The 122074-nt window shown below is 48.9% G+C and overlaps 7 protein-coding genes across 13 annotated transcripts; 2 read left to right on the top strand and 5 right to left on the bottom strand.

The window, feature by feature from the left end:
- Positions 1-1269: 1269 nt before the first annotated feature.
- RNF31 (ring finger protein 31) lies at positions 1270-35999 on the bottom strand. Of its 3 annotated transcripts, none has more exons than XM_060281865.1 (22): positions 35908-35999; positions 32442-32633; positions 31564-31710; positions 31122-31277; positions 28723-28782; positions 28014-28089; positions 24317-24497; positions 21590-21968; positions 20440-20715; positions 18243-18506; positions 17421-17603; positions 16679-16891; positions 11527-11700; positions 10551-10649; positions 9798-9887; positions 7782-7896; positions 7278-7396; positions 6948-7064; positions 6754-6811; positions 5492-5588; positions 3719-3893; positions 1270-1719 (listed from the first exon to the last, which is right to left on the bottom strand). In XM_060281865.1, the coding sequence occupies exons 2-22, from the start codon at positions 32622-32624 to the stop codon at positions 1666-1668; spliced, it is 3216 nt and encodes a 1071-aa protein (XP_060137848.1). In that variant the 5' UTR covers positions 32625-32633; positions 35908-35999; the 3' UTR covers positions 1270-1665. The 3 variants fall into 3 exon arrangements, with proteins under 3 accessions (XP_060137848.1, XP_060137850.1, XP_060137849.1); XM_060281867.1 differs by having other exon boundaries at positions 6948-7061; XM_060281866.1 differs by lacking the exon at positions 35908-35999 and having other exon boundaries at positions 32442-33621.
- Positions 36000-36279: 280 nt separating this feature from the next.
- On the top strand, positions 36280-46616 carry PSME2 (proteasome activator subunit 2). The gene is made up of 11 exons (XM_035134501.2): positions 36280-36846; positions 38760-38792; positions 38899-38961; positions 39630-39716; positions 40378-40408; positions 40518-40615; positions 42173-42241; positions 42353-42420; positions 44283-44337; positions 46274-46360; positions 46478-46616. The coding sequence occupies exons 1-11, from the start codon at positions 36799-36801 to the stop codon at positions 46556-46558; spliced, it is 720 nt and encodes a 239-aa protein (XP_034990392.2). The 5' UTR covers positions 36280-36798; the 3' UTR covers positions 46559-46616.
- A 2999-nt stretch (positions 46617-49615) lies between these two features.
- On the top strand, positions 49616-54726 carry EMC9 (ER membrane protein complex subunit 9). Its single transcript, XM_035134500.2, has 6 exons — positions 49616-49770; positions 51134-51344; positions 52994-53070; positions 53638-53707; positions 53945-54039; positions 54336-54726. The coding sequence occupies exons 1-6, from the start codon at positions 49763-49765 to the stop codon at positions 54514-54516; spliced, it is 642 nt and encodes a 213-aa protein (XP_034990391.1). The 5' UTR covers positions 49616-49762; the 3' UTR covers positions 54517-54726.
- A 135-nt stretch (positions 54727-54861) lies between these two features.
- PSME1 (proteasome activator subunit 1) lies at positions 54862-71155 on the bottom strand. Its single transcript, XM_060281864.1, has 11 exons — positions 70937-71155; positions 70216-70248; positions 69399-69461; positions 67761-67862; positions 66143-66206; positions 65268-65365; positions 64987-65055; positions 62135-62202; positions 57106-57160; positions 55949-56035; positions 54862-55148 (listed from the first exon to the last, which is right to left on the bottom strand). Exons 1-11 carry the CDS (start codon positions 70973-70975, stop codon positions 55068-55070), a joined length of 759 nt encoding a protein of 252 aa, XP_060137847.1. The 5' UTR covers positions 70976-71155; the 3' UTR covers positions 54862-55067.
- A 2688-nt stretch (positions 71156-73843) lies between these two features.
- Positions 73844-77664, bottom strand: FITM1 (fat storage inducing transmembrane protein 1). Of its 2 annotated transcripts, none has more exons than XM_060281863.1 (2): positions 77549-77664; positions 73844-74554 (listed from the first exon to the last, which is right to left on the bottom strand). In XM_060281863.1, exons 1-2 carry the CDS (start codon positions 77620-77622, stop codon positions 73936-73938), a joined length of 693 nt encoding a protein of 230 aa, XP_060137846.1. In that variant the 5' UTR covers positions 77623-77664; the 3' UTR covers positions 73844-73935. The 2 variants fall into 2 exon arrangements, with proteins under 2 accessions (XP_060137846.1, XP_034990389.1); XM_035134498.2 differs by lacking the exon at positions 77549-77664 and adding an exon at positions 75698-76118.
- DCAF11 (DDB1 and CUL4 associated factor 11) lies at positions 76259-92415 on the bottom strand. Of its 4 annotated transcripts, none has more exons than XM_035134494.2 (15): positions 92311-92415; positions 91328-91561; positions 89041-89168; positions 88776-88897; positions 87592-87656; positions 87397-87497; positions 86031-86177; positions 85871-85925; positions 85721-85789; positions 84296-84353; positions 82552-82737; positions 81061-81214; positions 80804-80956; positions 79323-79429; positions 76259-77920 (listed from the first exon to the last, which is right to left on the bottom strand). In XM_035134494.2, the coding sequence occupies exons 2-15, from the start codon at positions 91474-91476 to the stop codon at positions 77804-77806; spliced, it is 1611 nt and encodes a 536-aa protein (XP_034990385.2). In that variant the 5' UTR covers positions 91477-91561; positions 92311-92415; the 3' UTR covers positions 76259-77803. The 4 variants fall into 4 exon arrangements, with proteins under 4 accessions (XP_034990385.2, XP_034990386.2, XP_034990387.2 ...); XM_035134495.2 differs by having other exon boundaries at positions 92282-92397; XM_035134496.2 differs by lacking the exon at positions 92311-92415 and adding an exon at positions 92024-92192.
- A 12174-nt stretch (positions 92416-104589) lies between these two features.
- On the bottom strand, positions 104590-121116 carry PCK2 (phosphoenolpyruvate carboxykinase 2, mitochondrial). Its single transcript, XM_035135720.2, has 10 exons — positions 121000-121116; positions 115440-115685; positions 115054-115238; positions 114269-114472; positions 112453-112640; positions 110657-110819; positions 108883-109101; positions 108606-108743; positions 108405-108500; positions 104590-106996 (listed from the first exon to the last, which is right to left on the bottom strand). Exons 1-10 carry the CDS (start codon positions 121026-121028, stop codon positions 106542-106544), a joined length of 1923 nt encoding a protein of 640 aa, XP_034991611.1. The 5' UTR covers positions 121029-121116; the 3' UTR covers positions 104590-106541.
- Positions 121117-122074: the final 958 nt, after the last annotated feature.

Raw genomic sequence — 122074 nt, 5'->3', positions numbered from 1 at the left:
GTCACAGACACAGTGCTTCTGAAAATCAGTTGCTGGGAAGCCATTCCATCAGGCACCTCCCGTCCCTGAACTGTGCCGGCTGCCCTTTACAAGAAGGGTTGTTTTAAGAATCATAGAATCGTAGAGTTGGAAGAGACCACAAGGGCCATCCAGTCCAACCCCCTGCCGAGCAGGAAACACCATCAAAGCATTCCTGACAGATGGCTGTCAAGCCTCTGCTTAAAAACCTCCAAAGAAGGAGACTCCACCACACTCCTTGGTAGCAAATTCCACTGCCGAACAGTTCTTACTGTCAGGAAGTTCTTCCTAACGTTTAGGTGGAATCTTCTTTCTTGTAGTTTGAATCCATTGCTCCGTGTCCACTTCTCTGGAGCAGCAGAAAACAACCTTTCTCCCTCCTCTATATGACATCCTTTTATATATTTGAACATGGCTATCATATCACCCCTTAACCTTCTCTTCTCCAGGCTAAACATACCCAGCTCCCTAAGCCGTTCCTCATAAGGCATCGTTTCCAGGCCTTTGACCATTTTGGTTGCCCTCTTCTGGACACGTTCCAGCTTGTCAGTATCCTTCTTGAACTGCGGTGCCCAGAACTGGACACAGTACTCCAGGTGAGGTCTGACCAGAGCAGAATACAGTGGTACTATTACTTCCCTTGATCTAGATGCTATACTCCTATTGATGCAGCCCAGAATTGCATTGGCTTTTTTAGCTGCTGCATCACACTGTTGACTCATGTCAAGTTTGTGGTCTACCAAGACTCCTAGATCCTTTTCACATGTACTGCTCTCAAGCCAGGTGTCTCCCATCCTGTATTTGTGCCTTTCATTTTTTTTTGCCCAAGTGTAGTACTTTACATTTCTCCTTGTTAAAATTCATCTTGTTTGCTTTGGCCCAGTTGTCTAATCTGTTAAGGTCATTTTGAATCGGAGCCCAAGTTTGATTTGTTTTCCTCTTCCTTCCCTGTCCGTTTTTCCTTGCATGTCGTGGTTTCTCAGATTTTCAGGGACCCTCTAGCCTCAACTGATTGTCCGTAAGCCACTCTGGGAGCCTTGTTTTGGCCGAAGAGCGAGGTACGAATGCTCTAAATCAGGCATAGGCAAACTCCGGCCCTCCAGATGTTTTGGGACTACAATTCCCATCATCCCTGACCACTGGTCCTGTTAGCCAGGGATGATGGGAATTGTAGTCCCAAACACCTGGAGGGCCGGAGTTTGCCTATGCCTGCTCTAAATACATAATCCACGACCTGGGGCTGAGGATGGGACTGAGGAGGGCAGTGCCTGGACTGGCAAAAAAGAAGAAGGAGCGTCACGATGCGTTTGTTCTTTTAAAACACAGAACTGTTTATTCGGAGTCACGATGGGGAGAGAAGGAAAGAAGGGGAAGCGGTCAGGTCTTGGACCGCAATGAGACGCGGCTGGTCCCATCCCTGAACAGTAGGAAGGCAGCATTGAGAAAGGCACCTCGGAAACTCAAAAAAAAAAAAAAAAGACTTTAAGAAATATTAACATTGCTCCTCCCGCCCTGCCCTGCGAGGAGGCTTTTCTTGAAGACGCAAGGCCTGCTTCCGGTCAGCTTTCCCCAGACAAACTCTCCCCAACAAGGAGCCAGACTGCAGCCGTGCACCTCCTGATTCCTCTCAGCACCGGCGAAGGCCGCCTACTTCCTTCGGCGTGGGATTTTGGGACCCAGAGGCTCCTGATCCATCAGAATCTGTGGCGGGTTGGAAACAAAAGGGAGGGATCGTTAGGTAAAGGAGCCCCTAAGTTGTGGGGCTCCCTCTCCACAGAAGTGGGTCTGGAAACCCTGGCGATGCAGGTCTCACCCTATGCTGACGCCCAAGCTCTTTGCCCTGGCCTTTGGCGCTTTAGATGTACCGGGTTCGAGTTCACGGTGTCGCTATTAGTATGTAAAGCCACTTTGGACCAGTTCCCCTCTGAGATTGCCGAACCCCAATATTGCCACTCGACCGCTTCTATCTGTAGAACCGGCAATACCTGCTCCTCATTTGTAAGAAATTGATTTCATGTGTATCAGCACCTGCATGCTGGAACTCCCTGCCTGTTGACATTTCTGCACTGCAGTGGGTTGGACTAGATGACCCCTAGGGCCCTTTCCAACTCTTAATTTTTTTGGGGGGGGGATTCTAATATATTTTTATTAAAGATTTCTTGGTTTATAAAAGTATGTGCAATGTCTCTTTTTTCAAGTTACATTTTCTACAGATCAGTTTCATTTGTTGAGACATTAGTGTTACAATAGTAAGAGAAGGGGGAACGAGGTGGAGGGGGGAATGGGGGGTGGGGTGGGGTGGGGTGGGAATGCTTCTATTCTGCTTAGTGTGGTTTTGTGTCAGCGTCACTCGTGTGGGTTCTCTTTACTATTTGCTCGTTTTGCTTTGGTGGTGAGAGAGGCTGGAGTTGGCCTAGGGCAGGCACCCCCAAACTTCGGCCCTCCAGATGTTTTGGACTACAATTCCCATCATCCCTGACCACTGATCCTGTTAGCTAGGGATCATGGGAGTTGTAGGCCAAAACATCTGGAGGGCCGCAGTTTGGGGATGCCTGGCCTAGGGTGTGGTTGGCTGTCTTTGTTTGGCCGTAGTGAAATTTGTTCTCATGTGCGAGTGCGATGTGTGTGTGTTCTTGGATCAGGTTAGCCAGATTGATTTGAATGCTGTTGGTGGGCTCTTGTTGTTGTCTTGTTGGCCAACTCTACATTTCTATGACATCACGAAGACGCCATCACCGCGTCACTTTCACAGCACCTTTTCGTCTAGACTAGCCTACCTGGACACGTAGAATGCTTAAGTGTGTTTTAACCTGCTTTGACTTTATTGTGGATCTTATTTATTTTATGGAATATCTTAAACAGTTGGCTCGTAATTATTTTTACTGAACATTTTATTCTTTTTCTAAATGGCACTGAGGTTTGTTTTCTTTTTATATCCCTGAGATTAAGAGTCCACCGACTGAGCTGGGACAGTCTCCCTCGGGATGTGTTGGACTCTCCTTCCTTGGAGATTCTAAATTAATAATAATAATAAATAAAATAATAACCATTATTATTTTTATTTATTATCTATACCCTGCCCATCTGGCTGGGTTTTCCCGGCCTCTCTGGGTGGCGGCTCCCAATAGAATACAGTGGTACCTCGACTTACGAATGACTCGACTTGCGAATGTTTCGAGTTACGAACAGAGTTCCGTCCGCCATTTTGGATGCGGTTTAGATAGGATTTTTTCTACTTACGAATTTTTAGATAGGGTTGCTTCGACTTACGAATTTTTTTATTTCCCCCCCCCCATTGGCTTCGACTTACGATTTTGTCGACTTACGAAGGTCCGTTCGGAGCGGATTAAATTCGTAAGTCGAGGTACCATTGTATCAAAAACACGATAAAACATTAAACGTTAAAAACTTCCCTAAACAGGGCTGCCTTCAGATGTTTTTAAGCAGAGGTCGGACGGCCAGCTGCCATGGACGATCTAGCTGAGATTCCTGCACTGCAAGGGGTTGGGCTAGATGACCTTGGGTGTCCCTTCCAACTCTACAATTCTATGGTAATCAAGTGGGATATAAATTTTACGAATAATAGTAATAATAAAAATGAGTTAGTTACAGGAAGAAAGGAACTCTCAAGCTTTCCCAGCCCAAACTCCAGGGATAAATCCCCGCCCCCCGCCCCCCATCTCAGATCATTTCCTTTCACCTTGACCAAACGCCCTCGATAAGCTTCGTCATCCTCGGCTGGCGCCCGAGGCGGCAGCATTGCAGCAGGGGAGTGTCGCCGGCAGACATTCTCTACTTCTTGCAAGGTGTAGAGGACGGCTGGGTCCAGGGAGTGGCTGTTTATGAGGCTGACCAGGTACTCCTTGTAGTGTGCCCTAGGAGCAGGGAGGAGGAAGAAGAAGAGTTTGGATTTGATATCCCGCTTTATCACTACCCGATCCTGGCAAATAGAAGGGGAAGAAATGGAGGCAGTGAGAGATTTTACTTTCTTGGGCTCCTTGATCACTGCAGATGGTGACAGCAGTCACGAAATTAAAAGACGCCTGCTTCTTGAGAGAAAAGCAATGACAAACCTAGACAGCATCTTAAAAAGCAGAGACATCACCTTGCCAACAAAGGTCCGTATAGTTAAAGCTATGGTTTTCCCAGTAGTGATGTATGGAAGTGAGAGCTGGACCATCAAGAAGGCTGATCGCAGAAGAATTGATGCTTTTGAATTATGGTGCTGGAGGAGACTCTTGAGAGTCCCATGGACTGCAAGAAGATCAAACCTATCCATTCTGAAGGAAATCAGCCCTGAGTGCTCACTGGAAGGAAAGATCGTGAAGCTGAGGCTCCAATACTTTGGCCACCTCATGAGGAGAGAAGAATCCTTGGAAAAGACCCTGATGTTGGGAAAGATGGAGGGCACAAGGAGAAGGGGACGACAGAGAACGAGATGGTTGGACAGTGTTCTCAAAGCTACGAACATGAGTTTGACCAAACTGCGGGAGGCAGTGCAAGACAGGAGTGCATGGCGTGCTATGGTCCATGGGGTCACGAAGAGTCGGACACGACTAAACGACTAAACAACAAAATCACTACCCGAAGGAGTCTCAAAGCAGCTAACATTCTCCTTTCCATCCCTCCTCCCCCACAACAAACCCCCTGAGACTTCAAAAAAGTGTGACTAGCCCAAGGTCACCCAGCAGCTGCATGTGGAGGAGCAGGGACTCGAACCGGTTCACCAGATTAGGAGTCTACTGCTCTTAACCACTACCCTACCTGCCCGCGGACTTTCTCGCCAGAGTGGCGCATGCTCTGGTTATCTCTCGCTTGGACTACTGCAATGCGCTCTATGTGGGGCTACCTTTGAAGGTGACCCGGAAACTACAACTAATCCAGAATGCGGCAGCTGGACTGGTGACTGGGAGCGGCTGCAGAGACCACATAACACCGGTCCTGAAAGACCTACATTGGACCATTAGACCCACTTTTGCTCTCGTCTGCGCAATCTCCCAGAGCCTGTCTTTGCGTGCAGGGGAAGCCCCTAACTCAGGCATCCCCAAACTCGGCCCGCCAGATTTTGGGGAACTACAACTCCCATCATCCCTAGCTAACAGGACGAGTGGTCATGGATGATGGGAATTGTAGTCCCAAAACAGCTGGAGGGCCGAGTCTGGGGGTGCCTACCCTAACTCACCAAGGGTTTGTGACCCACCGGCTCCCCACACCTGGTTTAGCCGGCCAATCGAAGCCGTTCCTGTGGTGTGGCCGCTGTCACATCCTGACAGCTTCTAGGAGCCACAGGTGAGAGCCGAGTGCAGGGTGGGGACCAAAGGTGGACAAAATATCCCAGTAGAATCACCATGTGTCCCTCCCACCACCAGAAGGACTGCCCCCCTAACACCCCCACACTCCCAGAGAGGGATGTGCAAGTACAGACACCGGCCTACAGTTTCCCACAGCGCTTCACAAAAATGGCGTCACTCACTGGCAAAGGCCAGCGTAACCATCTTGGGTTTCCTTCCCGCACGGCTCGTCCTTCAGTCCGTTTATGGTCTCCTTCTGCTCCATCACACGGCAGCCGCCTGAAAGAGGAGGGGGAAGAGGTTTAAGTTTTAAGTTTATCGTTTATTTGTCCACCCCTGCCATTTCGCAGAAACAATCAAGGGCGCTTACACCGACAACAATGTGTAAGCGATGCAGGAGAAAATGAGATTCAGGAGTTCCAAAAAACCCCAAAAAAACTCCAAACTAAGAAGCAAAATATAACAGGACTTAAAAACTCACAGCAAGAGAAGACAGATGAAAAACCCGGCTTAAATAAAACCGCCCTCGCCGCTCGTCTAAAATAGAGCTAACCCCTATTTAAGTTTTATTTATTTCTAAGTGTTATAAAGTGCTCAATATTTTTTAAATGTCTCCAATTTATGTGGTACGTACAACTTTTGAGGAGTTTGGGAGCCCCAATAATGAACCTTTAAAGACGGCCTCAGTCCTGTATACCTGAAGGAGCATTTCCACCCCCATTGTTCTGCCCCGGACACTGAGATCCAGCACAGAGGGCCTTCTGGCGGTTCCCTCATTGCGAGAAGTGAGGTTACAGGGAACCAGACAGAGGGCATTCTTAGTAGTGGCACCCGCCCTGTGGAACGCCCTCCCAGCAGATGTCAAGGAAACAAACAACTACTGTATCTGACTTTTAGAAGACAATTGAAGGTGGCCCTGTTTAGGGAAGTTTTTAATGTCTGATGCTGTTTTTAATATTCAATTGGAAGCCGCCTAGAGTGGCTGGGGAAACCCAGCCAGATTGGCGGGATACAAATAATAAATTTATTATTATTATTATTATTATTATTATTATTATTATTATTATTATTATCACCCTAAAGTCACCCTAAAATCACAAAATCCTACAAATCCCAGGATCCTTGGCATGGAAGCCATGACAATTAAGCTCATCTTTGTGACACAAAGAGAGACCGTTAAAAGAGGAAAGGCCTTGCGCCACACAGGAAACCACTTCCCTCCTTGACGTGCCACATTACCCACAAGCATTTGCAAAAAAAAACACCCTCAGCAAATTAGGTTATCAAAAAATCTATCGATCAGCAAGTAAGGACGGGGAACACAGACATGCTCTCGGCAAGCCAGGCTTCCCTACGAGTCAGAGAAACTATAGAGTTGGAAGGGACCCCTGGCGGTCATCTAGTCCAACCCCCCCCCGCAACGCAGGAGTCGTTTAGCACTCACCTCCAGGGGCGGCGCGGGTCCCAGCCGGAGGATCTGTGTTGAAGATGATGTTGTTGTCCTGGGATGGGGAGATGTCAAGCGTGAACTCCAAATGGACACCTCGCACGGCCTTCCCCACTCATGAAGATTCCCCCCTTCCCCCCCCTGCTTCTCCCTCCTGCGCCCTACCCATCATGCCTTGCTCTTACACTGACCTGTAAGAGGCGCTGCAGGCGAGGCACGTCCCAGTCGCGGAGGTAGAAGAGGCAGTCGCGGGGGTGGTGGCCGTGGAGGGACCGCCTTATAGGGCACTCGGGGATGGGGCATTTCTGCTGGAGACGGCAGGGCGAGAGAAAGCCAGTTGGTGAGACACCCCAAATAAATGTACCCGAGGTGTTTCCTTCGCCCTGGTCCTCTAACAAGCGTTTGGGTCCAGGGGATCGGCAACCAGAAGCCCGTGAGCCGAATCCGGCTTCCTGCCAAGCACCTCCTCCCTTTGCCCCAGTTGGCAACCCCTCGACAAGCGCCCTTTGGAGTCCCCTTACATTCATGGCGTAGAAGGCGCTGTAGCAGCCGCTGCAGAAATGATGTCTGCACTGGGAGCACTGGAAGTGCATGCAGCCTCCGCGGGCCAAAGCGTAGGAGAATTTGCATTTTGGACACGCTGGAAGGAGGGAGAAAGGGAAGAAAGAGGGTTAGGAGGCAGAGAGAAAGGGAGGGGATTTTATTCGCTCTGCTTCTGCCGTCTGGCGGGGGTTTTGGGCGATAACGAAAGGCTTTGCCCCTGCCGGGACACAGCAACCAAAACTCTGAACCTCAGGGTCGTGGGTTCGAGTCCCGCGCTGGGCAAAAGATTGCTGCATCGCTTCAAGGGGTTGGGCTAGATGACTCACATGGTCCCTTCAAATTCTAGGATTCTGATCTATTGATACATGCCACTCTGATCTCCAAGCGGTGGGAGATGCCAGGGCTTCCTAGTACGTTGGTTTGCCCAGAATGAAGGAATCCTGCCCACAGCCACCAACCTTCCGGTTAACAGGAACCCTTACCAATTCCGTTCTCCTGCAGGTAGACCGCCAAGCCCTGGGCCTGGTACTCGGGGTCGTTGGTCCGCTTCCACTCCAGGAACTCATCGCAAGTCAGGCCCTGGTGCTGAGGCTCCCACTGGCCCAGGAAAGGTGAGAAGAGGAGAAAGAATTGAGGAGGAATATTAACATTTGCCCTCTCTTCCTTCCATAGCGGAAGAAGCAAAGGAGGGGGCTGGGCAGGCACTGGGTTCATCTCCAGAAGCCTCTCCTCCTCCTCCTCCAGCTGCGATCTCCAAGGAAGGGCCTTCCCAGTGGTGGCACCCTTGCAAAGGGTATCCTCTCCAAGGGACCCTCACTCAGCGGCTATGTCAATACCCTTTCAGCACCAGTTTGCAATCTGTGTATCTATCGAGCAAGGTGTTTCCCCAAGGACAGAATCGCAGCACTGTCGCACCGGCACGTGACCAAGAGAAGGAGCCTAGCACAGGGCCGTGCAGAGACATTCAGTGGCCCTTTGGGGTTAACTCGAGGAAGGAATCAGAGGGAACCCCCATCCCTAAAGTACCCCCTATTTAACTTCCTGCCAGGAGCAAATGTGAAGGACAGATCGTGAAGCTGAGGCTCCAATACTTTGGCCACCTCATGAGAAGAGAAGAATCCTTGGAAAAGACCCTGATGTTGGGAAAGATTGAGGGCACTAGGAGAAGGGGACGTCAGAGGGCGAGATGGTTGGACAGTGTTCTCGAAGCTACGAACATGAGTTTGAACAAACTGCGGGAGGCAGTGCAAGACAGGAGTGCCTGGCGTGCTATGGTCCATGGGGTCACGAAGAGTCGGACACGACTAAACGACTAAACAACAACAACAAATGGGAGAACAATCAATAACACCGAATGGTGTTGCCCTCACTGATCCTTGTGTTTGTGTATTTATGTATTTATTTGTGTATTTGTGTGTGTGTGTGTGCGCGCGCGCTATGTATTTTGAAACACTGTTTGCTGTCCGGGCATTTGGACACTTCAGAAGATGTGTGGCCTGATGGGTTTGGGAGGTCAAAGAGGTGGTTTCCATCTATTCCCGGATGCAACGGGCCGCCATCTTGAATCAAGATGGCGGCTCGAACTTTTCAAAACGGCACCAACTTTATAATAATGATAATAATTTATTATTTCTATCCCGCCCATCTGGCTGTATAGCATCAAACATTAAAAACTTCCCTAAACAGGGCCGCCTTCAGTTGTCTTCTAAATGTAAAATAGTTGTTTATTGCCTTTACATCTGCTGGGAGGGCGTTCCACAGGGTGGGTGCCACTACCGAGAAGGCCCTCTGTCTGGTTCCCTGTAACCTCATTTCTCGCAATGAGGGAACCGCCAGAAGGCCCTCGGTGCTGGATCTCAGTGTCCGGGCTGAATGATGGGGGTGCAGACGCTCCTTCAGGTATACAGGACCGAGGCCATTTAGGGCTTTAAAGGTCAGTACCAACACTTTGAATTGTGCTCGGAAACGTACTGGGAGCCAGTGGAGATCTCTCAGGACCGGTGTTATGTGGTCCCGGTGGCCACTCCCAGTCACTAGTCTAGCTGCCGCATTCTGGATTAATCGCAGTTTCCGGGTCACCTTCAAAGGTAGCCCCATGTAGAGCGCATTGCAGTAGTCCAAGCGGGAGATAACCAGAGCATGCACCACTCTGGTGAGACAGTCTGCGGGCAGGTAGGGTCTCAGCCTGCGTACCAGATGGAGCTTATAGACAGCCGCCCTGGACACAGAATTAACCTGTGCCTCCATGGACAGCTGTGAGCCACTGATCTCAACAATGGACTGGCTTCTTGGGTTTCTGGGAAGAACAATGTCGAGGCTTCGAGAGAGAGAGAGAGAGAGAGAGAGAGAGAGAGAGAGAGAGAGAGCGTGTTTGTGTGAGAGAGATCTATGGACCCGAATGGCTACCCCAAGGCTCCTCGCAAGACACAGCCGCTCCCAGCACGATGGCAGCCCTTTCCCTGCGCCACAAGCACCCCCCTGGAAATGGCCTCACCCACCTGACGCTTGCACTGGACGCAGAAGCTCTTGCGGCACTGCGGGCATTTGGCCTCCAGCTGCTCAGACTCGTAGATGAAGCCGAAGGAGCACTAGAGAGAGGAGGAAAAGAAAGGGAGACGCGAAGGGGAGAAGCGATCGCAAGGCATCCTGGGAGCCCCTTCTCCCGACCCCAGGCTCTTATAAGAGCTGGACACTTGTCACAATTGAGGAGGAGGTGACAGATGGGGAAGAAACAAGCATATTACGTAGTGAGAAGGGCCGTAGTTCCGGGGTAGAACAATCTGCTCTGCGCGCAGAATGTCCCGGGTTCAAATCCTGGCTTCTCCAGGTAGGGCTGGGAGAGACTCCCTGACCCAAATCCTGGAGAGCTGCTGCCGGTCAGTGCAGGCAGTACTGAGCTAGATGGCCCAAGGGCCTCGCTCGGTGATAGGCAGCTTTTTTATAACTAAGAATAGCTGAGCACATCACTTTCAGCACCTCAGAGGTGGGCGAGACCTAAATGCAAAAAAACCACACCTGCAAGGTAGCGAGGGGGACAGGTTTCCAGGGACTTCACCTCTCCCTTAAGGCACCTCCAAAGCCCCGCCTCGTCTCTCCGTCATGCTAGAGTGTGACCAAGGCGGCAGACTTTTTAAATGTGAAACACGCTGACCCGTTTCGAAGTCCAGATGATTCATTGTTTGTCTTTCCTTTGCATCCAGCCTCTCCCTCCCCGAGAAACCCTTCCCCCCCAAAGACAGTCCTTTACTCACATGCGTGCACCACTGAAACTTTGAATCGCGCATGAGGACGCGCTCCATCAGCTTCTTGTTGAAGAGCTCGTAGGTCTCGGGGTCCAGGCAACCGCGCAGCTGTGGGGAGTTAAACTTAAAATTTAAAGGGGCACCAAGGACCTGGGAAGCCGCCGTTTGTTAAAACGCAGACTGCGTTTCTACGGAGAAGCAGATGTTAGCACGGAGTGGAAATTTGGCATTTGGGGCATGTATCTAGGACAGTGATGGCGAACCTATGACATGCGTGTCAGACGTGACACACAGAGCCCTCACTGCTGGCACGCGCCCCATCGGCCCATTCGTGCTGTTGTTGTTGTCCCCCCCCCCCATTTGTTCTCCTGCTCCTCCTACAACTTTTTGTTATTGTTGCTGGTAGCCAGAGATTGGTTTTTTAACCCTTTTTGTGCTGTTTTTTCTGGCGCTTTGGCAGACTACGATTGGGTGTCACTGTGTTTGTTTTTTAACCCGTTCTGTGCTGGGTTTTTTGGTGCTTTCTTCTGTGCTGGATTTTTTGGTGCTGCATGTTAGTTCCAGCAAAAGTATTATTCGTCATTTATTTCTGTTCTCTTCCACCCAAAAAAGCGCAGCAGCTTTGGGGCACCCCCCCCCCAAAAAAAGCAAAGCAACTTTTGCACACACACCCCAAAAAACCCTCCAAAACTTTGATTAGCAGCTCCCCCCAAAAAGCTCAACAACTCTGAGCATTTTGTGATAAATAAGGGTTTTTTGGTTTGGTTTGGTTAAATAATTAGTTTTTGGTTTGTTAAATACAGTTATATATTACAATTATACATTTTTGTTATTTAAACTATAAATATTACAAAATTATGGTATTTTTTCTCGAAGTGACACACCACCCGAGTTATGCTCGGTTTTTTGGCGAATTTTGACACACCAAGCTCAAAAGGTTGCCCATCACTGATCTAGGATGCAGGAGTGCGCAGAGAGGACGTGCCTGGATATCGAGGGTGGAGAAGTAGTTGATGAGTTCCCCTTCGTCGCTGATCTCGGGCTCTGAGCAGGCCGGACACACCAGGTCCGTGATGTGCTTCTCCTTCACGGCGATGGTGAAGTGCTGGGCAAAGCATTCCGGGCAAATCGTGCACTCGCACGACGTCAGCGACTGCATCTGAAAAAACACACACACACAAGAACAGCCCGGCTGAATGGGACTCTACCATGTGCAATGCATCCCACAAAGGTGAACGAAGGAAGACCCAGGGCAGATAAAAGAAATTACTTCTTGGCGCAAGTGTTTAGTTAAATTGCGGAACTCTCTGCCACAGGAGACAGGGGTGGCCACTGATTCGGATGGCTTTAAAAGAGGACTGGGCAAGAATCCTGGAGGGGAAGAGGGCAATCTATGGCTGCTAGCGACAATGGTTGTGCTCTGACTCCACAGGGCCAGATTTAGGTTTGATGAGGCCCTAAACTACTGAAGGTAATGGGCCAGATTTAGGGCCCTTTATATGTCCAGCTGTCCTTTTGTCAACAACAAATTGTTGCTGTTTTTTGGGTTGAATATATGCTACTATACGAACATGAGTTTGACCAAACTGCGGGAGGCAGTGCAAGACAGGAGTGCCTGGCGTGCTGTGGTCCATGGGGTCACGAAGAGTCAGACACGACTAAGCAACTAAACAACAAAATATGCTACTATAACTTATGGACCTCATAGGTATCTAAAGCCATTTGCCCATGTTGCCATGCAACCAGTCCATGCAGAAAGGAGCAAACCCATGATATTTTAGGGGGCAGGCTAGCAGGCGGGGCCCATGACTTACATCAGAGGAGCCTACACAACACAAAACACTGTTGCGGTATGTAGGTTTTGTTGTATTTGTTTTTTTATCTTATATTTTGGAAATGTACATACAGGTGTTTTTTCCTTTAATTTTTTTGGGGGACCCCCAAGAGAGTGGGGCCCTAAGCTATACATTGTTTAGCTTATAACTAAATCCGGCACTGGCTAGAAGCAGCAATGCTTTTGAATTCCTGTTGCTGAAGGCCAGAGGGTGGGCAGAGTACTGTTGCATTCAGGATCAATCCTTGCCATCGGGGCATCTGGTTGGCCACTGGGAGAACAGGATGCTGGCCCAGATGGGCCATTTGCCTGATCCTGCAGGCTCTTTTCATGTGCTTTTGAGACTAATGTTGTTGTTGTTTAGTCGTTTAGTCGTGTCCGACTCTTCGTGACCCCGTGGACCATAGCACGCCAGGCACTCCTGTCTTCCACTGCCTCCCGCAGTTTGGTCAAACTCATGTTCGTAGCTTCGAGAACACTGTCCAACCATCTCGTCCTCTGTCGTCCCCTTCTCCTTGTGCCCTCAATCTTTCCCAACATCAGGGTCTTTCCCAAGGATTATTCTCTTCTCATGAGGTGGCCAAAGTATTGGAGCCTCAGCTTCACGACCTGTCCTTCCAGTGAGCGCTCAGGGCTGATTTCCTTCAGAATATTTAGCATTTATAACGGGCAATTTATATACTGCTCATGTTTAAACAAACCGCTAGCGGTTTACAGCACAGGTTAAACAGGAAACAGTACCCAAAAAAAGCCAGGGAACTTCGGCATTCTACAAAACACAACAAACAACTAAGCAGAGCATCATCCTCTTTAGGATCAAAATAACCACTGCACGCAAAAGCCAGCTGCAAAAATACAAGGAAAATGAATAACAAACATGGTAAAGAAGTAAACGAAATATCCTCTGAGCCCCAGGAAGTAAAATACTGCAAATGAAAATTAACTTAAAAGGACAATTCAACTTCTTTACAGGGGCGTAGCCAGGATGAAAATTAGGGGCCAAGGGGTGGGGGGAGGGGCCACAGTGGGGCAAGGAACGCTCCCTTCTCCCTTGCCAGCTTTCCCTCCACCTGCCCCTGCGATCGTGGAGGGGGAGGAGGGGGTCGGAGCAGCCCGATTTCGGGCTGCTCCGACCTCCTCCTCCCCCTCCTCGAATGGCAGGGGCGAGGGAGCGCCAGGATCAGCCCGAAATCGGGCTGCTCCGACTCCCTCCTCCCCCTCCGCGATCGGCAGGGGCGAGGGGGCGCCAGGATCAGCCCGAAATTGGGCTGCTCCGATCCCCTCCTCCCCCTCCGCGATCGCCAGGGCGCCAGGATCAGCCCGAAATTGGGCTGCTCCGATCCCCTCCTCCCCCTCCGCGATCGCCAGGGCGGGTGGAGGGAAAGCCCCAGCCCCAGCCCCAGCCTGGCTTTCCCTTCGCCTGCCCCACAGCCAGCCGGCTAGAAGGGACGTCTCCCTTCTCCCTTGCTGGCTGTGGGGCGGGCGGAGGGAAAGCCAGCCAAACGCTTTGCGCGGCTCTGGGGCTTTCCCTCCACCCGTCCTACAGCCAGCCAGGGAGAAGGGAGACGGCACTGGGCAGGCAGCGGGGCAGGCCGGCCAGCGGCCCAGCTTCTGGGGGGGCAACTGCCCCCCTGCCTACGCCCATGCTTCTTTAAATAACAATTAGACCCCCAAGCCCCTCAAAAAGCATCAAAGAGTTTCCCAGTTGCCCTTCCCAAGTCAATTATACCAGACGTAAACAGACCAATCCAATTAAAATTAAATACTGCAGCTGCAACTGACTCCCCCGCTCACTTGGCACAAGCAATGGGAGATCATCTCAGAGCAGATAATCCACACAAAGGCGCAGCTTTTATTTATGCAGAAATGAGAACGTCTCAGGCTAGTTGACCTGACCTTGAGTAAAGAGAAACAGTTAACGCCAGGCAGAAAGTTAATAAGCAAGTTGGGAGGCAGATAAGCAAGTTGGGAGGATTTTTAAAACTCAAGGTCTCCTAAACCAGAATCAAATATAACATCCCATTACATTCCAAAGGCACATACCAGAAAGTACAAATTAATCAGCGACTGAGGTTTTGAGAATGACTGCTTAATTTCTATCCAAATAGGCTTTTTTAAAAAAGCAATTGTTTGCATTTGATCTCCTTTGATAGCCATTGCTAAACTGCGCTACTTTGATGACATAAAAATGCAAGTTTAACCAAAAATCTATTGCAGGCTGTTGCATTAAAAGAGAGAGAGAGAGACGATAAAGATGTAGCTTTACCTTACTGTTATAAAAGGATGTAAAGGTAAAGGGACCCCTGACCATTAGGTCCAGTCGTGACCGACTGGGGTTGCGGCGCTCATCTCGCGTTATTGGCCGAGGGAGCCGGCGTACAGCTTCCGGGTCATGTGGCCAGCATGACAAAGCCGCTTCTGGCGAACCAGAGCAGCACATGGAAACACCGTTTACCTTCCCGCCGGAGCACTACCTATTTATCTACTTGCACTTTGACACGCTTTCAAACTGCTAGGTTGGCAGGAGCTGGGACCGAGCAACGGGAGCTCACCCTGTCACAGGGATTCAAACCGCCGACCTTCTAATCAGCAAGACCTAGGCCAGGGGTAGGCAACCTAAGGCCCGTGGGCCGGATGCGGCCCAATCGCCTTCTCAATCCGGCCCGCGGACGGTCCGGGAATCAGCTTGTTTTTACATGAGCAGAATGTGTCCTTTTATTTAAAAAGCTTCTCTGGGTTATTTGTGGGGCATAGGAATTCGGTCATTTCCCCCCAAAAAATATAGTCCAGCCCCCCACAAGGTCTGAGGGACGGTGGGCCGGCCCACGGCTGAAAAAGATGGCTGACCCCTGCCCTAGGCTCTGTGGTTTAACCCACAGAGCCACCTGCGACCCCTCATAAAAGAATGTAGAGAGGACAAATTGCCAATATTAAGGGGAGGTTTTCTTTATGCTTGCATGACAGTAGATCTGGTAAGCCATTATAGTTTGAAGAGCAATTCTTATATTTTACTGTATTCTGGAAAGTCTGTCTCTCTCTGGATTTGAACACCTCTTAAGGTACCATAACCAAATTTTGCATGGCGGTTCCTGAGATCAAGGAAGTTTTAGTTTATGCTAGGACACCACCTCGAATCAAGATGCCGGACTGAGCCTTTGAAAACGCACCAATTTTTTTTTGGTCTCTTTGAGTTCCTGACCACAGCCACAATGTTGATCACAATGATGACAAGCTTTGCTTTTAAGATGTAATAAAGGTTCTGATCCTCTGTAATCGTATACCAACTCTATTTGGTGCTCTGTATTTCAGACTCTGGAATACAGTGGTACCTTCGTTCTCAAAGGCCAAAAACCTGGAAGTAAGTGTTCTGGTTTTCGAATGTTTTTTGGAAGCCGAATGTCTGATGCAGCTGTCAGCTATTGTTTCCAGGGTGCCTGCACCAATCAGAAGCTGCACCTTGGTTATCAAACATTTTGGAAGTCAAACGGACTTCCGGACTGGATTAAGTTTGGTGCTTTTGTTTTTGCTATTTTGTGCTTTTTGTTTTTGAGGCCTTTTTGGTTAATTTGTTTTTGTGGCTGTGTGGAACCCAGTTCAGCTACTGATTGATTGATTGATTGATTGATTGATTGTGTGACTACAGAAATGGATAAAAGCCCCCCATCCAAACAATGACTATCATCAGTGCAGGTAAGAAAATAATAATAATAATAATAATAATAATAATAATAATAATACCATAATCTTAATTTTTATCAACTACAATACCGTCTTATTTATTTTATAGTACAGCACATTGATTATTGCTTTCATTTTGTGGATCAATGGTCTTAGTAGATAGTAAAAAGAGAACAACAATTACCAGACCTTTAGAAGGCATCTCAAGGCAGCCCTGTTTAGGGAAGCTTTTAATGTTTGATTTCTGTATTTTAATGTTTTGTTGGAAGCCACCCAGAGTGTCTGGGGGAACCCGGCCAGATGGGTGGGGTATAAATAATATATTATTATTATTATTATTATTATTATTATTATTATTATTATTATTATTAAAACTCATGTTAAATTGCTGTTTTAGGGGTTGTTTCTTGAAGTCTGGAACGGATGAATCCGTTTTGTATTACTTTCGATGGGAAAGTGCGCCTTGGCTTTGGAACGCTTTGGTTTTGCAACGGACTTACGGAAAGGATTAAGTTTGAGAACCAAGGTACCACTGTAATTCCTAAAGAGCAACACCGACTGAGCTGGGGGGGGGGGAGTGAACCCTCTCCCAGTGTGGACGCAGCATAGTAGCCGTTTCTGGTACCTTATTGCGAGGCAGGGCCAGGCTGCAGACGGCACACTCCCAGCTCAAGAGACGCTTGATGAAGTCCCGACTGGGCGAGGCCTTGACGGCCTCCACGATGTCGGCCAGCTCCCATCCGCCTTCGCTCGGCTGCTCGAGCATCAAGGAGACCACCAGCTCCGCTCGGCCCCAGCTGGGCAGGGAAAGGGAGGCCAGCAGGCGGCGGAGGAGAGCCTGCAAGGAGGAGAAAGAGTTAGACAGCGCAACAGGAAGGATAATGGCGGCGCCCTCCCCCTCCAGCCACCTCCGAAAGCCCTTAATCCAGGCATGTCCAAAGTCCGTTTGGGGGGCCTAATCCGGCCCGTCGGTCGATTTAATCCGGCACCCATGGCAGTACAGTGGTACCTTGGGTTACAAACGCTTCAGGTTGCTAACTCCGCTAACCCAGAAATAGTACCTTGGGTTAAGAACTTTGCTTCAGGATGCGAACAGAAATCGCACAGTGGCGGCAGGAGGGCCCATTAGCTAAAGTGGTGCCTCAGGTTAAGAACAGTTTCAGGTTAAGAACGGACCTCCGGAACGAATTAAGTTCTAAACCAGAGGTACCACTGTCTATGTCCTGGGTAAAATCCTTAAAAAAGCAACTTCAATCCTAAAAAAAAAGAACTCAACAACTTTGGGGTTAAATCCGCCAAAAAGCTCAACAGCTGTGGTTGTCCCTCGCGCATGTTCACTTCATCAAATCTGGTCCTCTCTCTCTCACCTGTCGGTCGGGGCTGTGGAAGTCAAAGGGAGGGTCTTCATTCTCCCACAAGCGCTGAAGAAAGGGCTCCAACCGCTGGCACTGCAGTTGCGTCAATGCTTGCCACAAATCCCCGTTGTTTTGGTACAGGGCCTGCAGCACGGGGCCACGCTCCTCAAAGCCCAGCGCCTTCAGCTCCCGCAACTGCACGGAAAAGAGGGTGTATTCAGCCAGATCCCGCCCTTCCGGTGGCCCACAGCGCAGAGCTCGGCTTCCAAAAGCACTCTGCATGTGCTCGGAGGAGCTCTATTACAATTTTTTCCCCGGGAGGGGCACATCCAGGGACTGAGCGAATTAGCTCAAATAAAGCTTTGCCTCAAGCACATCCCTGCCCCTTCCGGCCCAGCAGCCCGCACGCTTTCAAAACGCAGCGCAGCGTCCCCGAACAAGGCCCTTTTCACCAGCAAATTGTTCCTATTCTTAATGAATCCCACTGAGTGGTCAGACTCCTACACTGGCCTCTCCTCACCCGGCTGCCCATTTCCCCGGGCCTCCCCAACTTCTTCCAGACATTGGGCTCAGGTGCGAATTCTGCCCCAAGGCTCCACCCACAAAATATAGCCCCCCCCCTCTTCACAAGCACCTCCCCTTTCTCCAGAACCTATCCTGAATGGCTGGCCTGGCCCCACCCACTTCCCAGATCACCCTTGAAGGCCGTCTCCATTTTCCAAGCTCCGCCCACTTCCTGGAAAGCCCCTCGACAGCTCATGCTGGGTTCTCCCAAAATATTTTCCCCCTACAACACAACCTCTTTGTCCAGTGGCCCGTCCCGTCCCGGCTTACCTTCCTGCGCCGCGCGCTGAGGCATCGGCTGACGGCCTCGTCCACGTCCCCCAGGCTCTCTGTCCAAGATGCTTGGACTTCCTGGCGGGTCAAGACCCCCAGCCCTCCGCCGGGCTCCTGCTCGCCTCGCTGTGTGGCCAGCTCAGCCACGCCTTCCAGCACCCCAGGGAGCTCCGAATTCAGCCACGCCAGGGGAAGCTCTGCCCCAGAGTAGCGCAAGGCGGCCGCCACCAATTCAGGGGCCAAGCCGACCTTTTCCGCTTCCTGCGGGGAAAAGAAGGGAAGGGTTCGAGGCCCAGGTCCGAAAGCGCAGGAGGTCTGAGCCTGCGTCAGATCCAGCAAGGGGCTTTTCAAGCTGGTCGGCAACTCTCTTGGCCGGGTCAGGAGGACTCAGACTCATAGCTGCCAAGTACCCCGTTTTCCCTGGGAAACCCCCGTTTTTACTTACCTTTTCCCGGTGGTCCCCCGCATCACTTTGTCTCCCGTTTTCCTCCGTTATTTTCTCCTGCTGGCGGCCATTATTTTTTCTTTCCGATTTGCCCTTCTATGGGCACCAAAAATGGCCGCCGCCGACACCGGAACTCGCGTCTATGTACTTCCTGACATGCGTACAAGCGACTTTTGAAGCCGGCGGTGGCCATTTTTGGTGCCCATAGAAGGGCAAAGCGACACCGTAAGTTATGTCGACGGAAGCTCCGGTGTCACACGGCTGCCGGTCCCGGATTCTGCAGTCCGGGACTTGGAAGGTAAGCTCAGACTCAGGAGGGAGAAGGAAGGCCTGATACTCGCGCCTGAAAAAGGGGTCTCCGCAGCCACACCCCAAAATCTTCTCTCTCCTCCTCCACCCCCCAATTCTGTCATGCCAACAGAAAATGCCGAAAAGAGGTCCCCAAACCATTTAGGCCTCAGGGGAAACCTAAGACATGCCCATTTTGCAGAAGAAAAACCGACAAAGCTCAGAAACACCTCCATCCCGCAGGTGAAACTGCAACACACAACTTCAAAATAAATAAATCAAGGCGGGGGGAAGCAGGCAACTGCCCCTCCTCAAATGAACAACTGCCCCCACAAAAAAGAGATCTGAATAAATAAAGGAAGGCTCTTGGACTTTGATGGGCACCCAGGCGGGAATGAGAGCACGGCGGTGCCCTCAATTGCCACCTGGGGGGTCTCAGCTGAAAGAGGGGGACGCAGAACCCCCCCTTTGTTGTACCCACTCCCAATTCCTCAGCTGAAAATCCACACACACAAAACTGCTTTGCCTTGTACCAAAACGTCCTTCAAAAAGCACTCTGAATTATTCTCTCTGTGTGTGAAATTAAACACGGCTTTTTAGAATACTCCCCACTCAAATGCATCACGGTGTAAAAATACCCTATTTTTTTCGGACCATAACACACGCTTAGTTTTTAGAGGAGGAAAACCAGGGGGGGAAATATTCTGAACGAAACAGTGGATGTATGATTTTTGTGGTTCATGCTGCGGCCACAGACATGATATGTGATTTGACGGTGAATTTGGGGTGACCCAATGCAAAATTCCCGAGGACCCATGTGCTTTTACCTCCCCCCTCCCAGGCAGCCTCCTTTATTGCAAGCGTCCCTTAACTGGCTTGCCGATCAACTGCTTCATTTTAACACCCTCTCTCCCTCTTGTTTGCCTTCCTTAGCTGGAGCAGTTTTTTCCCCTTTTCTTCTAATTGCTCTCCTCATACCTTGCTTTAGTACTCTCCTAGCAAGTTCGCTGTCTTAACCTCCCCGCTCCCAGGCAGCCTCCTTTATTGTTAGTGTTCCTTATCCCGCTGCATCCGCTCCATAACACACACAGAGGTTTCTCCTTACTCTTGAGGAGGAAAAAACTGCATGTTGTGGACCGGAAAATACGGTAATCTGCCGTTTTGAAGCTGAAAACGCAGAATACCATTTTAGAATTAGGGCAGAGAGGTAGAAGCATTTTGGTCTGAGATGCCGACATTTAGACCATCTAAACCAGGAGTGGGGAAGCCTCTTTTTTTCCAGCCTGGGGGGGAACGTTCCCTTTTTCCCGGGGGTCAGGGGCAAAAGTGGGCGGAGCATCACATGTAAATAAGGGCAGTGAGGGGTGTGGCCTGAGGAGAGGGCCAGGCAGGGACTCCTGCAGGGCCACTCATCCGCCCCTTGCAAGCCTGATTGCCTGTGGACAGTCAGATGATTCTCACCCGGATCATGGCCACCATCTTCTGCCCGTCCTCCCGCAGTTTCTCCTGCCTCCGACGCTCCTCCTCCTCCTGGGAGACGGGCAGAGCCTTCCGCAGACTCCTCAGATCGGCTTTGAGCTCCGCCGCCCCCTTCCTCGACCTTTCGTCCTCCTCCGGCTTGGCGTGGGGCCGCGAGGGCTCGGGGCCCCCTCGCTGGCTGGTGCAGTTGCACATCTCGCACACCCGCCCGGGGCACTTGTTCCAGAAGGTGCAGTGCTCGCACTGCCAGCCAGAGGCCTGGAGGAGAGGGAACCGCAGAGAATCATAGAGCTGGAAGGGACCCCCGAGGGTCATCTAGTCCCACCCCCAGCAATGCAGGATCCTTTTGCCCAACGTGGGGCTTGAACCCACCACCCTAAGGTTAAGGTGCAGATTGACGTGCGGCAGCACCCCGTCAGCGGATGGACGGAAGAGCGAAAGCTGTGTGGGATCGGTTGCAAGAGGAAATTCCCTGCACAGAGCAAAATTTACACCGGGGGCTTAGTTTGGTCAGAATCGAGTGTACGCTTCCAGAGGTAACACTAAATACATCGTTTCTGGTCAATGAGCCACCATAGCCGCTAGAGGACCACGGAAATCTGTGTCCTGGGCTTTGTAGATTAATCTACCCATGTACTACTGGTAGGTAGGTAAAAAGGTAAAGGACCCCGGGACAGTTATGTCCAACCTATGGGGTGCGGCGCTCATCTTGCTTCAGGCTGAGGGAGCTGGCGTTTGTCCACAGACAGCTTTCCGGGTCACGTGGCCAGCTTTTGGCACAACGGGACACCGTGACGGAAACCAGAGCGCACGGAAACGGCGTTTACCTTCCCGCTGCAGTGGTACCTATTTATCTACTTGCACTGGCGTGCTTTTGAACTGCTAGGTGGACAGGAGATGGGACGGAGCAACGGGAGCTCACCCCGTCGTGGGGATTCGAACCGCCGACCTTCCGATCGGCAAGCCCAAGACCACAGCGCCACCCGCGTCCCCTACCCTTGTACTATCTGAAACCCACGTTGGTTGCCGGATGTGAAATACATTGCTCTCCTACCCCACTAAATAAATGGATCCAAGGGAAAGCGCCACCAAAGGAATCCCAAATTGTCCTCTGGCCCAGAGGCACACTTACGTCTTCCTGTTGCGGCCCTGGCTCTTTGCCCCAGGCGATGAGGGGCTTTGCGTCCCCCGTCCCCGGCTTCCCCGCCAGGCGGGGTCTGTCGCACATGGCACACAGGACCGTGGCCGGCTCGTTCTCAAAGGTGCACGACTGGCAAGCCCAGCGCCCCCGGGCCAGCTGCCCCAAGCTGGCCAGCTCGTCCTCGGGCAACGGGTTCTTGCAGCCGCGGGGCCGGTCGCAGGACACGCAGAGGACGGAGCGGGCGTCGTTGTTCATGCGGCAGGCGGCGCAGGACCAAGGGAGCCGCTGGGTGGTCAGGCTGTGCCAGGGCGGCATTAGGGGTTCTGTCGGAGGCCTCAGGGACCCAGCGTCAGAGGTCATCAGGGTCACGCTGAAAAGAGAGCGGAAACCAAGGCAAAAGAGAAGCGCTGGTCAGCAGCAAGCGAAGCATATGCTGCAAACCGCCCAGATGGAAGCCAGCCTGCAAATTTAAAAAATGACCCAACGAGTCCCCTCAGGGGATGGCGCCCATAGCTGCCAAGTCTCCCGTATTCCCCGGGAAATCCCCGTTTTCCCAGCTGTTCCTAGATGAAAAAAACGGATTTTTTTTGTTTCCCCCCGGTTTATTCTGCCGCGGCGGCCATTTTTGAACTGGGCGGAGCATGCTCAGAAGCGACTTTTGATGCTGCTCTGCCCAGTTCCAAAATGGCGGCAGCGCTACTTCCGGTCTGCTACTTCTGCCCTGTCCCTTATTTCTCCGACAGCAACTTGGCAGGTATGATGGCGCCATTTTCTGTTTTGCTCGGGGGGGGGGGGCAAAATGCCTCAGGCCAGCCCTGTAAGCTATCAATGCAATTTGTTCCTTTTGAGTCAGCAGAGTTGAGCAGAAAGTCTTCCAGAATCTTCTTACACCTGAAGGAGCATCTCCCCCCCCCATTGTTCAGCCGGGACACTGAGGTCCAGTTCCGAGGGCCTTCTGGCGGTTCCCTCGCTGCGAGAAGTGAGATTGCAGGGAACCAGGCAGAGGGCCTTCTTGGTGGTGGCGCCCACCCTGTGGAACGCCCTCCCCTCAGATGTCAAGGAAATAAACAACTATCTGACTTTTAGAAGACATCTGAAGGCAGTTCTGTTCAGGGAAGTTTTAAATGTTTGACGTTTTATCGTGTTTTTAATACTCCATTGGGAGCTGCCAAGAGTGGCTGGGGAAACCCAGCCAGATGGGTGGGCTATGAATAAGAAAATTATTATTATTATTATTATTATTATTATTATTATTATTATTATTATTATTTCATAGTTCAGCTCATCTGTGGGCAAATTTCCACATGGGAATAAGGTAAAGGTAAAGGCAAATGACCCCTGGACATCCCGTTCGTGTTCTGCTTAAAGTATTTATTGAAGACTTAACGTGACAACTACTGTTGTGTAAGGGAAATAAGGTAAATCGTTCCTCCCCTCTGCTCTTTAGCCATGTGGCCAGAGTAACATCCTCACTTCTCCTTCAGAGCATGTCTAATAAAGAAGCCTGTTGCCAAGGGAACCCTGCATGATGTTGGGATAAATCTTGTTTTTTTCCGGGCAGAACTATGCAAGGATCATATCAAGGCTATTTTTAGACCACACACACACATTCTGCAGGAATGGGCGTTGACGGGACCCGGATGACCACATCTTCTAAGCCAAAGGGCACCTTTTGGGAGCGGACTATTTGCTTTAGTTTCAGAACCGTGAGGGAAACGGTCAAGGGTTGCCCTCCCTACGATGCTTCTGCCCGCCAGAAATAAAACGGCTGCTAAAAACTAAAAAGCACGAAGCGACTTTTAGGACACCCCTGACACGACGACGCTGAAATATCTGCTTTTTGTAGATTTCAGCTCGGCATTCAAGACCATTCTACCGCGACGTCTGATAACTAAATTGGGAAATCTGGGGCTCCCGCTATCACTCCGTGGGTGGATCCTGGACTTTCTTTCAAATCGCTCCCAGAGGGTCCAGTTGGGCCCTTATATGTCTAACATGCTTAGGTCTAACACAGGAACACCACAAGGATGTGTGCTTAGTCCGCTCCTTTATACTCTTTATACGTATGATTGTGTCGCTGCCCACCCTAGAAATAGGGTTGTCAAATTTGCAGATGACACAACCGTGACCGGGCTCATCTCTGATAAGGAGGGTGAAACGGAGTATAGAGATGAGGTGGAGTGGCTGACAGAGTGGTGCAGAGTTAACAACTTGCTCATAAATACAAAGAAAACAAAGGAGCTTGTGGTGGACTTTAGGAGACAGAAGAACGAGGTCCAGCCAGTTTTGATTGACGGAATTTGTGTGGAGAGGGTAACAACGTTTAGATTACTAGGCATTGAGTTACAGGAGGATCTGTCCTGGAGTGTTAATACAAGGGGGCTTGTGAAGAAGGCGCAGCAGAGACTGTATTTTTTGAGAATTTTAAGGAAAAACCACCTTCCACAAAAGCTGCTGCTTGCCTTCTATCACTGTGCCATACAGAGCGTGCTCACGTACGGTTTATGTGTGTGGTACGGAAGCTGCCATCTTTGGAGGGGTGGGGTGGGGAATCCCATTTCCTCCTCATGAAGTGAGCAGAACAGAGGCGGGGAATGTCCACCCCGAGTAAAACCGTCCCAGGAAAGGGGCCTAATTATTTGCCTTTGTGAATGCAGCTTGGGGGCAGAAAGATTGAAAGGCGGAAGCAGAGTCAAAGTGGGGGTCGGTTGTGCTAACCTGGGTGCAGGGGGGCTACGCCAAGCTTGCTCCTTCATGGGCACCCGGCAGTGATGGATCCGCGAGGGGTGCTTGTGGAAGAGGCGGTCACAGTCTGGGCACAGGGACTGGGCGCAAGCGGGGCAATGTAGCAATGGAGGCTCCAAACCACACAGCAAGCAGGATTCTGGGGGCAGGTAACCTGGGTGGGAGGGGGAGAGAGAATCAGGAACGCCCCCGCCCCTCTGTCTTTTGGGACAAGAAAACCTGAATGTTGCAGTCTAATTGCCCCCCCCCCCAAAAAAACCCAATCTGCTGTACCTCTACTACACCTGAGGAAGAGACAAAGACTGCTGAAGAACCATTTCACACAGCCGATGCTTCTTTCTACAGCCACGAGTTCTAGAAACATCCTTCCTACAGTGGAACCTCGGCTGTCGAACGTAATCCGTTCTGGAAGACCGTTCGACTTCCGAAACGTTCAACAACTGAGGCTCAATGGGCGGTGTAGTGAAATAGATAATTTTGTGTATGAAAAATTTTATACTCTTATTCATCCTGGTGCACTCCGGGAGCACCAGAAGGGATGCCGGGATCAGCTAAAGCCCAGCATTCATGGGAAGATGCCTCTTTGCCCTTTAAAAAGGAATGCTTTGTTAGCTGAATTGCCTCCTGAATCTGTTTACCCTCACCCGATTTATATGTTAATGTAGAATGTGCTTTAGCTGTGAAGAGGATGTTTATTTGGGAAGTGGTGAGATCAGGGACGCAGGTGGCATTGTGGGTTAAACCACAGAGCCTAGAGCTTGCCAATCATTCTGATCGGCGGTTCGAATCCCTGCAACGGGGTGAGCTCCCATTGCTTGGTCCCAGCTCCTGCCAACCTAGCAGTTTGAAAGCACGTCAAAGTGCAAGTAGATAAATAGGTACCGCTACAGCGGGAAGGCTGGGGACCCAGGTGGCGCTGTGGGTTAAACCACAGAGTGTAGGGCTTGCTGATCAGAAGGTCGGCGGTTTGAATCCCTGCAACGGGGTGAGCTCCCGTTCCTCGGTCCCAGCTCCTGCCCACCTAGCAGTTCAAAAGCACATCAAAGTACAAGTAGATAAATAGGGACTGCTCCAGCGGGAAGGTAAACGGTGTTTCCGTGTGCTGCTCTGGTTCGCCAGAAGCAGCTTTGTCATGCTGGCCACATGACCTGGAAGCTGTCTGTGGACAAACGCCGGCTCCCTCGGCCTATAGAGCGAGATGAGCGCCGCAACCCCAGAGTCGGACACGACTGGACCTGATGGTCAGGGGCCCCTTTACCTTTAAGATCACAGGTTATCTGCCTAATTGGCGTAGTGCAGGCACCCCCAAACTGCGGCCCTCCAGATGTTTTGGCCTACAACTCCCATGATCCCTAGCTAACAGGACCAGTGGTCAGGGATGATGGGAATTCTAGTCCAAAACATCTGGAGGGCCGAAGTTTGGGGATGCCTGGCGTAGTGTCTCCAGATGTGGCAAGAGGGGGAGCCTGAGAACTATTTGGGAGTTTCCCTAGTTTCCAACTTTGAAGTAGTAAATAAGGAGCAGCTGGTTTGGTACATGACAGCTGAAAGATCAATGTGTATTAACTGATGATTGGCCAGTTCATATCTACACCTTTGTTTTCACTGGTTATTTCTCGGGATCCCACCAGGTAGATTTTGCTTACAGTAAATATGGGAAGGCAGGGAATGTTTTTTGCTCGATGCCATTATCCTGGAGTGGATGTCATCATGCAGGATTTAGACTTTGTTATCTTCGCTACTTATGTGTAAGTTAGTGAGGCTTTATAATGTTTTAATTTTCCTATTTGTAACCTTTTGTTGAGAACTGTATCTTTGTGGCTTATCCCTTGTTCTTTAATAAATTCTAAAAAGGGACATTTTGTCTGAGTTTTGTCTCCTTTCGACTCCAAAGCTAACTCTGGTACCTGGCTGCTCGACCCTACCAATCATCTTTTGCCTGCGTTACTTGCGAGTAACTCAGTGGGGGCAGTGAACTACCCGGTTAAATTTTGTATAAAAACGTGATTGAGTGAGAGAGAGCACCTCGGCTTGCCCTTGTGGAATCCAGTCAGGCCCGTCCTAGCCATAGAGGCTAGTGGCGCGGAGAACCATGGCGCAGGGCGCTGGAAGGGCGCCAAGTGAGCGCAGGGTTCCGGCGATCTGGCCAGGACTGCGCTCCTTCTCTGAGGACTCCGCGCTGCGCCTCCTTCTCGTTTCCCCAGCTCTGGGTTCCGCTCAGTCGAGCTTCGCCACCAGCGCGCGCACAGCGCCCAAGCAGCTCTTGCTGGTCCCGCAGTGCGTGCGCTGGTGGCGAAGCTTGACTGAGCGGAACCCAGCGCTGGGGAAGCGAGAAGGAGGCGCAGCGCAGAGTCCTCGGAGGTGGCCTCCCGCTGCTGCCGCGGTCCGCTTGGCACTCCCGGGCCCTTGGAGAGGCGCTGGAGGGGGGCGCTGGAGGGACCTAGCGCCAGGGCGCTGGGTGAGCTTAAGACAGCCCTGAATCCAGTGACTCCTTGGATGAGGAGGCTGGAGTGGAGGGGGGCCAGGGGGGTGTCTCTTGCCCGTTCACTACAGGCGGCCAACAAATTCCATTGAGAGTCACTAAAATAATGTTTAACAAAGTAAGAGATTGAAAAATGAGATATTTTAATTGGTTGTTTGTTTTTTCTTTTTGTGTTGTATTTTTCTTCTTTTTTAGAATTTAATGGGATCAAATATAAATAGCTGGGGGGACACCAACCCGTATCTCTCCTTGTCATCCTAGGGTCTCTTGGTGGCAGGGGGAGGCTCTGGGGGAAAGGAGGGGGGTGAGGACAAACCCATCTATAAAATGGACTACCTTCGACTCTCATCGTCCACGGGAATCTCTTGTGGCAGAAGGGGACTTGTGGAGGGAGGGAGAGAAGGTGGATGGATATGTTTTTTATGTTTTTGTTTTTTGTGTTATTATATAAAACCAATAAAAATTATATATATATATATATATAAGCAAATTCCATTGAGAGAGAAACGCACCTCGGAAGCCGTTCAGAAATGGAAGCATTCACTTCCAGGTTTTTGGCATTCTGAATTTTTCGGGTTCCGAGACGCTCGAAAAAACCGAGGTTCCACTGCATTATTCTTTTGTTAACATCTCGAGTGCCAGGTTTTCAGGATGCTAAAGGACCTGCAACTACTTATTCCACCTGCCTATTTCATGCTTTTGCTTTTCATTTTAAAAATTGTTGTTGTAGGATCATAGAATTGGAAGTGACTGTAAGTGTCAGCCCCCTGCAATGCTCGAATCTCAACTAAAGCATCCATGATAAGGCAGCCATCCAACCTCTGCTTAAAAACCTTCAAGGGAGGAGAGTCCACCACCTCCCAACGGAGACCGTTCCACTGTCAGAACAGCTCTTAGTGCCAGAAAGTTCTTCCTGATGTTTCGCCGCAAACTCATTTCTTGTAACTTGAAGCCATTGGTTCGAGTCCTACCCTCCAGAGCAGGACGGGACTCGAACCAATGGCAGGGGCAAAACCATCTTCTCTGTTCCATGCACGTTATAAAACGAAAACTACTTTACAAAACAAATTAAGATTTGTGAACCAAATTCATGCACGGCGGAACAATCACGCCGACACCTGACAGGCAGATATTCAACTGGAAAAGCCCCACGCTATTTCCACCGCCAACCTCTTGGTATCCCTTTACCTGTGGGCGATAATGTCGAAACAGCGCGTGGCGGTATCACTTCTTGAACAGGGAAGGCGTCTGCGATTAGGCCGGCCTGGGAAATAGAAAAGGACATCACCTGTCTGGGCTGTTAGGGGACAGGTATTTTGTCCACCTTTGGTCCTTGCCCCCAATTGCACTCAGCTCTCACATGTGGGTCCTAGAAGCCGTCAGCATGCAACAGTGGCCAGCCAGACCCCGGGAACAGGATTAGGCCAGGGTAACATAGCTGCCAAGTCTCCCGTATTCCCCGGGCAACCCCAGTTTTTCCAGCTGTTCCCAGCCGGAAAAACGGAACACCCCCCCCCGGTTTATTCTGGCGCAACAGCCATTTTGGAACTGGGCAGAGCAGCATCAAAAGTCGCTTCTGAGCATGCTCCGCCCAGTCCCAAAATGGCGGCAGTGCTACTTCCGGTCTGCTACTTACGGCCCAGACCCTTATTTCTCAGGCCGGAACTTGGCAGCTATGCAGGGTATTCTGAGGATTGCTGTCAGAACCACAGCAGAGGCAATGACACACACACACACACGGTTCTGAGCCAGCCAGTAGGGCTGGGGTGGCCCCACAGCTTCATTAATGCCCATCTGAAACTCAAATGGACGAAAACACAAAGATCTTCTCAGCTCCCTCTCTGCTAGCTAAGCTCCTGGGGTTTTATGCCTGCCTCTGTCCCCTCACCTGACTCACCTGTAAGCTGTCCCCGCCCTGCATTAGTTCCTGCAACACCCGAGGATTGGGGTGGTTGTCCTAAAAAGGAAGAAAAAAAAGAACCATGAGGCTATGTGGCCTGCTGAATTTATAATAATAATTTATTACTTATACCCCGCCCATCTGGCTGGGTTTCCCCAGCCACTCTGGGTGGCTCCCAACGGAGTATTAAAAACATGATAAAACATCAAAAGCTCCCCTACACAGGACTGCCTTCAGATGTCTTCTAAAAGTCAGGTTTATTTCCTTGACATCTGGTGGGAGGGCGTTCCACAGGGCGGGAGCCACCACCAAGAAGGCCCTCTGCCTGGGTTCCCCCCCCCAACTTTCCAATTCCAACAAGGGTGCTAAAAAGTTCCAACGTGACTAAGGAATTCAAAAGGTTACATTAATATAATTTAGCTTTGCGTGATAGGATGTTATGCAAAATTGCAAGAAATTCATTAAAAATTATTGCCTATTGTACTTGCCGTTGTATTACATTGCTATTTTTTTGTTTATAATTAGCACTACCTGAACTTTCCAGAAGTTAAAATTCTTTGATTTTCCAAAAGTAGTTTATGAGCTTCTTCATTAAATGGAGATTTACCAGGCTAAATGTTGTCCAGACACAAAAATCATAGCACATTCGAATTCCACACATATTTTAAAGACTGCTCACTGAATAAATTTGCATAAATCAAGTGTCACTCTCTAAAATGACAGGCCCTATTATTTTGTGTCCTGGGGCGTTTTGTTGAAGTGAGAACTGATGTAAGAAAATTGCTGAGTGATGTTGGGGTTGTGTATTTAGATTTCCTTTGTGTAGTGTGAACATGGAAGTGAACGATGTTTTTCGGTGGTTGTATTATTGGGTGTGTTTGAAGATTTATGATTTTTCAAAATGACATTATAATTATGTTGCATTTTAATGTATCTCAATATATTTCAACGCAGTATTATTTGAGTGTTTTCCTCACGTCTAGAGGTAAAGGTAAAGGGACCCCTGAGCATCAGGTCCAGTCGTGACCGACTCTGAGGTTGCGGCACTCATCTCACATTATCGGCCGAGGGAGCCTGCGTACAGCTTCCAGGTCATGTGGCCAGCATGACAAAGCCGCTTCTGGCAAACCAGAGCAGTACACGGAAACGCCATTTACCTTCCCGCTGTAGCGGTTCCTATTTATCTACTTGCATTTTGACGTGCTTTCGAACTGCTAGGTTGGCAGGAGCTGGGACCAAGCAACAGGAGCTCACCCCGTTGCAGGGATTCGAACCGCCGACCTTCTGATCAGCAAGCCCTAGGGCTCTGTGGTTTAACCCATGAGCTTTATTTAATTCTGCTACTTAAAAAGTGGAATTAAGATTATCATTAGCAGCAGTAGTGATGTAAAGTTTCAAATGCGTAATTTGCACTTTTTGTTGCTTGTATGGATTCCTTTTCGCTGCCATGTGTAAGCCGCTTAGAGATTTCTGTTGACATAGGAACTGACCAAATTAAAGATATAGTACTGTAAATGAAAAAACTCATTCTCAGCTGGGAACCCAAAACCCGTCCATCGCTATCTTTCTGAATGAGGTAACTGTGCCCCTGAAGGACCAGGTGTGCAGCCTGGGAGTCATTTTGGACTCACCGCTGTCCATGGAGGCGCAGGTCAATTCTGTGTCCAGGGCAGCTGTCTACCAGCTCCATCTGGTACGCAGGCTGAGACCCTCCCTGCCCGCAGACTGTCTTGCCAGAGTGGCGCATGCTCTGGTTATCTCCCGCTTGGACTACTGCAATGTGCTCTACGTGGGGCTACCTTTGAAGGTGACTCAGAAACTACAACTATTCCAGAATGCGGCAGCCAGACTGGTGACTGGGATTGGCCGACGAGACCATATAACACCAGTCTTGAAAGACCTACATTGGCCCCCAGTATGTTTCCGAGCACAATTCAAAGTGTTGGTGCTGACCTTTAAAGCCCTAAACGGCCTCAGCCCAGTATACCTGAAGGAGCGTCTCCACCCCCATCGTTCTGCCCGGACACTGAGGTCCAGCTCCGAGGGCCCTCTGGCAGTTCCCTCCCTGTGAGAAGTGAGGTTACAGGGAACCAGGCAGAGGGCCTTCTCGGTGGTGGCGCCCGCCCTGTGGAACGCCCTCCCATCAGATGTCGAGGAAACAAACAACTACACAACTTTCCAAAGACATCTGAAGGCAACCCTGTATAGGGAAGCTATTAAGGCCTGATGTATCATGTGTTGTTTTATATTCTGTTGGAAGCCACCCAAAGTGGCTGGGGAAACAAAGTCAGATGGGTGGGGTACAAGTAATAAGTTGTTGTTGTTGTTGTTGTTGTTGTTGTTGTTTGTTTCTCCCCCACATCCAAGTGCTTCTGGGTCTCAGGGTTCCACCATACCGAAATGAGGAGATTCAGTTCAGCCCGTAGAATCATGACATCCACCGTGATCGAGGCCACGTGAGCGGTATCTGGCTCCAGCAGATGTTCTGGGAAGCAAAGTCCGTCCGTCTGTTCCTCCGAATATCCGTAGAGGCGAAGGACGTCCCGCCCTCCCTGCCAGGAACGTGGGACACACAATAAATGGGCTGGGGTGACAACTAGAGGAGGGGGTCAGTTGGGACACAGCTTAGCTCGGCCTCTGCTAGGAACAGGGCCTTATCTGTGTGGGCCCCCTTCTCAATGGAATATCTTTCAGCAGGCTCATGCTATTAGTTGTAAAATAAAATAAAATAGAAATTCAGAAGGATATAAGAGCAGGGAAGAGGCTAGTGATTGAGCCCGGTGCTGAAAAAATACCAAAGGAAGGGGTGGGCAGGCAGACAAGGAATGTTTATCTGACCTGGATGGTATCCACTGTGTCCCGGAAAACGGGGTTGTTGAACTTGACGGTCCTCCAGAAGCGGGGCTTGTGTGGGTTCAACAGGTTGCGCCCATATTTCTCCAAGATGTTCAGGGCAGTGGAGAGGGTGCGAAGGTCCTTTTGAGGCTGGGGAAGGGTTCGGAAAGTGTCGTTGTCTCTTTGCACGTGTGTACATAAACCCCAATCTCCAAATCGCACGAGGCTGTACTAAACTCTTCTAAGACTCCCCTTCCTTTGGGGTTTTCGTTTGCCAGGCTCGGACCCTTCCAGACGCCAGTTGGCAGTGCCACCTCTCAAGCATTCAGAGGAGTTCACGACGCATTCACACCGCCTTACACATCTCATGAACTTTACCTCTTATCTTAGGGACTAGAACCTTGCACCTGGGGCGTCTTTTTAAATAAACAGTGGAGGCCCTCAGGATTCTGAGGCAGGAGCTATTCCATTCTCCGCCTGTGCGAGGGAACCGCACTGCAAACGATAAATGCCACCGTGACCCAGCCCCGCTACCAGGCTAAATCCCAGCACCCCAAAACAAAACTTTGTTTACTAAGCTCAATCCTCACTTCTACATAACGACTAGTTTCGCCGACGCACCTAGAAAAGGGCTTGTTTCCTTTCCATCACCACCCCTTCCTTGTGTGGAAGCCGCATTGCAGGCAGACATTCCACAGGTTAAGCTCCCACCTGCCCATAGCATCAGAGCTCTTGCAGGGAGAGACACGCAGTAGTTTTGCCTGCCCGACTTCTGAATCTCCATCTTCCCCCCAAAAAATTTCAACCCCCCACCCCGGTTTTCCAGACCCCCACCCCCACCATTGTGCACGCGCACACACACAGAGACACTGTCCCCTTACCTGCCCCTGGGTATTTGCTCGTACAATACCCTTGGCATCTATTTCCAGGTATTTCTGGGCTGGGGGAAACGGCATCTGTAGCAGACGCTGTACAGTCTCTGGGTTCTGCTCTAAGGGATTCTCGATCAAAGCAGCTACCAGCTCGTCCCGGAGAGCCATGAATTTGCGCTCCACTTCCCCCATGGCTGCTACCTAAGGAAGAGGAGAAGAAAATATGCAAGAGAAAAGAAAGATGCTCTCCTACGATATCTGTTGGGTTTAACCAGGTATTCCCGTCACCCACCAAAGGGAAAAAAATAACCTCAGATCAGGGCTAAAATGTATTAATTTTTTTTTCCATGCATGCATTACCAGACTCATATGGCAACTTTCCTTCAAGGAACTCAAGGCAGAGTTCATGGCGGGGAGAGGGGGAAATCTGTTCTGTCTTCACAACAGCCCTGAGAGGTAGGATAAGGCAGAGGAGGTGCTCTACCAAAGGGAAACATCACTGCTGAGCAGGAATTTGATCTAAGTCAAACTCTCTATCCTACCACACCATCATGATGTTAATTCTTTTTTTTTAAGCGTTTTTTCCCTTTTACAATGTATATAAAACAGAGAGAACAATTTTTAGCAACGGGCAAAAAGCAAAAGGTGAAAAACTAAACGATAAAATAGGCATGTAGAATGAGCACTTGCACGCGAGTTAAAATATCAAAGTCCAAGTGAAGATTATCAACTTTATCGGATCGTCAAGTATAGTTCCGGGCTTGTGATGAAGGCTGTCTTGAAAATGATGGTTCTGCTGTATATGTCATAGAGGAATGTCAAATCATATACAAAGCGTCAGGATGTTTTAGTCCTTGTCGAAATCTCAAAATATCAGCAATTTTCTCCATCACAGCTATATTCCAGAGGGAGTGGTTACCAAGAGACATGTTAATTCTTGACCTGCCTCTCAAATAATCCTTTCCGTTGCTGCATGCAGCTCAGAAAGATATGCGGAAGTATTTCGCCACTCATGAAAAACCATATATACAAACTTAATCTTGTTTTGGGCAGGGCGGGAGGCAGACTATGCCTTTTGAGGGCAGAAAAAGAGATAATAGGAGATCAGGAGCTCCTTTTTCCATCCTGCCGTTTTAACATTTGCTTTTAGAATTCTTTTACAATACGGTTCACTTTCATGCACTTTTCAATTGCCATTAAAAAAAAAAATCTTGTGAGCCGGCCTGAGTATGTTTTAAGAAGAAGTTGTCACTGAATTAAGAGTGTTTTGGTTTTGGTTTCTGCTATCCATGAATAAAAACATTGCTTCCCTCTCCTAGAAGTGTTTAATTTAGTAAAACAATGTTAGGATTATTGTTAGGGCTGTTATGAAGGCTCCTGGTGTGCATTTTGAATACAATTAAACTTCAATGCTCTAGTTATCTCCCGCTTGGACTACTGCAATGCGCTCTACGTGGGGCTACCTTTGAAGGTGACTCGGAAACTACCGGTACAACTAATCCAGAATGCGGCAGCTAGACTGGCGACTGGGAGCGGCCGCCGAGAGCACATAACAGCGGTCTTGAAAGATCTACATTGGCTCCCAGTACGTTTCCGAGCACAATTCAAAGTGTTGGTGCTGACCTTTAAAGCCCTAAACGGCCTCGGTCCAGTATACCTGAAGGAGCGTCTCCACCTCCATCATTCTGCCCGGACACTGAGGTCCAGCACCGAGGGCCTTCTGCCAGTTCCCTCGTTGCGAGAAGCCAGGTTGCAGGGAACTAGGCAGAGGGCCTTCTCGGTGGTGGCGCCTGCCCTGTGGAACGCCCTCACAACAGATGTCAAAGAGGAAAACAACTACCAGACTTTTAGAAGACATCTGAAGGCAGCCCTGTTCAGGGAGGCTTTTAATGTTTAATAGATTATTGTGTTCTATTCTTTTGTTGGAAGCCGCCCAGAGTGGCTGGGGAGACCCGGCCAGATGGGTGGGGTATAAATAATAAATTATTATTATTATTATTATTATTATTATTATTATTATTATTATTAATACTGAACTGTCACAGGCTGTGTTTTGAAATTTCACCGACCTCCAACCGTGACACCTTCCAGATTTTTCTCTCCCCTTTACAATTTGCATTATATGGATATATAATTAGTTTGAGGATAATTCTTCACCCCTCCAAGGGGGCAAGACTCTAGTCACCAAGAAACCTTACCCCACCGTAGACTTGCTCATATTTTACAGTAAAATCCTACTCAGAAGCAGGCAAACCCCACTGAGCAAGTCGGTAGAAAACTGCAACCACATTCAGGCGCTGCATGAATATTTTTGTCGAATTAAATTATGAATTAAATGCCTACAAATGATCAGGGTGAGAAAGAGTGGGGGAGGGGAGCTGGAGTTCCTTAAAGATAAGAAATCCACAAAGAATGGATCCTAACCACCAGCCTGGCATCAAGGATAATCTTTTTCTAAAGTAATAGTAGTAATACTAATTTTAACATTTACCGACCATCAGATTGCACACACAAACCTTCACGGTTTTATGCATTGTGTATTTTTCTTTGCTGTAAGTCGCTTGGAGACATTCGGGTGACAAACAATTAATAAGTTTAACTAATTAATAATAATAATAATAGTAATGGCAGACACTCCTTCCTTGGAAGTTTTTTATTTGATCCCAGAATGTCCCGCTTTTCCTTAAAATTATGAATTTGTAAGTAATATTTGTGTTTGTTTTTATGTTTGTCTGTTTTTGCTTGTAAAATAAATAAATAGTTGTTGTTTAGTCGTTTAGTCGTGTCCGACTCTTCGTGACCCCATGGACCATAGCTCGCATAAATAAATATTATTATTAAAAAACCAAAAAAACCAGAATGTCCCACTTTTCCTTAGGACGTCCCTTTTTTCATCGGAGAAATGTTGAAGGGTATGGAATTACGCGAAGCCAAGGAGGTAGGTAATAATTAATACAACCTTTAGAAGGCAGCCCTGTATAGGGAAGTCTTTAAAAAATGTTTAATGTTTTGTTATGTTTTTATTATATGTGGGAAACCGCCCAGAGTACTAACCCATAGTCAGGTAGTGGGGTGAAAAACCAGGGGGCGGCTCCTTGCCCTTCTCAGAAGCTTGCAAATCGAAAGCAAAAAGAAAGAAAAGTGTGTGGGGGGGGCAGCCCTCCAACTCCCGTTTGCAAGCAGCGTTTCGCATGGTGCAAACTGACCCGGGAGAAAGTCCCTCCGATTTCAGTGGGGCTGGCTCAAGAGGGTCATGGCGGGTGCAGGATCTCAGATTTGGGGGGGGGGCTGGGAGCGGGCTTTGCAGCTTCCACTTTTGCACAAGGGGGAAGCCTGACTTCCTCCCCACCCCGGGTGTGTGTGTGTGAAATTAAAGTTGCAGGGGGGAGTTGCGGGTTGGTTTCAAGAGGATCCTCCTGCCCCCTTTGAAAGTGCTGGGGAGGAAAGTGTGTGTGTGTATGGGGGGGGATCTTACCTTGTTTGAGGGGCGGCGGGGGGGGAAGGGTGAGATCCAGGCGTGTCACTCACTTGTCATGCGAAACCCTAACAGCTGCTTGCAAGAGGAGGAAGGAGGAGGAGGAGAGCAGGAAACGAGGCAGGGCTTGAAGGCAAAGGGAAGCCGAAAAGAGCCGAGGGGGACCCCAGGAGACCGGGAGGAAGAACTACAAGCTGCCTTTTCCAGGAATTGCAAAAGCCAAAAAAAGGGGGGGGGAGAGAGAATAACCGGCGTGCCTCTGAGCATCTGCAGAGCGCCTTTGGCCAATCAACCATAGCTGTCAACTTTTTCCTTTTTTTTAAAGGGAAATTCCCTTATTCCGAATAGGATTCCTCGCGAGAAAAGGGAAAAGTTGGCAGCTGTACACTCAACAGCCTGCCCCGCTGTTCGCCTCTTAGCTGGGATTTGGAGAGGCCCTCCGCAAGGCTTGGAAAAAATTATGGAGTCCCCAAATGTATTTAATTAATTGCTTCATTAGGTCATGGGATTATTTTGCTTTGTTTTTGTTTTGTTTTGTTTCTTTAGTGGGGGTGTCGCGATGCTGGGCTACGTGGCTGCGAGGGCGTCGTCGATCCTGCCAAGTTCTTTTCTTCCTTTTTTCCCTTCCTTTCCACACCTTGCAAAACGTCCGCATTTCTTGGAAAGTTGGGGTTTGCCCCCCCCCGGGGGGCTATTTCTGTGCCACGCAAGGAAAGAAGACCCGTCGATGCGGGGGGGGGGAGGGGGCGGCCGCGTGGGCGGAACGTGTGAATGCGAAAGCGAAAGTGAAGGTGCGATCCGCGAGAAAGAGGCTGTTTTCTGCTGCTTGCTGCTGCTGCTGTTTGGATTCTTTCCCTCCCTGCCTGGACAAGACCCCCCAACAACGCCACGATGGCCAAATCCTGCACCATCCAAGTCAGCAAAGAGTCCCGTGAAAAGGTGCGGAGTTGGGGGGAAAAACCTGGGTGTAAAAGGGAGGGAGGGCTAGCAGGGGGTCAAATGGAAAAGGGTGCTCGATGGTTGATCTCTAAAAATAGGGCGCTGGGACTAAGGTTATTGCCCGGATCTGGTGGCTTCTGAGAAACGAGAGTGCCTCTGAGCACGTGCTGAGGGTTAGTTGTTATAACTAAGCAGCCCGTTCCTCCCACCACCGCCTCATTGCTCGTTTTCAGGCACGGACAAACCGGGGGACCGGCCTTCAATTCCTATAAATGCATTTACTTGCTTCATTTCTAAGCCACCCTTTTTGTCCCAAGGAGCTTAAGGTGGGCTATGTGGTTCTTCTCCCCCCCCCCGTTTAATCCCCACAAGAACCCTGCGAGGTAGGTTAGGCTGAGAGTGGCAGTGACTCGCCCAAGGCCACACCCAATGGGCTACATGGCTGAGTTGGGGATTCAAACCCAGCTCTGACGGGTTCTAGTTTGACACTCTTAACCACTAGGCCACACTGCCTCTCTCTTACCCCAGATTTGGGGCGCCCTCTGCTTACTGCTAGGCGGAAAGGCACTCTGCACATGCTTGTGGGCATATCCAATTATATTTCCCACCTGAACCCCAAAAGCAGGCTCTGAAAGGGGGGAGACTAGGTCAGGGAAGATGGTCTGTGGGGACTTTCTCCTCGGAAAGCAGGACATAGGACTGTTGACATTGGTGGGGTTAGATTTCAAATCCGCAAGCTGAGGACCGCAGCCTTATTTCCGTTATTTTCAGCTTATGAGCCAGTTATAATTTATAGCTATGATGTCAGAGATTGGATAGCTGAGTTGGTAGAGCATGAGATTTATAATCTCAGGGTTGTGGGTCCGAGCCCCACATTGGACAAAAGATTCACACATTGCAGGGGGTTGGACTAGATGACCCTTGGTGTACCTTCCAAATATACAATTCTATGTGCCTCCTGGGACCTACAGAAATCCAGTACAGTAATACCGGTAGCAGAGGAATCTTGTTTCTTGCAAGGGTGAGTGTAGCACTACTGGCAGCACCTGTCCTTCGTATTTTATTTCAGCCTACACCCCTGCCACGGAAACCCCCTGTTTATTCTTAGAGGGACATGTTGCACTTCTGCTAATTATTTACATCATGCATGGCTAAGGGTGGTTTTCCGCCTCGAGGGCCAGATTCCCAAATGTTCGGGGGCCGCATGCCGAAAATGGGTCTGCTGCCCCTCACATCATAATAGTAATCATGATTGTTTTTGTTTTATTTTATTTTATTTACACCCCGCCCATTTCGCTAGGTTTCCATGCACAAAGGCAAACAGCCCCTTTGATGATCTGTGCTGGGGGAATCTATTTTGGAAAACCTGTCGCGTCTACGTTTAATTCCGCTCCCCTTTTCGTTGATGCCCAAATCTGGGATCTTGGGGAATGGCAGAGAAGGGAACCCACTTGGTGGCGGATCAAACAGGGTTAGCCACACCTGATTTACATAGACTGCTATTTTATTTGGGCTACGTATACACCATACAATTAAATCACCCTGCTCCTCAAGAATCCTGGGAAATGAAGTTTGTTAAGGGTGCTGGGAATCATAGCTCTGTGCAGAGGTGAACTACAGTTCCCAGGTTTCTTGGGGGGATATGGTTTAAATGAGTTGTGTGTGTGTTTTAAGCCTGCACAAAACCTGTTTAAGTCAATATTATAGCATATTGGACATATCTGTATAGATGGGGTTCATACACCACTTTGTGGAATTTTTCTGGCAGAATTCCTAAAAACATGACGAACTTTTTTTATCCAGGGAAACATTGGTATTGCAGAGAACTTGTGTGTTATATGCTGCTGTTCCATAATGTTCTTGTTCAGCCCCAGAAGTGGGTGCATTTCACGATCGCTCTTTCTCTCCCTTAGATGGCTGTTTTCAGAGCATCCCTTTTGCAAGAGGTGAGCCTCTTTCACGTTAAAATCCTGCCCCCCAAATCTCTCCAAATACCCCTCTCCCTAAAGGTAATTTGTTTCTTTTTAATCCCCCTCCTTGCACACCCTGCAGGGCGAAGAATTTCTCTGCACGTTTTTGCCCAGGAAAATTCTGCAATTGGATCAGATCCTGAAGGTAAGAGAGAACACCAGCAGGACCCCTCAAGATGGCCAGATCCTTTTTCAGAGACGAATTTATAGAACTCTCCCTTCTCTCTCCCTTTATCTCCATCCCTGTCTCCTTATTTATTTTCTTGCTTACATTTGCATTTAAAAAGTTACATTTACACCCCAAGGAGCTCAAGGTTGACATCCATGTTTTTTCCTCCTTTCCTCAATATATCCTCACAACAACCCTGTGAGGTAGGCCACACTGAGAGTCTGTGTCTGGTCCGAGGTTTTGTCCAGTGAGTGAGGACTTGAACCCCGAACTCCCAGGTCCTGATGCGATACTTTTGCCACATGGACTTTTTCCTGTTTTCCTTTCTTTCTCTAAAACCAATTCCTTCCTTCCTTCCTATTCCCCTCGGAGAACTACAATTCCCAGAGTTCCTTGGGGAGAGGGATCGATTGGTAAACCCCTCTGCAAATTGCAGCTCCGGGTCTCCTATCAACTCTCAGCAGCGCCCTTAATAAACTACAGCTCCCGTAATTTCTCTGGGGTGAAACCAGACGCTGCTTCAGATCCATAGTGTAGGCCTCAGTGAGTAGTTCTGGGACCTTCCCAAGTGATAGTCCAGTGCTCCAACCACTATACCACACTGCCTTTACGTAGCTGCCCTGTAACAATAGTTCTCTTTTCAGGAAGGGGCGCTGAACGTTAAAGATTTGACCACCCTCCGTGCCCCACTGGACATCCCCATTCCAGACCCCCCTCCCAAAGACGATGAGGTGAGTTGTTTGAGGGGTCTTCTTCCCTACCACCCCCCCCCCAAAGAAAACCCAAGGCCAGATTTAGGTTTGATGAGGCCCTAAGCTACTGAAGGTAATGGGGCCCTTTATATATCCAACTGTCCTTTGTCAACAACAAATTGTTGCTGTTTTTTGTGTTGAATAATAATAATAATAATAATAATAATAATAATAATAATAATAATAATATTTATTATTTGTACCCCGCCCATCTGGCTGGGTTTCCCCAGCCACTCTGGGTGGCTTCCAAAAAGGATTTAAAATGCATTAAAATGTCACACATTAAAAACTTCCCTGAGCCTTCAGATGTCTTCTAAATATCAGGAAGTTATTTATCTCTTTGACACCTATATGGTATATGGTAATTTATGGACCTAATAGGTATCTAAAACCATTTCACATAACAAATAGGAGCCTACACAACACAAAACACAGTTGCTGTCTGTAGGTTTGATTTTGTTTGTTTTTTATCTTATGTTTTGGAAATGTACATGCAAGGGTTTTTTTCCTTTAAATTTTTTTGGGGCCCCCAAGAGAGTGGGGGGCCCTAAACTATAGCTTGTTTAGCTTATACTTAAATCCAGCACTAATAAGGATGTAATAGCATTTGCTGGTGTGTGTATGTTTTTTTCCCATACAGATGGAGACGGAGAAGGAGAAGGAGAAGGAAGGTGAGAGAGGGGTCCTCAGTTGGAAGGAAGGGAAATTAGATTTTCGGGCGATCACAAATAATATTCCATCGCATTTTTGGCGCTGACTTTCGCTTTCTCCCCCCGGCAGCTCCGAAATGCGGCTACCTGAAGTCCAACGAAGCAATCGTTTCGCTTTTGGATCGCGTCAAACCCGAAGTCCGGGAGTTCAAAGAGAAATGCATACTGGTAGATATTTTTTTCCCCTTTTCCTTTTTTACGAGGTGTATGACGCAGAAAGCGCGGTCCAAGCGACGGGCGGAGATTAAAATGTAAAAAGCAAAACTCTAAAATAACGGCGGTTCGGCAAAGCTTGTAAAAAGAACAATTTATTATTATTATTATTGGCCAAGTACATTTTCCAACATACTTGGAATTTGTTTCGGCTACATTGCAATGTAAACATACACACGTTGTTCCATTCACAATACAAATAAGCAAAGAAACCCACCCATAATTTGTTCGGGTTTTGCTAAATTAGTAGCATGAGAAACCATCAGATTGCTTCTTCACACATTCAACTCTAGGACAAGCAATTAACACTGGGCCGAAAGCCAAGGTCTACTTCTGCCATAGTAACTGCGCTCTCATTGGTTGAGATCAGCACTGAGACCTGTTATCAGAGAAAGCTAGCACAGTACGTAGTGTGGTCAGTGTAGGAGGAGAGGTGCTGTATCGGTTGTGTGAGAGAGACAGAGAGGAAAGGATTTATTTTACTTTGTTTTGAGTTCTAAAGTTGTACATAGAAACTCTGGATTTCTTTTATTTTAATAAATCCTGTATATAGTTTACTCTGCGTCAGACATCTAGTCATTTAAGTTACCGCCAGAAGCTTCCGGAAAAATCTGCACGAACTCTGCTGTGTTCAGGCTGAAGTTACACCTAACACTTAAAAACACTTAAGATAATTGACCTCCCTTTCAGCTAAAGGTAAAGGTAAAGGGACCCCTGACCATTAGGTCCAGTCGTGACCGACTCTGGGGTTGCGCGCTCATCTCGCATTATTGGCCGAGGGAGCCGGCGTATAGCTTCCAGGTCATGTGGCCAGCATGACAAAGCCGCTTCTGGCAAACCAGAGCAGCACATGGAAACGCCGTTTACCTTCCCGCTGTAGCGGTTCCTATTTATCTACTTGCATTTTGACGTGCTTTCGAACTGCTAGGTTGGCAGGAGATGGGACCAAGCAACGGGAGCTCACCCCGTCACAGGGATTCGAACCGCTGACCTTCTGATCAGCAAGCCCTAGGCTCAGTGGTTTAACCACAGCACCACCTGGGTCCCCCCTTTCAGCTACACATCTACAAATTTAACAATTTAATGGCACAAGGGGGGGGGAACTGTTCCTGTGCCTGGCCGATTTTGTATATGAAGACCTGTGGTGACGTCCAGATGGGAGTAAAAAGACGAAATTAAAAAAAACAACCTGTGGTTTTACCTGTGGCTTAAGCAACGGGAAGCCCAGATCGTGAAAGTAAGGGAAAAGGTGAGGATAAAAAACGTCTTCAGATAGAATATCAGCGTCATTTGGTTGCCATGGGTAGTTCCAGATTTGCAAGGCTTGTCTTGGGGAAAGTATGTGTAACGAAGGAAGGGCCAAATTGTATAAAAGGTGCCTGGAGGCTCTAGTCTATTAAAAATCTTAAATTAATGTGTGGATTTTTCTCGGACGTGCATCTGGGCTAGCTGGCAAAAACGAGCCCTTCGCTCAGGGCCCCCCTCAGCTTCCTTTCTCCTCGTTCCCCTCAGGTGACAACCTGGATTCAATACATGATTCCCAAAATCGAGGACGGCAACGATTTTGGCGTAGCGGTTCAGGTAAGAGGAAGCGAGGCGCTCGGAGAATCCGCCCCTCGCCTGGCGCCGATCCACAGCCCGCCCCTCGCCACCCCAAAAGCAAAACTCGTCATGTTTCTTTCCTCTTGACAGGAGAAGGTTCTCGAACGGATCACAGCCCTGAAGACCAAGGCGGAGGCTTTCCAGACCACTATTGCTAAGTAAGAGGAAAGGATGGGAGGGTAACCACAGGGTATTCTGGGTAATTTGCCCTGGGGACCGTTCTGCGTATTAGCACTACGTTCCAGAGCACGTTTTGTTTCATTTCACTTCTAGTTTCTATGCTGCTGGTCTGTATTACTAGGTGCAAGGCGGTTTGCAAGCTGAAGAAACGACAAATGTTGCAATTAAAATGTAAATAATCAACTTGCCTCAAATGAAGTAATATTCAATAATCCGTTAGAATATAACGGTGCACAATACAATTAAATATCGGCAAATGACAATTAAACAGACATCCACGCTTTAACAGTTACAATATATAATTTCTAAACTACGGTCAGTAAAAATAGCAGCAAGTTGCAGTGCGTAAAATAACACAGTGCAAATTGAGAAGCAAAGGCACAGAACTTGTAAAATTATTTTTTAAAATATCCCTGAAAAATTATCTCTTCCCACCTGCTTCTGCTGTTCCCTATGGTGGGGGGGGGGGGGAGGGGGCCAAGGCAGGTGGAAAAAGCCATTGCTTGATGGCCAGCAGAAAGTCTCTTTCCCCTCCCCTCGGCTGTGTTCTCCCTATTTTATTTTATTTTATTTTATTTCTTTTTAACCTTAGTCTTGGGAGTCTCATAGAGCACAATGCAATATTCCGGCCTCATGGTGTACCATTCTCAGGCTCTATGTTGCTTGGACTACAACTCCCATCATTCCTAGCCACTGTCTGTGCCAATGGTGATCCTTCATTTGGGGGGCCCCTGAAGCTTGAACTGTTACGGGGTCCCCTTCACAACCAGTAACAAGGTCCGGTTAACCCCTGCTCTCTTCTTCAATGGGGTTGCTCCATGGCAAATTACCACCAATCTTCTGTGAGTGTGGGGTTTCTTGGTATCTGCTTAAGTACTTTCGTGAACCCGTCGTTCCTCAAAGCGGTCTTGACCTCTGTTGAAAAGAGGAAAGAATTACATTAGGCAGAGCAAGTCAACTTAGAATCAACTTAGAGTTGGAAGAGACCACTAGGGCCATCCAGTCCAACCCCCTGCCAAGCAGGAAACACCATCAAAGCATTCTTGACATATGCCTGTCAAGCCTCTGCTTAAAGACCTCCAAAGGAGGAGAGGAGACTCCACCACACTCCTTGGCAGCAAATTCCACTGCCAAACAGCTCTTATTGTCAGGAAGTTCTTCCTAATGTTTAGGTGGAATCTTCTTTCTTGAAATTTGAATCCATTGCTCCGTGTCCGCTTCTCTGGAGCGGCAGAAAACAACCTTTCTCCCTCCTCTATATGACATCCTTTTATATATTTGAACATGGCTATCATATCACCCCTTAACCTTCTCTTCTCCAGGCTAAACATACCCAGCTCTCTAAGCCATTCCTCATAAGGCATCGTTTCCAGGCCTTTGACCATTTTGGTTGCCCTCTTCTGGACACGTTCCAGCTTGTCAGTATCCTTCTTGAACTGTGGTGCCCAGAACTGGACACAGTACTCCAGGTGAGGTCTGACCAGAGCAACACTTACTGCAACACTTACTGCAACACTCGGCCTTTGCAACATCTGTGCTGGTGACTCTCAAATTTTGGGTTTTTTGACATATATACAACAAAAAATCTGTTTGAGTTGTACTAAACCCCAAATTTTAAAGCGATGCATACCAAGTTTGCTTCAATGACCCCTCCAGGGTCAGGGGCCCTGAAGCTTAAAGCTTCATTTGTTTCATATCCTTCCCGGTCTGTGTTGGCTTTATCTGATGGGTGCTGGAGTCGCACAAAACCTGGAGCGGCCACCCAGTCTGTTCTGGGTGACAGCCTAGCAGTAGAGCAGGTAGCACGCATTCTGACCATTGGCAACATTCTTCATTCCAGGTATTTTTTAGAGCGTGGGGATGCCGTCGCCAAGGCCTCCAAGGATACCCATGTGGTGAGTAATAGAAAAACAGAAGTCCTTCCACTCTGACTTTGGGGGATCGGTTGAGGAGTGTCATCGAGTTAAAGAATTGTAGAGTTGGAAGGGATCCTGAGGATCATTTAGCTCAACCCTGCAATGCAGGAATATGCATCTGTCCCATATGGGTATTAAACCTGCAACCTTGGTGTGAGGGGGAGGGATTATAGAGGAACCCCCCCCCCATCAGAAGCAGCCCGTCTCCAAGCAGTCATGAGAGCGAGGGGTCTGAAGGGGTGAGTCAGGAAACAGAGAGGGAGTGCTCCATAGGCAGGAAGAGAGGGAGGCGGAAAGAGTGGACAGGAATAGGCCAGATAGAAGACCCGTCCCTCCGACGCCGGAATTGAGAAAGAGAAGGAAAGGGAGGCGCTTCTCAGTTCCGAGGCTTTTATGCTGGTCGCGAACGCGGAAGGAATTAGTGCAGGAAACTGACTCGAGCGGGTAGACATGAAGTGAGCAATCCGTTACACTGTAAATAATGTGCACCAATAAAAACGTCTGAAAGACAAGCATGTGGACGGCCGTTACTCAAGAGTAGTCACAATAAACCATGACACTTGGCATTATCAGCACCACGCTCTAACCTGTTGGGATTTTTTAGGCAACCAAAACTCCTTTCTTTGGGTCCAAGTATCAGGCCCCCCCCCTTTTTTTTAGCAGAGTAACACACAGCTTCCAAGCGTTTAGGAGTCCCAAGTCTTGCATGGAGTATAGAAATCAATCGCAGGAAACATTCTAGTACAACCTCCCTGATGGAGGTTCGGTTTAATCTTAACGCTCTGGGCCTGACCCTGAAAGCTGCCTAAACAATCTCTTTACATCTTCACACTGTGATAGCAGAGTTGAGACTAAACATCTCTCTCTGTCATGTGTAGAAAGCATTCTTCAGAGTGACCTTGTACCTGTTGTAAACAACTCAGCTTATCGCAGCTTCACACATTGTAGTTTCTGAGCATGAATGACTCTGTTGCAACAGGGTCCCCACTCACCACAAGCAGGAGGGAGGAGAACCTTGAACAATGGTGTGCAAGCCCTTATACAGTGATACATCGAAGAACTTAATTTGTTCTGGAGGTCCGTTCTTAACCTGAAACTGTTCTTAACCTGAGGTACCACTTTAGCTAATGGGGCCTCCCGCTGCTGCCGCCGCCGTGATTTCTGTTCTCATCCTGAATCAAAGTTCTAAACCCAAGGTACTATTTCTGGGTTAGCAGAGTCTGTAACCTGAAGCGTCTGTAACCTGAAGCGCCTGTAACCCGAGATACCACCGAGATACCCGAGATAAAGTTTTGAAATTGCCCACCCTGTAGCCCAAGACCACCCCCCTAAAACCTCATACATGCATCACAGAAGGAGGCAGTCTACAGCAGAAGTCCTGTCTGCCAGGATACCTGATAATGGTCACTGGTTGCATTACCTGGGCACTAGTCTGACCATTCTTTTGTGATAGTTAATACTTTAGTTCCTGAATCCAGGTCATGGGCTCACCCTATTCATACACAAATATGCCCTTAGGACAGGATTTGTGAGCAAAAGACAATGGGGAGGCTGTCCCATTTCCTTCCTCCATGCAGAAAAGTATTTGAGGTCAATTTGGGAGAGTCAAAATGGCTTCAGGATTGCTCTCCTGTACTATTTCAGACACGTGGTTTATATACTTATATATGTGTTTGCCTTGTACATTTATGAACATTTAATTTATATTTGAGACCTTAGAATTCTTATAACACAGCTGAGCTATGTTATAAGAGTGAGTGATGGGATTTGAGCCTTCCTTTAGACTTTCCCCGGCCTCGAAAGGGTTCAAGCTCAAGACGTCGACCTTGGCCAGGAGAAACTCGGGGGGCTTTTTAACATCCTTGAAATGGTGTCCCTGGTTGTGATCTGACTTGCGCACCTTATCCCCCTGCAGATGGATTACCGGTGTCTCGTTCATGAGCGGGATGAGGCCGTGTACAGGGAAATCCAGACAATGCTGCTCGATATCCGTGGGTTTTATGTGAGTATGCTAGAGGGAGGTGACGGGTTAGTACAGCAGTCGAAAGAGAGGGAAATAGTGGAGCGCAACTGAGAAAAATCTCTTAGCACTTAACAAGTGTTCTGCCATCCCCTGCAGGCTGAGCTCTACCACATCTTGAGCAAAAACCTGGAGAAATTGACCAACCCCAAAGGTGAAGAGAAGCCATCCATGTACTGATTCTGGAATCTCTGACAACCACTTCTGCCAGCTTCTATTTTCCTTTGGGGGTTTCACTGTCATGGGGAGAGCAGAGCAATATAGGGGTAAAAAGATTTTTTGTTTTTGGGAAGGGAGTTTAAAAGTGGATTCTCAAATGTCTGTGGCTGATTATGAATAATGCCTCAATGTGTGGCCTTTTCTTTCTTACAAAAGTTCTGTGAAATGGAACATAATAAGAGCTGGAGAAATCCAGGTCTTAAATTTTCACTAGCTATGTTGTTGTTTTTTTAATTGCTTGAATCTGGAACCACTGTGAACCCTCTCACTTTAGCACAACCACCCCCAACCTGGTTTCCCTCCAGATATCGTGGACTACAACTCCCATCAGCCACTGCCAACATGCTTGGCTGAGACTGATGGGAGTTGTAGTCCACAATGTCTGGAGAGCACTAAATTCTCGCTTTGTAATCAGATTAATTTAGCCTGCTCCAGCCTCTGTTAAGATCATCACACTCATCTAGGAAATCCATAACGGAGGCTTAAAACAAGATTTTTCATTTTTTGTTCTCCGAATTTCTGTGCCTGATGGCTGTTTTCTGCCGTTTGATAGCTTGTGGTACTTTGGAAAGGAGTACTTTGTCTAATAATAATAATAATAATAATAATAAAAACATGCCTTGTTTAATTTTCCGTCTGTGTCTTCTACTTTGGGACTTGGGCCGAATGGGCCTGGGGAATGAAAACCAGCTTCTTCGCAATTTGATCCTGGAACTGAGTCAAAGGCAAAACAGTAACTGAGTGACCAATCCTTGATCTTCTTGTACAAGCCCACTCAAGGATTTCCAGGGGTACACATTATCACGTTTATTGTGGCCCTTTGAGCCACCAGCACAATCTGAACTCCCAATTTAATTTTATTCACTTTAAAGCAGCTACTGGGTGTTCCTCTTTTGATGGGATGTCTAAACATTCCCTAAATGTTTCCTGCCCAAGATCACCTAGTAAGGTTCATGGCTACATGGGGATTTGAACCCAGGCGCTCCTTTTTTTTTATAAGCATTTTATTAAATTTTCCAATTAAAGCACATATAAAACAATAAACAAAACAAACAAACAAACAAACACTAAAAAACAAATACAACACATACAACAATCTTTTTAGCAATTCTTTCCAAATTTCTCATTCTCAATGCTCTGCCGAGCTCGACTTCCCTCCCTCCCCTCATTTGGTTTTCTATTCAGTTCTTATCTCGCAGTTCCTTTATTCCACCCATTTAAAATCAATTCGTAGGATTTATTTCAGTCCTGCAAGTGTCTTTAAACTTCTACAGTTCTTTTCCATGTAATCCACAAATTTACTCCAGTCTCTTTGGAACCTTGTTTCTCCCTGATTCCGGATCCTGCTAGTCAGTCTCGCTAATTCCGCATAGTCTATCATTTTTGTCTGCCACTCTTCAATTGTTGGTAAATCCTGAGTTTTCCATTTTTGGGCTAACAAAGTCCTTGAACCCAGGCGCCCCTGACACAATGCCACACTGGTTCCCTTTCTTGTTACACCTGAACATAATGGATCAGTATTTGGCTAGGAGCTGCTTGAAACTCAACAGGTGCAGCTTTTCCTAGGTGGTACTGATTGGAAAGCAGCATCCGTTGAATTTCTACCTGTGTACTATTAAAAACGAGGGACCCAGGTGGCGCTGTGGTTAAACCACTGAGCCTAGGGCTTGCTGATCAGAAGGTCAGCGGTTCGAATCCCTGTGACGGGGTGAGCTCCCGTTGCTTGGTCCCAGCTCCTGCCAACCTAGCAGTTCAAAAGCACGTCAAAATGCAAGTAGATAAATAGGAACCGCTACAGCGGGAAGGTAAAGCGACCCAGGTGGCGCTGTGGTTAAACCACTGAGCCTAGGGCTTACTGATCAGAAGGCCGGCGGTTCAAATCCCTGTGACGGGGTGAGCTCCCGTTGCTTGGTCCCAGCTCCTGCCAACCTAGCAGTTCGAAAGCACGTCAAAATGCAAGTAGATAAATAGGAACCGCTACAGCGGGAAGGTAAACGGCGTTTCCATGTGCTGCTCTGGTTTGCCAGAAGCGGGTTTGTCATGCTGGCCTCATGACCTGGAAGCTATACGCCGGCTCCCTCGGCCAATAATGCGAGATGAGCGCGCAACCCCAGAGTCGGTCACGACTGGACCTAATGGTCAGGGGTCCCTTTACCTTTACCTTTACTATTAAAAACATAGGCTCTCTATGGGGATGGGGGGCAGCTTTGTATGTGACCCCCTATAATATATTTCATGCTTATGAGAGAATACTAAGGTAAAGGTAAAGGGACCCCTGACCATTAGGTCCAGTCGTGACCGACTCTGGGGTTGCGCGCTCATCTCGCATTATTGGCCGAGGGAGCCGGCGTATAGCTTCCAGGTCATGTGGCCAGCATGACAAAGCCGCTTCTGGTAAACCAGAGCAGCACATGGAAACGCCGTTTACCTTCCCGCTGTAGCGGTTCCTATTTATCTACTTGCATTTTGACGTGCTTTCGAACTGCTAGGTTGGCAGGAGCTGGGACCAAGCAACGGGAGCTCACCCCGTCACAGGGATTCGAACCGCCGACCTTCTGATCAGCAAGCCCTAGGCTCAGTGATTTAACCACAGCGCCACCTGGGTCCCTGAGAGAATACTACTTTACGTCTAACTTCCGGGTTTGGGGAGTGCAGGAACCACTCTAGCATATTATTTTATGGTCCTGGGAAAGGGAGAAAAATGACGCCGGCAAAAGGCTAGAGAGGCACAAGCCGAGCTTCCGGTAAACGCTAAAAGCCGCCATTGGGCATGATTCTTTATTATGGGCAAGGAGTGGCGACGCTCTAGAAACCGTGACAACTCTGTGGTTGGCAGCCCCTCTGCATTGAGAGGCGGGAGTGGCCTAGTTCAACACGAGACCGGAAGCGGCTTATAAGGCTACTGTGGGGAAAGGAAGCCGGCTGATTTCACAAGGCGCTGAGTGGGAGGAGTTTAGTTGTGTGGCTTTCCCCCCTCCCTCAATTCAGGAAAAGGTCCGGCCAATGGGACCGCACTCACCGGAGGGCGGCGACCAATCGGAAGCGTAAAAGTGGACGTAGGCGAAGAGCGCGCCGTGATTGGCCGCGGGCGTTGCCAATGGGGGAGCTTGGAATGGACAGGGTGTTGTAGGAGGGGGTCTTTGAGCAGCAACCGCCTGGGCAGGCATGGAAAGGTGGGTGAAGAGGGGCTGGCGTGGCTGGTGGGGGGCGCAGGGGTTCCCCTCCCAGGGGTCGCCTTCCTCCCCACATTTCACTCCTCTAAGCCTCTTGGCAGCATGACGGACAGCCCTGGGGAAGGGGCGCTCAGGGGTCAGGACTGGAGGGAACCTGCGCGGGGGCTGAGGGCGCTCGTGGAAGTGGGCCTGGGGGTTATGGGGCTGCTGAGGGGAGCAGGGCAGGGTCAGGCCACGGGCCCCCGGAAACACAGCTTTGGAGGCTGGGGCAGAGAGAGCAGGCTCAGTTATCATCATTATTATTCCGATTTATACCCCACTTTTACTCCAAGGGGCTCAATGTGGCGTATATGATTCTCCCCCCCCCCCAATTTAATCTCCACAACAACCCTGCGTGGCAGGCTAGGCTGAGAGGCAAGGACTGGCCTCCAGCGAGTTCCATAGCTGAGTTTCTAGATCAGAGCTTTCCAAACTTTTCATGTTGGCGACACACTTTTTAGACGCACATCATTTCGCGAAACAGCGCTCCAGTTTTACCAGGTTCAACTAACCCCTTTCCAGCCCCGGGAGGAGCATGATGTGTAGGTGTGTTGCGTTTGCGCAACACACCTACACACTGCAGCTGATACGCTGACGTGTCGCGACACGCAGTTTGGAAAGCTATGCTCTAGGTCCCAGTCTGACACTCTCAAGCTTGGGTCCCCAGCTGTTGTTGGACTACATCATCCTTGGCTAGCAGGACCAGTGCTCGGGGACGATGAGAGTTGTAGTAGTACAACAGCAGCTGGGGACCCAAGTTTGAGAAACACTGCTGTAACCCTTACAAGACTCTGGTTCTCACTTGCATCAGGATGCCTTTTAAGTCAGAGATTGCAGGGGGGCCCAGGTGGAGAGACTTTGTGGCCCCCAGGTGTTGCTGTGGCTCCCCATCAACCCCAGCCAACATAGCCAATTATCAGGTCTCTCTGCACCAGGTTGACATCATTTTGTGGCAGAGGGAGCTTGCCCTCCCCAGCTTCCCACTTTCCTCTAGCACTTGTGTGTGACATGTTGCATTTGCCAGAACTTCCACTAGGCTTTTCTGAAAGGTCCAGTTCCCTGCCCTCTGCATGGAAGAAATATCAGGGTTTGGGAGGGCATCAGGATGTGTGGATGGGAGATGATTGGGGAGGGCAGGCTCTGGATGTTTCGGGTATCAGGGAGCTGTTGTGAAGCTGAGGAAAGGGCAGATGAGATCCTCGGATATTGTGGGAGAAGGCAATGAATGGAGAAAAAGATGGGGTTAACCAGTTTCTGGGATAGTGGTGTATTAGGGAGCACCTGTATTTCAGGATGCAGAACTGACTGCTCCTTTGCTCGGCAGGATGGGTGAAGTGGAGATCTCTGCCCGGGCGTATGCCAAGATGTGTCTCCATGCTGCCCGCTACCCCCACGCCGCTGTGAACGGGCTGCTTTTGGCTCAGAGGCGCCAGGCAACAGCCAGCCAGCCAGAATGCCTCTGCATTACAGACTGCATCCCCCTCTTCCACAGCCACCTGTCGCTCACAGTCATGCTGGAGGTGGCTTTGAACCAGGTATGCCCTTGGAGGGATGCAGATAGCAGAAGGGGGGACCAGAAGGCCACTTTAACCAAGGAATGAACCAGTTGGGCAACCCATGGGTCAGGAACTTCTGTTTGTCCAGATTTTCTGGGCTACAACTCCCCTCGTTCCTGATCAGAAGCCATGCTGGCTGGGACTGGCGGGTGTTGAGCCTAGCAACACTAGAAGGCCATGGGTCTCTCTCTCCCCCCCCCCCAGTGTAACCTCACACTAAATATCTTCCCCCCCAAAAAAAAATCATTAACTGATGGGGATTATGTAAGGTCACAGAACTGGCTTCTTTTTTTCCCTTTCCATCTTGCTTTTTAGTCTGAAATGCCCCATTGCAATAGAATGCAGATGACTAAAGCTATATTAAAGCAATATTAAAAGCTTCATTTAAATGGGGATTTTCTATGGCACAAGTGGGTCTTGAGCTGAATTTTTTTTAAGCGATTGCATCTCAGGTGTGCAATGAGGACTAGTCCTAGCTCAGATGGAAAAAAAGAGAATCAAAGTGGGTTGCAAGAGACAAAAGCAACTGTTTATTCTTAGAAGCAAAAGGTGCCTTGCACTTATAGGAGACATGACCCCCTTTTTCCCCAGGTTCCAATTTATACCTTTCTAGAATGGTGCAATATGCGATGTTAGCTAATTAAAAGCAAAGCACCAGAGTGCTACTCATTCTTGGAACAGATCCATTGAAACTAAAGGACACAATTACCTTAGGTCCATTAATTCCCATGGCTTTATGCTTGACTACAAGTGACTGGACACTGCCATAGCTCAGTGGTGGAGCCTCTGCTATGCATGCAAAAGGTTCCAGGTTCAGTCTCCAAAATATCCAGGAAGGGCTGAGAGCGCCCCCTGCCTGAAACTCTGGAGAGCTGCTGCCAGTCATTGTAGACCAGTGGTTCCCAACAGGTGGTCCGCGGACCCCCAGGGGTCCGCGAGCTATGCCAGAGGGGTCCACAAGATGCTATTAGAATAAAAAAAAATTAAATATATTTCATATGATAACAGATTTTTTTGTTTTGGCTGCTTCCTGCATGAGCAGAGTAGCGCAAAACTAGAATTAGATAGAGGCAGTAGTTCTGCTGTATGCTGTTAGGTGGCACTTTACAAACACTACTGTTTTGCAAAGAGGCAGCGCGCGCATTCTAAACGCTCACCTCCCCAAGATGCTTTGCGCGCGCCAGCTTCATTTGTGCGCTACTGCGCAGGTACCCTGTCTTCTCCATTCCCCTCCCTCCTCCCTGGCGCGCGCTGCCTCTTTGCAAAACAGTAGTGTTTGTAAACACAGCATTGTTTTTTGCGGAAGCTACAGTTCGCGTAGTTAAAAATGGACCGTTGGTTAAAAAGTGGTTCGTTAAAACGACAAAGGCCTACAGATGAAGTGGAAGAACTGTAAAAAATGTATAAATATAAAATATAAAAAGACTCTTAATTTGGCTCTCACTTTTTAATTTTAGGATTAGTAATTAATGGGGGTCCTTGTCACAATAGCGGCTCGATGAGGGGTCCTCGAGAAAATTTTGTTGGGAACCCCTGTTGTAGACAATATTGAGCTAGGTGGACCCCAATGGTTTGATTCCGTATAAGGCAGCTTCCCATGTTCCTATGAATTTATATGTCTTTTGCAGGTTGACATCTGGAGTTCGGAGCTGGATTTGCTCCTTGCTGGCTATTACCAAGCCAACTCTGGGATGGACGATAAGAGGTAAATCATAGAATCATAGAGTTGGAAGAGACCACAAGGGCCATCCAGTCCAACCCCCTGCCAAGCAGGAAACACTGGGGAGCAGAGTTTGGTTGGTTGGTTGGTTGGTTAGTTAGTTAGTTATACCCTGCCCATCTGGCCTGGCCTCCCCAACCACTCTGGGTGGCTTTCAGGATATTAAAAACACGATAAAACATCAAACATTAAAAGTTTCCCTAAACAGGGCTGCCTTCAGATGTCTTCTAAAAGTCAGGTAGTTTGTTTCCTTGACATCTGATGGGAGGGCGTTCCACAGGGCGGGCGCCCACTACCAAGAAGGCCCTTTGCCTGGTTCCCTGTAACCTCACTTCTCGCAGGGAGGGAACCGCCAGAAGGCCCTTGGCACTGGACCTCAGTGTCCGGGCAGAACGATGGGGGTAGAGACGCTCCTTCAGGTATACTGGGCCGAGGCCATTTAGGGCTTTAAAGGTCAGCGCCAACACTTTGAATTGTGCTCGGAAATGTACTGGTTAGGGCATCCCTCCCTCTTTAACCTGTTCTTTTCCTCCTTTCTCTGTTCCCCTGCAGCGCTTCTTTCCTTGCACAAAAGACTGCCGGACGCATTGCTGAACTATATGAGGGCGCCGTTCTTATCATGGTGAGAGCTGGGTTGGGGGACAACTGGGTCTGGACTATGTAGGGCAGAGGTGGGCAATCTGTGTGCCCCCCCCAACCAGATGCCATTGTGCAAAATTTCTACTTTCCCATCCGTATCCAGCACTCCTTTCACATCCTGCTTCTTACCACCTAGCTTTTACTTAAAGACAAGGCAGGGATGTCTCTCCCCAGAACTACAGAAACCTGATTGCATTCGGCATCTGCTTACTTCCCCCAGTTGGATAACCGCAAGTTCACGATAAACCCCCGGGTCCCTCCGGTGATCGTTCTGGAGCAGAAGGATCGGCAATGGATCCCCAAAGACAAGAACCTGTGAGTTCACCGCTGTCTGTAATTTCTCTTATCTGCAAAAACCTCGTCACCATTTCAGTTTCATTTGCCCTCCCAAAAATTATTTCCATCTTACGGTTTGGGAATGAGCTTGCAGGGACAGCGACATGCCCAAGTCCAGAGGAGGAATCGTTGGCAGAGGTGGGGCAGGATCTCCCCAACTCTCTCTGTGCAGAGACACTGGCTCTCCTCAGCTCTTTTCCCGAAGTGTCAGTGAGTGAGAATTGTCTCTATCGAGCCCTACAGGTTTTTAATGCCCTCCTTCTGCTGGTTTCTAGGGTCATGTGGAGCGACTGGGAATCCTCTCGTCACATCTGCAAGACCCTCCTAGAAGACAAAGCTTACTCCCAGCTGGTGGATTTTGATGCCCACCTGGATGACATCAGAGAGGACTGGACCAATCAGCAGCTGAACACAAAAATTGCCCAGTTGGTATCAGTGGCCAATGGCAGTGCGTGAAGGAATCATAGCTCATCCGCATTAGTTAAGAGAAGGGCCGTCGGAGGCTAATCTCAGACTGTTTCCGAGATGGCCGTAAAGAAACTGGATTTGCAGCTGGTGGGATTTTTGAAATTCCTGCAGAAAAGGACCTGGCCAAAACTATTTACGGTTGTGCAAAAAAAAAAAAGGGGGGGGGACTCAAACCTTCTTTTTTTGTCCAATTGATAATTTCGGAAACATGTTGCTTCTAGATACAGATCTGAATTTATCCCCCCCCCTTTGAGAGATCCTGCACTTGTAGGAGATCAAAAGTTGTTGCTGCATTTATTTAGTTTCATAACATAATAAATTAAAAAAAAACAATTGTCAAATTTAAAAACCTCTTTATTTCGAAAGTGAATGAAGCTGGTTGGCAGGAAGTTCCAGTTAACTGGATATCATTTGCAGCATTTTTTTTTAAAAAAACACACACACTCCAAACAAACCCAGAACAGGTTATGTGAAATCAAGGCTGTTCTAGGTGAAAGGAGTTTTTTCTTCTTCTTCCAGCCTGATCCTGTTGAGTTGGCTTAGTAGATCATTCCTTTGTTGTCATCGCGAGGCTTCTTAATCTTCTCAAAGTTCTTCAGGGTGATGTCGTAGACCACAGCCTAGGAAGGGCGAAGGAAGAGAGATATTTTGAAACGTAGTATTTGTGGGTGGGGGGCAAACAGCCTACCTCAGCCGCATGAGGTGCATAAAACTAAGGAGCAGGTACATGAAGCTGAGGAGAAGGTACATTTGAGCACACCCACCCAAAAACTCCCTCCCCACTAGCACATTCCCTGGATCCAGGAAAACAGGTGCAACAGGAATTTGCTATACAGTGGGCCCTCTGGATACGAATTAAATTCGTTCCGGGGGTCTGTCCGCAACCCGAAAAGTCCGTAGGCAGAGGCGCTAGGTATCCAGAGGGTCCACAGTATTGCAGACAGAGCTGAGAAATGCAATTCTGTGTTTGTAAATAAATGGCTAGACTCAAAATACCATAACTCAAAAGTCGGCCACTGCAAAACGTGGAGCAAACAGGAGCACTACTTCATCGGAGGTGTCGTTAACCTCTGGAACTCAGAGTCACAGGATGTGCCTGTCTTTTTAAAGAAACGTCATTTGTGGTAGGGTCCATGGAAGATGAGCACAAGAAGGGTGCTGGAACTATTTGTGCTGAAGCTAAACCACTGTGGCGGGCTTGCCCAGACTTTTCGAGATGGAGACAGGTTGCGTGGAGAGCAGGCTAGCTGGTGCCTACTCGCCTATCGTGAGTCAGCCTGTACAACGCAATAAATCGAGCGTTGCACATTCATGTTCCTTCCTGCGCATCAGTGCTCTGCTCATTCCTTGGATCCGAATGGCAAAAAGGCGAGCAGCAACGCAGATTTGCCCCCCTTAGCCCCGCAGCGCGATCACTCACGTAGATGTTCCTAAGCTCGTTGATCATGTATCGGATTTCGGCATACTCCGCCTCGTCGATTTCATGCACGAGTTGGCGGTAGTCGCCCTGCGAGCGACAGAGGAGGGAGGCGGGAAAGTCAACGTGAGAGATTCAAAGAACGCTCCCGAATACCAGTAGCAAGGGAGGGAGGGTGCTCTCGTGATCAGGTCCTGCCCTAGGGTCTCCCCACAGGCCACTGTGAGGACACGAGGCTGAACTAGATGGGGCACCGGCCAGATCCCAACGGCCTCCTCCTATGTTACAGACAGGTGAAACTCGGGAAAATTAGAATATCGTCGAAAACTGCATTTATTTCAGTAATGCAACTTATTGTTTGTTTATTTATTTGATTTTTTTACAAATGCTTTCTTTTGGAAATTCCACACTAATAAAGCAAACCGTTAAAATAGAATCATAGAATCATAGAGTTGGAAGAGACCACAAGGGCCATCCAGTCCAACCCCCTGCCAAGCAGGAAACGCCATCAAAGCATTCTTGACATATGCCTGTCAAGCCTCTGCTTAAAGACCTCCAAAGAAGGAGACTCCACCACACTCCTTGGCAGCAAATTCCACTGTTGAACAGCTCTTACTGTCAGGAAGTTCTTCCTAATGTTCAGGTGGAATCTTCTTTCTTGTAGTTTGAATCCATTGCTCCGTGTCCGCTTCTCTGGAGCAGCAGAAAACAACCTTTCACCCTCCTCTATATGACATCCTTTTATATATTTGAACATGGCTATCATATCACCCCTTAACCTTCTCTTCTCCAGGCTAAACATACCCAGCTCCCTAAGCCGTTCCTCATAAGGCATCGTTTCCAGGCCTTTGACCATTTTGGTTGCCCTCTTCTGGATACATTCCAGCTTGTCAGTATCCTTCTTAAACCTCGCTATTACATTTCATTAATTACATTCCATTTATGATTGACCCGCCTAACGACAAATAATTACAATCACAACAAATAAAGGCTTGACGTATCTTGCTTTCCATGTCACGCATCTATCTCATATATTGGTTTCACCTTTTAAGTTGCGTTACTGAAATAAATCCACTTTTCGACGATATTCTGATTTTCCGAGTTTCACCTGTAACCTTTGGGCTGTTCCTGCCACATGACTGAAGCAGGAAGGAACTTACCACGTGTGGACTTTTGGCTGCCTTTGACACTGCGTCGCCCCGTTCAGAGTAATACCTGGGGAACAGGAAGGAGACAGAGCAGAAGTGAGTCGATACAGAAGGTCTCCTCTTTTGAGGCTAGGCCCCCAAAGCAATGGCTTCAAGTTACAGTGGTACCTCGGGTTACAAACACTTCGGGTTACAGACTCCGCTAACCCAGAAGTAGTGCCTCGGGTTAAGAACTTTGCCCCAGGATGAGCACAGAAATCGGGGCGCGGCGGCAGCGGGAGGCCCCACTAGCTAAAGTGGTACCTCAGGTTAAGAACGGTTTCAGGTTAAGAACGGACCTCCAAAACAAATTAAGTTCGTAACCAGAGGTACCACTGTACAAGAAAGGAGACTCAGACTAAACATCTGTGTCCAGTTCTAAACATCTGTGTCCAGACTAAACACTGTGTCCAGTTCTGGGCACCACAGTTCAAGAAGGATACCGACAAGCTGGAACGTGTCCAGAAGAGGGTAACCAAAATGGTCAAAGGCCTGGAAACGATGCCTTATGAGGAACGGCTTAGGGAGCTGGGTATGTTTAGCCTGGAGAAGAGAATGTTAAGGGGTGATATGATAGCCATGTTAAAATATATGAAAGGATGTCATATAGAGGAGGGAGAAAGATTGTTTTCTGCTGCTCCAGAGAAGCGGACACGAAGCAATGGATTCAAACTTCAAGAAAGATAATTCCACCTAAACATTAGGAAGAACTTCCTGACAGTAAGAGCTGTTCGGCAGTGGAATTTGCCACCAAGGAGTGTGGTGGAGTCTCCTTCTTTGGAGGTCTTTAAGCAGAGGCTTGACAGGCATATGTCAAGAATGCTTTGATGGTGTTTCCTGCTTGGCAGGGGGTTGGACTGGATGGCCCTTGTGGTCTCTTCCAACTCTATGATTCTATGATCTGGAAGAACTTTCTGACAGTAAGAGCCGTTCCAAGAGTGGAATGGTCTCCTTTGGAAGGAGATGGATTCTCCTTCCTTGGAGGCTTTTAAGCAGAGTTTGGATGGTCACCTCTCCTGGATGCTTTAGTTGAGATCCCTGCATCACGGGGGGTTGGACTAGATGACCCCCGGGGGTCCCCCTTCCCTCTCTACCATTCTGTGATTCTATGACCTTTAGCTATTCAGCAGGCTGTTGCAAAGGCAGGAAGCAAACACTCTTATTCGGCCCTGGTTGAGACTGCGTTTGCGGCCCTGCACTCAGATCACCTCCTGAACACTCTGGGGAGTTTGGGGGTGGTGTCTGCAGCAGAGGAGAGACCCAAACACGCCCCCTTGACCCATGTCATCCTCCACACCTGTTGCTTGCAGTGGTGTCTCAGGAGAGAACTGGATCTGGCCAGCGGCCCAAAACCTTATCAGCCCCCCCCCCCTACTTGCTGTGGACTACGGTTGCTGCAGTTTCCAGCAATCCCACACAAGATGGGCTGGTTGGTTTGGTTATTTTTTTGCTCCAATGATGCTGAAGGAGTCATCCCCCTTTCGTTCGATCAGAGAGGCTGTTAACAGTGGCTTTCGATTCACCCCGCGGAAGTAATTTCAATTTACTGCCTTATGAGTGCAGTAGGAAAGCTGCACCCCCACCCCAGAACTGACCAACTGCAAGAGAGGTCAAATTTCGCAGGTCACCTTCCTTGCCCTGAAGCCCAGATCACTTTTCAGGTCTCCTTTAAGTCCTCCCCGTCCTGATCCCCGGGTCTTTCTAGGTCATATGCCATCAATCTCAGAAAATCACGGGGGGGGGGGGGACCTCGCACCCAGAAAGCAAAACCACTGCTTTTCAATTTGCTAAGATGAATCGGCGGATGGAACGAAGAGAATTTGCAAAGAAAAGGTACACAAGGGAAATTCATCATTTTCTTTTTAAAGGTAACAAGGAATGGCGGGGCGACAGGAATCAGAAGGACATTTTTGGGGTGTGAAAAAATTATATGCACTCAGAGTAACAGGTACATGCCCCCCAAAAACCCACCCCAAAACAACCCACCCCCCCGGACAAGAAACACAAATGGACTGACCGAAAAACCCCACCACCAACTTGGTGCAATTTTCTGTTGCAGCACCTTTTCCCAAAAAACGATGTATGAACACCTGTTTATACACCTGCGGTGTTGACAGCGCACAGCTCCAGGTGTGTGAGAGAGGGGGGTGGCACCCGTGAAAAGGCTTGGGGGAGGAGAGAAAGTAGGCGAGGGCGGCGGAAAAACCAATCCGGTGGAAACTTCCCATTAAACTTTTCAAATCGGCACACTAGGGATCACTAAAAGATTTCTGTTGCTTCCCGGGTCTCTTAAAAAACGAAAAACCTCAATTATGCATTGCATGGATTGTCCGCAGCCCTGTGACCTGGATTTTGAGTTAACAAGTTTCGGGCGTGTTTGCATCCACGCGCTCTCTCGCTTGCTCGTGCTCGCTCACACCCCTGCTTAACAACCAACCAATTTAGGGCATCCATGCAAAGTCCACGGTGCGAGCTCTCTGCCGCTCCCACATTTATAGCTCACCTTTGCTTTCTCTGCCCAGCTGCCAGGAAGCTGCTCAGCTCCACAGCAATTAGCTGCATCCAATACATTCTACATTTAAATCACAAACTCCACCCCCCCCCCAACTACCAGCACCAAGAATCCCCTGGGAACTATAGTGTACCTTTCAGAGTACTACAATTCCCAGCGGCCTTAACAAACCGCAAACTACGAACAGGGCAGATGGCCCCCAGTTCAGTCCTTGGCCTCTCCAGTTGAAAGGAACATCAGGTGATGGGAAAGGTCCGAGAGATCAGAGGAAGGCAACATTTTATATATTGCAAAACAAGGCCAGCGTTTTAGGCCCGGCAAGAGCAGCCAAGATGCCACCTTGTTTTCCAGCACGGCTTCCGCATCTTCCAGGGAGGCAGGCAGAAATCCACCAGGTGAAGCTTGCCCCATCGCAACACACACACACACAATGCCGTAAAATAACTAACAAAGGGATGAATTTCAGCCCTTTGTGAAGCCCTGTGTGTGAGATGGAAAGAGCTGGCTCCTCTCCTAAATTCCACCTAAACATTAGATTCCACCTAAACAGTAAGAGCTGTTCGGCAGTGGAATTTGCTACCAAGGAGTGTGGTGGAGTCTCCTCCTTTGGAGGTCTTTAAGCAGAGGCTTGACAGGCATATGTCAAGAATGCTTTGATGGTGTTTCCTGCTTGGCAGGGGGTTGGACTGGATGGCCCTTGTGGTCTCTTCCAACTCTATGATTCTATGATTCCTCCTCACAAGCATCTCCTTAAGGACTGGCGTTGCTCGGAGGACTTGATTCACCTGGGAGGGATCTGTGCAATCTTTGGATCTCAGGTCAGGGAGTTTAAGCCGCATGGAAGAGGAATTAGTTTCTTCTGGAGAGTCAGACAGAGGAGGGAAGGAGGGAACTGACTTGCCTCAACTCTACTTAGCAGTAAAATAAGCTCCCCCAGCGAGGCTCTTTAGCTGACCTGTGTGGCCGGTTTTAAATTGATAATCTTATGAATTCTTACAATCCGCTCAGAGGTTTTTACTACAATCAAGCAGTATCATAGCTGCCAAGTTATCCCTTTTTTAAAGGGATTTTCCCTTATGCTGAATAGGCTTCCTCGCGAGAAAAGGGAAAACTTGGCAGCTATGAGCAGTATATAAATGCTGTTCAATAAGAACCTAATGAGAACATGGTGGATCCATGAATTTGTCCAAACCCCTTTTAAAGCCATCCATTTTGGTGGCCATCATTGCCTCCTGTGGGAGGGAGTTCCGCAGTTTAACTACCAGTACATCCTGCATGAACAAGTCATTTCTTTAAAGGTAAAGGGAGAACTTGACAGCTATGCTCTGGGGTTGCGGAGCTCATCTTGCTTTACTGGCTGAGGGAGCTGGCGTACAGCTTCCAGGTCATGTGGCCAGCATGACAAAGCCGCTTCTGGCGAAGCACAGCAGCACACGGAAACGCCGTTTACCTTCCCGCCAGAGCGGTACCTATTTATCTACTTGCACTTCATGCTTTCGAACTGCTAGGTTGGCAGGAGCAGGGACCGAGCAACAGGAGCTCACCCCGTCACGGGGATTCGAACCGCCGACCTTCTGATCGGCAAGCCCTAGGCTCAGTGGTTTAATCCACAGCGCCACCTTTCTTTAATCTGCCCCAAAACTTCCAACATTCAGCTTGATTGGCTGTCCAAGAGTTCTAGCCATATTTGGGGGGGGGGTTACTTTCCCCCTATCTACTTTTTGTATCCCCTGCATAATTTTACAAGCCATCTCTCACTTGCATTTTCCTTAAACTTAAAAAGACCCCAAATGCCACAACCTTTCTTCCTAGGCTAGGGGAATCAATCTGATAATAAAGAAATAAATCAGTCCCTCTCAGGTCTAGGATGAGGGGAGTTTTAGCCCGAAACATAGAGGAAGTACATTGGCTACCCTTGTTTTAAAAGCATTTTAAAAAAGCGTTAAGAATGTTCCGCAGCTGTGAATTTTGCGACCGTGTGGATGACGGTACGTCGTATTCTTGCCTTCCTTGTCCTAGGCTACCGGCCGAGGCTGATGGAACTTGTAGTCTAAAACTTCAGACAAGCACCAGCAGCCCGTGTGGTCTAGTGGTTAGAGCAGGCTTCCTCAACCTCGGCCCTCCAGATGTTTTGAGACTACAATTCCCACCATCCCTGACCACTGGTCCTGCTATTTAGGGATCATGGGAGTTGTAGGCCAAAAACATCCGGAGGGCCAAGGTTGAGGAAGCCTGGGTTACAGTGTCTGACGTGGACCTGGGAGACCAGGGTTCGAATCCCCACTCAGCCATGAAGCTCACGGGGTGAACTTGGGCCAGTCACAGCCTCTCAGCCTAACCTACCTCGCAGGGTTGTTGTGGGGGATTAAGTGAGGAGCTCTTTGGAGAAAATTCGCCAAATTTCCCTCTTCCTCAGTATTTTTTTCCTTTTAAACCAAATATAGGGAAAAGGGAAAGTTGGAAGTGCTCTGCCTCCGAATTCAGACTCACTTGGCAATCTGAGTCTGGAAAGTTTCCAGCTTTGTCCGAGCCGAGGTCAGCAGTTCATACACTTTTTCCTGGAAGAGGAGAGAAAGATGAGGGTTATAACACAGGAAGTTTCCAATGCGATGACAGAGTCCAAGGAAAACGGACCAGGAAACGTGGCAAGGAAGTATTGGCTGAACAATAATAATTTCTGGGCCCAAAACAGACTGAATGTCTATGTGACATCTCTGCTAGCAAAGCGGCTCTTCTTAATCCCGGGTGTAGCTGCAGTTAACCGAGGAGGATGGCAATGCACTCTGCACATGCTCAATGGCACACACCACCGCTTTCAGATTCTCCCACTGATCTCTTGAGGTACGTGGTGCACCAAATGCCAGCTTTCTTGATAGTGCAGAAGATGGGAGCATTGCTTTCCTATGAAGGAAAATCATTTGGGGGCTGTACTCCCTAGCAGGTAGAGTCAGAGCCAGTGGTGGGTGGAAGCAGAGCCGAAAGACGGCAGGGTCTCTTTCGCTCGCTCTCTTTTTCTGGATGTAGGTAGGTAGCCGTGTTGGTCTGACGTAGTTGAAACAAAATAAAAAATTCCTTCCTGTAGCACCTTAAGAGACCAACTAAGTTTGTCACTGGTATGAGCTTTCGTGTGCAGGCACACTTCTTCAGATACACTGAAACAGAAGTCACCAGACCCTTATATATAGTGAGAGGGTGGGGAGGGGTATTACTCAGAAGGGGGTGGGAATGGGTGATTGGCTGATAGGAGTGGTAAACCTGTTGACAACTGTTAACGATTGCAATTGGTCTTACAGGAAAAAGCAAGGGGTGAGATGGCTAAAAATAGCTTTATCATGTATAATGAGATAAGAATCCAATGTCTCTATTCAGACCAGGTTTCACCATGGTTTTAAGTTTGGTAAAAGGTAAAGGTAAAGAGACCCCTGACCATTAGGTCCAATCGCGGACGACTCTGGGGTTGCGGTGCTCATCTCGCTTTACAGCTTCCGGGTCATGTGACCAGCATGACTAAGCTGCTTCTGGCGAACCAGAGCAATGCACAGAAACGCCGTTTACCTTTCAGCCGGAGCGGTACCTATTTATCTACTTACACTTTGACATGCTTTCGAACTGCTTGGTGGACAGGAGATGGGGCCGAGCAACGGGAGCTCACCCCATCGCGGGGATTCGAACCGCCGACCTTCCGATCGGCAAGCCCTACGCTCTGTGGTTTAGACCACAGCACCACCCGCATCCCTTTAAGTTTGGTAATGAGTTGCAATTCAGCAACTTCTCTTTCCAGTCTATTTCTGAAATTCTTTTGTAATAAGACAGCTACTTTGAGATTTGTATAGAATGTCCTGGGAGATTGAAATGTGCTCCTACTGGTTTCTCTGTCTTGTGATTCCTGATGTCAGATTTATGTCCATTTATCCCTTGGCGTAGGGTTTGGCCTGTTTGTCCAATATAGAGAGCTGAAGGGCACTGTTGGCATTTGATGGCATACATAATGTTAGAGGATGAGCAATAAAATAGTCCTGAGATTGTATGTTTGATGTTGTTGGGGCCAGTAATGGTGTTGTCCGGGTGTATGTGGCAGCAAAGTTGGCATCTGGGTTTATTGAGGCTCTGGTACCAGTGTCCATGTTAAGTCTGGTGGACTTTTTTTCCCTGGACTTACTCAAGCAACGAAGTAGGTGTGTCAAAAAGAGCCCCAGGGCCCCAAATCCCTCCACTCCTCTGGCTTAGAGGGAACTTAAATCATTTGGGGTGGCACTGCTGAGGTCTGTCACAAAAAAACCCATTCCATAACTATATACCTGTGTGCCTGTACTAAAATTGAGACCTGGTCGTATACTGTATTTTTCGCTCCATAGGACGCACCTAGTTTTTAGAGGAGGAAAACAAGAAAAAAAATATTTTGCTTTCTTAATTGTCCTAGGCATAGCAGCCAACTCCTAGAGGCCTAGGTGCCTTTGCCCCCCCCCCAATTAAATATTTGAGGAAGCTTATTTTGCAAAGGGGAAAATCTCCATTTTTTTTAGGATCAGCTCAAAGTTGTGCAGGTTTTTTTGCAAATGGTAAAAGCCCCATTTTGGGGGAAGTCAGCTCAGAGTTGTGCATCTTTTTTGCAAAGGGGGAAAGCTCCATTTTTTAGGATCAGCTCAAAGTTGCTGAGTTTCCTTGCAAAGGGAAAAAGTCCTGTTTTTATGGGGTTCAACTCAACAGTTCTGCAGCTTCTCTAGGAAAGGGACCCGACCCATTTCTGCAGTTTCCAGACAGATAATCTAATCAGCCAGTCACATGTCTCCCTCTGCAGACAACAATTGAGGCCTAGGCAAGGGGCCGGGAAGGGAGCTAGCTCTCTTATCTCCCTCCCCGATCTCTTGCAATCAGCTGCTGAGCGGGTTCCTCTTTCCCTCTTGTTAGCCTTTAGCTATTTCTTTCTTTCTTTCTTTTTAAAGAAAAAGCACAATCTGCCTTTAGCCCCTAGGCAATTCGGCTCCAGGGACCACGCACTCGCTCCATAAGACACAGAGACATTTCCTCTTACTTTTTAGGAGCGAAAAATACGGTAACATCCCATTTGGGCCCAGAAAAGTCACACAAACATGAGAACATCCTGTTCTCACAGTGGCCAAACAGATTCCCGATCTGTGAGACCCTTAAGTAGGACCCAAAAACAAGAACGCTCTCCTCTCCTGCAGTTTGCAGAAACTGGTCTTCAGAAGCATCATAATTGTATTATTGGTACCCTGGCCATCTTCTCCTCCAGGGATCTGTCTATTCTGGTTTCAACACTGTCAACAAACACACACACAGAGAGAAAAGGTGTTCAGGGAGACCTGTGGGCCCAAACTCACCTGGACCGCAACCCCAAAATTATTGCCGTCCTCAATGCGCGGCACCAGGAGTTGTAGCCACAGCGAGATCTGGGGGGAGAAGGAGGGAAGAGAGCACGAGACTTTGAATCTCAGGGTGGTGGGTTCGAGTTCCACGTTAGGCAAAAAGATTCCTGCGTTGCAGGGGGTTCGGCTGGATGACCCTTGGGGTCCCCTCCAACACTAAGCAGGGTGATAGGTCAGCATGTCTGGTTGTGCAAAGGGGCGAGCGGCATGTGACCCGTTTCCTCCAGACTCCTCACCACGTTCAGCTTCTCCTTCGTGCCCTGGATTTCGGGCTTCACGCGGTTCAGCAGGGCGGTGATCTTCTCGTTGTGGCAAACCGGACCGCAGGGGGGCGCTGGCGGAGAAGGAGGAAGAGGAGGAGAACCTCAGAGGCATCACGCAAAGGCCCACCCTCAAAGTGGCGCCAACAGACGCCATCTTGGAAGAGAGAGAAGCATGGAAATAAGGCCTCCTCTCTCAAGCAGTAGTAGAAGAGGCATTTTCCCTTTGTGTAAAAAAGAAAGGGGGGGGCGGAGCTCTTCCAAGATGGCTGGCTGCCAAGAGTAATTGCCTTTTATTTATTTTTTAATAACCTTCTCCGGATTAAACGGGACTGGGGGCAGGCCTACGCAGCTGGTAACTGTGGCTTGTGGCCAACCAAGTTCTCCACTGAAGTGAATGAACCTATGTCAGCCATGCCCATTCATTTCAACGGGTCTACTTGGATAAAATCCAGTTATCTTTCCTTAGCCTCATCTTTCAACGGAGGCCTATCGTCCAAGGCCACCGCCTCTACTTGATAAAATAACAAAATCAACGAATAAAACAAATTTTGAAACATTTCCCTCAGAGAGCTGCTATTTCCCAGAGTTCCCTGGGAAGGTGGGTTGACCGTTAAACCCCTCTGTGAAGGGGAACAGGGGCCTCCTAAGTACCCCGAACAAAGTACAGATCCCAGAATCCTTTGCAGCTGTTCAAAGTGGGGTGAGACTGCTTTAAATGCATAGTGCAGACGGGGCCTGGCTAGTAAAACATGGCAGAATGCGGCCCACTGGGACACCTCTCGCTATCCATTTCCACAGAAAGGCTTCAGAATGTCTCCCTGCCAGACATCGCAGGGAATCCTACGTACCTTTATCCTCATCCTCCGATTTTTTTGAGTCCTTCTCTTCCTTTTTGGAATCCTTTTCTTCTTTCTGCACCAGGAGAGAGTGGGAATAAAGGAACGCGATCACAAAATGCACAAGGGGAAGGCAAAAAGAGAATCACCCACCAGCACGCATAGTGTTGGAAGGGATCCCGAGGGTCATCTAGTCCAACCCCCTGCGGCGCAGGAATCATATGTCTGACATGGGATTCGAACCCATGACCCTGAAGTTAAGAGTCTCGCGCTGCACCGGCTGAGCTATCCCAGCATAGAGGGGTGACTTTTTACAGCCTGAAGGCCACATTCCCTTGTAGGAAATGCCAAAGGATGCGGGATGACACATTAAGAGCTGTACCAAACTGCCATGGCTTCCCCCAAAGAATTCTGGGAACTGTAGTTTGCTAAGGGCGCAGAGAGCTACAATTCCCAGAGTTCCCCTCACAGAGCTACAATTCCCAGAGTTCCTTGCGAAGTGTGGCTGACTGGGAATTGCAGCTGTGTGGGGGGAACAGGGGTCTCCTGACAACTCTCAGCACCCTTAACAAACTCGAAACAAACTACAGCTCCCAGAAGTCTTCGGGGGAAGCCATGACTGTGATACCCCAGTGCTTTAAAAGCATTGTGCAAATGTGGCCACAGAAACTGAGCTTTCTCCTTCTTTTTGGCAACAGATCGGAGAGAAAATGTCCTTTCTCCAGCCCATCACAGGTAGCGGAATCTGAACCCGCCACCCACCAGTCCGCAACTGTTTCCCTGTCGCCTGGGAGTTTACTGATTTCCTTGGGCAGAGGAAGGAAACGGGAAAAGTGGCCTGCAAAGGAAATATATCCCTTTCTCTCAAGAACACGTCCTAACTTCCCTTCGGATCGCCTGAACGGAGAACGACAGAGTTGGCAGAAGCAAAAATTATCAATTTAAGCCCTCCAACAAACCAACTAAGGGCATCATCGCTAACACATCCTAGAAGACACCCAGTGAAACATAATTATAGGGATGGGAGATCTACCTAGAGATTATGCTCTTCGTGACAAAAGGAACGGGGAAGGGAGAGATATAAATACCCCACAGCCCCTGGCATCTCCCCGTGGGGCAGGGAGGACTAAATTCAAAGCACTGCTTAGCAAGGAAGGAAGGACGTACAGCTGTTAAGATCGGCTCCTTCCAGCCCTCCGGGCAAGAGAGGAAGGTATTAATTAAAAGATAGGCGTAATATTAAGGTCAACCACCCACAAGCGTCCTCTCAACTGGGATAGTCCAGTTGCACACACACACACACACAAAGCTGGATGTGGAAAACTAGGGCACAAAGTGCCGCCCTCTCCGCTCGGGAGATGAAGGATCGAGGTTGATGATCCGCCTCGCAGGGTTGTTGTGAGAGCAGCCTCAACGGGAAGGTTTGGAGAAGCGAAGGCAGGGAGGCAAAAGTTTGAGGCACGTAGGTTTCGAACGCAGCAAAAATACTGCACACGGAAAGAGATTCCGTGTAGGACCAGAAATGGGGGGGACCGGGGACCTGTGATTTGCTGGGACTGGATCTGTCGCTGCCCCACAATCTCGAAGGTCCAGACCCCCAGCCCCAACCCAAACCCCCTGCCCCACTCGCCTCCCGCTGCTTGCGACGCTCCTCGTCCTTCTTGGGGTCAGGGATAGGGATGTCTAATTCGACGCGGAGCGAAAGCAGGTCTGAGACATTCAGCTCGGGGGACTAGGGGGGAAAGAGAGAGAGAGATATGAAGAAACAGGCTTTGCAATTCCCCATTTCTTGTTGCTGCCCCCAACATCTGAGTCTTGGAGCAGGGTCTTCCTTAGATATTATTATTATTATTATTGTTGTTGTTGTTGTTGTTGTTGTTGTTGTTGTTATTATTATTATTATTATTATTTCAGTTGATTGATTTAGAAGACCTTGCTTTTATGTTTTGCAATTTACCTCGCCTGGCCGGTTTGAGACTTTTTTCTTCTGTAAAATGTGACCGAAAAGTGCAAATAATAAATGACAAGAATAATTCAATTTATTAGTCCCTTGGCGTATGATCATTAGAAGAGCCTGCAGGATCAGGCCGGTGGCTCATCTAAGTCTAGCATCCTGTTCTCACAGTAGGCAACCAGAGGCCTGTGTTTGGGAAACCTGCAAGCAGGATTTGAACTCAAGAGCCCCCTCTGGCTTCCGGCAACTGGTATTTAGAAGGATTTCTGCCTCTGTCTGTGGAGGCAGAGAATAGCCATCATAGCTCGAAGCCGCTGACAGCCCTATCCTCCTCCATGAATTTCCCCAATCCTCTTTTAAAGCCATCCAAGTTGGTGGCCAACAAACTCTGCCTCCTGTGGCAGGGAGTTCCATAGATTATGACCTGCAACTTTTGAAGAAAACAAAGCCTAAAAAATAAAAGGAAGGGGGGGGAAAACATATTTAACAGAATTCAGACAGAACCCCAATGGAAAAACAGTGGTGACATCAACCAGCCGACAGCAAGCCATCATCACCAAATATCTGGAAAAGCAGGTCAGTTTTTAATCTGGTGTCGGAAACATGATAAGGAAAGAGCAAGGGAAACATTCTACCGGTACATATTATTATTTAATATTATTTATTTGATTTCCAAGCCACTTTCCCTCCCAGACAGAAGGCAACTGGGAAGCTCTGTTGTTTTGGAATTTGGTTTAACCTGCTACCATTTCTAACTGACCCCTACGAATTTCACCCAAAATCATCCGAGCTCCGCAGCTTGAACCTGCAGTTCACACAGGGAGGCCATTTTCCTGGTCTTCTCTCCCACGCATCTTCCTTCATGAGGACTAGTAGCTCAATCCTATGTGGGTCAGCCAAGAAGTCAAGTCCTAATGAGTTCCTCAGGACCTCCTCCCAGGAAAAGTATGTCTAGAATTGCAACCTGGAGTCAATTTAAGCCCAGTCTTTCAGTAGCAAGCAATCCTCTGTTCCTAATACTGTATTAGTTTTGATCCTTTCATAAAATTGTAGATCAACAGCCATTTCTGATTCTTTTCTTGTCCTCCCCCACATTGTTCCATTCCAAGCCCTTTAGATTTCAGAACTGTTAATTCTGAAGTGTCCAAAATCCCATTTGGTTCTCCCAAATCTTGGGGGAAATCTCAGCTGATCATTTGTGACAATCCCCTAGCCTCCAGTAATTTCCTATTTTTGTTTTAAAGGCTGGCTGCAGAAAACCATTTGCAACCCCCCACGCTGCTTGCATTCCAAAAACCCACAAGGAAGTTTTACCTTGAGAAAATTACTGAGCTCCACAATCTTTTCTGGGAAACGTCTGGCAACAAGTTCTTCAGCCTTGGGGTAGATAGAGGTTGCGGGGGAGAGAGAAAAGGGCCTTAGACAAGAGAAATATCGGAGGACAAGTGGAATGAAAACTCTGGCAGATTAAAAGAAAAGGGGGAAGGGAAACAGATGCACATTCGCATAACCGTCAAAAATAAATAAAAAATAAATGCAAAGTCACAGAAAGACGCTCCACTCTGTGGAGGCCTAAAATCTTAGCAACAAAGCTTATATTTGGTACTATGGTGGCTGGTCTCTGCTTACTTACTCGAAAGGAACTAGAATCTTGTGCAGTTTTGTGGTAAAATCCAAAGCAGGACTGTTCGGAAATTGAAACGTTCCAAAGATGGTTTTAGCTCCTTCTTATGCTTTAATTTTATGTTAAACCACTGAAGCTAAATTTAATTTTTTTTAAAAAAATAATTGAATATAAAATGAAAGCTATGACAGCGGGCTCAGAACTTGCCTAGAGGTTACACACATTGAGACGGGAATGTGGCCCCCAAAATCCCAAGCATGTGGGAATTGCACTCTGCACGTGCTCAGTGGCTAACTTTAGCTCCCTGTTGCTCTGGGGTTTCAACCATGTCAGCCGAGGTAGGCTCTGGGGCAGAGATCCAGTTTGGTTTAGCCTTGCCTATTCCCCTTCCTAAAAGAATAAGCTTTGGGGGTGACTGTAGTAAAACCCACAGAGTTTCTGGGGTGCTGGAGGGGGGAATAGTAAAGGAAAAAAGACCCTGTTGCAAGGTGGTTTTGAGCCTCTCACCTGGGCACACAGCTCCTTCTTGAAGGAGTTCACCTGCACAGCGGAAAGAGAGAGAGAAATGAAACGATGGATCGAAAAAATGTACAGAGTCAGGACAATAGCCGGATGCGTCTGGGCCCCACGCCAGACCCTCTGGGGCAGCGTCACCCGATCTCGCAGCGCACCTGTCGGCCTCACCGCTTGGTCTGCCGCCTGACGAGGCAGAAAACAGGGTTCCCACACAGGTGCCAAGCACCTCCATCCAGAGTAGACCAACCCACCTTTCCCCCTTCCTCCAAAGCTGCCGTCCTGCGAGTTTGGGGACAGGACTCAAAGCTCCTTTCCAATTTGGATTTGAAGTACCCCCCAAATCTCTCCCCCTGTGCTCCCCATTCCGGGCAACCCCCCTCGAGCCCCCCTCCCTTCTCCAAACCCTCCATTAGACAGGGCAAAGGTGCCTTTGCCTAGAAGGGCGGGTTAGAAACCCCCAACAGAGGGAGTCTTTCCTCCGTCCCAGGCTCCCCCCGCCCCCCGCAAAAAAGCGAAAGTGAAGGGGAAACCTGTTGGATTTCCGCCTGCCGCGTTTTGAAAAGTGGCAGGAGACTTCCTCCTGGCACATTCTGCCTCTGCTCTTGTAGTCTCCCCTTAAAAAAAAAACCTCCCTAAAATTGAGACCCCACAAACACACCAGCCTCTCCATGACCCCCCACCCTCTCGCCCCCCCCCAGTTATTCCACTTTACCTTTGCCTCGCACTCCGGGGGAACCTCCAAAGCAGCCATGGCGTCGGGCTCAGCCTGCGCAAAACTGGAGTGGCGGGTTTTGGGGTTGCAACAACAACAGCGCTCGGCCGAACCCCAAAAAACCCCGGGAGGCGAAGTTGCAAAGCGGCGACGCGGGTGGCTGGGAGGGAGCGGCTGTGGCAAGTCAGGGCATCAAAGCGAAAATGAAAGGGAAGGGGAGGAAAGGTGGGGACGGAACGCGCACGGGGGTGGCAGGGACTTCCCACGGCTGGAAGGGGAGGGGCCTGCCAGGCAGCCATTCAACAGGGGCAGCTTCTCCTTCTTCTCAAGCAGCGCTGCCTGTTGCATCTCCGGCCGGGGTTCAAAGAAACTCAGCTGGCAGCAGCAAGGCTCGTTTTTGGGGGAACCCACCCAGATGGGCGGGGTATAAGTAATAAAATTATTATAATACTGTTATTGGGGGGGGGGGTGAGCATCTGCTGGGCATGCAGAAGGACTCCTGAAGTTCTGTCGTCAACTGAAACCCTGAGATGCTACCATAGCTGCCAAGTTCTCCCTTTTTTTAAGGGAAATTCCATTATGCTGAATAGGCTTCCTCGCGAGAAAAGGGAAAACTTGGCAGCTATGGACGCTACCAGCCAGTGCAGGCAATGCTTGCTGAGCTAAAATAAATACCATGTGTCTCAGAAAATAAGACGTAGCCATAAAATAAGCCGTAGCAGGATTTTTTAAGCATTCAAGGAATATAAGCCATACCCCGAAAATAAGGGTATGTACTAAAAAGAAAGGGGTGAGGGTGGGGGCAGAACTTGCCTAGAAGTTGCACTGTGAAACGGGAAGGTGCCCCCCCCCAAAAAAATCCTGTGTAAGGCAGCTTTTTACACCCTCCCCATCTTTGAAGGAATGCCGGGGGGGGGGAAATAAATTTTACTCTTTTTAAAAATAACTTTTTAATATACTTACACACCCTATACACCTCCAAGGAGTTCATGGTGGCAAACCATGGTTCTTCTGTCTCCTGCTTCCATTTTATCCTCACTGCAGCCCTGTGAGGTAGGTTAGCCTGAGAGAGGAGGACTGGAAGGTGGGGGGTTTGAATCTCTGTTTCTCCGGCCCTTTGGCACAGCCCGATCCGACCACTAGCCCACACTGCCTCCCGAGGATAGGGCTCCCCCTGCTTCTATGCAGCATGCACCCATTTCTGCCGCTGTCTGATACAGTGCACCTCAAACTTTGTGGAGTTTTCCAGCTGATTTTGCTTTTCAAAATGAGAGAGTATGCTAGGCCTGGAGGAGGAGGAGAATGCCCTGCCCATCTGACAGGGAGTATAATTCCTGACTCGAGATAATCCAACCAGCCAAGGAAGAGAAAACAAACAGGCCATTTAAAAAAATAGAATTATTATTATTATTTTGGTGGTGGTATGGGACCTGCCTTTCTCCCCTCTGCTTATGAACAAACATCAGCTGCCTTAAAGTTGCCACACTGGGACCTTCTGCTTTCGGCCAGTCTTTTCCCCAGCAGGAGAGACAGAGGCGGCTTGATTTCTGATAAACACAGCAGTCTTGGACCAGCAGGGACTTTGCTTTGGGGGCTGTTGGGAAAGATTGAGGGCACTAGGAGAAGGGGACGACAGAGGACGAGATGGTTGGACAGTGTTCTCGAAGCTACCAACATGAGTCAGACCAAACTGCGGGAGGCAGTGGAAGGCAGGAGTGCCTGGCGTGCTATGGTCCATGGGGTCACGAAGAGTCCGACACGACTAAATAAAGGTAAAGGGACCCCTGACCGTTTGGTCCAGCCACAAACAACTCTGGGGTTGCGGCGCTCATCTTGCTTTACTGGCCAAGGGAGCCGGCGTTTGTCCGCAGACAGCTTCCGGGTCATGTGGCCAGCATGACTAAGCCACTTCTAGAGAACCAGAGCAGCACACGGAAACGCCGTTTACCTTCCCGCCAGAGCGGTACCTATTTATCTACTTGCACTTCATGCTTTTGAACTGCTAGGTTTGCAGGAGCAGGGACCGAGCAACGGGATCACTCCATCGTGGGGATTCGAAACACCCACTTTCCGACCAGCAACCCAAGGCTCAGTGGTTTAGATCACAGCGCCACCCGCGCCCCTTGTGGGACATTAGCCAATATTAAACCAATGTATATCATGGGCTGTTTTTTTAAAAAATTAAAGCCCAATTATGCCAACACAGAACAACATTCTGGTACACCGAGTTCTCCGGAGGCTGTGTGCGCATTATGTGAAATTTGCACAAATTAGCCAAGTCAGCATTTAAGACAAGTTTACATGCAGACTCTATAGCAAGTTGACGTGGTTTTCCGAGCGCATCGCTCAGGGCCTGGCATGTCCACCATTTATTAAAATGGTGAAAGTCTGGCTCATTGGGAAGCAAACGGGACTCTGTATGTGCTCAGAAACTACTCGATCATATAACCTGTGCAGCGGAAGCAGTGGAAATGGGGATGAGGAGAGCCTTACAGGGATCTAGTCCTCAGTGAGGTGGTAGAAGAGTATATGATTTAAGAACTCTACTATTAAAGACACATGCTCACACACACATCACTTATTCCTGAGCCTAGATTCCCCCACACACACCAACTTCCTTTCCTGCCCTGCCCTATATTTAAAACAAATCTAAACAAACATGTAGCATCCAAAAAAGGGGAAACTATTTTAGATGTAGGGGGGAAACGGATAGGTCAGCAGAGCAGGCTGTGGGTTCGAGCCCCACGTTGGGCCAAAAAAAATTCCTGCATTGGAGGGGGCTGGACTAGATGACCCTGGAGGTCCCATCCGATTCTACGACACTTTTAAACACACAAATCATGTGAAGTGGTACAATTTGGGTCTGCCACCTGCACACGGGAAAAACGACACACAGGACAACAAAGAGAGCATAGAGCAGGCCCCATCTTTATTTGTCTCTCAGGGGCAGAGGAAAGCCCTTCGTTGTTTGCCTTTGTGGGGAGGGGAGTGGGGAGCCCTCAGTTCCGTTTCTTTGCCTCCCCGGGGGTCCCTTTGACAAAGAGGCCCGTTCCCGGCCGGCCAGGAGACCACCGCCACCGGTACCAGACACGGTAGGTGAGGAACCAGCAGAGGGTGGCAATGGCGGCCCCCACGACCTTGTGGCTGTAGTCGTAGAGGTAGACCACGGTGCAGGCCAGGAGGAAGTTCCACAGGGCGAGGAGGAAGACATTGAGGAGGAAGATGAGGCGCAGGGGGACGCCGGCCGGGTGGCCCTGGGCCAGGTAGCGGCGGAAGACGGAGGTCTCCTCCACCATGAGGAGGCAGCAGAAGGTCAGCAGGAAAGTGTGGCCCGAGACGTCGTAGCCGTGCCACTTGTGGCCCTCGTGCAGGCAAGTCCACTTGTCCGGGAGGTTGTTCACCAGGATGCCCTCGGGCACGGGGTCAAAGCAGTAGCCGGTGAGGTTTTCGATGAGGAGGAAGGTCTCCGTGGCCCCCAGCCAGAGCCCGGCGCCCACGCCCAGGCGGCTGAGGTGCCTCAAGGTGAGGAGCACCCGGTGAGTCGCCAGGTAAACCACCGAGAGGATGAAGCCGCCCAGGAAAATGCAGGTCCAGCCCCAGGCCGACCGGACAAACTTTCTGCGAGGGAACAAGAAGGGAGGAAAGTTAGCAGGGTGGGGAACGAAGGAGGTTTGCTGCCCCAACGCTGGATTTGGCCCAAATTGGGGAGAGCAGAGGAGGAGGCGAAGCGCCTCAAAGAGGGGAACCCCAACCTGCGGGCCACAGAGCAAGGCAGGAGAATCCCCACAAAAAATGGGGCCGCCAAGCAAACGGATGGGCAAGACCCCAAATACATCACACATCCTGCATACGAAGCATAAGCCGCTTGAGGAAAGTGAACAGTGGGGGGTGGGGTGGGGTATACAGAATATTTTTCCAATACGTGACCACAGGGGAGAAAGGTTAACATGAACATGGATGGGAAAATGCTTTTTCCCAATACGGAGGAATGGCAATGGGAACGAACGGAGGTAAAGCTAATAATTGATAGTAACAATTTGGGATTCCCTCTTGGGCTTCTCGTCGGATGAAGGAATGGAGGGCGCTGTGACATTTTTGCTAAAAAGAAATTTGGCTTAGCAGAAAGCAGAGAAGAGGGATACTAATAAAGACTGACTGTCTCAAACAATCATTTTCTAATGACGGAAAATCATAAGATTTCCCCCTTTGTAATGTTTCTCTCTGTTCTTTTTCTGCCTCCTTTTCTTGCTCCCTTTCCCTCTAGCCTCTCTTTCTTGTCTTTTTTATTCTATCTGTTCTAGATATTTTATTGTATTGTGCAAACTAATAAAAATAATTAAAAATGAATAGTGGAGTATGAATCTTTCTAGAAATGTCTGGGACCTACCAGCCGTTCTGATATACTGTGACGCATTTGACACCCACACGGTCCCACTAACAGAGTTGCGGAAACTTGCTATGCCGAGCTCTGAACACACAACTGGTTTTTCAACTGGCGCTCAAAAGCACTGGGGAGAATAGCGCCCAGTGTGATAGCATTCTGCCCTTGGGAAGAGATTCCCTGCAACTCAAGTCAACGGCTACATTTGGCAGTCAGAGATCGAATGGCATCACTTGACCCCAGGATATTCGGTGCGGATGAACCAGGGATTTATCGCTGCTATACAAAGCCTTGTTTTCTGCCAAGCTGGTCTCCCGCTGCCCGCCTCCCTATGCCCACAACCGCCAACATATGTTTTAAGACACCCCGAGATCACTCACATGTTGAAGAAGTTATGGTGGTTGGCAAAGATGGCTCGGGGGTTCACGTAGAACTGCAGCAGCGGCCCGAAAATGACCACGGCTGCCAACCAGAGGTGGTAAGCTCGCCGGAGACAGGGCACCCCCAGCAGCCAGGCATACTGGTTGCTCCAGAAACACACCAGGCCGCGGCAAAGGGCTTGCGCCCAGCCGGCCGCCTTGGCCAGCAGGGAGGGCTTCTTGGCGCCTGATCCCTCTGCCATCCCCCCCACCTGCACAGCCAGAGATGCCAGAGGACCCGTCCCTCCTTGGCTTTGGGACGACCCAAGGTGGTGGGGTGGGGGAGGCAAAACTCAGTGGAGAGAAATGTCGTTCAGAGTTGATCCCCGACAACAGGTGTGGGGATCAAATCCAAGTTTGGCATGAGCAGCTGACCGGGAGTAGGAGGAGGGGAGAGCAAGCAGACTGGAAAAATTGGTGTGGGGAGGTGGGGGTGTGTGTCTCGCTGCGCCAATGCATGTTAAAGAAAAAACGAAGACCCGACCTCCCCCCCCCTTTTTAAAAACCGAAACGAAGAGAAAGAAAATTTCAACAGCTTTTATTGACGGCAATTGCAGTTTGCACCAACACCCTTGTTGGAAGTGTGTAGGCATCTCAGGAAAGAGATGCTCTCCACCCCCCCCGGTGACACTCCCCCTCTTCTATGCTGGGGGGAGTGTGTTTCCTGGGGAAAAAAAACAGCTTCTCTCTTTAACCAGAGATTAAATCAAGGTTAAATCTACTTAAAACAAAAAAACCTCCAGATATTTTACTGTTTCAAAACAAAAGAAAACAAACCTACCGCCACCAGCACTCTAGCATCAGAGGCGCAGCTGATGGGAGACCCCCACCTTCATGGCAAATGGGAGAAAAGCAGGAAGTATCCCAGAGGGGGGGGGCGCAACTGGCAGAAAGGGAGCCTCCTGGCGCACCCAGCTCCCAACACCAAACGGGGAAACGCAGTTTGGGGAAGGGGTGTAGAAGAGGATTTCCGCCCGGCTCCCTTTTCAAGCAACCTGCCGCTTGAGGAAACTAAAAGAAAGGGGGGGCTGTGGGGGTGAGTAGAGGCAACGGGGAAGGAAGGTCTGGGAGGCAGGGGCCAGGCTGACCACACAGCATCTTGCAGGGGAAAAGACCCCACCCTGCAAAATAATCAAGCCCTGCTATGACCCCTACACTGTCATTTCTCACTCAGACAAACGGTGAGGTTTCCCCAGAAGAAGCGTCCCAGGAAGGAATGTGCCCTGTGCGTTCTAGTCTCCAAAGAAAGGGAAGAGGGAGCCTTCATTATCTGCTGCTGGAGGAGAGACGTCCCCTCGCACTTTGCCAACAGCCGCCGTGGCAGAGGAAAGGGGAGAGGGGAGCTTGCTGTATCCCTCGCCCCTGGAAGGAGGGAGTAAGGGCCTCACACCCCATTCTCTGATACGTCTCAGCTCTCGTGGCACCCAGAAAGGAATTAAAGAACGCTAAGCCCTCTTTTCTAACCTCTGTGGAAGGCTGATCAGTCAAACACACAATCACACACACACTAGGGGGTGGGCATGGGGGGGAGGAAGGAAGGAAGGAAGGAAGGAAGGAAGGAAGGAAGGAAGGAAGGAAGGAAGGAAGGAAGGAAGGAAGGGGTGAAGGGAGGGAGGGGGTCTACAAGCTGTTGTTCCCCAGAGCCAACTAAATCCCAGAGTTGTTAGGATGATCCATGATTTTGCCTTCCAAAAATTAAAATTAAAAATAACAGACCAGGAAGAGGGTGGGACTGTAAATTTCAATCCCACGGAACCCTAAAGCGACGCTATAAACTAAACTAGCCTGTTGTTCAGATTAACAATTCCTTACCTAAATTTCCCCCCTTTGCAGCTGGTCATCCGATTCTGGCTCTTCCCAAGAGCCGTGTTCGAGACGCTGCCCATCTCCCCCAAGCCCTGTTTACATTTCACTTAGCAGACCACCCACAACAAAGTTTCCCCTCCCTCCCACCCAAATGTCCCAAGGCCATAGGCAGCGTGAGGTCTTCTTTGCTCCCCCCCCCACTCCCTCGACCATGTGGCGAGTCCAAAACTGGAGAATGGCGGCGAGCAGAGATAGAAATGTCTACTGATCAGAAGCTCCTGAGGGTCTGGGGCGCAGCTCTCGGGTGGTAGGGGGCCTCCGCGGATCTTCGTCGTATTCCGTCTGGTGGTATTCCCAAAGCCGGATGTTCCCGTCCCACTGCAGATCAAAGAGAAAGACAGTTATAGTCATCGCTTCTATAGCATCCTTGAGTGTACCAAATGCTTTGGAATTCATTAGGCATGCAAAAATACATAAATAAGGGAACTTGCTAAGCAAGTCCCACGTATCCTGATAGAAAGCTCAAAGCCAGTTGCAGGTGTACAACCAACCAGCTCCTCTATTGACCATCTTTCTCCCGGCCCAAACTGAGGGGCCGAATTTCATCTGCAAAACTCTCCGTCTTGCAGTCCAGATACCTCACAAGTGCTCTTGCCCCCAAACAGGAACCCACCTTGCAATCCAAGTTCAGCTGAACAGACCCTGCTTTAAGTGCTCTCTTATCCCGCTGTACTGTATTTGCACTAGACTGCTGTGCCAATGCGGGGCAGCTGCACTGCCAACATAAAAGACACCTGGGGAATCTCCGTAGAGGTTGGTGCTTATTGCCCAATTGAGATTACGGGCTGGCAGGTATGGAAATGGCATAAGAGAGGCTTTCCCCTTCTGGTACCTTCCAGATGTTTAGGATTACACCTCTCACCACCCCAAACGTCTTGCAGCCAGGCTGGCTGGCGCTGATAGGAGTTGCAGTCCAAAACATCTGGAAAGCACCAAGTTGGGGAAGGCTGGTTGACATTTTGCTCTGGCTATTATTGGCTTTTGTTTTGCTTCCTGGGTTTAGTTACTTATTTATTTTTCAAAGGGAATGCTGTTATCTTGGGTCCCAAACCAGTTCCAAGAACAATGGGCAGCAAACACATTTTGCACCATGTCATTAAATGCTTGGAGGGGGTGGGCAGGGAAGATGGCAGCTCCTCCCACATGTGAACGCCAACGGGTTTGCCTACGACCAGGCAGACTGTAAATGCTACACTTTGCCGCTACTTATTTCAACATCTCCCTTCTAAGGGTTCTCAAGGCGGCTCACAACTACAATTCATAAAATGCAAAAATTCATAAATATAACCCAATAGCAGGATGGCGAAAAGCCATGGTTAACACACCAGAGGCTGAGTAATGCTTGCTGGAATCAAGCAAGTCTTCGCCAGCCACTGAAATTGATCAAGTGCGCTTTCTGGGTGTGTCGTTCTTCAGTCTGGGCACCCCAGTCAGAAGACCCCCCCTTCTCCTTTGGGTTCACCCACCACGCCTCAAACTGCAAGGGAGGGGGCCCCTCTGTAGTCAAGTGGCGCTCCCAGATGGGTTTGATGTGAAGGAAAAGACTAGCAGCAACAACCACAGAAAAGGGCAGATAAGGAGAAGATTTGCATCCTTGCCATGACAACCTTATTGGTGCGGAAAACACACAAGTTCCTGGGTGAGAGGAAAGAGGGGCCAGCAATTCATCTTAACCGCACAAGCACCTCACCCCACCGCTCCCCTCGCTCCCAGTACTTGCCGAGCTGCTGACAATCTTCTCCTCGTAGGGGTGCCAGCAGACATCACGGACACAAGCCTTGTGATTGGTCAGTTTTGTCACAATCAGGCCGCTCAGGAGGTCGTATACTGGAGGAAGGGAAAGGAGCACTGGGTAGCACAGAGAAGCATTGGCAACACACCGGCCTCACGACACTCACTCCTCCCACAGCAGTGGGGAAGTCTCAGAAGGGCAATCTGTCCTCTCTTGCAGCCAGAATTGATGCTCCAAATGCCACCATTTATCCCTTAGAGGTCAGCATTGGACCTGCCCACACTTTGTATTATTATTATTTCTATAGTGCCATTTAGTTCCCTGCCCCAAGGAGCTTGCAAGTCTTCAAGTTCACACTTGAAAGAGGAAAAGGAGGCAGGAGTGACACAAGGAAGCCATATGGTTACACATCCTTAGACTTCATCACAGGCCAAGTTTCAGTTGGGAATAGGAGCTATGAGATGGTGGGTTTTATGCAAGTGAGAAGGGCAGGCGTCATAGCCTGGAATTCTGGGAGGCAGTTTCAGGCATAAGGAGCATCAAGGGAACAAGACGGGAGCCAGTTGAGAGACCCCTTTGGATGGCTGAAGGTGCTTATCCACAAAGCCATGGGGGGGGGGTTCAAGTAACAAGAAGCTTGGGGTGGATCCAGTTGCTGATGGAAGGACCGAGTAAGGGGCACAGCATATAGTCAGAGCAATGAGAGGCTCCCAAGATCCCTCTAGGAAACAGGTGGGGGAACTAGACATCTCCATGAGAACAAGTGAAGAGTTTCCCTTTGGAGACCAGACTGAAGATGGAATTTCTTTCCCCTCTGCACAGATCAGGTTGACTCCCCTGTCAAGTCTGCCAACTGTTCCATTGCACTTGCAGTTTTACCTGCCCCACGCCTAGCATTGTATGAAGCCACGTGTGGATTGGATGGTCGTGGCTGGGGGGGAAATGGTCTCACAGGTCAAACTAACAGCCCAGCCAGGGCAAATGTGGCTGATCGGCCAAAGCCTGCTGCTTCTGCAGCTTCTTAACATCAACAACAATTTGTTTATACCCCGCCCATCCGACTGGGTTGCCCCAGCCACTCTGGGCGGCTTCCCCATGTGCCAACCATTTAGTTCTGCCGTGCTTTCCTCCCTCTTCGGTTTATTATCCAACTCACCGCCCAAGCATATTGGCACAGCCTGACCTCTCTTTGCTTTTATCATCCCCCTTGAGCCCTCCATACCAAAAGGGAAGGGACTTTCAAACAACATTCACATGTGTGCAGATGTGCGTCTCAAGAGATTTCTCCCCCACCCACCAGCAAGAGATCGAATCCTGCACCCAAGCAAAACGCTGCACTCCTTCAAAGAGGCAAAGCTTAACAACCCCTCTGACTGCTGCCCAGCATGGCACTCCCCTTCCAGTTCCGGGCAGCGTGGCACTGGCCTGGCCTGGCCGATCCCTGCCACCCGCATCCCGAGTCCACTCACCCACCACCTTCCCCGTGGAGCAGCCACTGTAGATGTACTGCTGTCCGGTACTATGAAGCGGCGAGAAACGGCAGCGGATCAGCGTGTGGAGCACTCCGTGGCCGCGGTACGTCATGAGGGAGGTGTCACCCGGAAGCTTTGACTTCCGCCGTGCTGGCAGAGGAGGAAGGCGAGGAGAGAGTAAGGGTTAGAGGAGAGTGAGGCCTGTCTCCCCACTGCTTTAGGTCCCCGCTCCTTCCCCATCCTCTAAGACTCACCTTTTTTGGGCACCTGCTGCCAGCGATAATCCCAGTTCTGCTGAGTGACAGCTTGGCGGGAGGCTTCCAGGCCTTCGCGGCCCGAGAACTTCCGCATGTCCCAGAGCTTTATCGTCTGGTCCTTGGAGTTTGAGATGAGGTATCGGGCGTCCCCCTGGGAGGAGGGGTGGGGGACAATGGTTTAAAGGAATATTTCACACTCTGTAGTCCCCAAGGACATGTCCAATCCGTGGTACAGACATCCCACAGCAGAAGACTCACTTTCTAAAGGAAACTTAATTTAGCTCTTTCAGCCTCTCCCCAACATGAGAATCCTGTATAAATGACATTAAAGGAATGCATGGCCATTGGCCAAATATATAGGTGCTCATCAGCTTATGTGTTTTCACTTGGACTGCTGTGGGCTTAGATGAAGGTGAACCATGTAGATGGTTTCTTTCAGACAGTATCAATGCCAATTAGCTTCTGGACCCAATTCAAAGTGCTGGTTTTGACCTATAAAGCTTTAAACGGCTCAGGACTGCTGAGGACCTCAAGGACTGCTTTTTTCCATATGAACCTACCCAGACCCTGAGATCAACTTCTGAGGCCCTCCTTTGTGTGCCTCCACCTTGAGAGGTCCGGAGGGTGGCAACACGAGAACGGGGCCTTTTCTGCAGTGGCTCCCCATCTGTGGAATGCTCTCCCCAGGGAAGTTTGCCCGGCGCCTTCATTATACACCGTTAGGCGCCAGGCAAAAATGTTCCTCTTCCCCAGGGAGGTTCGCCTGGCACCTTCATTATACACCTTTAGGCACCAGGCAAAAATGTTCCTTTTTAACCAGGCCTTTGGTTGATCCGATTTACATCTTATGCCCTTTTAAAAAGTGGTTTTTTGGGGGGGAGGGCTATTGGGTTGTTGTTTTTATTTTTATTATGCATTTTGTGGTTTTATATCTTGAATTTATTCTGTGAACCACCCTGAGACCCCCAGGTATAGGGCGGTAAATAAATTCAAATAAGAATAAACAATAACCAGGCCTTTGGCTGATTAATATTCTACAGTCTTTTCAATGAGTTTGTGGGAGTAGGGGCTATTTTCTTGTTATTTTTGTTTTAACTATTTTTGTTTTTATCTTGTGAACTGCCTCGAGATCTTTTGATGAAGGGTAGTAAATAAATCTAATAAATAAAATTAATAAAAACAAGCAGATCGCGTTTGCAGAACATGTTGCGAATGAGATCCCGAAGAAGCTTTTTTTGAGGGGGGGGGCGGTGTTTCAAGGTTGTTTGCCTAAATAAGCTTTCCAATCCCATCAGACTCCACCTCCTGCCCTCTGTGATTATATACAGCAGGCACCCCCAAACTTCGGCCCTCCAGATGTTTTGGACTACAATTCCCATCTTCCACGACCACTGGTCCTGTTAGCCAGGGATCATGGGAGTTGTAGGCCAAAACATCCGGAGGGCCGCAGTTTGGGGGTGCCCGATATACAGAGAAAAGGATGCCTACTTTGCTGTCTATGAAGGTGATGCCATCTTGATGGCCAGCCAGGATGCCCACAGGCCGGGGGTCGTCCTCTCTCATGGTGCGCCGGTCCCACACTTTGCAGATGGCATCGTCCCCCCCGGAGAACAAGATGTGGGAACTGGTGTCAGCAAAGGCCACGGCATTCACGTCGTCTTCGTGGGACTCGATCTGGAGGAAGGCAGAGGACTTAGCGCAAGAGGGAGGAGCAGGATTTTCTATGGGAGAGCTAGGCTGGCTGTGGCATGCCAGGCCCCAGTGTGCACTGGGATGGAGTGGGGGCACCAAAATGGTATTTTAATGTACTGTGGGAGACAAGAGCTGGAGAGCCACGAGAGATTGAAAGCTCCTGGGCTCAAGGGGAGCTCAGGGTCTGGGCACCTGCTTCCCAAATTCAATCCCTGGCATCTCCGGTTTGAACAAGGAGCAGGTGACGGGGCGACAGGAAAGGCCCTCTTTCTGCCAGCCCAAGTGGGCAATGCTGACCTAGATGGACAACCAGTCTGGCCTGGTGAATGGCAACTTGCCCAGAGAACCAACCCCCTTTGTGAGGGGGCTGGCTGCTGCCAGGCTCAGCTGAAGCCAAGTCATTTAGTGCAGGCACGGCCAACAGGTAGAGATCGTGATCTACTGGTAGATCACAGGACGTCCACGGTAGATCACTGGCTCCCCCCAAAGAAGCTCAACAACTTCGAACCTCTAAAAAACGAGCCTTCCTCCTTCCTAAAATAAGCTCAACAACTTTGACCTGAACCCCACAAAAGGGGGTGGATCGCAGAGTTGGCCACCCCTGATTTAGGGCATTTCTGCATCCACGGAATGTGATTGACCAAGGCAACCATTCTCAATGGAAATGCAGCAGAATTACATGCTGACACACACATGCACAGCCCACCTTGGAGAAGCACAGCACGCTACAGAGAAATGGGAAGGGGATGAGGCAGAATGGGCTGTGGGACGCTCAAGGAAAGACATCTAGAACAGTCTTCCCCAAGCTAGGGTCCGCCAGATATTTCGAACTACAACACCGCTGCTGGGGGAGGGGACTGATGGGAGTTGGAGTCCGAAACATCTGGAGAGTCCCAGCTTGGAAGGGCTGATCTACAACATCCCAGGGATCCCCCGCCCTATGGCTTTGGGGCGGAAAAATTCCAGACAGCCGGACTGATGCTTTGCTTTACTGCTCCTCAATCTTTTATCTGCATCGGGATGCTGTGGAAGTATCTGTCCCGTGTGCTACAAAACGGCCCGGAACCTTCCAACAGTAGCTAAACGACTACTGCTAGCAACGCAAGGAGCTGCAATGAATCACTGGCTGAAACGTTAGGCTAAGGACTCTAGTGGAAATGCAAAGGGACAAGACATATTCACAGAGAGGAGATATTGTTAGGTTTGTTCAAGGATAAATATAGACTTGATAGTCATCTTTATCATTTCAGTTCATTCAAATCATTTGTCAATTATTGCTAGGATTAGGACTATGAAATTGCTTCTAATTTCACCGTCTTTGGCTTTTATTCCATTTGCAGAGAGAAATCTTGAAAGGGCCGGAAAGGAAACAAGGCTCTGTGTGTGTGTGTGTGTGTGTGTGTGTACACAGACACACACACATACATATAACAGCCACACTTTCTAAGACCCAGGGAGAGAGGAACAGCAAGTGGTTGAGGCCAGAGGCATGGAACAGAGAGGCCCAGCAGAGGAGTGGCAGGGTCCAAAACATAAGTACCTTGAGCGTCCGCTTATTCTGCTCCATGTCGTACACGTAGACACAGCCATAGTTGGCCCTAGGTTTAAAACCAAAACTGAGTGGGTGGAAGAACAGACATAAACGCAAGGGAGGAGGGGTGGGGGTGGGAAGAGACACTGAAGCCACGCTGGTCAATGGACTCAATGGCAGCACCTTAACAGGAGAGAGGCATGCCTCCGAAGCATTTCCAACACTTCACCCTTTAATTGGAGTATTTCCACCCTGACTTTCAGCTTTTAAAAAAACCCCAAGGCAGCTTACAAAATGAAACATTGCAAAACTTGGGTCCGTGTTGCTTCCTTTGGGTTCCAACAGGGAATTGGGGGGGGGGGGCAGCTGGCTCCAGCCAGGCTGATGGGAGGGGCTTTACCGCCTTGCCTTTCCCTCCACAGGGGCCACGTGGAATGAGAGCCACATGGCACAGCATGCCCAGAATCCTCTTGGCCAAAAAAACCAGTACAGTGGTGCCTCGCTAGACGAATTTAATTCGCTCCACGGGTCTTTTCTTATAACGAAAAATTCGTCTAGCGAATCCCATAGGAATGCATTGAAATTTTTTTGGAATTTTTTTTGCCCATAGGAACACATTAATTGAATTTCAATGCATTCCTATGGGAAACTGCGATTCGCTAGACGAATTTTTCATAAAACGAATTTGTCTAGCGAGACAACCTCCGCTCGAAAAATCCTTTCGTTAAGCGGAAATTTCGTTAAGTGAGGCACCACTGTATCAGACAGCCCTCCCCTCCCTGCTAAGCTTCAGGCATATGACAGAGACGTTTCTATTCCAGCAGGGATTTTCAAGAAGTTTCCTTGGTGTTTTTTTTACAATTACTTTTAATTGATTTTACCCACTATACGCTTTTAAATATTTTTTTTTCTGTACACAGCTTAGAAACTTTGCCAATTAAATGGTATGTAATTAGCAGAAATAAATAAATAAGGGATGGGAGAGAGAGGACAGAAGATCTGTATTTTAGAAGAACCCAAATCTTGTCTGCCTAGGCCAAGTCCAGACAAAGTCACGGGTAAGGAACTTCAGGCACAACGGCCAAATGTGGCCCCCGGACTCTCTATCTGGCCCTCAGACAGCCACCCCTCGTGGCCCTGATACCCCACCACCACCAAAGTGCTTTGCTCCTGACTGGAATCTCTTCTTGAATGTGGGATGTTGGAGTTTAAGCAGAAAATAGCCTGCTGTAAAAAGGTAACAGTTGCTGCTTTCCTTGCTGTTTGCCTCTAGCCCCATCTGCAGATGGCACGTGGCCCTTGGAAGGTTGTCAAAAAAGGAATGCGGCCCCCTGCAGGTTTTTTTTTAAAAAAGAAAGGTTCCGCACCCCTGGATAAAATGTTAACCATTGCTATGCATTGTGGTTAAAGGGACTGGGCCAAAGGCTGACGTACCCGCCAAGCACTTCCCTTCCATCGGAGGAGACTGCGAGGGAAAAGACGGCAAAACGACGCTCGTCAGGCCTGTGGAGAGGAGGAGAGAGTTAGAAACTGCTCCAGGAGTCTGTTTAGTCAAACGGGGTGGCTGCTGGGTGCCCTCCTTACCTCAGATCCAGCGCTGTGTGGGTATCACACTCGCCATAGATGTTGCAGATGTGAACTGTAAGGAGAGGGGCAGGGAAGGTAAAGGGCACCAGAGTTAACACTTCCTGTGGGGTCATGTGACACCCCACCCCCACCCTTCCCAGGAGCCAACCCCACTTACTGTAATCTGACCAGCTGGAGTAGAGGAAATGGGCCCCGTCGGGAGTGAAGGCAACATCCAGGACACTCCAGCCGACGTCCCGGGCTTTGATGCTCCGGAACTTCCGGAAGCCTCCGTAAGTGCAGTCATATAAGCGGATTGTCTGATCTGAAGTGGGGGGTGGTGGTGGTTTGGAAGCGTGGGGAAAGGAAACAGAGAAAGAGGCAAGCATGCTAATTGTACCATGTGTCAATGTGCCCTCATCTACTAGGACCTTTAACACAGAAGCAAAATCACTACGGTGTTAAGCAGGGGTAGGCAACCTAAGGCCCGTGGGCCGGATGCGGCCCGATCGCTTTCTCTATCCAGCCCGGGAATCAGCATGTTTTTACATGAGTAGAATGTGTCCTTTTATTTAAAATGCATCTCTGGGTTATTTGTGGGGCATAGGAATTGGTTCATTCCCCCCCCCCCAAAAAAATAGTCTGGCCCACCACAGCTGAAAAAGGTTGCTGACCCCTGGTGTTAAGCTTGCATCAGGTATGGGAAACCTGTGGAACCCCCCCCCCCAGAACTTCAACTCCCAGCAGCAGCAGCAGCCAACATGGTGTCTGGTCAGGGATGATGGGAGTTGTAGTCCAACCCAAAGTGGTGGAAGGGACACACTTTCCCCATTTGTGCCTTGCAAGACTTTCTTTGTTGAGCTACAGCTGCTGTGGAAAACAGAACAGCCTTTCGAGCCTTTGATCTTGGCAATGGGAATCAGGGATTAGTAAGAGATGGGAGGGCACCCCTGTAAAAATGCAAATCATCCAGATCAACCCATCTGAAGGACCCAACTTTGAGGACATTCTACACTGTTCTTTCCAATGGGATAAGAGGATTTCCCCCCCTTCTTCCTTGGAACAGCAATACCAACTAAGCTGCAATGGTGTTTTTGCATGAAAAAAATAAATCATGCTACGCTTGGGTATCTGGGGATTAGAAGCTCCACAGGATCTTACGGAGGACTAAGAGGTTTTGCAGCAGGGCCCACTCACAATGTCACTTGTCTGTTTCCCAAAATGCAAAGAGAGCATTCCTGGTCAGAAGGACAGCATTCTTGGACACTTGGTACCCAAAACGCCACAAACACTTGCGCTACAGGAAATTTCAAGACAAGATAATTCCAGGATGCCCTCGGTGCCAAGGATGGAAGCTGATCTGATGCAGGGATTGTTTAAAAACCAACTGCTACACTAATATTAATTTACACGTGTCTTAGATTTATGTTATTTTTCCTTCTTCTTATCCTGTATATGACTATAATACAGTATGCGTTGATATGATAAAACAGAAAAGCAAAACAAAAACAAAAAACCAACTACCATGTTGTGTTACAAAGTACCTTGACAAGCAGACATAAAAAGCTTTCCATCACGGGAATAGATCCCACAAAACGCCTTCTGGGAGTAGGAATCGGTGAAGGACAAGTGGTTGGGGAGAAAGCTGGAAGAGGAGCAAAGTCTGAGTTATTAAAGGATTCTTCCCCTAAAATCATTATCTCACCCACCGCACCAGGCCTTCTCTTCCAGATACTCACTGTGACGCCACTCGTGAGCACTCCCCACGAGAGAAGCTGCTGTTGTGGCAGAGGCCGCGCTCCCTCTGTGGTTGGCAGGGAGAGAAAGAAAAGAAAGGAAATTCAACAAGGGTCTGCCTGCAGTTTTCATACACTGAAAGACCTGCTCTCCAGACAGCCCCATCCTCACGTGGATCTCTGCGTCTTTCATAGAATCATATAGTTGGAAGAGGCCACAAGGGCCATCCAGTCCAACCCCCTGCCAAGCAGGAAACACCATCAAAGCATTATTGACATATGCCTGTCAAACCTCCGCTTAAAGACCTCCAAAGAAGGAGACTCCACCACCCTCCTTGGTAGCAAATTCCACTGCCGAACAGCTCTTACTGTCAGGAAGTTCTTCCTAATGTTTAGGTGGAATCTTCTTTCTTGAAATTTGAATCCATTGCTCCGTGTCCGCTTCTCTGGAGCAGCAGAAAACAATCTTTCTCCCTCCTCCATATGACATCCTTTCATATATTTGAACATGGCTATCATATCACCCCTTAACCTTCTCTTCTCCAGGCTAAACATACCCAGCTCCCTAAGCCGTTCCTCATAAGGCATCATTTCCAGGCCTTTGACCATTTTGGTTGCCCTCTTCTGGACACGTTCCAGCTTGTCAGTATCCTTCTTGAACTGTGGTGCCCAGAACTGGACACAGTACTCCAGGTGAGGTCTGACCAGAGCAGAATACATTGGTACTATTACTTCCCTAGATCTAGATGCTATACTCCTATTGATGCAGCCCAGAATTGCATTGGCTTTTTTAGCTGCTGCATCACACTGCTGACTCATGTCAAGTCTGTGGTCTACCAAGACTCCTAGATCCTTTTCACATGTACTGCTCTCAAGCCAGGTGTCACCCATCCTGTATTTGTGCCTTTCATTTTTTTTGCCCATTTTTTTTTACCTTACATTTCTCCTTGTTAAAATTCATCTTGTTTGCTTTGGCCCAGTTGTCTAATCTGTTAAGGTCATTTTGAAGTCTGATCCTGTCTTCTGGGGTATTAGCCACCGCTCCCAATTTGGTGTCGTCTGCAAACTTGCTCAGGATGCCCTCAAGCCCAAACTTGCTCAGGATGCCCTTAAAGCCCGTCTTGAAGCTATGAGAACCTCTTGTTTTCCTAGCCTAATATTTGCATCCCCAAGAAGCGAACAGGCACCTTGCAAAGCAGTCGAGGGATACTACGCTCAGTCTGTCCCGAGCCCAGCCTGCCTGTTGCCAGCTGGATGTGTGTTTTGATCTCGTTGCACTCCAGGTCGTGAGTGTCTGGCGTCAAATCCACTGCAAGTAAAAGAAAGAGAGGAAGATTGGACAGGTTGAGAGAACAAGACCCCCAATTGCCCTGTTGTCCCCTGATCTACTCAGATGGCATCCTCACATTTTCCTCAGACTCTCTTACATTACAAGAAGTTACCGGCCAGTACCTGGAGGTTTGTAGTGATTTCCAAGTCGCCCTTCCCAGGCACTGTCATTGTCGTCGTCCGAGTCCGAGAGCGTCTGGACCAGACGGACGCTGGCTGCTCCCCCACCCTGCATCAAGTGAAATTGTCCTCTGGAGAGAAAAATTGAAAGTATTAGGAATTACGGATCCATTTCGCCCCTCCCCACATCACAACTCACGGAGATGGATTGGAGAGAGGCAGCCCCCTAAATTATTTGTTTCCTGTTCTCTGAAGGTGCCCACTAAGCAGCTTTTGAAGTTTTAATACAACAGCCAAGGAATGATTTCAACTGATGCCTACCCAGCTCAGGATCAGCTTAGGGGTGCATCAACTAAGAGAGATGGGAACAGATATGCAAATTTTAAAGATAAACTATGGAGAGTATATCCTGCTATCTAAGGCTCCTACATCACTGCCCAATGATAGGGTCAATCTTGAGTAGAGTGACAGGATCCAAAAACCATCCAAAGGCTGAAAAGTTCAGTAAACAAGGCTGGCATGAGAACATAAGAATTGCCCTGTTGGATCACACCAAAGGCCCACCTAGTCCAGCATCCTGTTCTTACAATGGCCAACCAGACGCCCCAATGGGAGACCCACAAGCAGAACTTGAGCCCAACAGCATCCTCACCTCCTGCGGTTTCCAGCAACTGGCATTCAGAGGCACAAGGCCTCCCTTAAGTAGTAATACAACACAGGCTTCAGGCTAGTGGCCATTAACAGCCTTGAATTCATCTAAAGCCACGCAAGTTGGTGACCAGCACTGCCTCTCGTGGGACAGAATTACATAATCGTGAAGAAGTTGTCTGCCCTGAATCTTCAGACATTCAGTTCATTGGATGCCTCTGGACTGTAGTATTATTCATCACACCATACCTAATTGTATACGCATCTATCATGTCCCCAGCTTGCTTACTTGCTTTTTCCTTCCTTCTAAGCTAAAAAAACCCAAGTGTTGCAACTTTTCCTCATAGGGGAATTGCTCCAACTCCAGAATCATTTTACTTGCCCCCTTCTGAATCTTTCCCAGCTCTACAGTATCCTCTTTGAGGTGAGGGAACTCTACATAGAATTCTAAGAGTGGTCATTACAGATACTGGCAGCCTTATTTTCAATTCCGTTCCAAACAATCCCTGACATGCAATCGCCTTTTTCACAACAGTCATACTCCGGGCGAACGTTTTCACCAAACTATCCACTACGACCCACTATCTCCTGGACAGTCACCAGAAGCTCAAACCCCCTAACTAGATATGTGAAGATATGATTTTTTTTTGCCTTATACTTGTTTGCATTGAATTGCACTTGCCATTTTACTGCCCATTCATTCACCTATTTTAGAGGGGTACTTTTGGAGCACTTCACAATCTCTTTTTCTCTAAACCACCCAAACAACTTGCTATGAAAACGGTATCAAGAATCTCTTTTGGTGTATGCATAGCTGGCCAAAGCCAACCAGAATATTAAGTGTAGAGTTGGCTATAAATATAAGTATTCCAAAGTGTTTTGTGGCCTACCTAAGGTGACATCAGAAACAGGGATAAAGAAGCCACAGATGAGGAAATCTTCACTTTTCTTGAATAAATTTCTAAAACTATGATGCTATGCGTCAAAACTTTGGATCATCTCATCCAGCGCAATAGGTGGACAACTGAGAATTTTAACGTCATGAGCATATGAGGAAGTATGGCCCTGAACAACTTCTGCACAAGAAAACACAAAAACCCCTCTACTCTTAGAAAAGCAGACATGGCACATGATGAGATCCAGCAACACACAGTTAAATTCAGGTATGACCTCCTTACAACTGAGACTGCATCCCGGCTGATTTGTAAAACATAAACCTGGACTGTGACCCTTATTTCCACACTTCCAATCTATTTCGCTTCTGTGTTTTTTAACAAGGCGTCAAGGAAGTCTGTACACTCAGTTATGCTCCCTACATCCTTAATCATCATCCCATCTCCTTGAATCCATGCATGAATTCATTCCCAGACACACGTATCTTCAAAATCCTAGCTCCATGAGAAATCAGCTGAGACTGGATTTTCCAGTAGGGTCTCATGAGTCTCCACGCCAGCAGATTCCACTTACTGAGAGGACTGAGTACTCTTTGTCAGGATTAATGGACCAGACAGAAAAGGCATAACAAATTCCCTTCCTCTTCCTGCCTTGAGATTCTGCACAAGTCTGGAACACCATCCGCTGCCAGAGAGGCATCCCTCATATCCCTAATTTGACTAAAAAGTGGGGCGGGGGTGTGAGTTACCTGCGCAGTAGATATGCCAATACCTGGGCCAGATCCACATCCTCGTCGTCCTCTTCCTCGCTGCGCAGTATCCCCGAGTCCCTCCGAGACCAGCTCCCCTGGTTATCCCGGCCCCCCGAGCCAGCGTTACTACTACTGCGGGAGCCCATGCCTTAAGTCATTCTTCACGGTTTGTGTCAGGTGTGTTCTTCGCTTCCTGGAGCCCAGGAACCAAATGGAGGGAGCAAGTCCTACCTGAAAAGGAAAATCCTGAGCCACTAATTGCAGAACTTTGTACACAGTACGGGGGGGGGGGCGAGGAGGGAGAGATAACAGCATTCTTTCTTCTTCTCATGAAGGATTTCCTGCCTCTTACCAATCAAATCTATCCTCACTCAGAAGTATTGCTCTTTAAAAATTTAAAATTGTACCACAGCTTCTCACTATAGCAGCCCTTAACCCCACATCCAGAAACCAAACATTCCCCTCATTTGTTTCCATAGCCACTGCTTCCCATAGCCATTAACACCTCCCCCCCCATTCAGCCCCTGGTCATCTTCACCAATCACAATCTCCAATACTGAAAGAGCTCCTCGGCTCCCATATCTAGGAGCCCTATCTAGACGTCAGCCAACTACCCACCCCATCTACATGACTATACCACAGCCCCAGGCAACCAATCAAGGGCTCATAGACCTGCCGAACCCATTAAAGTACTTTTTCAGACATCTGAGTCCTCTCCACCAATGGGCATGGCCGGTGCTCACGGCTCCTCCAATCAACAGACGCCATAGAGCAGGGACACTCTTGCTCAGTTTCCGCCGCCACCACCGCAACGTTCTGTCCCAACTGCCCGCTCGTCCCACCAATGAGGACGCCTTTCGCATTTAACCTTGGCTCTTACCGAACTGCTCCCCTCTGCTCTTCCCCCTTCCCACGCGCCCACCTTTGTCCAATCAAAAGCCTGCCCCCCACCTTTTCCGGGAGCGCGAGACCCTCCTCACCCTCTGACGGCCGCTGCGCGAGGCCTTGTTTACATCGTAAGGAGACAGCCGCCTCTAACCGGAGTGGAGACGTGAAATGGGGCGGGCCGCGCCGGCTGATAATTGATTGGCCACCGTTCACAACCCCACGTGGGTTAGAGTGTGGGGCTTTAAAAAGATTTGCTCTTCCTTGATTGGCTGCTGAGGCTCCTGTCTCGCTTAAGACGAGGGGCAGGGAAAACCGTTAAGCGATAAACTAGGCGATAAGGTGATTGGACAGAGCAAGCGGATGACTCTTAAGAAAGGCGGGCAGCTGGCTGAAGAGGCGCTCTCGGATTGGTTCCCAGTAGTTTGATCGATTGCTCGGGCTAGTTGCGTAACCTCCGCTATTATTGTCAGAGCAGGATGATTGACGTCTCGGGTTAGAGGCTGGCTCCTGGGGGGGCGGGGCAGTGGCTTACTCTCTGATTGGACAGTGGTGAAATGATTGACGTTGCACACGAACAAACAAGAAAGCGCATACCAATGACAAAGTTAGTTGGTATCTAAGGTGCTACTGGAAGGAATCTTTTTGTTGTTGTTGCTAAAGTAGGTTACGAGTTCTATAGTGTAAACACAGGCGTTTCAAAACCAAATATCTTCGGTTTGTAGACCGGCTACCGCCGTCTTTAATCAGAGCCTTTTTTGCCCTTCATACGCAGCCCTGCACCCGGCAAAATGTGCTGCTCTTCTTGTGCCCCTAAAGTCTCTCTTGACCCACAAAACGTATTCACACGTTACCTGCACGTGTGAATGCTCTAACCCCTTTGGAATCCTGCCAAACTCCCTGTGCACAAGCCTAGTGACGCTTTCAGCTTGTTATGAAAAATGTACCCCAAAATGCGTTGCCTTTTAAGAAGGACAGACGCGGGTCGGAAGCTCCAAAATTTGCACTAAGTTCAGCTCCGCCGGGAAAATGACAGAGACCACACAATGCTGTCAGGAAAAACAAACTGATCCCTTTATTGCAGAATGCAAAGCTACAGCTGTAGGGTCCCTGCCTCTGGAAAGAAGGAAGGAACCCCGGGAAATGGTAAAGTCCCCTTATATAACCTCTTGTTCCTGTATGAAAATCTCTGGACTGGGAGGGAGGGGGAGACAAGGGCGACGGGAGGGGGATCGGATTAGCTGGGTGCGGAGATGACTTTTCCTTTCAGATGGGGAGATGTCAATCGCTCTTCTCCTGTCGTTGATGGCACTTCCCTTTGTTTGGCAGGAGGGGCAATCAGTCGAGATGGGTGCAGAGGTGGGGCAGTTCCTGGCAATTTCCGTGGGGTGGAAGTCCACCCGGCAGGTGTTTTCCTCCAGGCCATGGAAGGGTGGGCTACATTGAGGATGGCAATTTATTTGAATAAAGTTGTTCCAGCTAATCCCTCTATTGTCCATGTGTCCTTGAATGGGTATAGGGTGGTAGTAGGGCAAGGTTCAGGTGGGTTGGGATCATACAGGGTTCATACAGAAAATATACCTGGAAAACATACCTAATACAGGGATTTCTAATTAAAAGGTAGCAGTCCTGACATATACAGTTCTAAGATATAAAACAGCAATTCTAATACAGAGGCAGCGGATAGAGATTTCATGGTAAGAGAACATATAATAGGCTGTATTATTAACTTGAGTAGAAAAGTGTCACTTTGGATTTGGGCGGTTTCCCCCCCCCCCTTCTGGAAACATTGTTTTGTTCTGGGCGGAGGGGAGGTGGAGAGGGGAAATGTGTGAGTTTATGCTAACTGTTGTGCATATGCAGATCCTTAAGCCTTCCTTCAGGCAGGGTCGCGTCCTAGCGGGAGGGGTGGGGAGACAGGGAAGATGGCATTGAACAGGATTCTGGGTATTGCAGCTGTCAATTTCTGTCACCCCTCTCTGTTCATTAATAATGGTGTCCTGCAACCCCCCCAATATGATTTTATAACAGTGTCCCCTCTCTGAGGCAATATTGTTGTGTAACAACCAATCATTGCCTCATATAATCGACAGTGACGTATTCTCCATTTCACTGTATGCAGCAGTATTCTAGCACTTATGGGAAAAACAAGTGGTCTATGCTTTACATTTACCAGAAGATCCACCAATATTGACTGGAAAGTGCAGTTTGTTTGTTTGTTTTTTTACCCTTTTGTGTGTTGTCAGGTGTCAAAGCTAGCTCTCCTCTGGTCTCACACCTCCATCATGGCACAGCAGCAACAATCCCTGGTGAATCCCCTTAGGGCTTTCATATCGACCATGTCACCTGGCACTCACCATAGCTGCCACAGGTTTGGGCATGTCATGAGAGAGATGCCTTTGCCTTGGGCTTTCTATGGGATTTTTTTTTTTTATTATAGGCTTTGGTCTTGCACTGTAGTAGGGAGTTGCTCAGTTACTCTTAAAGGGAGAAAGCTACTTGCACCTTGGATACACTTGCCCAATTAGAACTGACCCAATTATAATTTATACAGCCCCATAAAAACCATTCTGAAAAGGGCACATGTCCAAATTGGTCAATTTAATTCTATAAGGAATCATTGCAGGTAAATCAAGGCATATACACCTTCTTGTATCTGCTGGTTTCATGAATCCTGAAACTGCTTCTTGGTAAAAAGAAGGCTGGCACACTCCAAAGTGCCAGGTGAGATAAGGAAATGTGGTCATAAATTGATCTAAATCTCAACAATGGACTATGCAATAGCCTGATCTTTTAGAAAACATGAGTCCTCCATTGGGCGAGTCCTCCATTGGGCGTATAAGGAATAATACCACCATTGGGTGCATAAGGAATGTTACACTATACAATAACTTACTATACATAAAACATGAAAACAATTACACACAAAAATGCCCCCCCCCTTTGTGGAAATAACATATACTTGTCAGACATAGGTCAAGGTTTCTGCAGAATATCACGTAACATAAAACATAATTATATATCAGTTGCACAGTCTTGAGGGCACAGTCTAAAATAAAAAAGAAATATCCTTGTAACTCATTCCCCCCCTTGTCAGTCCCATTTGACACATTTCAGCATTCCTACATAATAACACATAATGCATAAAACCTTCACATTGTTAAGTCTACACCATTTGTATATCTTGAGGCAATTGGGTGAACTTGAGATAATTCTTGCTGCTTTTGCATGTATTTCAAACCTTGGGCACAAGGGCTTTTCTTGTCTGCCTTTGAGTCACTGGGAGGAAGTTAACAGCACTTCTAAACCTTGCTGAAACATTATAGCTTTCTATATTCTTCCTTCTTAGGTTGTGATCAAAGAGATAAAATGTCCTTCATAATTCAATTACTTAGTTTCTCAAGTCTTTTATGGGAATAAATTGTTGTGGCCACTGTGATGCATTGGCAGGTTGGTAAGGTGGTGAGGGGATGGTATTAGCATTTGATTTCCTGTAAAACATCCTTTTGAAAATAGGCCTGTAGGGGGTTGGGGCATGAAGATATAATTAGTTAAATAATAATAATAATAAAGGGGAAAATATTCTATAAAGTTCTTCTTGGGAAGCTGCAAATAATATATGATCATAGTTAAGCATTTTATTCATTTAAATATTATTATTATCATTCATATTTAATTACTGCTGTTATTGTCTACTCAGTCTGTTTAATTTACTTCACCTAGTTTGGCTGTGGAGGACAACAATTTTGTTAATTAGGACACAATTGATAAGTTATTAACATTTTCCATGTGTGGTTCTGAATTCTCTTTGAGGTTCGCGTATCCTGTTTGAAAGGGATTATTATTACTATTATTATTTACAGGAAAGAATGACTTAGATGCTACATTCGTATGTACAGGAAGAAAAAGTAGAAATAGAAAAAAATGCATAAATAAAAACAAAATGATATTTAGATTACCACTCAAACAACAAATTTTTTTTTTTTTTTTTTTGCTGTGGGAGAAAGGAAAAAATAAACACTTGTTACTGGGGTTTAGTCTTCTTAAAGGTTCACATATCCTTTAGAAATGTTCTTCCTGGGAAAGCTGTGAGAATAATTTTTGCATGTTAGGTTGGAACTTTGCAAGGGGGGAGGTTATGCAGGAGTTAATGCTTGGGGTGAAATGCAAATGCGAGATAAGTATCTGAAGGTGCTTCCTGAATACCCATTGGAAAGGGGGAGCAGACCCTTGGTTTGCATAGTCTGGAGTTTTTTCTAAGCCCTTGACTAAAATCACAATCAGTATCCTGTTGAAAGGGGAAACAAACAACAACAAAAAGTACTCAAGCGATGAAAGTACTCAAGCGATGAACTCAAAGTGGGAGTGCTGAGATATTTACCTCTGGAAAGAATTTTGCATATTAGATTTGGAATGATGGTCCAACACTTGACCCTTTTGTTTTCTCAAGTGACCCCCTGGAGTCAAAGACACATAAGGAAATTTAAACAAATTTTCCCCTGCATGGCACAGGCCCTTCAGCATTTGGTTGCTGTTTTTGTTTTGTTTTGTTTTCAACCTCCTTTTTCTCTCTATTTTTCTCTTCAAGCTGGCATAGCCTCTGTGCATGTACAAAGTTCATGATTCAGAAATCCATTGTACCATTTGAAAGTGTTGCTGGTGTTGGCTAAATTACCATTTGAATAGAGGAAGGGAAGGGTGAATAGGTTAGATTTTACACAGAAACCCAACAATTTACACTTCCACCAAACCAGCAACAAAAAGTGGTCAAATTAAATTATTTTTGATCAGTTTAAATCCATTTCTATAGCTTTTGTGTCCTGAGATATTTCTGACACCTCTTACTTCCTGTTCCTTGCTGCTTAGGAAGCAGGCTTATAAATCTTAAACTTTAAATATATAAAACTTCAACATCCAGACAACCCAATATTTTCACAGACAACCCAACCCAATATTTTCACAAGAAAGCTGCAATAAAAGTTTGGTCAAATTAAACTCCTTAATGAAGTCATGGCACTAATTAGCCATGTTTACTGTACTATATAAACATCTCATACCCCAGGCAAAATAAATCTTGAATTGCCCCCTTTATCTACAGGGTTCGGGGTGAATTCGTAATTGCAAATGTTTTCGTTTGTTTTTAATTAATTTATTACAGCCATGGCAGACTAAATTCTCTGCCCCCTTAATATGGCCAGAGCAGACTTAATGATATTCAACATTCTCACTCATCTCGGCCTCACCATCTTCCAGACTAATTCTTCTGGCCTTTATGTACAGGGATGGTCAAGGCTCATTCTGCTTGATTATGAATTTGTATGTGCTTGAACTGTTGGCTGGAGTTTTGCAGTTAAAAAATAGCCGACAATATGGTGGGGGGGGGGGGAAACACCAGACATTCATTTCCAATGTATGATATACCATCTCCACCTCTTTCTAAGTGGCACCTCAAACTCTTCATGCCAAACTTTAAAAATCTATCTTTCCATCCTTCTCCACCAAAGAGTAAAGCTTGACTGAATTCAGGCCATTTCACTAAGCCACCAGAGTTTTAAGTCACTTTTCAGTGCTTGAGTAATCTAGTCCACCCCTTCTGAAATATGGGGATCTCAACACTATCACCGCCCTTAGGATACACATACATTTGAGTACAGATGCCTGACTGGGAAGGAAACACGGGCTATGCCCTATCACGGAAGCACACGTGTGTACTAAGGGAAAAATAAGGAAGGGGAAGATTAAAAGTACCAACGTTATATAGAAGCCTTTAGCAAATCTTAAGATTGGATAAAGATTGGGAAATGTTCAAGACTTTCATATGTGCTTAAACTTTAAACCTTAATAGAGAAAGTGATAAAAACGTATATAATCACTCCATAAAAACAACAATGACACTCTTGTTCCAACTCTGAAAACCAATAATCTTTCCTTGCCAGAAAGCAGAGCTGGGCTGAATTTCAACCCATCACCACATCAGACACATTGCCTTTCACATAGCTCTAAAATGGGGGTTAGAAGGGACCCTGAGGTCATTTAGTCTAACCCTCTAAGATACAGGATTCACAAGATTTGAATGAAAATATCAACTTTATACAGAACCCTTTAGCAGATGAGTTTTTTCCTTAAGAGACTGATATGGGGAGCCCAACAATAACCCTTCTGTCCAACACAATTGAAGTTAAAACTAGACTCAGATAGACATTTCCTGGCTATGGAAGCTCTACTTTTGACAAACAAATCACCTTTATTGGAATAGCTGTTCAATTTTCCTTTAGTCAATATTCATCTAGTCACTTGGAGAAAGACTCCTCTTTGTAGCCTCTCTCAATAACAACATTTGCACACCTCATTCTCATATTTATCATGTTTAAGATTGATCGGTTCAACATTGTTTCTTTATACTAGAAATTTAAAACAAGTTGGCAGTTTTAACTATGCACACTTAAGAAGGCAGTCTATGGATGTTGTGGCCAATCTAAACACAACCCCATAACATTTCTAAACATTGAGTACATCTCTTATCCACTTATAGCTGGAGTTTATGAAGTGAATATTTTCAAGTTTCGAAATTTTTTCAAAGCATTGAGCAAGCATTTTCAAAGTTACAACTCTTTATTTTCCTTCATCCTGCCCCTCTTTTCTGTTGAAAAATGGGTAGGTACACACACACACACACCTCTTTATACTTTTGGAGAGAGAAAAAAAGCCTTCTACAGCCTCTTTAAAACAAACCTTTACACACTACTTCCACTCTGTTTAATATTTGCCATGTTTTTGGGTTGATCAAGCCCTTACATAAAAATTATTTAAGCAAGCTTGCATTTTGTTTTGGTTTTTTTCTTTTGTTTTAGACCCTGAAACATTTCTTAAATACAATTGGAGGCGTTTATCAGAGTTCAGACGGGAAGTAAGCTCTCATTGGGCTTATTTCTCCCCTGAAGCCTGCAGAGTTGTCTCTTTGGACAGGGGTGCACCCATTTTTGCCCTGGTCAGTCTCCGAAGGGGCACTTGCGCAAGTTCTAGCCCTGGGCAGTCTCCGACGGGGCTGGGGGGGGTCTCTCGGGGTTCTGGGGATTCCTGGGGAACCTGGGGCACGTCTAAGGAAAGTGGACTGACTCCGATAGGAAAGTGGACCGACTCCGATAGGAAAGTGGGCTTGGGAAGGTTGCTAAAAGGGGCTCTCTAAGGGAAAATGGGGTTTGGAAAGTCTCCTTAGGAAAACGTTCTAGGAAAGTGGACACACTCCGAGGAGGACTCCTATTCCCACCCACAATTTAATAGTGCCACAGCAATCTCCCTGCCTTTTACACTCTAGACTCAGGTCCTACTGAACGCTTGCCTACGCAATGCCAGATCGGACCTGAGGAATGCACAGTAGGAAAAGGAAACGGGCGCACTTGCAATCTCTGGTCATGGGTCATTCCTAAGAAAGGTCGCCATGGCAGAGGGGCGTCTTCACCCGGGATAGCTAAGCGAGAGAAGGGAGAGTTGCCAAGGCTTGCTATCTGGGCAAAACTCCGACGGACAACAAGCCTTGGGGAGGAAAAGGGCAGCCGCAAAACCTTCCAGCCTGGGCAGACTCCGACGGGCTTTGGGTTTTTTGGCTATGAAAATAGGAAAGAGTTTGATTGCTGTGACAATTCCCACCCCGAAAAGCCAATTTCCCTATTGATACTCACGTCGCAGCGCGCTGCCTTCTTTTCCTGAAGCTTGGTCACCTCGCAACAATCAGGAGAAGAAAATCTTGCAAAATCAACCCCCACGGCCGTCTGGATCCTGTTTGTTTTGCCTGTGTGGTCCCGCTAAGGATCCCAGTTAGGCCAGAACTCCAGGGACAGTCGGGGAAGGGGATCCCCCCTGCAAATGGCTGGGTGCGCTTGGGCTCCCCAACCACGGCGCCCCAAGAGTACGGCTAAACGGAGTCTCCTGGCTGGCTCGCCATATTGTTATGAAAAATGTACCCCAAAATGCGTTGCCTTTTAAGAAGGACAGACGCGGGTCGGAAGCTCCAAAATTTGCACTAAGTTCAGCTCCGCCGGGAAAATGACAGAGACCACACAATGCTGTCAGGAAAAACAAACTGATCCCTTTATTGCAGAATGCAAAGCTACAGCTGTAGGGTCCCTGCCTCTGGAAAGAAGGAAGGAACCCCGGGAAATGGTAAAGTCCCCTTATATAACCTCTTGTTCCTGTATGAAAATCTCTGGACTGGGAGGGAGGGGGAGACAAGGGCGACGGGAGGGGGATCGGATTAGCTGGGTGCGGAGATGACTTTTCCTTTCAGATGGGGAGATGTCAATCGCTCTTCTCCTGTCGTTGATGGCACTTCCCTTTGTTTGGCAGGAGGGGCAATCAGTCGAGATGGGTGCAGAGGTGGGGCAGTTCCTGGCAATTTCCGTGGGGTGGAAGTCCACCCGGCAGGTGTTTTCCTCCAGGCCATGGAAGGGTGGGCTACATTGAGGATGGCAATTTATTTGAATAAAGTTGTTCCAGCTAATCCCTCTATTGTCCATGTGTCCTTGAATGGGTATAGGGTGGTAGTAGGGCAAGGTTCAGGTGGGTTGGGATCATACAGGGTTCATACAGAAAATATACCTGGAAAACATACCTAATACAGGGATTTCTAATTAAAAGGTAGCAGTCCTGACATATACAGTTCTAAGATATAAAACAGCAATTCTAATACAGAGGCAGCGGATAGAGATTTCATGGTAAGAGAACATATAATAGGCTGTATTATTAACTTGAGTAGAAAAGTGTCACTTTGGATTTGGGCGGTTTCCCCCCCCCCTTCTGGAAACATTGTTTTGTTCTGGGCGGAGGGGAGGTGGAGAGGGGAAATGTGTGAGTTTATGCTAACTGTTGTGCATATGCAGATCCTTAAGCCTTCCTTCAGGCAGGGTCGCGTCCTAGCGGGAGGGGTGGGGAGACAGGGAAGATGGCATTGAACAGGATTCTGGGTATTGCAGCTGTCAATTTCTGTCACCCCTCTCTGTTCATTAATAATGGTGTCCTGCAACCCCCCCAATATGATTTTATAACAAGCTAAAAACCCTACCCTACCTAAAAACCCTGTGCCCTAGCCATTGGCTACTTCCTTCCCTGTTCTCTTCATATGTTGGCCCCCTATCTCAAATTTTAAATTGTAAGCTCCTCGGGGCAGGGACCTGCCCTCTTGTGCTCCTTAAAGCACCACACATACTGATGGTGCTGTATACAAAGGGGTCCTTCCAGACTATGGCTGTGTACATGGCAGCTTAAAACTCAGCAAGGTTGAATCTCATTTGTACACTGGATAAGAAATAAATTCTGGGCATGCTCAGCAGCTGCCCCCGATGTACTGTTATGAGAATTTAAGGTCTCAAATATATAAGTTAAATGTACAAGGCAACTACAGGTACGTACATAAATATATACACCACGTCTGAAACAGTATAGGAAGAGAGTCCTGAAACCATTTTGACTCTTCCAAACTGACCAAATGATTCTCTGCAAGGAGGGAGGAAATGAAAAAACTTCCCCATTGTCTCTGTGCTCACAAATCCTGCCTTAAGGGCACATTTAAGGTGTGAATAGGGTGAGCCTGGGACCTGGGTTCAGGAATTAAGTAGTTATAATGACAAAAGAGGGACCCAGGTGGCGCTGTGGGTTAAACCACAGAGCCTAGGGCTTGCTGATCAGAAGGTCGGCGGTTCGAATCCCTGCAATGGGGTGAGCTCCCGTTGCTCGGTCTCAGCTCCTGCCCACCTAGGAGTTTGAAAGCACATCAAAGTGCAAGTAGATAAATAGGGACCGCTCCAGCGGGAAGGTAAACGGCGTTTCTGTGTGCTGCTCTGGTTCGCCAGAAGCGGCTTTGTCATGCTGGCCACATGACCCGGAAGCTGTCTGCGGACAAACGCCGGCTCCCTTGGCCTATAGAGTAGGATGAGCGCCGCAACCCCAGTCGGACACGACTGGACCTGATGGTCAGGGGCCCCTTTACCTTTACCTTTAATAACAAAAGAGTGGCCAAAACCCAGATAATGCAATCAGGTAATCTGCCGGACAGGAGATAAACAACACACTCAGGATTCTGTTTTAGACCACCCCCTGAGATGTATGTATGATGTATTGGGGGGCGGGGGGCGGTCTTGGGCTACACCTGTGATGTATGTATGTTTCTGGGGGTGGTCTGGAGTTTGAGGGTGGGCAATTTGAAAAGTCTGCATAAGGGCTGGCACACCTTTGTTCTGGGTTTTCCTCCTCTCTCCTGCATGTGGGGGGAGCACCCTGTTGCAACAGTGTAATAAAGATCAGGCTTAATACGGTAGCTGCTTTGCTTCTCAATATTCTCTGGTTGGCCTGTTTTTCTCTCCTACCGATAGGGAATCCACTTAAGGACTCTATACGGTCTCTTGGATACCCCATAAGGGGAAAAGGGCAGATTTTGTTTATAACACTACACACATCACCCTACCTGCAAAGTGAACTCAGCATTCGTTCTCAATTGGATGTGATCTGGTTTGAGGGGCAGTGCGTCAAACAAGCAAGTATTTCTCAAGATACTGCAGGATTGATATGGATTGAGGCTAACGTCACTTGGCACACGGCCCCAGGGAAATTGGATTGCAATTTAAACAGGGTTAGGAACCAAGTTTTATCAGCCGGCCTTATGTAAACTTCTGCAATTGTCATTTAAAGATACAGTAACCTTATTGGAGAAAATGTAAGTCTTTTAAGAAGCCAAAGTATAGTGTTCACCCTGCCATGCTTTTATATTTCAGAATAAATAATGTGTTGTTAATTTTGTTTAATTATAAAAGTGTGCCTGACCGGTTCTGCGCTACGTCAAGAATACCGCAGCTAGGTACTAACTCAGCATTTCATACTGGTTTGACGCTGGTGTTGTGGACATGTCTGCAACACACTTTCAAAATTCAGTGTACATCGATACACACCAACCTACTGGATATTTTCCATTAACATGGGACCTTGCACAAGCCATCAATTTAAAACGCCCACTTCCATTTATTTGTTGATTTTTTTATTCTCATTCATGTTTGTTATTAACAGAAGAATGTGCATTTGATTTGATTGGGTGTGTGTTAAAAAATAAGATTAAAAAATTAAGCTGCAGTCAAATATCGAGCTCACACTCCAGGTTTCTTTCCAGTTGCTGCCTCACTTCTGGTTGAAATTCCACCAGTAAAAGTGTAGCCATACCTAATTTCCTTCTATTCTGCCCTTCTTGCTCACCTTCCCCCAACACCCCCCTGAAAGGCTGTCACTTCGACCAGGGATGGAGGGGAAGAAATATAAAATCCCATGAATCATTTGCATGTTAATTCCCTGAAATGTAGGCAAACTGTATTCAGAACAACAGAGGGGGTGATTCTACCAACTGTAACCCACACAGAGGAATGTAAAGAAGAGGGGGGAAATTAAGATTATAACATTGAGCACTAGTTAAAACAACAACAACGACAACCCACCACATCTGATAACCATTAGGCGGAATTATTTGCTGGCAAGCTGTAACAGACTCACATGGCTGTTGGGTGAGAGAGGACTCACGTCATGTAACTCACTTCTCTCATCAGACATCCCAATATGTGTAATAGGCAAAAAGCTGCCTTGTGTGCAAAACCTCCTCTAGCTATTGGCTGCACTGCTGTGATGTCATTCAATGTTCACGGAAATTCTAAATGCTCTGGTGGGGAATGCTAGCAATCGAATGTTGAGACAGACAGAGCAGGTTAGGTAAACAGCGTCCTAGCTGAATTCTGAAGGAGGTCAATGGTGGAATTATGGCCACAGGGAACCGAAACCTTGACCAAATATAAAACCAAAGGCGGGCAACAAGTTTTAATTTGAGTAGCATATTTTAGCCCGCAAAGGATGCTGTTCTTATGTGTCCCAAGAACAACCCTGCGGGGTAGGTGAGGCTGAGAGTAGTTTTATCCAAGGCTCTGCCATGAGCAACGTGACTGAGGAAAGATTCAATTCAGCTTCTCCCTAATCCAGGACCAGAACTCTCTCTGGGTGGGTTATCTATAAAGTTTGACTCCGAGTTGTTAATTTACCCCAAAGCTAACATGGGTGTATAAGTCTTCTGGAGAAGGCTGACTTGTTTGCTAGGGAATTTAATTGCCCCACACCTACTTGGCAGCAGAGTTGACAACTACCTTCTTGGGAACGAGCAAATCTGAAGTTGGGGAGAACCATTTTGTGTACGGAACGGTTGCTGCGCTGGAGATGACGGTGGAGACTGAGTAACAACGCTTGTCGGGCTTTAATAAAATGGACTGGGCTGAGTTGCCATCACGCCACGAAGCCCCAGAACACACACACAGAGAGAATTCAAGCTCCAAATGGGTGTTGCCCGCTTCAGTTACGAGATTTCAAAGGCAGGCAACAAAATTATGGTTTTGGCAATGAGCTTGATGGTTTAGTTGCATTCCGCCCCACACACCCCATTCACAGGTTTGAAGCTAGATAAGTGGGGGGGATCAGAGGCTGATTGTACAAAGTACAACTCTGGTAAACTTGGAACCAAAACAGCAATTGGCGTCTTGGGCTCAAAAAAACCCACAAAAAAACGGAGGAGGGGAGGGTGCTCGTGCTAAAATCCTGCTTGTGGATCCACCCCGCTCCCCGGAGCATCTGGTTAGCTGCTGTGAGAACAGGATGCTGGATGAGATGACCCACTGACCTGATCCAGCAGGCTCTCCTTACATTCTTGTGGACATTTGAAGTGCAAAAATGTGCTCTCTAGCGCGGAAGAACCGTCGAAGCCTTCTCCCCCGTTCCCTGATTTACAAACCATAAATCCTGCGGGCCGCGCCACATATTGGGTGGGCACGAAGGAGAGAAAGTACTGTATGACTTTGTCAAATGCCTTACAATCTCTTACGGGCCTCGTGGGATTGGTCCCTTATGTGTGATGTTCAAGTATGCCCAATGTAAAGGAGGTCCGGAAGAGGGGGGAATGTGGGTTTAAACAACCAAGGGGTTTATGGAACCAAGGAAGGGCGTCGGCATGAAACCTCATGCCAACTAAAAAGATCGCTGAACGGATTCCCGAGGGAGCATAGTACATTCATAGGAGCCACATAAGCTCAGTGGCATGTGTGCTAAGAAGTCCCAGGATGAGTCCTGGCATCCCTCGCTGATCAGCAAAGGCTTCTCTCCAAGGGCTCTTGAGAGCAACCAGCTGTCGGTGGATAAAATAAGGCTAATGGGTCAGACTCGGTCTAAGGCAGTGTCGTAAGTTCGTTTAGCAACCAAAAGAAATAGCGGGAGAGGCTAGGCAAATGCATGGATGTGGCCGCCGCGTTCCAGTTGATGTCAAGTGTTAGCAATTGGCCTAGAAGCGAAGGATTAGCACTTACTTGTTCCAGTCCCTCACTGGAGGTTTCTAAGTAGTTTGGACGGCTATCTGTCAGGGATTTTGTGCTGTGACTCCTGCATTGCAGGGGGGTTGGACTAGATGGCCCTTGGGGTCCCTTCCAACTCTACAGTTCTATGATTCAGTTGGAGCTAACAAATAGGAAGGCTGGTCCTGAGGTTCTACTAAGGCAGGGGTGGCGAAAGGGGGGCACTTCAGACATTGCAGGACTCCAACCCCCATAAGCCGCAGCCGGCGTGGCCAATGGCCAGGGATGATGGGAGTTGTAGTCCAGCAAAATTTGAAGGGGCAAAAACTTCTCGGCGCTAAAGAAATGACTTCTGCTTTGATGCAGTACAGCTTCCACTGCATCATGGCTGGTGAACAACTGGTTCCACATCCATAACCCAAAGCTGCGTTAGAGGCAGCAACTTAAGATCTGAGGACATGCCGCAAGCTAGCCTGGGGTGTCCCTTTCCCCAAAAGGCTTTCCATCATCCCCCCCCCAATGTAAAAGTCTTTCTCTAGAAGGAGGGAAAGGCATTCTACGAAAGGTCAAAAGCCACTCGAGAACAAAGATGGCACACAGACAGGGAACGTAGACCCAAACGGGAACCAACGGGCAGCTGGTGGAACAAGACGGCGGGTCACTTTCACCCTACAACCAGAGGAGGATTAGTGGCACAGGAAAGGGGAAGCAAAGCAGATCTATCAAGAAAATAAAGAAAGCAGTATGCGCGGCTCATATTGCCTAGGAGGCAAGATGGCTGCCTCATGACCAAGGAAACAAGATGGCCGACTCCTGAAGGGCCAGAGAGGCGTAGCTGGAAAGAAGTGGGGAAGGGACATTTTGTAAACAAGCTCCCTGTCATCTCCTCCATCTCCCACAGGAGGTGCAGGGTGTGTGTCTTTGGCCTCTCTCTTTTTTCGGAGAGCAGGTGTGTTCCCTTTTCAGGTGCCTCACATCTTCTTTACCCGGGCTTCCAAGGCTTCCAGTTCCTTCATCACTTCCTTGGGCAGGTCCTCGTTCACTTGTTCCGTCAGGTACTGCCTCACTTCCCTCACTTCTTGTTCCCAGAATTCCTTGGGCAGTGAGAAAAGCTCCTGGTAGTTCACCTTGTTGAGGCCTGTCAGGTCTAAGGCGCCATCTTTGGGGATGTAGCCGATGGGCGTCTCCTTGGCGCTCTCCTCTCCGTCGACGCGGCGGAAGATCCAGTCGAGGACCCGGGAGTTCTCCCCGAAGCCCGGCCACAAGAAGTTCCCAGCGGCATCCTTCCGGAACCAGTTGACATGGAAGATCTTGGGAAGGCGGGCTCCCTTGTGGCCCTCCATGCTCAGCCAGTGCTCCAGATAGCGGCCAAAGTTGTAGCCGAAGAACGGGCGCATGGCGAAGGGGTCGTGCATGATGACCTTGCCTGGAACGATTTGGGGAGGGAGGGGAGCAGGGATAGGATACCTTAAACAAGTATGCGTAAGCCTAAACAAAGCTTTGTAAAGCTGTCTCTGAAGTAAAACTTCCGTTTCCATATATTTTACTCCTCAGGGTATATACATCGCTGCTCCTTCATAATATAAACTCTGCTGGTTTTATTATTGTTAATAATACAGTGGTACCTCAGTTTTCAAATGTCTCCATTGAGGAATGATTCGGAACCCGAATGCCGAAAACCCAGAAGGAAATGCTTCTGTTTTCAAACGCGCCTCGGAAGTCGAACGGCTTCCGCTGAGCTTTTTTTTTTTCTACTGAATTTGCAGACCGCCCTTTGGGCCTTGGTTTTCGAATGTTTCGTAAGTCAAACGGTCTTCCAGAATGGATTACGTTCGAAAACCGAGATACTGTACCACTGTAATTGATGGCACTGAAAATGCTTGTTAGTAGATTTGATATTAATTGAACTCTGTGAATTATTTGGATTGTCATACTGGAACCATCTGGTGCTCAAATATTGCTGCTTTTTTGTTGGGTTGTGAACCGCCCCAGGGTATATTTCTACGGAAAAGCGGTATACAAGTTGAATATATGAATAAAAAAAGAATAAGTATCTCTCAGCTCCGGAGCAATGCTCAAGAATAGGGGTCATCCATGTGCCCTGCTGATGTTGTGGACTACATCTCCCATCTGCACGGCCAATGGCCAGGGGTGATGGGAGTTGTGATGCAGGAACATCTGGCAGATTGGCTACACCTGGGCTACCTGCCTGCTGTGTTTGCCTTGTACCTGGAGCTCTGCCTTTGCTCCGACACCTCGCCTTTCGGTTTAGACTTGGACCATGCGCTTATCATTGCTCCACTGCTGTCAGTCTGCCTGTCTCTGACTCCACCATTTACAAAAGTTTAAAGGAGGAGTTGGGAATATTCAGGCCTGACAGCTTCTCTATCAGGCCCTCAGACTCTCCTCATAATAACCCTAATAATTTGTTTCTTATACCCTTCCCGTCTGGACTGGGTTGCCCCAGCCACTCTGAGCAGCTTCCAACCAAAAAGCAGAAAAAAGGCACACATTAAAATCTTCCTGAAACAGGGCTGCCTTCAGATGTCTACGGAAAATTACATGGACATCTGACGGGAGGGCAATTCCACAGGGTGGGCGCCACTACAAAGGTACATTTCTCAGTTGTTGCTCCTCTGGCCCTGCCAACTACTGGTGCAATCCTGCCAGGAATGTCGTCCTTTTGCAGAAAAATTCTCCCCACCCTTCATTTAAACGTGCTCTCCATGGCCTCGGTTCCATTACCGAAGGTGGGTGGGCAGGACTTTAGCCCTTGAGATGCAACCAGATCTAAATAGAGGACACATCCACCTAGCCTCCCAGAGAGTCCTCACCTTTGTGTTCAGCGGCTGCGGTGGATTCCGATCTCATTGCGCTGCCCACGAAGACGCCGTGGCGCCAATTGAAGGCTTCGTACACCAGGGGCACGCCTGTGGGGGGAAATCAGTTTAGCGGGTAGGGTCCCTCAGAGCGGAGGGTCGCTCAGTGGGTGCCCACAGAGTCTGGGAGGAGGAGCGGGAGGCCAGGGAGCTTACCTGCAGGTCTCCTGCCCCCAAAGATGATGGCATCAATAGGGACCCCCTTGGGGGACTCCCAGTCCGGGTCCATGATTGGGCACTGGCGGGCTGGTGCGCAGAAGCGCGAGTTGGGGTGGGCGGCCGGCGCCGCGTCACCTTGGCAGGGAAGAAAGAGAAGGGGAAGTTCAGGTTACCGGGCCCCGTGCACTCCCCACTCTCCGCTTTGTTCTGCGCAACTACCCAGAATCCTTTGCAACTACCCAGAATCCTTTGCAAACAAGTCACCCATCCTTGCCTGGTTTCCAAGGTTTGCCCTGCCAGGTGCTGATGGTCACCCCCGCAGGGATCATCTGGTCGATGCCCTCCCAGTAGACGCCACCTTCGCTGGTCTCTGCCACGTTGGTGAAAATGGTGTTCCGCTGGATGGTGTGCATGGCGTTGGGGTTGGTTCTGGTGGACGTACCGGGCGCCACCCCGAAGAAGCCATTCTCAGGGTTGATGGCCCGCAAGCAGCCTACGCGTGAGAGGGGAGAAGAGAATGAGCTGCATCGGATTATGTTCTGGATCCCAGGGCCTCTTCACGCCAGTGCGAGCCTCTATTTCCCCAGGCTTCCTTCTCTTCTTCACACGAGGAGCCGCTGTCTCTGCGCAAACTTCTGCCTTTCCATCCACCAAATCCGCCATTCCCCTTTGAGCAACCGGAGGAGCCATCTTAAGGCTGGGGAGGTCAGCCGATCTGACCTCCCCAGAAACTCTGCAGACAGGATGAACGACAGACTACCTGGGAAATTAGGGGTGGCAGTACCTCAGGCCCGGGGGCCAAATGCAGACCCACCAGGCTTTCTGTCTGGCTCTCAAGATTTCTCCTCAGGCCACACCCTCTCTCAGGAGGCCACACCTCTTACCAGCTTGCTCTGCCCTCCGAGTGGTTTAACCGTCCTGACAGGGAACTCTAGGCATTGTAGCTTTCTGATATTGGCCTCCTAATACCTCTCAGCATCCTCAGCAAAACAACAGTTCCCATAATCCTTTGGGGAGAAGCCATGATGGTTTGAACTACTTTAAAAGTAGGGTGTGAAGGTGGCCAAGGCCCACAAGGCAACTGAGTGGGTAGCCATGACAGCGGTGGGGAATGGTGCACTGAGGGTACCTTGCCCATTTGAAACCCCCAAAACTTGGGAGTTAGCACCTTTTCTGTGTACTTTTCCAACCTGAGGGCCACATTCTCTTCTGAGCAATTGCACAAGGGCCACCTGCCCATGGTGGGCGGGGCCAGGGGCAAAAGTAGGCGGAGCACCAGATGTAAATATCATCTTGGAAGCCAGAGGTGTTGTCAGTCGGCCTGAGGAGATGTGTGCATGCCCTGGGGATAGCTCCAAGGGCCATACAGTGATGTCTAGAGGGCCACATTCTCGCCCTTACAAAGCGTGTTTATTCCCCCCCCCCATTTTTATCCTGCCCTTCCTCCAAGGAGCTCAGGGCAGAGTATATCAGCTCCCAGTCCCCTGTCTTTTTGCCGTACAACAACCCTGTGTGGTAGGTTGGTCACAGAGAGAGGGCGAAACCGGACGAAGGTCATTCAGTGATCTTCGCGGCCGAGCACAGATTTGACCGCAAGTCCCCTAATTCCGGCATGCTCTCCACCTCTCGCGACAGAGGAAGCATGCTGCGCCCTGCTCCTCTCATTCCCTTGGTGCATACCTGCCAAGTTGCTGTCAGAGGAATAAGGGACCGGGCCGGAAATAGCAGACCGGAAGTAACGCTGCCGCCATTTTGGAACTGGGCGGAGCGTGCTCAGAAGTGACTTTTGATGCTGCTTTGCCCAGTTCTAAAATGGCCACCGTGCCAGAAGTCGCACTGCAGCCATTTTGGAACTGGGCAGAGCAGCATCAATAGTCGCTTCTGAGCATGCTCCACCCAGTTCCAAAATGGCCGCCGCGCCAGAATAAACCGGGAGAAAACAAAAAAAAATCCGTTTTTTCAGCTAGGAACAGCTGGAAAAACGGGGATTTCCGAGGGAAAACGGGAGAGTTGGCAGCTATGCCTTGGTGCCCCAGATCTAAACTCACCGTCGCTGTCGAACTTCATCCACGCAATGTCGTCCCCCACGCACTCCACCCTCCAGCCGGGAAGCGTGGGGTTCATCATGGCCAGGTTGGTCTTTCCGCAGGCGCTGGGGAAGGCTGCGGCCACATACTTCTTCTTGCCCTCTGGGTTTGTGAGTCCCAGGATCTGGAAAGGGGGAAATCAGCAGCGTGTAAACGTCTCAGGAGATGAGCAGGCAGAGAAAGGTGATGCACAGTCCCCAAAGACCAGAGACACACGCAGGACCCAAATTTTAGATGAGTTTCTTGTTTTAAGAAATCTAAGCTAACTTTAGGATACATGTAATCAGATATTTGCAACGAAGACTGTTTGCGTCTTAAAGCCTAGTGTGGTTTAAACTTTAATGAGACATTTCCATGTGCTCTTTCCTATTTTTCTGGTGCAGCAGGTCAGGAAATTCAACAGGTGATGCTTTTATAGCACAGAGATGCAGCAGAGGGTAGATCGTCATCTGTTGAATTTCTGCCTGTCTGGCTAAACACAGAGGAGCCTTCCTTTTTTCCCCCCCCCATCTCAGGAACAGTTTCTTCTCTAGAGCGATTTTGGCCTTAAATGGAAAGCCTGGACTTTGAAGTCATCTTATTTTACTTGTTATTTGTATTAGATTTACTGTTTTTAATTAGGTTTTGTAATTTTGGATTATGCGGAATGCTTTATCTGAGTGGATGTAGCAACCGAGTAATTTCGTTGTTCCCGCAAGGGGACAATGACAATAAAGATACTGTATCTTATCTTTATTTTTTTAAGGAAGCAACTTTGGTTTCGCAATGAAATATAAAAGTACCAGAATACATTGCAATAAATGCCATTCCCACAACCATTATTTAAGACTAGCCTTCCCCCATCCTGGTTGGGGCTTTTGGGAACTTTAGTCCAAAGGATCTGGAGAGCGCCAGGTCTGCTGCCGAGTCTTGGATCAGGGGGTTACCCGAAGCAACTCTTTAAAATGTCTCAACCAGAAGCAATGGATTGTAGGGCCATTTTAAAAATAATGAAACCTTCACTCAACGCACAAAGATCAACTCCTGTTCTGGAGAGTTAATGACATCCCCCAAATTACCCACAATGCTTTGGAGGCTGTTGAACACTTATTTTGCAATGAAAATCCCCCCACAGCTTCACGCAAGTCTTCCCACAAGGCTTTGCACTTACACACCTGCCGCCGTGGGTCCCCTCGACTGCCCTTCCACCTGGGCCAATGCCCTCTGGGTCCTGACGAAAGACCTCACAAATTCACCTCCCCCCGGTCCTTCCCTTCCATGCGTCACGACTCATCCTCGCACATTTGGGATTTCAGCAGTCCTCTGCCACTCATTAACCAATTAATGTTTGCTTGTTAAATATCCCTCTGAGGCAATGTAAACACCCCGCCGTCCTTTGGCCTTGCTCCTAAGCCCCACATCCCTTTCCCCAGTCCTGGCTATCAAGCCCCGGCCGAACCCAGACTGAATAATATTTCCAGGCTCCCAGAAGCCTTTGCAGGAGACCCACTGCACACCATCGCTGCCTGGCATGCAAGACTGAACCCACAAAGCCTGGATTGGACCTGGGGCTCCGTAAAGAGGAGCCAAGAGCGCCTCTGAGCATGTGCGGACAATGACAACTGCAGCCATGCGCAAGAGAGAAGACCTCTTCCTCTGAAACTGTGGAGGAAATTTAGCCGTTGACTCCCGGTTTCCCTCGTCCTACCCCGCCAGGCCTGCCTCTTCTCCAACGTGGGGACGGGGGATGAGCTACCTTCACAAACTATCCCTCTCACCAGCATATGCTCTGCCAGCCAACCCTCGTCTTTGGCAATGCAAGAGGCAATGCGCAAGGCAAAACATTTCTTGCCCAGGAGGGAGTTGCCTCCGTAGCCGCTGCCAAAGGAGACGATTTCTCGGCGTTCCGGGACATGGGCTATGAGGGTCTTCTCGGGGTTGCACGGCCAGTTGTTCACCAACTCATCTGCATTGGGAGGAGAAAAACAGAGGTCGGCAATCTTCTGGAGGAATTCCGCACATGCCTCTGAGGCTGAGCAACGGGACTTGAAGGGTGTTCCAGCAGCTGTACTGAGGAGGGGAGTTACTGGTTTAGAATCAGAGTTGGAAGAGACCACAAGGGCCATCCAGTCCAACCCCCTGCCAAGCAGGAAACACCATCAAAGCATTCTTGACATATGCCTGTCAAGCCTCTGCTTAAAGACCTCCAAAGAAGGAGACTCCACCACACTCCTTGACAGCAAATTCCACTGCCGAACAGCTCTTACTGTCAGGAAGTTCTTCCTAATGTTTAGGTGGAATCTTCTTTCTTGTAGTTTGAATCCATTGCTCCGTGCCCGCTTCTCTGGAGCAGCAGAAAACAACCTTTCTCCCTCCTCTATATGACATCCTTTTATATATTTGAACATGGCTATCATATCACCCCTTAACCTTCTCTTCTCCAGGCTAAACATACCCAGCTCTCTAAGCCATTCCTCATAAGGCATCGTTTCCAGGCCTTTGGCCATTTTGGTTGCCCTCCTCTGGACACGTTCCAGCTTGTCAGTATCCTTCTTGAACTGTGGTGCCCAGAACTGGACACAGTACTCCAGGTGAGGCCTGACCACCTGGAGTTTTGTTCCTGTTTTTATTTTGTTTTGTTCCTGTTTGTATTCTGCATTTTGTGTTTTTATCTTGCAGTTTAATGCTGTGAACTGGCCTGAAATCTATGGATAAATGATGCTATACAAATTTAATAATAATAATAATACTGTAGGAAACAAAGTCCGCATTCACACCCTACATTTAAAGCAGGCATAGGCAACCTTTGGCCCTCCAGAAGTTTTGGCCTACAACTCCCATGATCCCTAGCTAGCAGGACCAGTGGTTAGGGATGATGGGAATTGTAGTCCAAAACATCTGGAGGGCCGAAGGTTGTCTATGCCTGATTTAAAGCATTACCATATCCCTCTAAACAGCCATGGCTTTGCCCAGAGAATCCTGGGAGCTGTAGTTTGTTATGGGTGCTCTCAGGACAGCCTGCTTCTGATAGTGCTGGATCACAACTCCCATTATCCCCGGCCATTGACTGAGGGTGCTGGGAGTTGTAGTCTGACAACGCCTGGGGACACAAGGTTTGAAGAACCCCCTCACAGTGCTACAATTCCCAGAGCTCCCTGTCAAGAGGGATTGATTGTTAAACCACTCTGGGAACTGTAGCCGTGAGAGGGGAATGTGTGTGTGTGTGTCTGTGTCTCCGAAAGACTCTTAACAAACTACATCTCCCAGAATTCCTTGGGGGGAGCCATGACAGTTCAAAGTGGTATCACAGAGCTTTAAAATGTCTGGTGCGAATGCGGCCTGACGAGAGCTCTGACTCTTTAAGGATCTTTGCCAGAGCTAAACCTGTACCCAAACCGGCGTTTCGTTTCCCCATACAATCTCTCTCTTCAATCCCATGATTTTAATTCCGCTAGCAGTCATTGCAAAACTGACCAAGGCTCGGTGGGGGAAAAGCAAGTGGCTGCTTCGAAACCCGAGCCTCGTCCCTAACCACCGGGGAGCCCCGAGAGGGGTTCCCCCCCGCTTCCGAAACCCCAAAGAGGACCCTCTCACCTTCCAGGGGCAAAGGCCGCCCCACCGAATGCAAGCACTTGACAAACTCCCCGTCGCCGAGCGTGCGGAGGGCGGCTGTGCCCATCCGGGTCATGATGCGCATGCTGGCGACCACGTAGGCCGAGTCCGTGAGCTGGATGCCGATCTTGGAGAGGGGCGAGCCGATGGGCCCCATGCTGTAGGGGATGACGTACATGGTGCGGCCTGCGGGAGAGGAGTCACAGGAGGGGAAGGCGAAGGCAGGGGGGCAAACAGAGGCCGGGGGGGCGCGACTGAAGGAAGGGGCATTGGATTGCGGAAGGACGGTTTCGTGGGTGGAGACACATCCCTTGAGGTGGGGCGGTTGGTGGATACATATTTGAAGCAATGAGCTAACAGGGTGCAAATGAGCAGAAGGACGGGTAGAGAAAAAAAATAAACTAGGTCCAGGAGGAAGTTAGCCCCATTGCTCAGCCCAGACACTGAGGTCCAGCTCCAAGGGCCTTCTGGCAGTTCCCTCATTGGGAGAAGCGAGGTTGCAGGGAACCAGGCAGAGGGGCCTTCTCGGTGGTGGCACCCACCCTCCCAGCAGATGTCAAGGAGACAAAGAACGACACAACTTTTAGAAGACACCTGAAGGCAGTTTTTAATGGTTGATGTTTTATTGTGTTTTTATATCTGTTTGGAGCTGGGGCAACCCTGTCAGATGGGAATTATTATTATTATTATCATCATTATTCTGCTAATTTTGCCCGACCCTCCTCAGAAAGCCTCCCTGTCCTATCCACTGCCTATTCTCTCTTTACCTTTCATGCAGCCAGGAAAACGCTCGTCCACTGCTCCCTTGAATGTTTGGGGGTTCATCCAGTTGCCAAGCTGCCCTTTGATCCCCGGCGCAGGGATGGGCACCGTGTCCCTCTGGTTTTCTGTCACAATGACCGTACGGCTCTCCACTCGTGCGACATCCTTGGGGTCGGTCTTAGCTAGCCAGCTACATAGGAAGAGAGAGGGGGAAAGCGAGGTTCGTTCTGTCGCCCCCAAAACCTGTATGGCGTAGCTGCCCAGTGACAGGATTGTGGCTGCAGTGCCCACATCCCCCGGCGAGTGGAGCCACCTCCCAGGATGCTCTGCAGGACATGCGCTAGCCATGTGCTTCCGGGGGCGTCCGCCTCCCGCCCTCCAATGCGCTCACCAGTTCTCATATTTCCCCAGTGGCTTGATGACGCCTTCAGACTCCAGGTAGTTCAGGATTCTGACGTTCTCCTTCTCGGTGCCGTCACAAACGTGGATGCTCTCCGGCTGACAGAGTCGCACCCCGTGATCCACAAACTCCTTCACCCGGCCCGGAAGTTTGCCCAGGTCCCCGTGGAGCACCCGCGGGGCATGCGCCCAGCGCACTGGGGCAACGGACCAACATCTGATAGAGGAGGCTCCTAGGCTGCAAGAGAGAGAGAGAGACAGAGAGTGTGAGACCAGGCATGGAGAAGAAGAAGAAAAGAAGAAGAGTTTGGATTTGATATCCCGCTTTATCACTACCCGAAGGAGTCTCAAAGCGGCTAACATTCTCCTTTCCCTTCCTCCCCCACAACAAACACTCTGTGAGGTGAGCGGGGCTGAGAGACTTCAAAGAAGTGTGACTAGCCCAAGGTCACCCAGCAGCTGCATGCGCAGGAGCGGAGACACGAACCCAGTTCCCCAGATTACGAGTCCACCTCTCTTAATCACTACACCACACTGGCTCATGGAGCCACATGAGCAGAAGAAAATTAAAACCTAGCTGGGCATCTCAGTTTTCCCAGGACTGCTGTTTGCCCAGGCCTCTCCCAAGTCCTTATCAGAGCATTTAAATCGTGCAGAAATAGGCAGAGAGATTCCCCCGGGGCAAACCCACAGCCTTCCAAAGTGTGCAAATTTTACGCAAGCTTGGGCAGGCAAAAACCGGTGCGTGCGCGGCGACCCATGAGCATGTGCACTGGAGTGTATGCGCAAAGCCAGGCGCCGGCGTTCCCCAGCAACTTTAGATGCCGCTGCACAACAGCGCGGGTGCATCTCCGCGCAAGGGGTCCATGCGCCTTCCTCTTCGTTTTCAAATATACGCCACAAACAACACAACACCCGTGTGGGAATGCAAGGGTGGGGTGCGCTTATCTCTACGCGGCCCACACTTATTTGCAACCTCCCCCCAAAATTCAGTGTCCCCCCCCCCAAAAAAAGCTACCTCCGCCTCAAGGTTGAAACCAAGCGTGTGTAGACAGGCTGGAACCGTACGGGGAAAATGAGGACGTGGAACGAAACAGCTCCTTTGCCACAATGAGTGATAATGGGAGTTTAACTTAAATGGGAATGGAGAGAAGGTATCCCATAAACCCTGGCAGATTTTCCCACAATGCACAGCAGCACCTGGGGGCAGGTGAGAAGCACTGAGATGAATACTTGTGATGGGTGAACATCAGAAAGTACTTCCCCCTGAGTCAGACCATTGATCTACCTTGCTCCTTATCGTTTACACTGGACAAAAGTGGCTTCCCAGAATTTCAGGCAGGGCTAGAAACTCAAGATACATAAGCTGGGCACCGAATGGATCCTTAAACCAGGGTTCCAGTCGCCAAAACCGAAGGTCTATTTGCCATTTTGGGGCTGGACAGCCCTAAAGTCGTATTTCCCAGCCTGACTTTTTGGTTCCCGAAATTCATTCTGACTGTGCAGATAAAACATCACGGATATAATTCGACAGGATGTGTTGCTGGTGTGAGAAAAGAAGCCATATCCACGGACCCCCAGGTGGGGAGACGTCGGGCAGCAACCTGGTGCCCGGGCATCTTCACTTGGACACAAGTGGCCAATAAAAAGGTAAAGGGGCCCCTGACCATCAAGTCCAGTCGTGTCCGACTCTGGGGTTGTGGCGCTCATCTCGCTCTATAAGCCGAGGGAGCCGGCGTTTGTCCGCAGACAGCTTCCGGGTCATGTGGCCAGCATGACAAAGCTGCTTCTGGCAAACCAGAGCAGCGCACGGAAACGCCGTTTACCTTCCCGCCGGAGCGGTCCCTATTTATCTACTTGCACTTTGATGTGCTTTCGAACTGCTAGGTGGGCAGGAGCTGGGACCGAGCAACGGGAGCTCACCCCGTTGCAGGGATTCGAACCGCCGACCTTCTGATCAGCAAGCCCTAGTCTCTGTGGATTAACCCACAGCGCCACCTGGGTCCCAAGTGGCCAATAGCCGGGTGCAAAATGCGCCTGGCGCCTGACGGATTTTGAACGCTGGGCAGGGAGTCTTACCTGGAAGGCTAGAACCTGGGGCTTTCTGCACGCTCTACCCATGAGCTATGGCCTGTCCCCTATGCGCAAAGCAACAGGTTGTGGACGGGAGAGGGTGGCACGCATGCCACCTTGCTAGCAAGCTCCCCCTCAACACATATTTCTTTTTAAAAATAAAAGATGGCATTCGCAAGTTATCGGGAGGTTTGCTTAAGGGTGAAATAACAAGCAGGTGCAAACAGGTGTCTCCCCTGCTGCCCCAAACGCCTTTGCCGCCAAGGCAAGCGGGCAAAGCCCAGTGGCAAAGCCCATCTCCATGCCTAACACGCATTCATCATGCGCCACAAAGCCCCGTGTGTACACTCGCGAACTCGTGTGCGTGCGAGCAGGGTGACTCTCCTTCCTTGGAGGTTTTTCAGCAGCGGCTGGATGGCCATTTCTCAAAGCTGCTTTTGCTGACATTCCCGCATTGCAGGGGGTTGGACTAGATGACCCCCGGATGTCCCTTCCACCTCTTAAGTTTCTAGGACAGGCTTCCTCAACCTCAGCCCTCCAGGTGCTTGGAGACTACAACTCCCACCATCCCTGACCACTGGGTCCTGCTAGCTAGGGATCATGGGAGTTGTAGGCCAAAAGCATCTGGAGGGCTGAGGTTGAGGAAGCCGGCCTGGCAATGATCACCCACCACCCTGCCCTCCCATATCAACAGCTGTGAATCTGTGGACCCTAGATTGTTTGTGAGCACGTAGATAGCTCCCTGACCCTTGCACGGGAGATCTGGGGAAAGGGTTTGCTTCTCCCCCCCTGGGATTGGCGGCGGACCCACAGCGAGGAGCCGAGAGACCTTGGCGGGGCTCCAGGCGGCAGGGCAAAGGGCAAAGGGGCAGGCCACACGGTGGCGTGGACTTTCGCCCGAGCCAAGGCTCCCGGTGGAGCGTGTGGGGGGGGGGAAAGAGGCTCCAGCCATGCCCCCAGGGCGCCGGGTCGGAGGCCTGCCTGCGTGTGGGAACATGATGTTCCCAGATAGAGGCGCAGGCCCTCCCCGCCTTGCCCCACAGCTCCCCATGTGGCATCTCCCCACTGCCGCTGGGAGTTGTCTTAATTAAAAAAGAAAGGGGGGGGGGAGAGGCAAGCCTAGATCAGATCACAAAAAGTGTGCCACTTTGTTAAGCAACTTTGCACCGTGTGTGTGTGTGTTTCAACCGAAAAAACCTCAGAGGAGAACTCCAGCCCCTACCAGGGGATTGAACCCGGGACCCTGTAGATGCAAGGTAGATGCCCAACCTGTGAGCTACAGCAATTCCTCTCCCCACTGATTTCCTCCCCAGCCATTTTGACTCCGACGCTGCGGGTACCAACAGAGTCGTTCCGATTCATTCAGAGAGGGTTCAGCTTTTGCACCTTTCCACCTCCCTAACTGCTTGACCGCTGGCAGGACACTTTTTTAAAAAACCCACCGGCCTCAGTTTTCCGTCTGTAAAATGGGAACGCTTGATGTGTGTGGCGGGGAGAAGGACCATCCTCCTGACAGGCTACAGGATAGAGGAAAAGTGTTCTTGCAGAACACTCCATTCATTGCAGAATGAAAATGAAAAGTGTTCTTGCAGAACACTCCATTCATTGTTTTGTTTTGGTTTTTTTTTTTTAAAGTGGACATACACCACAAGAATCATGTGATGTCAGTTTCCTCTTCCCTCCTGTACCTTTTTCCTTGTGTGTCATGGTTTTTTTTTCTTCCCTTTGGGGAGGGGGTTAAATTATAAGCCTGCGGGTAGGGACTGCCTTGTTTTGATTGTATGTAAGCCACCCTGAAGAGCGGGGTACAAATGCTCTAAACAAACCAACCACGACTGAATATTGCTCCCATTTTACAGGTAAAGGAACTGAGGCACAGAGCAAGAGCGAGAGAATGTGACTGACCCAAGGCCACAAAACGTGGCAGAGATGGGGCTGGAAGCTGTGCATACTCACGTTTTAAAATGTGTGTTATTTGCTTGACGGCCACCCTAGCTGTTGCTGCTCCCGTTTTACAGAGCGGACCTGTGTGTGTTTTGTTTGTGTGTCCAAAGGCTAAAGAAGGTAGCCAAGGTAAGGTAATCTGGAGCCAGGAGATTGACAGCCAGCCATAAAACTGGATGAGTTCAAGCTGGCTGGGAGGCTTGCATGGAGAGGATGAGACCCAGGGCTGCAACCGGAGATTGCAGTGTGTGTGTGTGTGTGTGTGTGTGTGTGTGTGTGTGTTTGCAGGGAGAGACATCTTCCTGCAACTCTCTAGCACCCGGATTAGTGTCCCAACCTTGGTTTACCTGGGGGAGGGCAATCAAAGAGGAAATATTAAGAGCTCTTAAAACAAAGCGAGGCTCAGGAGGGCTGCTGTTTCCTCTTATGGGTGAAAGGTTGTAGAGGAAGGGGGGAGGAGGAGGGTGTTTGTGGGTGACGTGGAGAGCGAGAAGCAGGAGGAGAGCCTAACAAACAAGGGTGCCGTTGCCAGAGCACAAGGACCCATCTGTGTGTCCCCGGCTGCAAACGCTCTGCCTGCAAAGGAAGCAGGACACCCAAAATTTAGAAACTCACTCGCACAATTGGGGTGTGGGTGGGTGTCCCCTCCAGTTTCAGAGTTTTAACCTCAGAAGTGGGTCCCGAATATGAACATTTGCATCTTAGACAGGGGCACAGACAAGGAAGGAAGAGGTAGATAGACAGAATAAAGGGGGGGGGAGCATATCTAAAGGAGATATAGGCAGGATCATCAAATCTCAAGAGTTGGAAGGGGGGGAATCTAGTCCAACCCCCTTGCAATATTCAGCTATGTATCAGTAAGGAATACATGAGCACAGTTGGGAAGGGACAGGAGGCCTTGCTTGGCAGAAGCAAATGGCTCCTAACGTCTTGTACCCATTTCACAGAACGTGCAAACTGAGGCTGGACTTCTCTTCACCCCATTCTTACTCCAGTCACATAAAGTAAGAGGAGCTTTGCATTGCATTTTTTTCTTAATGGCATCACGTTATTTTAAAATCACATGCAGATTATTATGAAATAAAAACAGACCAGGGAGGAGGGGGGTGTTTGTATTTTGCATGGGTATTTGTCTTCCCATATTCTGCCCGCCCCCCCCCCACTTAAGCGAACCCCTCTCCTCCAGGACCACCCCAAATAAGAGTGGGGTGCATTGCAAAGCAATCTCTGTGGGGTGGGAGGACGGGGGAAGGCCGAGACCTCAAACACCCTTCGAAGCGAAGGTCACCCCCTTGAACTTCATGAGATCTGCCGAAAGGATTGAAGCAGAAGTTGGGGAGCGAAGGATGGGTTGGGGGGAGGTGGAAAGAGACAGAGGAGCAGAGGCTTGGAGAGGCGAGATCGCGGAGGCTGGAGACTGGGGAAGAAAGAGGAAGGGGATTCAGTGTTGCTTTGAAACGGGGGTGGGGTCAGGAGGGTCAGAAGTGGGGTGCAGACAGAGGGAGTCGAGGGGGCCACGGCGGGCGTGTGCTCACCCCAGGATCCGCGTGTAAGGCGCCGGCATCGCGTCCCCCCTTCCCGCAGCCCCCTCGCAGCGCAGGATGGACCCAGGCGTCCGGGCGCCCGATTTAAAGAGGAAGGGGGAGGAGACCCACGTCCTGGCCCGCCCCATAGGCTGCTGGGGGACGGGCCCCCCGCCCGCCCCGCTCCTCCTCCTCCTCCTCCGTCCTCCGCTCCACGTTGCCGCCGCCTGCAAACGGGCATGATGTAAGAGCCGCCCGCAATTGCCAGGAAGGGCCGCGGAGGGAGAGACAGCGCTTCTCTCCAAGCCCTGCCACTGGGAGTCAGGGCACGAAGGGGTTAAGAGCACAGAGGAAGCTGCCAGGCCAGACGCGACTGGGTCACGCCCCCTCTAAAAAAAAGAAAGTCACGGCTTTCTGTTTTATTTTTGCAGTGTACCGTCTGAGATCATCATCGACCCGGATGGGACCCGAGGGTCATCTAGTCCAACCCCATGCAATGCAGGAATTCTGCCCAACAGCTGTCCCTGCGTGGGATTGAACCACCAGCCTTCTGGTTAACAGCCAGGCACACTGACCCAATGGGCCACAGAGGTCTGGGCTTTGCTCCGGGCTCAGACGGTGAATGTGGCTTACAAGGCGGTTTTGTAACTCTAGATAGACCTGGGTTTCTGGAATTCGGGTCTCTGGCTGTTTTTGGACTTCAATTCCCATCACCCTGACCACTGGTCTTGCTAGTTGGGGATGATGGGAGTTGTAGTCCGAAAGCAGCTGGAGACCCAAGGTTGGGAAAACCTGCTCTGGACAAATAACTTTGGAACATTTAAACTCATTTCTGTAACTGTGTAGATGACCCTTAGGGTCCCTTCCGACTCTACAATTCTATGATGCTAAGTTTTGCTGCCTGGGTTTTCTTGCTGCTGTATAGAGAAGCACAGGAATCTGACCTTTGAGAAGTTTGTAAGTAAAGCCATCTTTACCGTACCACAGGTGTGGTATCTTTTAGTACAGAAGAACAGAGGAACTTTGGAAGAGCTCGGAAGGGGCTGTTTTAAGATCTAGCAGCCCATGTTCCCACACTTTGCTGCAG

This window comes from Zootoca vivipara, chromosome 13 (assembly GCF_963506605.1).
Source record: "Zootoca vivipara chromosome 13, rZooViv1.1, whole genome shotgun sequence".
Taxonomy (NCBI): domain Eukaryota; kingdom Metazoa; phylum Chordata; class Lepidosauria; order Squamata; family Lacertidae; genus Zootoca; species Zootoca vivipara.
The sequence above is the reverse complement of the archived record's forward strand: the minus strand, read 5'-3'. Positions and strand labels throughout refer to the sequence as shown.

Bases quoted from the DNA above. Each gene is read 5' to 3' on its own strand.
- RNF31 (XM_060281865.1), bottom strand. From the start codon at position 32,624: ATGGGGGAAGTGGAGCGCAAATTCATGGCTCTCCGGGACGAGCTGGTA. The intron at 18,507-20,439 runs GTGAGAATCATC...TTTTCCCCGCAG, and splicing joins AGATGGTGGCCATGATCCGG to GAAGCGGAAAAGGTCGGCTT. The intron at 6,812-6,947 runs GTCAGTGTAAGA...TCCCCATCCCAG, and splicing joins GCCTGCAGCGCCTCTTACAG to GACAACAACATCATCTTCAA.
- PSME2 (XM_035134501.2), top strand. From the start codon at position 36,799: ATGGCCAAATCCTGCACCATCCAAGTCAGCAAAGAGTCCCGTGAAAAG. The intron at 36,847-38,759 runs GTGCGGAGTTGG...TCTCTCCCTTAG, and splicing joins GCAAAGAGTCCCGTGAAAAG to ATGGCTGTTTTCAGAGCATC. The intron at 42,242-42,352 runs GTAAGAGGAAGC...TCCTCTTGACAG, and splicing joins ATTTTGGCGTAGCGGTTCAG to GAGAAGGTTCTCGAACGGAT.
- EMC9 (XM_035134500.2), top strand. The intron at 51,345-52,993 runs GTATGCCCTTGG...TGTCTTTTGCAG, and splicing joins TGGAGGTGGCTTTGAACCAG to GTTGACATCTGGAGTTCGGA. The intron at 53,708-53,944 runs GTGAGAGCTGGG...TACTTCCCCCAG, and splicing joins AGGGCGCCGTTCTTATCATG to TTGGATAACCGCAAGTTCAC.
- PSME1 (XM_060281864.1), bottom strand. From the start codon at position 70,975: ATGGCTGCTTTGGAGGTTCCCCCGGAGTGCGAGGCAAAG. The intron at 66,207-67,760 runs GCGAGTGGGGCA...CTCCTGGTGCAG, and splicing joins AGCGTCGCAAGCAGCGGGAG to AAAGAAGAAAAGGATTCCAA. The intron at 55,149-55,948 runs GTGAGTGATCGC...CGCCCTTCCTAG, and splicing joins ACGAGCTTAGGAACATCTAC to GCTGTGGTCTACGACATCAC.
- FITM1 (XM_035134498.2), bottom strand. From the start codon at position 75,939: ATGGCAGAGGGATCAGGCGCCAAGAAGCCCTCCCTGCTGGCCAAGGCG. The intron at 74,555-75,697 runs GTGAGTGATCTC...GTTCCCTCGCAG, and splicing joins CACCATAACTTCTTCAACAT to AAAGTTTGTCCGGTCGGCCT.
- DCAF11 (XM_035134494.2), bottom strand. From the start codon at position 91,476: ATGGGCTCCCGCAGTAGTAGTAACGCTGGCTCGGGGGGCCGGGATAAC. The intron at 85,790-85,870 runs GTAAGGAGGGCA...TCCTCTCCACAG, and splicing joins CACACAGCGCTGGATCTGAG to GCCTGACGAGCGTCGTTTTG. The intron at 82,738-84,295 runs GTACTTATGTTT...GCCTTCCTCCAG, and splicing joins AGAATAAGCGGACGCTCAAG to ATCGAGTCCCACGAAGACGA.
- PCK2 (XM_035135720.2), bottom strand. From the start codon at position 121,028: ATGCCGGCGCCTTACACGCGGATCCTGGG. The intron at 108,501-108,605 runs GTAAGCTCCCTG...TTCCCCCCACAG, and splicing joins TGGGGGCAGGAGACCTGCAG to GCGTGCCCCTGGTGTACGAA. The intron at 106,997-108,404 runs GTGAGGACTCTC...AAATCGTTCCAG, and splicing joins CGCAGCCGCTGAACACAAAG to GCAAGGTCATCATGCACGAC.